Source organism: Phaseolus vulgaris, chromosome 1 (genome assembly GCF_000499845.2).
Source record: "Phaseolus vulgaris cultivar G19833 chromosome 1, P. vulgaris v2.0, whole genome shotgun sequence".
In the NCBI taxonomy this organism is placed as follows: Eukaryota; Viridiplantae; Streptophyta; class Magnoliopsida; order Fabales; family Fabaceae; genus Phaseolus; species Phaseolus vulgaris.
In genome coordinates, this window is record NC_023759.2 from 43,183,980 (window position 1) to 43,309,791 (window position 125,812).

The following is a 125,812-nucleotide window of genomic DNA, read 5'->3' on the forward strand; positions in this document are numbered from 1 at the left end:
GCTTATCAGCTTCTGAGTATGAGACTGAAGTTTGCAATTTTTGCTTCCCAAACCATTTCTTCTTAGATTTACTTGATTTCTGCAAAAGTAAGTGACACAAATGTAAGAAACATCCCAGAAAGTTGAGAAAAGTTGAATTAACATTCATCCAAACCTGATCTTTCTTCTCCTTTGAGTCGGGGCTGAGAGCTTTCTTCACGCTTGAAAACCAATTTCCCTTCTTCCCCATTTTCTTGGCATTCCTCAATACGATCCTTCACACTAAAAGGAAAAAAAGGAGTAAATTTAAAGATCTGAAACCTCACTAACCAAAAAAATTTATTTTTCTAACCAATGGCATCTGCTGTTATTATTAAATGTCATTATTAGATAGCAAATTTGACACTAAAGGGAAGATTCTCAATAATTGCGTAAGCCTCCTTCGCAGCACAATTATTCTTTTCCTTGTTTTAAGAAACGGAAAAGAACAAACCTTATGCAAGAGAAAAGTGTCATGAAAATAACAAGGAAACAGCGGTAAGAAATGAAAAAATAACAATAATACAAGCTTTATGCTAAAAAAGCCATTAAATTTCCTGATAATCGTAATCAATTCTGCATTAGTTCTATCTGGGGCATCCCATAAATGAAAGCCAACCACGTTACGTAAAAGCAATGAAGGGGTTTCTAAACCCGGTTCACCAAATGATATAGTAAAAAAAGAGAAGAACTGAAATAATCTCCCCTTTTGCATTTCCCAGGAAAATGAGGCGTGAATTGAGATAAAAGCGGTTTAATTAGGTGGAAGATGGTTGTGGTGAAAGTTGAAGTTAAGAGTTTTGAGAAAAGGAAAAGAAATTGCAGGAAGATAAGAGAAGATGGAAAGTGGGAGATGGGATAAGAAAAGAGAGATGAAGTTGAAATTTGAAGGGTGTAATGAAGATGTAAAACGGCAGTACCTGAAGTGAAACAAAGTGACAGATCTAAAACATGTTGTTTCTTCTGAGGCTGTCTCTCTGAGAAGAAAAAGATTAGAAGTTGAAGATCAGAGTTGGTTGCACTTTCTCTTTCTCTTATTCTCTTATTGTGAAGAGGGAAATCAGATCTTGCCAAATGCTATGAGAGGATAGTTTGAATTCCAGGACCATCTCCTTCTGCTAATATTGAGACCTTGCCACTTTGGTTCCTAACACTGGGCCCTACTCAGCTTTACCATCTTCAAACAATCATAATCAAATTAACCTAATCAAGGATAAATCAAATTTATAATATTAAAACTTGGTAATCAATAAAATAAGTCATGTAAAATATATAAGCAAATATTTATTATTATAAAAAATTAAAATATGTATGTACTCACGAGTGAATCATGTTGGTGGTGACCAATGTGGCGCTCACATTTTCCGAAATTTTAACCAAAATAACAGAGTTGGACCATTTATTTTAGAATTTAGTTCTATTTGGTATTCATGCCTTGTAATTCTTGAACTTTTTTTAATTTTCAAATATTTTTTTATAGTATATTTATTTGCTACCGTTAATATAGCTACAAAAATATATCCTTTCTTATTAATTTCCTCCTTCTTCAGTTTCTTTCTGGCATTTATTGCTCCATTTATTTGTAACTATACAGTTAATGTTAGCCATCCTTAATAATGAATAAATAACTAATATTTTTGAAAATGATCTTATTTTTTGGGAAATTGGTAAACTGTTTAAATCCAGTGACCATTTTTCAGAACTGTAACTCATCGTTCTTAATAAAGCGTGTTTAATAAAACTAACTTATAAACTAGGTAATAATTAATAAGCTTTTAACTTATAAATTTTAATTTGATAAATTAGCTGTTAGATTAAAAATAGTTAGTAAAATAACATAAAGAATATAGTTAAATAGATTTTATTGTGTAAATAAAATGTATACTCTTTAGATAAAAAATTATTATTATATAATTATAATTTTAGGTTTTTTTATATAATTAAATTTGATTAAACTTTCAAGTATTTTTCTTTAAAATTGTATATGTTTGATTTTTTTAAACAAGTTTTTTTGTAAGAAACAAATTGTATTGGTTAAATTAGTTTATAAATTATTAAAGTAAACTAGTAGTTAATTTGTTGTTTTTATCAAACACGTTCTTAATATAATAAATGGTTTTTCAATCATTTTTACTGAATAACATAATAGATTATATATATTTGAACTTTTTTCAAAGCATTTATGTAGATAAAAACTCGTTTTTCCTCTTTTTTGGATGGTAAATATTTCTTAGAACATGAATCATGAATCCAACTCATGTATTAAATTGATTATGATCGTGTAAATTACTCTGTTGAATTAGAAAATGAAAAAAAAAAATTGTAAGAGTTATACCCCTCATCACATCTTTACAAAAAATCATTAGATAAAATCAGTAGTATCAATCTTCAAAAATACATTTCTTTTTGTAACAACGCTTTTTTTAAAAAAAAGCAGCAGCCCCGTCACACACATTCTTTCTTTCTCTCTCTCCCTCCATATGCTTTTCTCTCCCTCTCTCCTAATTTTCTCTCCCAAACTTCATCTTTTTTAGAATCTGATCATACCACGCTGTAGCAGAGGAGTTAAGGAACATTTCTACCCGATCAGATTTTCAAACAGAGTAAGTTCATTTTTACTCTAAATATCCTTTGTTCTATGTTTTCCTTAGGATTTAGTCATCAATCTTGGTGGGGTCAGTTGAGAAGTTTAATCCTCTCAACTTATTATATTATATACTGAAATTTTGTTCTGTTTGGATAATTTGCATTAGGCCCGTAAATCTTGAAGCTTATCCAAACGGCGGGGAATAAAATTCTAAAAGTTGCTTGGAAAGCAAGCAATTGAGGTAAGGGAAGCTAAATTTAATTTTTTATAGCACCCTAGGATAGAAGATCTGAATGCGGAAGGGACGTGGTCCCAATATTCAATTTTTCTTGCAGGGATGTTGTGTGTTATATATATTGGGTTGTTTGTTTATATATTATTTAAATTTGTAAAAATATTATATTTTGATGGTTTAATATTTAAGTGTTGTTTTTTTATTTTAATTACGTTTTTGAATGTTGTGGATCGTGTTTGGAATGATATTGTATGACGGGATGGTATGGAATTGAATTCATACATTTGGGATAATGTATGGACTGATGTTTGTTGTGTATTAAGTATTGATGCCTATGTGGTAACAGAGATCTCCGAGCTTCACTGATGATCTAAGTCACATAGACTAAGATATCAGGTGGTGAGAAGCTGATGGGGGAGTTCATGCACACCGTGACATATGAGATGCACGGCTTGGGTTGTATTGAACTTACCCTGATCCTTTCTGTTGGATTCGCTGGTAATCTTCGGATCAGGTGTTAGTCTCTGGTAGGACTTACTTAATACGGGTCTTCCGGAAGATGTTGTTTGTTGAATATTCTGGATGTGTAGATCCATGTGAGATCTATGTGATTGTTTATTCTTGAGATTTGAAGAAAGTTGAATAATTTGAGAAATTGATCATGTAATTTGGTTTTCTCTTTTGATTTAATTGTGTATATTATAAAATTCTATTTTTACTAGCTTACCCTTGCTTTTCTTGTTGTGTTTGAACTGCAATGACTGTACTATGTACACGAGCAGATGACCATACAGGTGCAGGAGAGCCTTAGAGGGTTCAGAGTCTTATTTTGAGTTGTGGATATGTAAATTGTATTTCTATAAATCCTAATTATGTATTAGGAATGTTTTTGAAAAACTCCAAGTTTGTATAGAAACTTGTAGAACTTTTATTGTAATAGTTATATGTAAATTATGGGGTGTTACATTTAATGGTATCAGAGCAGTTCATCCTTAGGATAACCTGAGGGTAGTGGGTTTATTCTGTTTCTCCTGCGTGTAGATTTTTGTTTACGTCTAGCCTCAAGACTAAGTTAAAAGTTTCTAATAAGATGTTTGACAAAGTTGTTTTTCCTGAAATCTTGTTTGTGTTCGACTCAAGTTAATTGTTATGAATAAAGATGAAAGTATTAAGAATGAAAAGAATCTTGATAGAGTGGTGAGGGTGCACACTCATGACTAGATCAAGATTATTTTCTATCTTAATTCTAAGTAGCTAGAGTACATTTTAGGGATAAGTTTTGATTGGTTTTTACTTGTTTCGTATGATTATTTTTTTGAAGTTAATTTGTCTTAAAGATGTAGTTGGAAATTTTTAGTAATTTCTAATCCAATTCTTTATGTGCTTAGAAGATGGCACGTAGACCACCTACTCCTCCTCCACCAGTAGATATGCCCAACTTAGCTCGGGCAGTAGAGATGATGGCAACAGCCTTGCAACAACAGAGTGCTACTATGGCACAACAGCATTAGGCTGCCCTTCATCAATTAGAAACTACTAGATTAGCGGTTGAAGCATCTCAGCTTCATCAACTACCCCATACTTTTAGTCTGGAGGATTTTCCAAGACACAATCCACCCAAATTTAATGGCAAGGAAAATCCAGATGGAGCAGACCAGTGGGTGAGAGACATCGAAAGAATCTTTGAAGCTACTCAATGCCCTGAAGAGAGAAAGTTATCTTATGCCATCTACATGCTTATTGAAGAAGCTGAGTTTTAGTGGATAGGCATGAAGCAAATGATGGAACACAAATGAGAAGGTGCCACTTAGGAGAACTTCAAAGTAAGATTCCTGGAGGAGTATTTTCCTGATAGTGTCAAGTATGCAAAAGAAATTGAATTCATGCAGCTAGAACAAGGAAATCTTTCAGTCACTGAATATGCTACTAGGTTCAAACACCTAGCTAGATTCTACACTCAGACCATGACTGAGGCTTGGAGATGTAGAAAATTTGAGTTTGGGTTGAAGCAAGAACTTAAAGAAGTGGTGATTCCTATGTCCATTAGAGATTTCCCTGCTCTAGTGGAGAAAGCAAAAGTAGTGGAGAGTTTGAAAAATAGTAGCAGACTTGCTAAGCCTCAAGTGGGAGGACCTTCTAAAAGCATGCCTAAATATGAAGATAGTAAGAAACCTTATTTCAAACCTCAATCTTATAGCAGTGGAAGACCCAGTTCTCAATCACCACCTAGTTTCAAATGTTTTAGATGCGGTGGGCCACATGTTGTTAGATTTTGCCCTCATCCAGTGTCAAATGTGACATGTGATAGATGTCACAGGTATGGTCATGCAACAAAAGACTGTCGTGTCCAATTGGGAGCTCCAAATTCTGGTGGAGTGCAACAAGTACAACAAAATAGTAATCAAAAACCCAAAGCTGCTGGCAGAGTTTTTGCTATTAGTGGAGTTGAAGCTTCACAGTCTGATAGCCTTGTTAGAGGTATTTGTTCTATCCTTGGAACACAATTATCTGTATTGTTTGATTATGGGCAACCCGTTCTTTTATATCTTTTGATTGTGCTAAGAAACTTAAGTTGCCAGTCCGAGAATTAGAATTTGAGTTGGTGGTATCTACACCAACAGAAGGTATTATAGTAACCTCTTCCATGTGTGCCGAGTGTCCAGTAATTATAGATGGGCGGAGATAAAAAAAATCAACATGATTTGTATACCTCTAAAATATTTGGAGGTTATATTGGGAATGGATTGGTTGTCTACTAATCATATCCTTATAGATTGTGGTCGGAAGAAGTTAATTTTTCCTAAATTAGAAGGAATGCAGGTTATCTCAGCTCATCAGTTTGAGAGAGAGATACGAGAAGGTGCAGAATGTTTTATGCTCTTGGCTTGTTCTATAGTTACTGATAAAGTACAAAAAGATATGTCTGTAGTTCAGGAGTTTATGGATGTATTTCCTGATGAGATTCCTGGACTTCCACCTAAAAGAGAGATAGAGTTTGCAATAGACTTGATTCCTGGAGCAGGCCCAATGTCAATTTCTCCATACCGAATGGCACCAACAGAGTTAGCTGAATTGAAGAAACAACTAGAAGACTTATTGGAGAAACAATTCATTCGACCTAGTGTTTCTCCATGGGGAGCTCCAGTGCTATTAGTGAAGAAGAAAGATGGTTCGTCACGTCTATGCATAGATTACAGACAATTAAACAAGTTAACAATAAAGAATAAATATCCTCTTCCTAGAATTGATGACTTGATGGATCAGTTGCATGGGGCAGTTGTCTTTTCTAAGATAGATCTGCGCTCAGGTTATCACCAAATTTTAGTGAAAGCGGAAGATGTTCAGAAGACTGCTTTTAGATAAAGGTATGGTCACTATGAATTTCTGGTTATGCCATTTGGGGTGACTAATGCTCCAGCTATTTTCATGGATTATATGAATCGGATATTCAGACCTTTTCTTGATAAGTTTGTGATAGTGTTCATAGATGATATATTGATCTATTCTCGTACAAGGGAAGAACATGCATAACATCTTAGAACCGTTCTGAACATTTTGAGAGAAAAACAGTTATATGCTAAACTTTAAAAATGTGACTTCTGGATGTCAGAAATACAATTTTTAGGACATGTCATCTCTGCACAGGGAATATCAGTAGATCCTTCTAAAGTGGAGGTTGTACTTCAGTGGGAACGTCCTAAAACAGTTACAGAAATTAGAAGCTTTGTCGGGTTAGCAGGATATTACAGGAGATTTATAGAAGGCTTTTCTAAAATAGTGGCTCCTTTGACCCAATTGACTAGAAAGGATCATCCTTTTTGCATGGACTGAACAATGTGAGAAAAGCTTTGAAGAGTTGAAAAGAAGGTTGACTAATGCTCCTGTATTGACAATCCCTGATACCAATCAGTCTTTTGAAGTTTTCTGTGATGCTTCCTATCAGGGATTGGGTTGTGTTCTGATGCAGAATAAGAAAATTGTTGCCTACGCTTCTCGTCAGTTAAAGGTGCATGAAAGAAATTATCCAACTCATGATCTAGAATTGGCAACAGTTGTCTTTGCTTTAAAAATATGGAGACATTTTCTTTACGGAGTTAGTTTTAATGTGTTTAGTGATCATAAAAGTTTGAAGTATTTGTTTGATCAAAAGGAGTTAAATATGAGGCAGAGGAGATGGATTGAATTTTTAAAAGACTATGATTTCCAGCTGATATACCATCCTGGGAAGGCAAATGTTGTTGCAGATGCGTTGAGTCGTAAAAAGATACAAATGTCTTCGCTTATGATTAGAGAGTTAGCATTGATTGAAGATTTCAGGAGTATGAATTTGGAGGTTTCCATGTCTTCAAAATTGCATTAGTTGTAATACCCTTGTTATAACTAATGAATTTCTGGAGAAGGTGAAGGAGAAGCAGTTGGAAGATTCAAAATTGAAGAACATCATGGGCTTATTAAATACTGACAAAGCTAAAGACTTCTCTTTAGGACTGGATGGTATTTTGAGATTCAAAAATAGAATATGCATGCCAGAGGATAATGAACTAAAGCAAACAGTGTTATCTGAAGATCATAAAAGCAAACTCAGTTTACACCCAGGGATGACCAAGATGTATCAAGATCTCAAGAAGTCTTATTGGTGGCATGGCATGAAGAATGATGTAGCTAAGTTTGTAGTTGCTTGCTTGACTTGTCAGAAATCAAAGATTGAACATCAACGGCCTGGAGGCATGTTAAATCAGTTAGACATTCCAGTGTGGAAGTGGGACAGTATCTCAATGGATTTTGTTACCCACTTACCACGTACTTTGCAGAAGCATGACTCTGTTTGGGTCATAGTGGACAGGATAACAAAGACGACACACTTCCTACCTATAGACTTGAGAATCTCTATGCGGAAGTTGGCCCAGATTTACATAGATGAAATAGTCAGATTGCATGGTGTACCCTCCAGCATAGTTTCAGATAGAGATCCCAGATTCACCTCTAGATTCTGGCAAACACTTCAAGAAGCTTTGGGGACTAAACTCAGACTTAGTTCAGCGTACCATCCTCAAACTGATGGACAATCAGAGAGAACTATCCAGTCCTTAGAGGATTTGCTTAGGACTTGTGTGTTAGATCATTTGGGCAGTTGGGATGAAATTCTACCTTTGGTAGAGTTCACTTACAATAATAGTTACCAAGCTAGCATAGGAATGGCTCCTTTCGAGGCATTATATGGAAGAAAGTGCAGGACACCTCTGTGTTGGTTTCAGGATGGTGAGAGTGTGTTAATTGGACCAGAATTAATACAACAAACCAATGAGAAAATCAAAATGATTCAGGAAAGATTGAAAACATCTCTCAGCAGGCAAAAATCTTATGCAGATCAAAGAAGAAGACCTTTAGAATTCTCTGCGGGTGAACATGTCTTTTTAAGAGTTACACCATTCACTGGTGTAGGAAGAGCACTAAAATCCTAGAAATTGACTTCTAAGTTCATAGGATCTTATCAAATTCTCAGGAGAATAGGCCCTGTGGCTTACGAAATTGCTTTGCCTCCTCCTTTAGCTAACATTCACAATATTTTCCATGTATCTCAGCTAAGAAAGTATGTACCCAATCCTAGCCACATTCTAGAGTCTGATTTTATCCAGGTGAAAGAAAATCTGTCATTTGAAGTGAGATCAATCAGAATTTTAGATTCACAAGTGAAACAACTTCGTGGAAGAAGTATTCCCATGGTGAAAGTATTGTGGGATCTCATATCTGGAGATTCCACTTGGGAAATTGAAGAGGAGATACGAGCATCATACCTTAACCTCTTTCTTGGTAAGTTCATTTTCGAGGACGAAAATTTTTGTAGTTGGAGATAATGTAACAACGCTTTTTTTTAAAAAAAGCAGCAGCCCCGTCACACACATTCTTTCTTTCTCTCTCTCCCTCCATATGCTTTTCTCTCCCTCTCTCCTAATTTTCTCTCCCAAACTTCATCTTTTTTAGAATCTGATCATACCACGCTGTAGCAGAGGAGTTAAGGAACATTTCTACCCGATCAGATTTTCAAACAGAGTAAGTTCATTTTTACTCTAAATATCCTTTGTTCTATGTTTTCCTTAGGATTTAGTCATCAATCTTGGTGGGGTCAGTTGAGAAGTTTAATCCTCTCAACTTATTATATTATATACTGAAATTTTGTTCTGTTTGGATAATTTGCATTAGGCCCGTAAATCTTGAAGCTTATCCAAACGGCGGGGAATAAAATTCTAAAAGTTGCTTGGAAAGCAAGCAATTGAGGTAAGGGAAGCTAAATTTAATTTTTTATAGCACCCTAGGATAGAAGATCTGAATGCGGAAGGGACGTGGTCCCAATATTCAATTTTTCTTGCAGGGATGTTGTGTGTTATATATATTGGGTTGTTTGTTTATATATTATTTAAATTTGTAAAAATATTATATTTTGATGGTTTAATATTTAAGTGTTGTTTTTTTATTTTAATTACGTTTTTGAATGTTGTGGATCGTGTTTGGAATGATATTGTATGACGGGATGGTATGGAATTGAATTCATACATTTGGGATAATGTATGGACTGATGTTTGTTGTGTATTAAGTATTGATGCCTATGTGGTAACAGAGATCTCCGAGCTTCACTGATGATCTAAGTCACATAGACTAAGATATCAGGTGGTGAGAAGCTGATGGGGGAGTTCATGCACACCGTGACATATGAGATGCACGGCTTGGGTTGTATTGAACTTACCCTGATCCTTTCTGTTGGATTCGCTGGTAATCTTCGGATCAGGTGTTAGTCTCTGGTAGGACTTACTTAATACGGGTCTTCCGGAAGATGTTGTTTGTTGAATATTCTGGATGTGTAGATCCATGTGAGATCTATGTGATTGTTTATTCTTGAGATTTGAAGAAAGTTGAATAATTTGAGAAATTGATCATGTAATTTGGTTTTCTCTTTTGATTTAATTGTGTATATTATAAAATTCTATTTTTACTAGCTTACCCTTGCTTTTCTTGTTGTGTTTGAACTGCAATGACTGTACTATGTACACGAGCAGATGACCATACAGGTGCAGGAGAGCCTTAGAGGGTTCAGAGTCTTATTTTGAGTTGTGGATATGTAAATTGTATTTCTATAAATCCTAATTATGTATTAGGAATGTTTTTGAAAAACTCCAAGTTTGTATAGAAACTTGTAGAACTTTTATTGTAATAGTTATATGTAAATTATGGGGTGTTACACTTTTACCATCACAAAAAGAATTTTTTTTGAGGAATTGCCCATTAATAAAATCACAATTATTAGTAAAGACCTTCTCACATAGTTTTTGCATTAGATTGAATTATAATATGTTATTGAGATGGTTAAATTGTCTCAAATATTCAATCACAAAATATATATTATAGGTTGAGTTGGATAAACAGTGGGATTCAAATTTAAATTTAAATACTTAATTCTAACATTTTTAATTATTTCAATCATAGTTTAATAATTAGACTTAATATATGTCCAAATTCTATGACGTCATAATTAAAATTAATTATTAGTTATTAAATATTTATTCTTAAAATATAAACTTTACGAATTAACGATAAAATTGTTTTATTAAACATATTTATAATATCATAGCTCTTATAAAATTTGGAATATAATTAAGTTATGAAATCAAATTTAAAACAATAATTTTCATTATTTGAATTCAAATTCAACACTGAAGCATCAACTGGAAAAACGTATTTCAAAAATCAATAAAAATTAATAATAACCATCAATAACAGCTAATGTAAAATGCACTAACAAAACATTAAATAAAACATAAACTAACTATTCATCTAAAATAACATAAATTGAACAATTAATATATTGAATTTTATTCCTCTAAACGCGTTGTATTTACTTGATTAATTGTGCAACATCAACATTACAAATTATTAGAAATTTATAAAAATAAGTAACACCTAAAAACATCAAGACCACTGTATATAAGTTTTCAACTAAAAAGTAGTTAATCTTGTAAAGATAGAGTTTATGGTGATAAATTAGTTTCGAGTTATCGTTTCAAAACTAATTTAATCTAAAAAAAATCGACAAAAGAAAAAAAAAACTCCACAGATTATTTTGTTTTTTAAATAAAATATTACCATTTTATTTGTAGGATTTTGTTGGCTTAAACGTATATATATATATATATATATATATATATGTAAAAAAAAATGAATTGAATTTAATTAGGTTAGTGACTATGCGTCGACTTATCTCTATCACCTTGTTGATAAAAAAAAAACTTATATCTATCACAATAGAGAAAAATAGGTGCTATGAGTGTCTGAACCTAATTAAGTAATTTAACCACTTGATTGTATATGCAAATAGGTACGAGGCTCAAATTCAAAGTTTCACCCATTCATTTTTAAATTAGTAAATAAAAAAAATGTGTTCAACCCAGTTGATAAAATGAAGTTATTGAAGAACTTTTTATAGTATGCTAATTTCAAGTTTATACAAACTCGATATCAAAAGTTTATTCAATTCATACGTTCATTGTATAGGAATTAACAAAATTAAGAGTTTTGGATAAAATATATTCAATAATCAAAATATAAATTAATAATCTAAATTTGTATTCTATATATTATATTAATTATATATTTATAGGTAATTTGATAACCGTTTAATATTATATGATTTAAAGAATTTAACAAATTTTTATTAAAATAACTTTATTATCGAAAATAAAGTTATAATATAAAATTAGAGATGTCTGAAAATATCATTTTAATAATTACTGTTTTTGTTTTGATTTTTTTATTTATTTACATCCCTATTTTTAATTTGTATTTCTAACTTATGACATTCATTATTGAGTTATATGGCAAAGTTTAGTTAACAAATATGTGTCTTTTTTAAATTAAATAATGGGAACTTTAACAAATTTCAAATTACGAGGGATTTCTGTCAAAAACTTTACAGTTTTATAGAAATTAAAATAATAAGACACACGGTAATAAAATATATAAACATTATCACGGTTTATATATATATATATATATATATATATATATATATATATATATTTACTCTCTTTATAACATACAATTAAAAGATCTTTGGGAAATAATTTTTGTTTGCATACTTTTAAGAAGATTTTGAAAAATATATTAATAAAGTTATAAATAATTTAAAAAAAATAAAAAATCAAGGGTTTTAAATGTATTAATTTAAATACAAATGTCAAATTTAATTTGTCAGATCTCTTTGTTCATGAGTCCAATTAAAGTTGGAGTACTCCTACTTCACTTATTCATTCAAATAAAAATCAAGAATTATTGTTTCATTGAAAGGATTTATTACATTTTCATGTTCTCCTCACTTTCCTTGCATTATAATAGAAGAGTTTATATTGTATTTTTTGTAGTAGGATTAGTTTAATTGGTAATGGCATAGCTTCTTGAACAAACTCCTATATCTATCTACATGCCTAAACAATTCCATAAATTGTGTACAAAAAATGACTGAATCACATTCTTTTTCCTAGTTCTTGAATTGTATATTAATGGAAAAAAAAAGAGAGTTTTATTTGATTAAATGAAGTTGGTAATGGAGAGTAGCCAAGTCAAGTTGGTTTTAATATTATGGTAGGAAGAACGTTTTGAACATAAATGCTTACGAAATTGTGAAACTTAACATCAAATTATGGTAGTGGGAGAGTGATAGGGTTCGTCACCATTTCAAAATATTGATTACTACTATCTTTTACTGGTAAAAGGTTTTTTCTTGTTAATTTAATAGGCATCTCCTATTTATGCATTCATTTTATAGGCAAATGTTTTAGGCATAATATTGTCTTAATTTAATTAAAGAGTTGTTGTGAAATGTAAGATGGTGGTTAATTGCACCAAATTACGTGGGCCAAAAACCACTAACTTGTTTGAGAAAAAAGAGAGTGCTGAAAATTGATCCATTTTGAAGAGAACAATGTTTTGTTTCCTGATTATTAGGCGTATTTGATTTAGGTAATTTATAATGAGTTGTAAGAAAAGTTTTAAAAAAGAGAAGAGAGTACGAGAGAAAGAAAAAGTAGTAAATTTATAAACAATTTTTTTAATAAAATACTAGTTTATTATTATATTTAATATTTGTTTTTAACTAATTATATTTTTTTAATTTTATATAATTATTAAAAATTAATGAAATGTTTTTATTTTCTCAACTATTTTTTCTAACAAAAATGTTTATATTTTTAAAAGTATAACTAAATATAAACTTGATATTAAACTAAATAATAACTTATTAATCTTCGTTAATCTAACCAAATCAATTATATATATAAATATATATAACAATTATATATATTATTAATATTTTTAAATATTAACTTCAACTCTTTCAAGTTAAGAGTAGAACCAATCTCTTCTTGAAAAAGTTCTTTTATACAAAATTTCCTTAATATGATCATGCATATTAAGATAATGAACATAGGAATAACAATGTTTGATCATATCATCAATTAGCACATAAATATTATATAGATAAAGGATCAACTTGTTAAATTCACCCACTTGTTTGCTAATTGTCTTTTCACTACTCATTTTATATGAGTACAACACATGCTTTAGACACATATCGTTCACCAAGAACTTCGTCATGTATAAGGTTTTTAGCTTAATCCATAGTCTTATTTTGGTTTTCTTATTTGAGACTTGCATCAATACCTTATCATCGAGACTAAGAACATTTTCGTTGTTAGCCTTCTCTAACAACGTTTTTTTGTCCTTTTTCATCATGGATGCATCAAACTTGGATTCACCTTTCAAAGCTTTGAGGAGACTTTATTGAATCAAAAGAGCACGTAGATCCAAAATTGTCCAAACTAGTGAATCTCTAAACGTCATACTTTATAGAAGTCATGATGATTGGTTCCATGCTCACCTCACCATTTTCGTAAGGAATTAGAGGAGACAAATTCATTCTAGATCCTTTATCACACAAATAGAGAATGATAATAGAGAAACTCATAAATATAGTAGATAGAAGATAAACAATAAGAAACACCCAAACATTGATTCAATTGAAATATTAATGAACTTTAATTTGCACCCATGAAAAAAATCACTATATTATAAGATTAAAACTTAATAATTTCTCTCACCTAGAGTGCAACTCCAATGTTAACTTCTACTAATGATACAAAAATCCTATTCATGCATAAATGTTATCATAATTAACACACGTGAAACATGCTAGACTAATAATGAAGACACGTGAATAATGTTTCTTATTATTAAGCTAGCAATTCACTTAGACAATTTCACCAAATGGTATAGAGCTTAATAGACACTAAGAAAGTAGACAATCTACTCATATCATCTACCACATATGATAGAAGTTGTATATGAAACATTAGATGATTTATCCCAATTAAACGGTCTAGGAACATTTTAACAAGATTTTACTAAATCAATCTTCACACACACACGCACGCACATACACACACATGCATGCACGCACACACAAGTTAACACTAGTGGAAAAATAGGAATCAATGACAACATATTATGACGTTATAGATTATCTCTCATAAAAAAATGGTACGGTGACATTTTTGTAATAAACATTAAATTTATTATATCAGTTAAAATTAAAGATGACATAGTGACTACTTATTATGTCATTTGTTTCTAAAACCGTCATAATAACTTAATTATTGTCCTTTCTAATTTTAAGTGACATAGTATGTTTTGAAAATTTAAAGTGAAAAGGTTTTTCCAGACCCTAAAGTCTCTTCCTTATTCTCTGTCTACAAACTCTCTACATGAACCATGTCCCTAATCGTGCTCAGATTTTTCAATTCCAAATTCTCTTTTCATTCTCGAATTGCAAATGGAGTGTTGAGTGCTGAAAGTTTGATCAAAATCGTGGTGGTGATAGTGATGGATAACTGCTCCTTTGACCACGTCCTCGGGTGCCTCAAATCCTTGTGCCTCGACATCGAAGAAAACCCTTTCTCTGTTGCGGACGCCACCTCCCCCACTGTCACTGCTTCCAACGACGCCTTCTTCATTAAAAAAATGTCACTGTACCATTTTTTATGACAGATAATCTATAACCATCATAATAAGTTGTTATTGATTTATACTTTTCCACTAGTATATAAAATTTATTTTAATATTAAACATTTAAAATAAGAACTTTAAATAAAGAATAAGTTGTTATTTATTTTTATTTTATGTTAATATAAATTTTTTGTTAACTAAGATGTTGTGGCTTAGAAAATGTAAATTTATTGGAAAACTTTAGGAAAGACAAGGAGAAATTTATAAATACTTAGTATTTTACAAGTTTTAATGCACATTTGGAGTTGATAGTTATGACTTTCATTGTGTAATTCTACTCTATTTTCTTAGTTTTTATTGTATTTAAGTTGTAATTTGTTTTAGCACTAGTGGACTCTTTGTTGAACCACTTTTTCCTAAGTTAATTGTTGTTGTCTTTCTTTCCATTGTCTCCTAAAGTAAATTTATTTTTCTTGTTACTAAAACTTTCTGATATTTTTTCTGATATTTGAACTTTTATAAATAATATTGTTTTTACTTTTAGGAGAAATATTATGAATGTTTAAACGAGGTGAAATAGCAAGTCACACAAGACACAATTATCTCTCTTTTTATCTATATTAATGATAATGAAGTGTATTTGGGGATTGTTAGAAAGAATGTGAAGAAACTTATACGTGCTTGCTAGATTGAGTGGAGACTTCATTCACTAAACACTTTGAAAGTCTATTATGTAAATAAGTTAGGTAAATTAAATGTTGAGTTTGTTGCAAAGGAAACAAATGAAAAAGAAAATTAAAATAATACATACCACTACTTAGATGATTCCAAGATGATACTTGTGATAATTATATTGATAATGAAATAATATAAGACCATTATCATTTGAGTCTCGTCAATTTTAATTTGTATTGAATTTTATTTAATTATTTTTAATATACTATATTAGACATTATCGGAGCATGGCTGATTAAGGAAATGCAAATATAGGATAAGTAATTAAGTAATTAATTACTAATAATGATCAAAATAATGACTAAAATTATAAATTTTAAGTAGCAAATGGTAAGGTATTTAAATTTATAAATTCTTTAAACGTTCCAACTAAAATTGCAAGCACTTTTTAAGTAGTGTTTTGAATTTTTTTGCAAACGGAGTTGCAAATATTAGTCAAACTTAACCTAAAAACAATATTTTAGCAACTAATAATGTAAAGGTAATAACTGAAAAATATAAATGTTAAATAACGACGACTTTAAAATTAGTCTATAATTAAATCAATAAGTATATTTTTAACTATGAATTTAATCTTATTATTAACTCAATAAAAAATCTAAATAATGATTAAAATAGTCTAAATAATAATTAATTTTAGGACTATTTAGATTTTTTAAGCGAGTTGTGCATAAGAAAATAAAAAACATGAATCATAAATTTATTAAACAAAATTATTAAATAAAAATTAATTTTAGAGATAAAAATAATTAGTAACTAATTAAATTAGATGTTATTTTAAAGATAAAAAAATTATTGATATTTAAAGTAATTTTTATGATTAATAAAATTTATATACAAGAAAATCATTAAATAAAAAATATTTTTAATATATATAATAATTTTTAAAAATAGAAATTTAAAAAGAAAAATTAACGGAGAGTGAAGATTTTTGACTCATTTTACTATGGCGGATTAATCTATTCCATTTTGGACAGGTAATGATGAACCAAATTAAAATGAATCGGACTAGTGAAACACTATAAACTTAACTAATAAGAATAATAAAGTTATGGAAAATTATTTATAAAAAATAAAATTATTTTACTTCATAAAATAAATATTAAAATAAAAATCAAATCAATAATATGAAAACACGAAATAATAATATACAATAAAAATAATCAGAGTTCAAAAACTTCATTTTTTTATTATTCAAATTATAATATTTTACTTGAAAATGTAAAATCAAATGATCATGGCAACCCAGTCAACAACATGAACTAAATAAAAATAATAATTTAACATTCAATATAACATAATTTTAATATGGCTTATGATGATAATTTAAAATAAAATAAAATAAAATAAAATAAAATATATATATATATATATATATATATATATATATATATATAACATACTTTTAATAGAAATTCAATTCAAAATACTCAAATCTTAAAAAAAAAAACTTAAAATTTCATTAAACTTTTTTTTCTTCATGTGAAAAGATAGAAATAATGACAGTAAAAATTAACACTCAGACTTCTTAGTTAAAGGACAAAATCAAAATACTAAGAATTAATTGAAAAATATCAAAATTTTGATACCCAATAAAATAATTATTTAATAAAAAATATTTAAAAATATTCAAATTTAAATAACGAGCAGTAATGTTATTTGGGTGTGAAGAATGATTTTTGCTGCTGAATCGCATTAAAGGTGGGATGTGTAGTCACGTGAAGAAGCACTAGAAAGCTATGCTCGTATTTCAATTCGCTTTCATTTTTTATTTATTTACTATCTTAATTTATTTACTTCCATTTGTGCATATTCGTAATACTTAGCTCGTTCATTAATCATTCACCAACTAAATAATTTTTTGTATTAGCGTTTTTTCAACGGGATTTCCAATATTCTTAAAATTTAAAGACACAACCTAATCATGGTTATATATCTTACACAAAACAAATCCCAGGCATAGTTATATTAATAATTTACACACCTATAAGAAGAACATGCTTACAATTGTACACTTCCAACTGCTGTAATGTATTAATAATAATTTTTTTTGAGTATTTTAAGAAATAATCTCTTTTATATATCAATTTATAATTTATTGAGTTATCTATACATGATTCATTTAAATTCGTTCTTCTTGTGGAAGATTTGCAGCAATAGTAGATTATTTGAAAGTTTTGAGCACTCATTGATAAGGCGATGGAACGATGGCTGCTAGTTGAAAATAAGATGCTAGATGGTCGATAACCATACCCCACAGCAACTACCATCGTCACATTTTTGGATATACAACAATATCTTAAATATCATAAAATATAACAAAACAAAAATTTCTTTAACTAAAATCATGTGACAAAATTTGTTATTTGGATAAGATGCAAATATCTCGTGACAACTGTACCGGATATTTGTTTTAAAAATTAAATAAATAAAGAACATAATTTTGTTTTGTTACAAATAAATTATAAAAAGGAATTAACTTATCAAAATAATTTTTTTTATTTTCAATTTAAATTTAAAATTTCCCTAATTCCTCTACACTGAACCAAAACTTCCAGATGATGTCACACCACTGGTATATTAAGTTTGTTTTTTGGGTGAAGTATGTTGGTATTTTTATTTTGTCTTAATTGTTTTTGTCTAATATGTCAACCTAGTGGGTTAAATGTGAGATCCTGTTCTCTAGTAATTTTTTTTGGATTAAAATTTAAAATAAAAATATTGTTTTTATTTTAATCATATCATTTAAATAATATAAATATGTAATAGTATTGCAACAAATGATTAAAAATTAAAAATTAAGTTTTAATTATTAATTAGGATAAAATAATTTAAAATATATAAAATAATAATTTTTTTAATTTATCTTATTAAGATATAAATTAATTAAAAAAATTATATGATTAAATATGATTTATATATATATATATATATATAATTTTAAAAATAAAATATTTGAAAAAAATGTTGTGGGTCGACCTATTCTTTAATCTGAGTCAAATTTTTAATCCACTTTACTATAACAGATTAGTTCATCATGTAATGATGTTCTTGACGTATTAGACCGGATTATTATCTCTATTTATTTATACACAAAACTCAAATGACAAAAAGAAAAACTTTGTTGACACAGTAAAAAAAATATACTTGATACTGTTTATAATAATATAATAAATTTTTAAATAAAAAATAAAAAAATATTAATTTATTAAAATGTGTAAAATATTAATTTATTAAAATGTGAAATCTATGTTTTTACATATCAGTATCCAATTACAAAAATTTGATGAGAATGTTATCAGTATCCAATTACAAAGTTTGTCCTTCAACCTGGCCTTCAAGGAGTTGCATTACTTTGTTTCACCCAAAAAATATCATTTTTTTATTTAAAAACTGTGCTTCAAGTATTATCCACTACAGAAATGACTTAAATAGCTACTGTGATTTTTTTTTATAAATATTCTTACATACTTTGAACCATGAATAAAGCGAAGGTTTTGTCATACTCATGAGCCTCATCATATTTGGGTGTTTCTCCCTTCTCTCCCTTCCTACACCCCATCATTCTCGAAAAAAAAAACTATTTTACTCTTTTTAAAAATTACTTTCAAATTACTTTTTTCAGAATATTTTCGAAACATACATTTCATAACATATTTTATGAATTCTAAATTTATTATTTTAGAAATTAAAAAAATATGTTCCAGAAAAAATATTCTGAAATGTTTTTTTTTTCCCTATTATGGTAATACCTTTTCTTACATAACCCTTATTCCGAAATCACCTAAAATTATCAAAATATAATTATTGTATTTCAAATAATGCAGAGTGTAGGAAGAAAAATGTAAGGATGAAGGAAGAAATACTAATCATATTTTCGTACTTCTATATTCGGGTCCAAATGAAGAGGCCCAAACTCAATCTCAACTCAGTTGTTTCATGGACAAGATTCCATCTTTCTGCACCCCACAATTTTCTTGAACACCTCCAACACACTCCAAATTAAAATTTTAAATTCCAAAAAGTATTCCAAATTAAAATTTTAAATTCCAAAAAGTATTCCAAATTAAAATTTTAAATTCCAAAAAGTATTCCAAATTAAAATTTTCAGAATACATTCCGAAATCAAATGAAGGGTGTAGATAAAAACACACAAATCAAATGACATAAATACAATAATTTGATCATCCAATTTTTTTAAAGGGGCTATATACTCGGGAACTATTTTAAAAAAAATATCACATATTCTTTAAACTTTTTTCTCACTTACATAAGCTAACAAAAAATCGAAAACAGGAAGAGTAAAAAAACCTATAAACAATTAAACATAGGATAACTTTCCACGAGAGAGAAAAAAAAATGAATAAATTCTATATAGTAGTGGGAAAGTAATTGATGTGTAGCCAATTTCTATATTGCTCCAACACTCGTTATTTTATGTGTGTTCTTCTCCTTAGGCTTGGACTAAACTCTAGAAATTAGTGATTTGAGGTGGTTTGGGCACGAAAATTGAAACGCCAGAGCAAGATTTTGGAGCAGTCCTCTGGTGGAATTCCCTTTAACTTAGCCTCATCTTCTAGAACTACTTGCTTCACGAACTTGATTGAATTCTAGTAGAAACACAGAAAAAGTGATGATAATAATAAGGACAAGAATAAAAAGCAAGAAAAGTCTTGGTAGAGATTATTTGTAGGTGATGATAATGATGCATAATCGTGTACTTCGTTTTCTCATTGAGATAATATTGAAACTTTAAGTGGAATCTATCTTGGAGGATAAGGAAGCATCATGCATTATCTTGTGCCAGAGTAGAAAACACTTCATACATAGTACTCTGATTAGTTCAACTAATCAATCATGCTGTCATTATATTACCTAATATCTTACTCTTTTTTTCTCAAAGCTTTTTTCTTTGAGTAGTTGGAGGTTGGCAAAACGTTAAGTAAAACAAACTAAGTTTGTATATCAAGTCATCCAATCTAATTTATGAAGACAAACATTAGGAGATTTTTAACATTTAAGTGCATTTTCACAATATAATTATCAAAACAAATAAAATTTTAAAAAATCTAATTAAAGTTGTACGTTAAAATCTTATTATACTAAAATCGTATAAATACATTAAAATCGTGTTAGTTAATTTTATTTATTTTAATAACTAATAAGTGAAATTGTAGCTTTTTAGTAAAAGAAGAGAATCTTAACCCATTATTAATATACTAAATAAATATTTTTTTATGTTAATAATATAAAATCTATTAAAATCAAAATCTTAATGTGCTTTAAAGAAAATAATAAACATTGTTTTGTTAAACTATCAACTTAATTTCTATAATTCTCCTTAGTTTAAATTTGGGTGGTTAAGCTTAGGTTCCAAGTGTGTAGCACAATGGTAATAACTGGCTAAAGAAAAAGTTGTGTAAAAGTAAAATTGAAAATTTAGAGTATTGGACAGTGGTGATGATAAGGTATAAATTAGAAAGTTGACCTGAGAAGTGTCTTGAACAGAGGAAGTGCGACCCCATCTCTCAGGGTCCCAAAGGATGGAACTATTAAATGCAAAACTTGAAATATGAATTGGGGGAGTGATTGTATCAGTTTCATTATTCATATTCCTTAGATGCCAACCAATCACTTGTGATGAATCGCAAACAGGTCCTTCGATTTTCACTTTCTTCCTATGTGCAGCTAACAATGCAGTTGGCCATGTTCCAAACACCCTGTGTACCAAATCAAATGAATGCTTGTTAGAAAAACCAGCATGGAGGAGTGACATATAATGCATTGTTGTTAATTTGTTATTACCACCCTTGTTTGTGTGGTATACCAAAACAATTTTCACTTGCCTTCAACATAAAAATTGGTCCAAATATATAATGTAAATAATTATTTACTAAACTTAGTATAGCAAACAAAGGGAAGACATCATACTCAATATCCCTAAGCTGATGGAAGAATTGGAGATCATAGACATTAGAAAGGCCAGCAAAGTGTACAATGCCGTTGAGTCTGTGGTGCTCAATGTGCTTGAGTGCGAGATTTCTCTGGTGATTCAGTTCAGCTTCTAATTCAGTGAAGTTTTCCTTGAAAACAACATGCCTATACATGATGCCAGTTTTCCTCAGTATCTCAGGAAGTTCTGTGGAATTTGTTTTTGCTTCCACAACAATCCACAGCAATGGTTGAGGAACAAGCTTTATAGTAGTTGCCAATCTTCTCAAAAACACTGCTTGGTGGGGTAGTTTTGTGCTTGTTGGAGTCACAATGATTATGAGTCTTCTAGGCTTCAACTGGGGCTGTTCTTTTAACTTGGGTGTTGCTTTTTTCTTTTCAGTTTCAAGGATTGTAGGTTTCATGGGCATGGTGACTGGAGGAGGAGCTATCCAACTTCTATTGACATTTGTTGTGAGGTGTGACATTTCAACAGGTTGTGGAGCAAACTGAGTCCTATTCGAAACAGCAACTTTGGTGGAAAAGAGAGAAGATTTACCTGTTGGAGCTAAGCCTGTGAAAAATCCCATCACAAAACATAGGGAAAAATGGAGCATGGCCTTCTTCCATAGAAGAACTTTCTTTTTTGATCTTTCTAGTGAACCCATCTTCTTTGAAACCTCTCTTTAATTGACCACCTGAAGCAGAATCTTCAGGGTGGAATTAAATGACAAGATGGGGGCACAGAATGAAGAGAAGGGTAGTGGAATTGATGTAATATAAACTTAGGTGCTTTAAGGGTACCACATTTTTGTTAAGCAAAATGTTGCAACTATTGAGCTTATTATGATTGGTACTGCCAAACTGAATGCTTAGCTTTTTCGTTTGGAGGCATTTCATAGGAGGGTGGCTTCACTTGGTTGTCCCTTGAAGTAAAAGTAATATAATAAAAATAAGCATAAAAAGAGATAGTGTGAGACCAAGGGTTGTTATCTACACCAAATAGCAGTTGGGATGGCACCCATCCATCCATAAAGAATGTGTTGTACCATGCCAATTAACTAATATTAGTATTCAAGCGCATTGTGTTAGGATTTTTAATTTTTTTAATTTGAGGTTGACTACTACTCCTAACAAAGAATCTCAAGAAAAAAAATTATTTTACAATGACTTTGGGATCTCTTCTCTGAATAACTATGATTTTTGACAAAAAATTATGGATCATAAAAATATTTTTTACTAGCATAATGAATCTTGTGGCAGTTATTTATAGAGTTATTGTAATGGGGTGGGTGGGTTTAGATCTGTAAAACTAGTCCACAAGATCAGACTTTGGGAAGTGGTGCGTGTGTGAGATCATCTTTCACTTAAGCCCGTTACAAACATGCAATTTTGACTTTGGAGAAAGAAATGTACACTTGCACGCGGGCATTTGCACTAGGCGAATTTTATATATTAAAACAACAAGAAGAAGAATAAAATGAACTCCCTTCTCGAATATTAAAAAACAGAAGAAAAATAAAAAAATATACTTTCCCCTATTAAAGAAGATTAAGTTTTGTAATTAAATTTTTTAAGTTGAGAAAATGTACTATAATGAATTTTATTTTAATCTAAATATATTTATTTTATTAATGGCGGAGTATACTTGTTAAAAATTCTTTAATATTTTATGATGGTTTAAATGTAATTGACTATTGATATGAATATTATTTGATTGGTTTTAAGATTTTAAGAACTGTTTGGGTGGTTGCAATTTTTCTGTTTTTGATTTCTAAGCTTAGATTTGAAATTAAAATTTAGTTTAATAAACGAGGTTGAAATAGTTTTTTATTTTTTAATACTATTTAAAGTCTTATATGCTAAAAAAAATACTTCCTAGTTACTATTATATTGGGACTTCAATAAGATTTTTCTTTTCTTTTAAAGTTATAAAGTAATACAAGAATTTAAATTTACTATTCAGTCATCTTTATATTTGTGAGAAGAAAGAATATAGGTGAAAATCTATTATATTATATTGAAGTGAATTGATGAGTAGCTCAAATTTGTTTCCATTTTTTTATCAGACTACTTTTAGGAAATGTTTTATCTATCTATATAAGTCTACTATCATACTAACTAAATTTCTTAATTTCAAAACAAATATCAAAACAGAGAATATAAAATCATTATTATGGTTCTTTGGTAACACGAAAGGAACAAAAGTGTTGCTTATTACTTGTGTTTTATACAGATAGCAGAGATTTTCTTTCGAGGTACGTTATTTTCAGTTATATTGTTTTATTGTAGGAAACTTTAATTTGGAAGGCGAATTTTCTGCGTTCATTTATTAAACTATTTTCATGTGTCATTAGTGCGCATTCACCCTTTTCCACACTTAATTTCAAATTTTAGAATGCAGTTCTTTTGCATACAACTGTTAGAAAAATGGCCTCAAAGAGCTGTAAGAAGATATTTTCGGCAGTCTATGACATGGTTTAGACTTTAGGCAACACTGCCAGCTTCTGTAATGAATAAACCTAAAACATGATTCTCTCGGTCACATTCCTACTCCACTCCTTTCCCTTTTCATGGTGGGTAATGAAGAAATCTTAACACATTAACATATAAATAGTACAGGAAATTTCAGGGTTAAACTCATGTTCACCCATTCTATGCTGTTTCTGGTTTTGTTGAGATTGAATCTCTTTTGGGCCGGTGCTTCTTCCACTTCTTTTTCTGCAACTCCATGAGCCAGGATGGAACTTCACAGCCCGATGCTGCCATAAGATTAGCAACATTCCGCAGGAATGGAATGTCTTCCTCTGTGTAAAAAGTAATCGCTTCTCCAGTCCTCCCTGCTCTGCCAGAACGACCTAATGAAAACAAAGTATGTTAGCAAATAATAATAATTCGTGGATTTAGGAAACAAAAGCCTCCATGAGGATAATACAAACTGTAAATCTAAAGCAAAATTAATATAGCTGCACATACCAATTCTGTGGACATATGCGGAGGCAGAATCAGGGAAATCATAATTGATCACACAGTTCACACCTTTGAAATCCATGCCCCGGGCAACCACATCAGTAGCAATCAAAACCCATGTTTTTCCAGCTCTGAAGTTATCAACAGCATTTTCTCGCTACATAAAAATGTATGAGATTTATAAATCACAAAAACACTGCTAAATGAAAAAGTATGATTTAGAATTGGAGTACCTATGCCGATGATAAAAGAAATATTAACAAATAGTAGTCATAACATAGGGAATATCATCTTCATTAAAATATTAAAAATCAGACCTTAGTCACACACTTATCAGTTTTCTTTTCATTTTGATGTTTTTGGAGAGGAAGGGGAATGTTGCAAATTTTCTATGTATTTTGAAATAAATATCTTGCGTTGTTCTAACTACCTCTTGTTGAGACAGATCAGAATGAATCACATCAACTCTAATGTTGTCAAATGCAAGTTCGCCATACAGCTCCTTGGCTCGTTCCTTGCTTTGGAGAAAGACCAATACTGGAGGATTTAGACTAAACAAGATGATGCAGCAAATAAGAAGGGCAGAAGGTAAGCAACTAAAAAATACCAATATATCTCATACGAGGAACTGCAATATTATATGCATTTTGCAAGTTAGTTAAGCGAAGGTAAGTGATATATAATTAAACATTCCAAGTCTATATTAACTTCAAGACACATTATTTAACACCAAACCTAGAATAAACAAAACGCTTAATTACATACATGCAGAGCGCACAATCAGTAACAGAAATGAGTCTACAAAAAAGAATAATAATAGGAAAATATATATTAATAGTAAATTGTAGGGACAATTCCAATTTCTTTTAAACATACCTACACCAACTAATGTTTAACTGCGAGACACAACCCCTAGAAGCATAAGAAAATTGGACTGACTAGCATTATTATCCAATGAATTAGTTTAGCCATTTACCTCTGCAAAACTTTGACGAATTGCAAAAAGTTATCCTTCTTCACTTCCAGTAAAAACCAATTTTTGCTTTATCGTTTCAGAAGCCATATTCCTGATCCAAATGCATTAGACATCATCTATAAAATAATGTTAACTAAAACTGTATTAAGTATATGCTCTGGAGTATCATGTTTGTAAATGTTTTGCATTTAACTTACTTCCTGCCAACAATTACACGAACAGCGTCATGCATAAGTTCTCGAGCTCGATCTTCAACAAAATCAGGTAAAGTAGCACAGAAAAGTGAGCGTATGATTGATGGGTTGGAGAATGCCTTCAGAACAGAATCAATCTGCTTGAATAATTCAGGCTCAAAAAGCTTATCCGATTCATCGAGGACAAGATACTCAACTCTGAAGCACCCAAAATAGTTGGAAGAAATAAAAATATCAATACAACGAGCTATTGAATAAATCTTATCAGATATCTGCTACTGACTTTCTAGACACAATTGTAAGTTACATCTAAAAGTGGCAGCAGTTAGACCATGCCACTTTAATACAACCACAATCAAAAGGAATGGATACTACCAGGAAAATGGTCCCCCCAAGGTTATCATACATTCCATCCAGGGAAACTATTTCACATCAAATGTGCAATTGATTGATAATCAATAAACCATAGCTCAACCAATTATTATGATAAAAAACTGTGGTATAATAATACGAGAGCAAGAGAGTAACAATAAACCATCTATATAAGTATTCATGATAAAATATTTGTGGATAAAAGATGCTTATACTGCAAGTCTGTAATGATTACTTGATTAGTATTTTAAGGATTTCAAGTTTAAATCAACAAAACAAATGTATCATCAGACCTGCTGAGATCAATCTTCTTCTTCTTGATAGCCAAACGTAATCGGAGTGGTGTAGATATTATATCACATGGAAACTTTGAAAAATCAGCATTTCTTAAGAGATTTTTAGTCATTAACTTAATACAAAAAAAAAAATCTTTTACCAAGCTTTTTGCACTCTCGAAATATTTGAGCAGATAATTCACGGGTATGACAAAGGATGACAGCTCGAATGCCACCTTTTTCTGGGTCCTGTAAAAAATAAAAGAAGTTATATTATTCGAACCGAGTACACAGGACAATGGGAACTGCAAACACAGGTGGAGAAAATAAGCACAAAACCTTAAGCTTCATAAACATTGGACATACAAATGCAAGGGTTTTCCCAGAACCAGTTGGTGCACACGCAAAGCATTCACGACCCTATCCCAAATAATTGAAGAAATACAACAGTTAAAACAATATTAAGTTAATACCTATCCCAAGGAAAATAGAAACTGCATATGAATCATGATCGAACTTTAGTAACAGTTTCCTAAAGACCAGAAAACCAAATGAAAAATACTTATACCACAAGTAAATTAACATAAAATCCATACATCTAAAAGTACTGGAATAGCCTGTCTTTGAATAGGCGTTGGTAGTTTGAATCCAAGCTCCTTCAGATTGCGCAACAAATACGATGGACAGTTATATCTGCAAAGAATTCATTAAGATTCCGAATCCTCCCTTTCTTGTAAACCAAATACGAGAAAGAGAAGCAAAGGGAATAAAAGATATTACTGAAATGAGATAACATAGCATTCTCACGAAAGATACCTTGATTTCAACTCGTCAAAGCTTTGAAGAGGAGACGGTACATTATAACCAGAGACATGAATGTTGTGCTGCTTTCTGAATATCGCGTCCCGCTGAAAAATGATTCAAAATATAAAACCATTGCACAAATTTACTAACACTTATAATTACGCAAATCGCACAACACAGAAAAGAAACCTCGAGTAAATGAGATACGAAACGTTGAATACAAGAGATAGCATAGTATAAATAAAGCACGAGAATGTGAATACCGGAAGAGTTTCCCTTGCGCTTCCTCTTCTTCGTGGACGTTGTTTTCTCTTCTACTGCTTCCCTACTTTTCGCGCTTTCGTCTTCGGCAACGCTCGAAATCTTCGTCGAATCAGTATCGCTCTCCTTTTTCTTTTCAAAATCAACGGAAAATAACAGTTATTAATAGTATGTGGTGTAACAGTGAATAAGCGTATGCACGATAAGAGAGAGCTGTACCTGGAACCTGGCGATATCGACGCCGAACTTCTTTCTGTTGAAACGAATGCCGGAAAACAAAAACGACGAGTCGCTGGCCATTGACAATTAGAAGAAAGAGAAGATTTAGGGGTTTCTGTAATGAGTCACGATGTTGCAGTTCCTTCTTCGACTTCCCTGCGGCCAGTACTGTCTTCTGCAAATTTTTGAGGGAAAGCAACCAAACCAAAACTACTCCACAAAGTGCGTTTGTCTAACAATTGATTCTGCACCCCGATCAATTGTGATTGCACCGGACGTTTTTTTTAAATTCTATTATGTTTTGTCTTTTTTACTTTTGAAAATATTGAATTGTGAATGTGCTATGGATGAAAATATCCAGAATATATGGAATGTGCTATGGATGAAGGCTTTTTCACTAAAATGGTGTATTTTTTTTTTCATATTTATGTAAATGGACAAAAGTAGAAAAAATTACCGAAATGGGCAATTCTTGGTCAAAGTTGCCAATGGTGTAGGCAACATCAATTAAATTTGTTAATCTCTCCACTTTTTATTTTTTAATTAAAGTTTCTAACTGGGTTGACAACTTCATTGTAAATAAAATTGGATACTGGTTTGGCAATTTCACTCCATTGAAGTTGCCAATTCGGTTGGCAAGTTTAGTTGATTTTTTTTAAAATTAAATTTTTTATATAATAATAATTTTTAAAATTAAAACTATTAAAACTAAAAAAATATAGGAAATGAGCGTGGGTGATTCCGCGTGAATTGGATATGAGATATCACTCTATTAAATAGAGTTCCTGAAACTTTAAATTCACCAAATCAATGAATATAAGTGTGAATTGTCAAGGGAATCTCTGGGACATTGTACCCAAAAGAATCTCTATGTAGCCATGTGAGTAAAGTGTAGCTTGACATGTGTTTTGTGGAAGAAAAACATTCCTTGTGAGAAAATCAAGTTGTGCTGCATGTCCTTGTAATTAAAGTTGCAATAGTGTGAGTAACTTCTCCATTTTGTGCCTATGCAAAGTTGTCAACCATGAAAGAAACTTTGAATAGAAGTTGCCAATGTTGAATGCAACTTTTTCTCAAGTTACCAATGGTGAAGGCAACTTCTTTGTTATGAAATTGGAAATAAATAAATGAAACAAAGTGTAGCTTGGCGTGATGGTTTTCTATACACACGTGATGGTTTTCTATACAGAAATGTCACAGAGATTGATTGCTGAGGATTGGACTTCTCAATACAAATTTTAATAATTATGTTAAAATTATATTTAATTCCGACACAACATTTGCTATATAATAGAACAACAATGGAGTCTTCTACACAAATGCATTCATCCTTTGTTCAACACATGTTCTTGTCTTAATTCTTGTATCCAAGTAAAAAAAATTATGGAGAAAGTTTGTGGGACACATTATTTTCTCCTTCTAGTGCAAAGTTCAAACAAAATTGTCAAGGTAATACATTCTTGTTTATCATCTTATTTCCTCCTATTTAGGCAACACACACATAATATATATATATATATATATATATATATATAAGGTAATTTTATTTCTTTTAAAATGTAGATGGACACGTGGAATGTCAGTGGAACGTCACTAAGCGAACATGAAGAACCAATAATTAGAGACATCGTGGACGACATAAGTGAAGATGGAGAGAACTACGACTTTGATTTGGATGATGAAGATCAGTTCAACAGATCTTCTTCACAGTATATTCCGTTTGGCAGTCAATCCGAACATAACATTGACCGCGACCTCAATGAGCACATGTGTTTATTGTCAAAGGAGGCAACATTGAATGCCATAAAACAATACCACATAGACAACGGTTACAAATTTGTTGTCGTGGAATCAAAGCCAGACATATATGTCGCTCGGTGCATACATCATGAGGGAGGGTGCCAATGGAGATCCGGTTTACAACCTCCACACGATTAGAAAGGCATATCAAGTTGAATTTCATCCCGTTCGAAACGAGGATTATTGGTCTACTTATACCAGACCAAATTTCATACCTGACCCCCACATGCGACACGTAAAAACTCGAGACGACCAATTACAACTCGTTTGCATAATGAAATGGATCAACCAATTCAAAACAAGCCAAAAAAATGTTCTTACTATCGCAATGAAGGTCATAACAGAGGAAATTGTCCATTTAGACCGTAGAATCATCATTTGTAATGTTGTTCTTATCAAATATTTTAATATCATCTTCTTTTAATGACTTCTATTCAATATTTTCATTTGTTTTTTAATACATTTATTTTACATAAATACATGTATATTATTACTTTTTACATATTATATAATTTATACTTTCATATATTAGATAATCTAAAAATTTATACATAAATCATATCACATTTTTATAAGTGTATTTTTAACTTTAACAATATTTAAAAAAAATTAAATATTTTAATTTATCACACAACTCATTTTTAACCCAATTTATTTAAAATTATTGTAAAAAAAGTAATTTTAATTCTTCAACTTTATATACCATTTTCTTAAATTAAATTAAATTACATTTTGATATTATAATAATCTAAAAATTTTAACTATATATTTTTACTTCAAAAAATATTAATTATCATTTCTTTTTTTAAAAAAATCAACTGAACTTGCCAACTGGATTGACAACTTCAATTGAGTGAAATTGCCGATTCAGTATCCAATTTTATTTACATTGAAGTTGTCAACCCAGTTAGAAACTTTAATTAAAAAATAAAAAGTGAGGAGATGAACAAATTTAATTGATGTTGCCTACACCATTGACAACTTTGACCAAAAATTGCCTATTTTTGTAATTTTTTCTACTTTTGTCCATTTACGTAAATATGAAAAAAAAAACACCATTTTGGTGAAAAACCCTACGGATGAAAATATCCGTAACTCAAACCATCAATTCCGGATAAATATATCCAGTATCCAAAGTTGAATTTCGGATAAATATATCCGGTAGGCACAAATGAGTTCTGGATGAATATATTCGCAGGCATAAATGAATTTTGAATAAATAGATTTGCAGCACTTACCTTGTCTTCTCCGATGATGCTTCCTTCTTCGAAGTTCACTCCTGGGTTTCGCTGACTCAGAGGTCTCCTGCTCTGCCTACAACGGTGGTGCTCCTACGACGGTGCTGCGTGCGACATTGTGGTTGTGACGGACGAAGATGAGTGTTGCGTCGTAAGGTTCACTAGAGAAACGAAGAAGAGAAAAATGTTGGGTGCATGTATTGGGTACAAATCTTTCACTAACCTAATGTCAAGTTCATTAAGGGCAATTTAGTCTTTTCATGTTTACAATTGGGTACCAATTCAAAATGATGATATTTTAAAAAATAAAGAAAAGTATATTGTACTAGATCCATTCCATTTGTTTTATTTGGACCTTGTACTCCTCCACTCAATTTGATCTATTCGCTTCGTTTCAAGACTGAAGTAAAATTATTGATGAGAAAAATATTATTATTTAAATTTATAAATTTTATTTTTTATTTAAATTATGAATTTAAGATGATTTTAAAATAAATTAACTTTATATAAAGTAATACTTAATCGTATAACTTATTTCTTTCTTTTAAAAGACTAATTTTTTAAAATATACGTCAACATCAAAATGTTATTTGAATTTATATTTTAAATAATCTTATTTAAAACTTAAAGAAGATGCCAGAATACGCGACTTAAAGTAATCACTAATATCTTTAATAATAATAATAATAATAATAATATTTATAATAATAATAGTTTCTTATCTTAGTTAGTCAGAACACCAGAAGAAGGTATCCTAACATCTAATTTCTTACCAACTCTATAAATTGAACTCGTAGGTAGTAGTTTAATCCTAAAGGATCTAACCAAAACAATAAAATTTAGCAGATAAGTATAATTTTTCAGGATGTACCTTTACCTAGACCAAATTAGGGTTATGCGCAATAATAAGAAATGAACTTGGTTTAACCATTTGTTGAAAATGCATGCGTTTAACTAAGCATTCAAAAGATAAAAATCACTAGGCCATTCCTCTACAAGTTATAGATAACAATAAATGATGCAATATTTTTCCATATTTTAGAATCACAAATGATGTTGCGTTATATTTAAAACGATTCACAGCTAAACCTTATAATCAATTCACAGTAAATCAAATTTTCATGGAATCAATATTCTGAAAACAAAGATTTTGCCAAGTATTTTAATTTTGAATCTGTAATTTGACAACTTGTCATTGTGGCATAAAGATGAAAATCGAAACTGATACCGATACTGATACTACAGGATTGAAAGAAGCGTGGGTGAATCGGTGAACTTCAAAGCGAAAACGGATACAGAAGATAACATGCACACGCTCACTCGGTTAAGCTTATACCAAGTTCCTAACCTTTTTCTGAATGCACATTTGATTTGGTAATTCTGTTTGCAAACAGTGTTAATTTGTTTCAATGTGGCAGTTTCTCTTAACAGCTGTTGTAGCTGGATCTACGTGTTTAGCCGCAAAGCTCTTCTTCGCCCAGCAAACCTCACAATGCAGTTCCGGGGAAGAAGTTCCAACCGTTGACGATGCCCATAACAGTTCCCATCGGCAACTCAGAATGACGAAGGTTGAGCTGATGTCAGTGGGTGAAGTACGAACGGGGCAGTGCAACGGTAGAAGAAAATGGCATTTGAATTTCAAGAAGAGGAGAAAAACCGTGAATAGTAATATATCTGACAAAACTGCGTTCTTGTCTTTCAAGAGGAGAAAATCCATCAACAATAACAGTCCTCTCTTGTCTCCTAAAAAACAGGCTGGTTTGTTCGTTGATTAGTGCTTTTAATTAGATGTTTTATTTTTTTTAATTTATAAATGTTTCTAATTCTTTAAATTATATTTGTTGTGCGTATTCTCTCATCCATGTTTTGATAATGTATTATTTTATATAAGAGCGATTTTGATATTTTTCTTTGCCTCCATGACTTGAAGATCATACTGAACCTCGAGATAGAGACTCATATTGTTTAGTTGAATTTTCCTTGTTCTTTACCAAAAAATAAAAAAGAATTTTAACATCATATTATATTTTTCAGCTAGCGTCTTATTTGATTCGGGAGTTAGATTTGGGATAAAGTGTATGATGGTTGGAAGAGCTGAGGTCAGTGAACTGACAAAAACCATGAACACGACGGCAAAAATTGTGGAGGAACTAAAATCCGAAATCATTATAAAAAAATCACCACTTGCTCAACAAGTTTTTGATTACGTTGACAATATTATTCGTGGTCTAGAATGTAGCAACATGAGTGACAAGGATGAAGAAATAATGCTGAAGAAAACAAATAGTGAACTCGGAGACACTGATTCTAAATTTTGGTGTCTCCCTCTAATTGATAATGGTGAATGTGAAAGTAGTGCTCTTACAGAAGACTTAGATTCGCAGGTTCTGGACATGGGTCAACTGGAAGCTGAACTTGAGTTTGAACTCCAAAATCTTCCTGGGGATTGCCCTGACACTATTTGTCATGAAGAAACAAGGTCAAAATTATACGAGGTTATTTGTTTAAGAAATTTTTTTCCTCAACTCTTCTCAATTCCACGCACTATCGGCATCACAATTGATCAGAAACTATGTGAGTTGCAGATAGAACAGCGGGAAAACCAGATTGCGGAATTGGAATCTGAATTATACCTGGCTCGATCTAAACTCCAAGAGAACGAAGCTGAATTGCAGGCACTAAAAAATTGTGTCACTCTCCTAATCGAACTCCCTCTATCCACAGTTACAGGCACAAGTAAATGCTTCTATTTTCGACCCTTCTCTTCAAAACCTGTGTTGCTTTGTTTCCTTGAACCTGCATCTTAATTCATTTCATTCATTTTGCATTACTATGCTTTATTAGCGAAAGGTGCATCTCTAATCTCAGCCATTGTTCTCAGGTCATGGAACCAAGGCTCACAATGGAACCACCAATTGGGGCTATAACACTCTGGACTCAATGTCAGAACAATCAGTTGGTGATGTGAAAACACTTATTGTGTGTGAGCCAAGGGACTCTGATTTGTATGAGCATACAAAGTACATTGACAAAATTATATGATACTTTAAAACGGTAATTTTGTAGGAAACTGTTCTATAAGATTTCAATTAGTTACTGGGCCTCATGTGATATATGTAAACATTGTTCTGATCAATATACAAATATAAATTTATAAGGCTAAGTACCGGATCTCAAGACGACCCATATTCATATTTTTAATAGAGGCAAGTTGCAGCTCAGGAAAAGCTGTACTCTACAGTATGGACATGTGAATATAGTAATTGATCTTGAGGATTTTATACTTCAATGCCTACGTTACAGGACTAGACTGCTCTCAGATTTGGTGTTTCTCTGGGGCCATGATGCCATTGTTTTTTTTATTCATTGCAAGCTATCTTCACGAGTGTGACAAGGACTGAGACTGCTGAAACTGAATTTTTTTTTACTTTCCATGCTCTCTTGTTGGGAGAAATGACACTGAAATCACCAAATTGCTTTGACATTTTGCATGGTTGTCTGAACTTTCACAGGGACAGGATTGTAAAGAAACGTTATTAACGAAATCTTGAACATAGTGTTGGTTCACTTACTATGTTGAGAAACAGTACGGAAAAGGCGTGAGACCATGGTATTGGGGCCTGCATTAGAGGATTGCGTTTTTCTCTTGTATGCAAAAAAAAAAATCATTGCTGCCCTTAAATCTATCACTGCTGTTTTCTCAATTTTCGCAAGCATTTTTCGCTACTCCTCTTGTCCCCTTAACCAGTAACAATAATTTTGATAAAAAGTGTTGCAAAACATTTTATTTTCATGTTCTAATGAATTTATTATAATTTGAAAAAACAATGCCAGAATTGAAGCAGGACCAAAATACGGAATATTGGAAAATGATAGAGCAAAAATAGAATATGTATTGACAGGAAAACCACAACAAACTGGTTCCACGATGTTGGAAATAGCGTTTGAGAAGGAATTGGCATCTTTACTTGCCAACTTCTAACTTCTCGAATTGCTATTTCTGGAGACCATATAACACGCGCTATCATTGTTTTCTTTCCTCCTACATATATCGTCCTACACTCCAACCAACAGTAGACAAAGTAATCTCCGTGAAAAATGAATAAAAGAGTTGTAAGAAATTGTTAAAATTTAAGAAGGATTGTTGAGAAAGTGAGGTAAATCATTTTTAATAGAATGTATAGATTAAAAATTAAGAATTACAACCCGTTTTTAATTCTTATAAAATAATAAGTTTTGATTTCTTTTCTCTAACTTGGTTTTTTTTTTCTGGATCCCGAGTGTTCCAGGTATTTCCATTACAAGATAACTCACCCATCAATCTATATCCTTAATTTTAATTGAGTGTCAATCGTTCATTGTTTTTATTTAAAATGTTCTTATTCAAAAATGTTTTTATTCGGTATTTATCTAAAGTCATATAAAATAGTTATTTACAAAATAGATAAATGAACTAAAAGTTGAAATAAAATTATCTCCTCGCTTATATATTTTTTGGTAGCCATGGATTCTCGTTCCCATATTTTTTCTACAGACTTGGATACTTGATAATTCAGCTATTTTATTAGTTGTTTGTTGTAGTTTCACACCGTGTATAACATTAAAAAAAGACTTAACAAAGCTATTTGCGACAAGGTGGGGTGGTTCAGAGGCTCAAAGGGAATCACAAACCTTTCAGTGTTTGAAGCTCTCATTAACATTTAGAATCTTTCCTTCAAATTTGTTTTTTTTATGAGTTGATATTACAATTTTGTTCAAAATTCCATTGAGTGTCATGCTGGAAACCTTTGTGCCACTCATATGTGCCAGGTATTATAAATTGCTACCACTTCATCACAAAGAATTTTTTCATGCCCCTAAAACTTTCTATGTAGGTTTTGGGTTGCTGAAACATTACTTAACTACAGGGTTGAGATCAAATTTAAATCAGTAATATAGACTTTAAGCTAACCACACAAATTTATTCAGTTAATTCTTTTAACAAAAAGTTAACAGGAGGCTCTATTGAGACAATCGTGAAAATTTTAGTATTAGTCAAGATAAAATAACAAGTAAAAGTGTTTATTTACAAAAAGATAAAAAGTTTGGGGTCCTTAACAGTTCTGTCCCTATTTTTTTTATGTATTTCTTACAATCAAATAGTCTTAAAAATTTATAACACAAAAATAGTAAATGTGAACATTACAGTTCCGCAACTTATGTTTCTAAACATGTCATTTTAATTACCAAGAACAGAATGAATTCCAGGAACCCCAGGTACGAAAGTAGAAAAAGGAAATATATCCAACATAATTTAAGTGATGATAATAATGCAAACATAAATTTGGATGGTGCTCTGAGACGTCTCCTCATGTTTGGTTTGTTGTTATGTGAAGTTCCGTAAAACCATACGTAATATTTACTTCCTTTTTTTTAAAGATCACAAGTGTAACACGTAGGATCTCGGGGGAAAATCCAAGACAACGATTGGTTCAATTTTTTGCCAGCTTCCAAACAATAATTGTAAAATTGTAACACGAATTAATTAATATAATTTTAACTAAAAACATTTATATCTTCTCAATTATTCTTGTATTTATTTTCAATGTATGTATAATAAAAATAATGTGAAGTTGAGTTCAGCTGTTAACTTAGGACTGTGATGGAGAACTAAGTTGAAGCATTAACCTAAGAATAAAAAAGAATGAGAATACGATAGTTGAATTTTGTATGAGAGTGAGGAGAAAGAGAAGGTGAGAAGCTGGAAATAATAAAAAAGATCTTGACAGTAAAGTGGATTCACCCATCCGTGCGAAGATGCAATAAAAATAAAAAAGTCCACAGCAAAAAAAACAAAAATGAGAAAAGCATTTTGCAGAAAGCAAGTTCCCCCAGACATACCCCATCTCGATTGCGTTTCACAACAAGTCACTGCTACAACCACACCAAACCAAACTCTCTCTCTCACACACTTTCAGGGAACCGATACCATTGGCAACAAGAGTGGAAGAAAAACCTTCCCTGGTCACTGGACATGAAGCTATCAGCCAAACCCGTTTCGAGTCCGGGTCGGACAGAGAAGTTCCCTCCCCCACTCATGAGGTTCCTCAGGAGCAATGCAGGGAGCAAAAGCAGAAGGTCCAGGTCAAGCCCAATGTTCGTGCGCAAGAAAACCACCGCCAACATCCAAACACAAACCACCCAGGAACCTTCTTCCCCCAAGGTCACGTGCATGGGGCAAGTCCGAGTTAAACGCTCTTCCAACACCAAACGCGACGTCCCTCCCACGCGCTGCCGCTGGATTCCAAAGCCCAACCCCTGCCGCTACCCGCCCTTCTGCCTCACCTGGCCCTTCTTCCGCCCAAAGCCCAACCAACACTCCCGATCCAACCACCAGGAAGAATCGGAATCAGCGTCCCAAGAGAGAGCCAATGTGGATAAAAATAACGTTTCTTTCTCTTCCAATTCCAACACGCCCCCGAAAAACGCTTTCTTGTTGACCCGTTGCAGGTCTGCGCCGTACAGATCCTCGTCGCTGGCTTGTAGATTTTGGAGTTCTCCCGTTAAGGAGCAAGAAACGGACTTTTCAAACACGGAACCCGCCTCCGAGGAACCGCAAACGGACGCCAAACTGGGGTTTCTCGGAACAAAAATTGCCTCACTTACCACCGAACAAGAAAAGGTTGAGGAATTATCATCTGACGAAAACGGAGTTGAAACTGTGCCTGCAATTGCATCCCGCTCTCCTGTACTCACTAGGTGCAAATCGGAACCGGCGAGAACCGGACACAGAATTGAGCCTCTGGTAAATAATTTGTGAAAAAAAAGGTTGGAATTTGATTAATCCATATTCTTATTTTGATTCTATAATTAATGGTTGCTTAATTGAATATAGTCCTTTTTATTGGTATATAATTGAATGTCTTGACACCTGGAGTAATAGGCTTTAATCGATGGGGCTTTTTTGTCTTTGGCAACATAAATAGATAGAAGCCTGTATTGGTAAATAGAAAGAAGGAAGAGGAGAAGAAAAAGAAGGTAGAAGTGAGTTGAGGTACTTGTTTTTTCTGTTCTCGGTAGTTAATGCATTTCTTGTCATTACATTGCAGACATACAAAACACAAACCTGAATTTCTCTTTTTTTGACTGCCAACGGTGTTAAAAACCTGAACTCACTTCAATTTGCTTTCACCTGCTGCTTTTTTTTTTTGTTTCTGTTTCAGTCATCGAACTTCGGGGAGTTAAACTCAAAATAAAGGGTTGGGTTTAATTGTAATTTTATGTTTACTACTTTTGATTATGAATGATAAAACATTGATGAAAGAGAGAGAGTAAATGCAGGAGGGACAGTGTTTGGAGTAAGATTTTGAACATGATTTGTTTAGCTGCCATCCATGACAGTGCAGTACTCTTTCAGACATTGTTAAATTAAACTATTTAAGTACCCTTGGATGCTCTGACCAACTTTCCCACTGGGTGGAAAGTGCAAAGTGGAAAGTTAATTTGGATTGGAAGTATCTTTAGGACTCTGCTGTGAATCCCTGGTCGTGAATGTGTCATTGTAGAAAAGCTGGATTCTTTTAAATTGGATAACTTTGATTTTCATAGAATTAACCTTACATTATAAATTAGATTTATGAAAAATCATTATCGTTCTCCTGACCCTTTAATATAATTAAAAATAACCTTTCTTTTATTAGAATCATTATGTGTTTTATAATTTAATAAACAAAATATTTTCTTAATACTTTTTTATTAAAATCTTTGTTTTTTATTATTCAAAATAATAACAAAATAAAACCACTACAACGCTGGTGATAATTGTGTTTTCCTGTATCTTAATTCTGAAACAAACAATTTTTTTTTTATTATTTTTGAAAGAAAAAAAAGTATGACACGGTCTCAGCTCTCAAACAATTAATTACTTTGTGCCATATTTATAGTTTTCAATTATAGTTTTTTTTTCTAAAATAATATAATTTGATTTCATATTTTCTGAACTGGATAAAATGTTTTTTTATTTATTTCAGAATTGTACAAATTGTGCATGAGAGTATGAAATAATTTTAAAGATTAGTGTACAGTATCAAGAAACCTTATCAGTGCAGCATACCAAAAAAACTAAATGAAGAGTTGTTTTAAGGAATTAAGGTTAAGGTTAATTCTAAGATGGCATAGTTCCAATGAAGTTTGAAAGCCCACTAAGGTCTCCAAGCTCACAAATGGCTTACTGATCACTGCAACCAGTTTCCACAGTATGATTTGTTTCCCTCAAAAGATTTAAACTCAGACTTCATCGTGCAAACTAAAAGCGTTACCAAAAAGTGTATTACATTTTTATCAGGTAATATGAATTTTGATAGAAGGAAAAGAAAACAGAAATGGATGTGGTGAACCTAGGATTCACCTGTACATGTTGGCACAGACACATGAGGCACATACTATATTCTGGTGTCATAGGAGTAAAATGCATGTGTGACAGTGATCAGTTGCATTGATTGATTGAGCTTTGCATTTGTTAATGGCATGTGACCCTGTGGAATGGCATTTATAATAAGATGAAGTGACAGCAAGATTGATAATTACTAAGTGGTCCATCTTTGTCCCTGCTTCTGTAGTTACTTACTGCAATAAATTTCTCCTTCATTTCTAGTATATGTTGTTATGATGACCTAGTGAACCCAATATCTGAACCTAACTAACCAAGATTGAGGCACTGTACCAGCTCAAGGGAAATTTCAATTTTTGAAACACAAAGAAACCAAAAGTTGGAGAAAGAATGAATTTGATGAAGTAACCAATAACTTTCAAACAATCAAAACTAAAATTATTAATTTAATTTTAATTATTTGGGAAACCATCTAATGGGTTTTAGACTTCAACGAACTGAGTGCAATAGTAACAGCAAAAATTAAACTTAAGTCCTTGTGTAAATTGTCCAACCAACCCATAAGTTTTTATATTTAGAATGATTTTTCATAAAATTTTGTAAAAATTAATATTTTTTTAAATACTTTTATAAATTTTGTAAAATTCTACTAAATATTTTAAAAATAAATCTCATAAAATATGATTTTTTTAATTATAATAATGATGATAACTCTTTCTAATGAAAATCAAATAATGTACCAGCTCAATTCCCTATCTAGCACCATTTACATCTTTATTTCCCTATCTATCACTCTTTTGTTTTTATTTCCCTATCTAGCACCTTTTTGTTTTTATTTCCCTATCTAGCACTCTTTTATTTTTTATTTTCCTATCTAGCACCATTTTAAAAATAAATAAATAAATAATAGATTATTATTTTTTTATAATTTTAATTTTGAATGCATTAAAAATAAATATTTTCAATGTTTAAAATAATTAGAAATATAATTAATGAATAAAGAAATGAGTTTTTACAAAATAAAAATAAAAAAGTAATAAATTAAAAATGTTTAGTTTAAAATTATTATTTTTAAAAATGAAGAAAATAAAAAATTAAACTCTACAACAACATAAAAGTTGAATCTATAAACATAAATTAGTATTTATTTTTATTATTATTGATTATGTAATCATGTTAATTTCAAGTAAAAAATACAGGACATATTTATAAAAAAAAAACCAAAGTAAATTAGTATTAATTAATAGTGGACACATAAATAATATTGAAGTGTTTACCTAAATGCAAAATTCTAAAAAAACTAATACAAACGTTACACTTAATGCTTAAAAATGAGAAGAAAAAAATGCAAAAATAAATAAGTCTAGAAAATAAAAACAACAACAATAAAATAAAAACAAAAACCATAAATAAATAAAGATTGACAAAAAAAATAATAATAACTAAAAACATAAAAGGTATAAAATAAAGGAAAAACAAAACAAGATAAAGATAAAAGATATAAAAAAAATCAAATAAATCAAAACAAGATAAATATAAGAGATATAAGACGATACTAAATAAGTATATGTTGATCATAAAAAACAAAATAAATGAGAGTTGATCATTCATTTAATATGTTTTTCAATGGTACATTAAATAGTTTGTGCGAAATGAAACATAATTAATGACGAAAAGTAGACGGTCTAGTAATGTTGGGACACGTTCTTTTTGTGTGTCCTGCTGTTTGACAATATTATTATTTTTTCTGTCATTCTTTATTTATTTCTATTATGTTTTTATTCATTAATTATATTTCTAACTATTTTAAATACTAAAAATATTTTTTTTAATGCATTCAAAATTAAAATTATAAAAAAAATTACTGGATTGTGCAATTCTCGTCATTAATTATGTTTCATTTTGCACAAACTATTTAATGTACCACTGAAGAAAATATCAAATGAATGATCATCTTTTATTTATTTTCCTTTTTATGATCAATATATACTTATTTAATATCGCCTTATATCTCTTATTTTTATCTTGTTTGAATTTTTTTTATATCTTTTATCTTTATCTTATTTTGTTTTGCCTTTATTTTATATCTTTTATGTTTTTAGTTGTTATTTTTTTTTTCTGTCATTCTTTATTTATATTTATTTTTTGTTTTTATTTTATTGTTGCTGTTTTTATTTTCTACACTTATTTAGTTTTGCATTTTTTTGTCTCATTTTTAAGCATTAAGTGTAGCATTTGCATTAGCTTTTTTTTAGAATTTTGCATTTAGGGTAGACACTTCAATATTATTTATGTGTTCACTATTAATTAATACTAATTGACTTTGGTTTTTTTATAATTATGTCCTGTATTTTTTACTTGAAATTAACATGATTATATCATCAATAATAATAAAAATAAATGTTAATTTATGTTTATAGATTCAACTTTTATGTTGTTGTATAGTTTAATTTTTTATTTTCTTCATTTAAAAAATAATAATTTTAAACTAAACATTTTTAATTTATTACTTTTTTTTTATTTTGTAAAAACTCATTTATTTATTCATTAATTATATTTCTAATTATTTTAAACATTAAAAATATTTATTTTTTAATGCAATCAAAATTAAAATTGTAAAAAAAATTATTATTTATTTATTTATTTATTTTAAAAATGGTGCTAGATAGGGAAATAAAAAATAAAAGAGTGTTAGATAGGGAAATAAAAACAAAAAGGTGCTAAATAGGGAAATAAAAACAAAAGGGTGCTAGATAGGGAAATAAAGATGTAAATGGTGCTAGATAGGGAATTGAGCTCTTTCTAACCCACGTAGTGGTTTATATAACCAAATAATAATATAATTAACAAATTATTAAACTAAAATGGAAATATATTTTATTAGAAAAAAAATTATATTCTACAATAAAATCATTAAATAGAAACTAATTTTATAAATAAAAATAATTAGTTGTTGTATTAAATAAATTAAAGACCATTTTAGAGACTATTTTTTTTTTAATTAATTTTTATTATTGATAAATAGTTTTTAAATTTGTATCTGGTTATCAAGATTTTGGCTATCAAATTTAGAATCTAAATAATTGGTAGTTAAAACCTTAGTAGCTAATTAGATACCAATTTAAAATTTATTTATCAATAATAAAAACTAATTTAAAAATATTTTTTTAATTTTCAAAATAATTTCTAATTTAGTCAATATATCAACTAATTACTTGTTTTTACTAAAATTGATTTTTATTTAATAATTTTTTTAGTAATATACGGACAAAACAAATAATTTTATTCCTTCATTTAATTGAATAATATAATAAGTTTGTTAAAATTATATATTAATCATTTTAAAAGTTATATATCATTAATGTTTTGGAATTAAATGATACTACAAAACAATATACATAATAATTAAATTCATTTTATAATATACGTTTCAAAATAAATAAATAAATAAATCATACAAAATTTGTAATATCATATTGTAAAATATTGCATCATATTAAATTCAAGAGGTCCAAAAATTCTAAACATGAATCATAAAAGTTCGTTCCAGATCATTGGAAAAATAAAATCAGATAGGTCATTAACTCCTTATAAGAATATTACAATTGCAAAACTAACTCTAATAATTAAAATATAATTATTTACAAAACAATAACTATACAATCGTACACTTATCACACCCAAAAAAATTAAACATATAAAATAAAGTATTTTTAAATTATATAAGTTTAAATTGCTTTGTATAAATCTAATTCAGTACTCTTTAGCTTGATCATTTATTTTGCTTAAAGCTTGTTTATGACGTGTTTTGTGGCCTTGATCATCCATATTCACGATGTTGCATTTTTTTTAAATATCAAAATAAATAGCTGGGATATGAAGTATCGTTCATGTTACATTCAAATGAAGATTTTTTTTTTCTCATGCAAAATTATCTTACACTTGGTGGAAGATAATCATACATGTAAATATTTTGGACAGAACACATTTATGAATTTTGTTTGAGTATTTCAACTCAAATGGGAACATATCTTAATTTATTAACTTAAGCAAATTCTTAACTATGACTTGGTATTTTCGGGAACATAATTTATATCTCAATCAAAATTATGTATGAAAGAGAAGACGTGGTTTGAAAAGTTGTATATGTTGTCAAAAAGAAATTTCATGATGAAGGAGATTGGTCCCCTAAAAGGTTTGTACAGAACTTGGTTTTGGGACCACCTGCTATCAACTAATCAAAGTGCCAAGGAAAATAAATACAAAGAAACTGCTAATGTGAGTTATTGTGAATGAATACCAATTCCATTTCAGGACAATATGTCTTCATCACATTTCTATTTTATGTGGGGTCTGTGTTTGATAGTGTAAGGATGACGTATGAAAATATTCACATAGTTACATTTAATTTCATATATATTTCTACTCAAACTTGTGTAAAAAATTATTCAGCAATTGTACCACCATGGATATTTTTTTTTTCTTTGACTCAAGGTTCCATAATGCTTCTGAATCATTAGTTAACCCTATATCTATTAAAAGATAATTAACATCACATATCTCTTATAGGATTTGGATAAAGAAATTCAATCAAACTATCCAGAATTTTAGTTTAAAATTACAATAAATATATATTAATTGATGGAATTCCTTTTTTGTGATTGTGAAATTAGCATCAGTTGATTAGAAATTGGAGGCGGAAGTAATGGAAGAATGAAGCTAAGGTAAAATTTAAAGAATTCTCATGGAACTTGGAGTGTTGTGAGGTATTTTGGAGAGTGATAGATGAGACCTAATAACTTGAAAAGGGAAAGGAGATCAACAAAGATGTCTAATCTAAGGAGAGTTATAAACTTGCAATTTGGCAGCATAACTATAATATAATTTATCTGAATTCTACCATGCCTTGCACCTTAATTTATATGTGTTTTGGACAGCCAAGCTACAAGCAAAATGGAACTACAAGCAAAATGGAGGGTGATTCAAATTAAAAAATATGTTTTAAAAAGTGACGTCAAGGCAAGTCACACTTGCCATGTGAAGGCAATGTGTTTTATGTGCACCTTCTAAGTTTCTTATGATTGGCCTAGTATTGTTCAAGGCAAATACAAACCAAGTTTCTACACTACTTGACCTAATTGTGTATGCCAAAATTATTTTACAAGAAATTGAATTCTATTATAACATTTAATAACTAGAACAATGTTTAAGATATGTAAGAATGTTTATCTGAAAGTCTCTATTGAGTTCCATTCTTATTGTAGTTTTCTAAGAATTCCTCTCATAGTATCTGTTGAGTTCTATTCCTCTCAAAATATTCTTATCCTTGCTCTAATAAAACTTGTGGTTGAGAGCTCTGCCATAATTTATAATACTGAAATCGATAAAAAAAATTACAAACTTAAAAATTAGAAAATATTAATTGAATAGAGAAATTAACTAAAATTAATAAAATATATCTTTCAATATATATAAACATTCAATTTTAAATGCTCTAAGTTAAAGCCACTTATATTTAGTTAATCTCTTCATGGAATAAATTCTTATTAATTCTTAAAGCAAGTTATATTACATTAATTTGTTATCATTATATTGTCACTATGAAATCATAATACCAATCTTCACAATATTTTTTGCTATTTTATTTCATTATCTTTACTATTTTAAATGCTATTTTCAGTCAATGACATATTGAATAAACGTTAATGTTACAGCCAAGCAATCAGCCTAAGAGTTTCAAAAATTGCTATTAATTAAAACATGTATATAATTTAGCTTTTGGGCCATTGGAATTAAAACTCACTGTCCAAATAGGTTGTCTCCATAACTTATCTAAACCCTAAATTCTAAATATTATAAAAAAAATTATTAAGGATTATAAAATCTAGATGATATTTTCAAATTTGGTAATAGCTTTTGGATTGTATAATCCATAACATCCCCTTACTATGTATTTTGGATTCTACAATTCAAAAAGTATTTCAAAATTTGAAAATACATGTTGAATTTTACAATTCATAATATATTTTAAAATTACATTTTAGATTGTACAATATGAAAGGTATTTTCGGATAAAAAATACCTTCTAAATTAATCAATCCATAATACATATTATAATAAGGAAATATTATGTTTTTTACAATCCAGTATATATAAAAAAATAAATGAAAAATCCTAACATACATTTAAAAGGATAATGTTGAAATTAAACTCTAAAACTTAAATTGGAATTAAAAAAATATAGAAATATAGAGTGAAGATATAGATGTAGAGGGAGAATTTGCCTCCCAATTCAATAAACATATAAAACTATTAAAAAGAAAAGATTGTTTCTTCCTGCACCTCCATACCTTCTTCTCTCACCTCCATAAATTTTTGAATTTCCAAAAATACCCCTCTATAATATTCCGATTACGTAATTCGGAAGTCATTTTTCAAATTTGTAATTAGTTTATGGATTACATAATCCGGAAGCCTTTTTTCATATGCATTATTACTTTTCGGATTACATAATCTAGAAGTCTTATTTAGCTTCTGGATTATGTAATCCGGAAGTCTTTTTTCTAATGAATTTCTGGATTACATAATCCAGGAACTACTCTACGGAGATGACACAAGAAGGATAAAAATGTATTTTCATGTTATGTATTGTGGCAGAAGAAGATATGGAGGTGCGGGAAGAAACAGTCTAAAATAAATTTTAACCCGAGTTTAAAAAAGTATTGGCCCAAAAGTTTTGGACTCAACTTCTAATCCATAAGTTGCCCAATAGGCAATTCGCATAAACCAAAATGGACGTGAGATAAGATTTTGATTCGGTTTGAATTCAACTTCTGGAGCTTGAGTTTGATCAATCCAACTAAGTTGAACCTACCACCATTTATTTTTAATCCACCACTTTATGGTTGTAAGTTGTAACTTTGACACGTACCTTTGTCCAGCTCTAAAAGCAATTTGTTCTATCAATTCTATCTGTAATAAAATATATATCTACACCTTTTTATTTCCTTCATTTTCACGAATAATTTGAAAGTAGTATTTTTAATTTAGCAATTTATAAAAATATTAAAAAATTCAGTAAAAATGGAAGGGAAGGGAAGAGAAAAATAGCATTGTGGTGTTGTGTGGTTGGGTGGCATTGACGCGGTCGAGAAGAGAGAGTGAAAAGGAGAAAGGAATAAATAAATTACGTGTGGTAAGAAAAAGGGTCAGATTGTTAGTTAGATAATATTATAAGGAGAAGACGACGACGCGGGGAGTCTCTGGTTTCCACCGACATCCCTTCTCTTCTCTTCTCAATACCGTTCCGCTCCGTTCCGTTCCGTTCCTTTTCCCTTCACCTCCAATTTCAATGGCTGATCATGATAAGCAGCCCAATAACGAGGAGGCAAGTCCTCTTCTCCACCAGACCAAATCCCAACCAACTGCGCCATCCGACACTCCCGAATTTCTCCTCGGATGGACCGCAGATGGGCTTCCGTTGGGCCACGCCAGCGTCGTCGGCCAGCCCATGGGCCGAGCCCCCTGGAACTCCTCCGTCTGCGCTTGTCTCGGCCAGAACGATCACTTCTGCAGCAGCGATCTCGAAGTTTGTGAGTTATCCCATCCGCCCGCACTTGCCTATTTCATTTCTGCGTTTTCTGCATTTGTAATTTAGGGATTAATGTTTCGTGTTTGCTTTCCATTTCACCTCCGCGGATATTGTTTGCGTGTATTTATTTTGAAATGAATGCTGTGTATTTCGGCGATTTCAATCAACTGCACGATCCAGATTGTAGTTTTACCACGTGCTCCTTTTAGACTTCCTATTCCTAAACCATTGGGATCAGTGGAAACATCTGTTATTGTTTTTGTGCCATATAATTGGGTTGGTTTTGTGTTTTAGGCTGGTGCTATGAAGAAAAGTTGATTGTGGATTTTGGCATTTCGTTCCTTTTTATGTGTTTTCGATCTGGATTCGTGAAAAATTTATTTACTTTGAAACCTTTGTAATTGGCTAGGTCTTCTTGGGAGTGTGGCTCCTTGTGTGCTGTATGGAAGCAATGTTGAGAGACTTGGATCGGCTCCCGGGACGTTTGCTAACCACTGCTTGCCTTATTCTGGACTGTATGTAATTGGGAATTCCTGCTTTGGTTGGAATTGCCTTGCACCGTGGTTTTCCTACCCTAGCCGAACTGCTATTCGTCGGAGGTTCAATTTAGAGGTATGTTACTCTTTATTCGTTGCTCTTAATAATCTAGTGATAATGTGTTAAGAAACCACCTGGAAGTGAGGGTGTAATGTGTTAAGTGGGCAAAGGAATTGGCATGAATGGGGGTAATTAACTGCCAGCATGACTGTGGGAGGAAATTGGAGGGAAACTTCATTGCATGCTGCGGTCAAATAAAATGAGAGAAGGGTAGAGAGGGGAGGTAAGGAAGTAGGATAAAGGACTGCATAGGAGAGATCAGGGTGGTCTCAAATCAGACTCCCTATGCTATTGTATATTTTTTCCCCTTCAGTTTAGTCTTCTAATCCCTCTATACTGCTGCTGAAATCACACTGATACTGGGGATTCAATATGTTACGTTACATAGTAGATAGCAATACCCTTTTCCTGCGTGATCCAGTCCACTTCATATCACAAGTGTTTTGTATCTGATAATATGACGCACCTGGTCCCGCTAAGCATGTTATCTGGACTTGGTTATTAATTGATCAGCCTTTCTACTTTAAATTTCTTTTATATTTCAGCTATAAATAATTAATACTACCTCGAGAAATGCTGTAGCAGTACAACCCAAGTAGGCTAGATTCAACATACCAATTGGGTTGTCTACTCTCTGTCAAGCTGGAAAGTTCGGGTTCCTCATCTTTTATAATAAGAAATCTTTCCAAACTTCTGATTCTGAAGTTGAGAATTTTGGTTATGTCGACTCTTCTTTTTGTATGTTTGGTTGGATATTTTACACTTGTCTATTTAGTTTTGGTACAATGAGATATATGTCCAGTGTGGTGAACCTGTATTTAGTCGAATTTTGTGTCATTTGTATTAAGAAAGTAGGTTTAATCTGTAGCCTTCCTTTATGAAATTGAAATGTGGCAATTATGGATTACCAAGAAAACAGTCCTATTATTAGGAGGTGATTTGGATTAATAGAACAACTTTGGTATTTTGTATGTAGATTTTCTTGGGGGTTAATTGGTCACTGAATGGTATGCTTGAAGTTTTGTTCAAAGTTCAATTTAACTTCAGGCGTATTCAATATGTAACTTGTATTGCTTAAAATTACTTGGTGTCCTCTAGTACCATGTATGATGGCATGCTTCATAGATGGAAAGCCTGTGTAAGTGAGATTTTCCTTTATCCACCTGCTGTTTTTTAACCTTATAATTTGCCACTCTCCCTCGTTCACAAAAACCACATCCCTAATGAAAAAATTAAAATCTGATATAAACCATTTATTGTTCTTGGGAATCAGGGAACTTGCGAAGCACTTAATAGGTCATGTGGGTGCTGTGGAAGTATTTTGGAAGATGAGGCACAGCGTGAACAATGTGAGGCGGCATGTGACTTGGCAACTCATGTCTTCTGTCATGTGTGTGCTCTTTGTCAAGAAGGTCGTGAGCTCCGTCGCAGGTTACCTCATCCTGGCTTTAATTCTCAACCAGTACTGGTTATGATTCCCCCTGCCGAGCAGACCATGGGACGTGAAGCTTGAAGATATTCTCCATCATCTTGGAAGTGCTATTCTTGTGTATGTTGTTGCCTCTATAATTTGATGTTGAACCATCTTATGACTTTATCTAAAAAAAGGTCCTGACTTTTTATTTTTATTTTTTTTATAAATAAGAACATTAAACCTATTATTATTATTTTGTATTATATATAGATTTGAATCATATGGGAGAAATTTTCTCCTAGTGTCAACGTCTATGCATAACTACTATTTAGTTTAATGAACTGAATGAAAGAATATGCTACATTAAGTGCATAGTTCCTGCATGATGGTTATGTACTTTCCGCCTGTTTCTTCAGGCTTAAATATCAAAGGGAAGTGTAATGTGAACAATTTTAATTCCTCAGTCTAGGGTGCAGCTTAAATGGTAATCCTATTTGCATTGGAAATGTATTCAACACCTATTTTATGATGGAAGATTCAACAGCAATCGAGTTGTTATCGCATGCTTCGGCTTGCTAGGAGGACATTTGCTTGAAAGGGGTATAAGTAAGTAATTTTCATGGAATAGGTAATGTTCTTTAGGGTGTGGTTGAATTAATGTGCGGATTTGAGAGAGTAGATGTGTGAGAATTTGAGAGGATATGTGAAGTTGTTTGGATTTAAAGATGTTGAAGTGAATTTATGAGGATGATTTATTGAAATTTGTGCGTGATATGATGTTTGAGAAGAAATTATAATTTTTTTTAAAAGTGTAAAATGTAAATTTACAAATTTATCCATGTGTTTTAAAATATTTGAATAACGAAATGAGGTATTTTTTTAGATTTTAGTTTCAATTAAAAATAAAATGATAATATTCATAATTGTAATAATTTTTTAGATGGAAAATAATGAATATATGTAAAATTTGAAAATTGTTACATAGAAATAAATTATTGAAATATTCATAATTCTAAAAAATAAAAAATAAATAATTTTGCATTAAATTTAAATAATAGTAATAATTTTATAATAATTTATGAAAATAATAATAATTATTTTATACATTTTTTATTATATATAATTTTTGTTATTATAATATTATTTTATTATTATGTAATGTTTAATAATTTTATTTATATTCTTTAAATATCTTTTAATATTATTTTATTTTTATTATATAATATAATATTATATCATATAATAGAATATATTGTGTATATACAATAAGATTAATAATAATAATCAAAATTATTATTATTATTAAATAAAATTTATTATTATTCATTATTATTGCAAATCAAATCAATAATTACACACAACAAAATCGATTATTTTTTTCTTATAATAACTATGAGAATTAATTCTCTCTTTCTTATAACAACTTTGTTGTTCAACAGCAAAACAAATTTATTTCACTCACATGCAGGGTTTTTCCTATATTTTCTACTTCCTCTTTCTCAATCTCATAACTTTCAACAAATTTAAGAACCTCTCACATGCACACACTTGAAGAAATAAGGATATTAAAGTAACTTTGAATGGGTATAACTATATGTACTCTCTAGTTCGCGTGCATATGAGAAAAGAAAAAAAAGACTCACTTCCTCATCCGTTTGCACATCTGCTTCAAAAGTCGATAATCTGATCCAAACAATGCATTAGTGCAAGGTGAAGGAGCACTAAGGAGCACTAAGCTAATAAATATGTGGCACAATTTTTTGCATTCTATAAATATTTTTGCTCACCCTTTTTTGGGATACGGTACCACAGAAGGGTTCTTTTAATACCATTTAATTTATGCACAATCACAAGCTTTTAGTTAAATAAATTAGCAGTTTTTTTTGTGTGTGCCTTTCTTAGTGACTACTTTCCATTGCGGAAACTTGCTGATTGAGAGATTTTTTCTCAATAGCATTTTTTATTTATATGACTCGATTTCAAAATTTTGTTTAAGAAGATTGAGTTTAGGATTGTTGAGTGAACTAATATGTGGGTTGTCTTGAGAATTGTCAAGTGAACTAAGAGTAACAAGACTTGTAAATAATTTTCTATCACGCACTTTATAAATAAAAATTCTATATAACACGAGAAACCAATTGAACCAAGAATGTTTTTTAAGTGATAATGGAACATGGAATAACTATTTCACAACTTTCTCTCGATTCCTATAGTAACTATTTTTTTTAAAGCAACACAAAACTATTTTATTAAGGAAGAGAAAAGATCCAGATTTTAACATAAGATATGTTAAAAATCAATAGAACCAAGAGTACGAGTCACAATACTGAAATAAATTATTTCAAATTAAAAAAAAATGTAGAAGAATACACGAAAACAATTGAAATGTAAAGGAAAAATGTTTGTAGAAGAGATGATGTAGACAAACTGAGTTTTTAAAAACACTTATAGAATTGTTAGACCAAATAAGAGTAATTTAAAAATATAAAACAGAAGGGTATTTAAGTAAATTCAGGTATCATATAAAATGATATAGTCGCTTCTTAACCCAAATCATGGGTCGTTAGGGTTTTTGCACTTGCAGCAGCTTCATCTTCTGCACTACACTCAAAACGGTGCGTTTCGCCCCCAAAATCGATAGCGTTTTGCGTACACGATGGCTTCTTCTCGGCTCGATTTCTTGTTCTGCCATTTGTGTGGGACAATGCTCACCGTCCCTAACTCTGAGTACGCCGTATGCCCTTTGTGCAAAACTCTCCGAGATATACAAGGTTAAACCCTATTGTTTTTCTCTTCAAATTGATCCGCGTGCTTGTTTTTTTCTTTGGGAACGTGTTTTCCTATTTTCTGAATTTTATATTATCTGTGTGTATATACATAAATTATGTATAACTTTCTTCAATTGATTTTTTATGTGTTCTAATGGAACATCCCTGTGTTCAGATATTCGTGATAAAGAAATAGGTTACACAATCTATGCTGAGGTATGTTTTGTTTCTGTTACCTCACATGACGGTGAATTATTATTGTAGTTTATATGCCTGTGTTCTGTTTCTGGGGTTTACGTATGGTGCCTCGTCTACTTGTAAAAGAAAAATGGGCATGTCTAACTCCACTGTTACTTCACGCATGACCCAAATCCATGATAAATTTTGGGGTATGTGTAATTAAATAACCGCTTTAGTGTCTGTTTGCTTTGGCTCATTTTGAAGAAATAATAATCTGTTTTTACCAACTTTCTAAGAGAGCGTTTGAAAAGTAAGTGATTATATCGTTAGAAATAGTTGTTTTCGTGTAGGCTCTTAGACCTACCTTGATTTACTCTGTCCAGGGGGGAATTGGTGAGAAGACAATGTCATTGGAGTTTGAGTGAAATTTAGACCTGGGTTTAGATTTTTAATATCAATGTAGCAATGATAGGAAGCAGAGGTGAATTTATATCGTGCAAATACTGTATAGTTAGTTAGGATCAATTTTGTCAAACTCGTAACTCGAGGTGGATATGAGAGGGAGACGAAAAAAAAAAACTCGTAACTCGACTCGGAGATCGTAACTCGACTCGGAGATCGTACCTCGACTCGGAGATCGTACCTCGACTCGGAGATCGTACCTCGACTCGGAGATCGTACCTCGACTCGGAGATCGTACCTCGACTCGGAGATCGTACCTCGACTCGGAGATCGTACCTCGACTCGGAGATCGTACCTCGACTCGGAGATCGTACCTCGACTCGGAGATCGTACCTCGACTCGGAGATCGTACCTCGACTCGGAGATCGTACCTCGACTCGGAGATCGTACCTCGACTCGGAGATCGTACCTCGACTCGGAGATCGTACCTCGACTCGGAGATCGTACCTCGACTCGGAGATCGTACCTCGACTCGGAGATCGTACCTCGACTCGGAGATCGTACCTCGACTCGGAGATCGTACTCGATCGTACCTCGACTCGGAGATCGTACCTCGACTCGGAGATCGTACCTCGACTCGGAGATCGTACCTCGACTCGGAGATCGTACCTCGACTCGGAGATCGTACCTCGACTCGGAGATCGTACCTCGACTCGGAGATCGTACCTCGACTCGGAGATCGAAACTCGACTCGGAGATCGTAACTCATGAAATGGTTCAAAACATAACATAATTTAACATAGATTCATAATTCATGAAATGGTCCAAATATATAACATAACTAAATGGGCCAAATACATAAAATAATAACAATAGATTCAAAATAATGTTTAATACAGATAAACTATCAAACAAAATCATTCACATTAATCATATGATAATCATCTTTGTCCTCCAAAATGAGAGAGAGGCAGTGGCGGAGCGGAAGACAGTCCCATCCCATCTCTGATCCGACATGATTTTGCCTAAAAAATTGTAAACTCACAAGATAACTCGCCCGATCTTGACAACACTGGTTAGGATTGTTAAATTTTGAAGTTCTAAATTTCCTAACAGTAGTTTCAGCAGCTTAGGTGATCAGCTTGAGTCTGTTGAGAGATTCATCATATAATTGAAATAAGCCAAATTTGTGATTTATCATAGCCGTGAACATATTCAATTTTATGTAGACTATTATTGGCAATTGTTCTTCAAGTAACCTTGGGTTTGGCAGGATATAAGAAGAGAGCTTGGAATAGAAATAATTGAGGAACAGAAGGTGCAATTGTCTAAGGTAATGTATCATGCAATACATATTAAATAGCTTGATTTATTAGAAGATATTTGTATGTTTTAAATGTTATTGTTTCTTCTCTCAAAAAGATGTCATTGTTTCTTGTCAGGTCAACAAGAAATGTGAAAAATGTGGCCATGATGAAGCTAACTTTTATACCAGACAGGTATCGTTTAGACTTTATAATTTAGATTTGCCAATTTGATCTGAAGCTTATTTATAGTTCAGAATTATTTATTTCAATTCTAATTTCAGATGAGATCAGCTGATGAAGGACAAACTACTTTCTATACATGTACGCGCTGTGGTCATCAATCTCAGGAGAATTAATGGTTTATTTTAAGGCTATCTTTGGGAGGAAAGTGTATGGAAAAATAGAAAATCATGAGTGAATAGTGAGATGATCATTCAGTTTTTTTTGTACAAGAGAAAATGAAAGAAAAATGAAGTCATTTTCTTTCTTATTTGGTAGTGTAGAAAGTGAAAGTAGAGGAAATATATGAATGTGAGATGACAGATACTTTAAATTAAGGATTGAGGTTTAGTAATTAATTTTTGGGTAAACATATGTTTAGAGTATTTTTATGCAGAAGGATTTTTTGATATTTTTTCTCATGCAATATTATAATTAATATAATGGCATAAAGCAATGCAAGGAAAACTTTTACTATTACTTGTATTATTTATAAGATTCGATTATCTAATTCATCAGGTGATTAATTTTGTTATTAGAAACAAATTTGTCCTATGTTTATAATTTAATCTAAATCCATTTTCGTTATCAATTTATTTAATTTAAAATATTTGAGATGCATCGGGTGCAAGTCCCAATTTATTGTAAGGTGAAAGAAGAATTTGCCCAAAATATAGATGAACAAGTTTGATAAGGTAGGTGATACTTTATTTAAGTAGCTTATAAATTAATTTAGTTAGCATAAAATATTTAATAAATATTTTAAAATAATTTATTTTAGAAACTTATGGATTATAATATATTTTAACTAATTTATAATTTATTTAATTTTATTCAATTATTATTTCTTGTATTTTAATATATTATTTTATTATTATTATTAATTTCATTTCATCTATTATCATCTATTTCAAGATACATTATCACATTACTTTTAATATTTATTAAGTTATTTTTAATTTTTTATACAGTTTAAATTAAAAATATTAACATTTCAAATTAAAATAATAAATCTTTAATTACATAATGTCATCTAAAAGTTACACACAATAAAAAAAAAATCAATGTAACAATAGTTTAAAATAATAAATTAAATTAAATTTTGAAAAATAAAATAAAATTTTGAAAAATAAAATTTAAATTTGATTATCAATTATTAAATCAATTTATTAAGAAAATAACTTGTTCAAATAAAAAGCATGACATTTTTAAAAAATAATTAGAACCACTTGAAAGTTTAACAAAAAATTAAAATTAATAATAATATATTTTCATTAATACAATTTTTTTATCATATATATGTAATTTATTAAATATCTCTAATCTAATAAATTAACTTATCTGCTAAAAAAAAGGGTGTCAAGTTGAATTAAAACCTGTGAACTAATCTGAGTTGCCACTTTTTGAAAAAAAAAATATATAACTTTGAAAATGTAGGTCAATTAATTCATAAGTTAATCAAATTCAAACTAGCTTGAGGGTGAGTCAACCTATAACCCATCAACAACTTTTTATACTTTTTTTATTATACGAATTTACTACTTTTAATTATGTGACCGATTATATAAGTTATTTTAATTTAAAGTGCTATGAAATATAATTTTTTACTTCGATCTGTAATGCTATTGATTAAGTCAGTCCACTTTGTTCCAAAACAAATATAGTTAGGAGAATAGCCAACCCAACAAACCCACTAACTTCTAATGAGTCAAATCAATTTACAAAATTTATGACTCACCAAAAATAAGTGAAATTAAATTAACTTGGTATTAGCTCAATTTGTGGTGAACTAACATGTGTGAACCATATTAACTAACTTTGACAACCCGAGCTCAAAACTTATAAACTAAAAGCTTGTCAGCACAACTATGAACTAGCTGGTAACTGGCTTATTAACTACCAGCTGACTTAACTAGTTTTGCCTAACAAAATCAGAAGAGAGGACACATGATTAATTTTTAGTTAAATGGTGATGTTGGAAATCAAGATTGCAGTGCCCTGTAAAAGATAAAACGATCTTCTCTTGAACCTGTTATATGTCGGCCTAGCATTAATCTACCTACCATGGAGAAATGAACTGTAACTACTTGGGAAAAGATTCTTGCTACCACTTAATTTTGTGTTTCAAGTTTTGATTGGAAAAGAAAGAATGTTAGAGCAAGAACTGAAACAACATTTCCCTTCGTAAGATTAGCAAAAGGAACTTGGGTCTTCAGGGGAAAATATTTGGTAATCTTCTCTTCTATGTTTGTTCCCATCCTATGTACTATTGAAATTCCAAGTTTCACTTTTCTCAATTGCTCGTCAACCAAACAAAATCCTATGAGTGATCAGTTAGGTAGCAAATTGGTGATTTGACATTGAAATAGCCAGTCCCAATAATATTACTAAAGCACTACTTTATGGGGCTAAGCTTTCTATCAGTAATACACAGGTAGAAAAGATCAAAATCAAAGTAATCCAAGACACTACGGAAGGAGAAACTTGATCTTAATAGTACAATTCAAACCATAGAACATAAAGTGACTACGAGGTCTACTCTCCAGGTGCAGAAACACCTTGCTTCAGTCTCTCCTTTTTCATCTTTTTCTTTGAAACAGGCTTCTTTTTCCTAGGAGGGAGGGTCTTCTGTGCATACGTGTAGAGCACAAAATTTCCAATGAGAAATGTCAACAGCAACCCACCAACAACCAGGAGGACAATTAAGCCTGGGTTGAACCCTTGGTTTGAGGCCTACGTATAACAAAATAAAATGCACTAAGCAAAAAGGAATTGAAAAAAAATATAAAAGAGAACTTATTTAAAAGAGAACAATCAAACAATTGAACTTGTTTGAGAATGATTGATAAAAAAGGTTACCATCAATAAGGAAGGTGCAATATAGTTGAGAAAGCTTGGTACCCAAAATAGGCAATAGATTTGACTCCTCTAATGTGAGGAGATGCACTTTAAAAAATAAAGTGCACTTAAAACCATTGATTACAAAATCAATGATTGAGAACTGTGACAAAATCAATTACATATATAACAAAAATCAAAAGTTTAGTACAATCTCAGCCATTGATTTTCTAATTAATGGTTATTATTTCACTTTATCCTCTAAAGTGTGCTCCCCTAGGTTTAGTGAAATCAAACCCAGCATGTCAAATGAGTGATGTGAGCTAGAATACATAAAACATTGCAGAAATTATACAAAATACTTTCTAAAACTACTTTGAAGCACAGGTCAAATTTTGAAATAAGAGAAGTAATATGTCTCATTACAGTATTATCCTCAAGAAAAATAGGATATTCTTCAATTTTATCTAAGTGGCCAAAACATTGAATATCGTGACATAAAACTAGAATCGCTTTAACTATCTTTGAATAGACGGTAAAATGTGAATGATATATAGTAAGGATACTAAATTCTATTGCTTAGATTTTTTAAACTAGGTTGGAGTGGAATGGAATCCGATGAACATTTTATTCCATCAATAAACTCTCTTTCTTTCCCCCACTTCGGAGGTACGGGTTAGAATAGAACCCTTAAACAATTTCAACTCACTCCATTCCATCATAAAATCTCCAAAAGGTTATTCCACTCATACAAACCCCATCATTTGCTGATAACTTGTGGAAAAGGGTTTAAACCGCGTCATGTATGAAGTTGAAACTAACCACAAACCATTTGCTCTGTAATATTGCTATCATCTAAAATCCAAAAATAAATAGGCATCAACATCGAAAAACACAAAACAGCAACGCATTGAATAACAAATAAAATCTAACCTACACAAAAACACTTCACGATTCACGAAACGTAGCTCCCCCACTTCACAACAGTAATGCAATAAAGCATAGATTTGCGTAACAATACAGTAACGAATATAAACAATCCAATAATCATAAATAAGTCTTTAAATCTGAAGGCGAAATTTACCTGATCAAAATCCTAGCTGAAGAGATGAACGATATTTTTTCGAAAGAAAAAGGAATCCTAATTTATTTTTCACTGAATCTTTAACATTAGAATTACTAAGAATTTGGAAAATTGAAAAGGTCAACGACGGAAAACAAAAAAAAAAATCAAGCAAGATGCTAATGATTCCATAAATCCAAAGATCTGAGAATAAAACACGACAGGACCACATGAAATGTTCGATCCATAACTTTAAGACCTAATTAATCCGTAAAATACGTGCGAGGAAGAACATTGTGCAAGAATCGATTAAAATGAGATGTAAAGTAATAAGCGATGATGAAATTGAAGGTTTGGAACAGTAATTGAAAATGTACCACTCGATCGAACGAAGGAGGAACTTTATCTGCGAACTCGAAGTCATCGGCCATGGCTGATGCAGAGAACTCGTGTTTCTATCAAAACAAACTGAGATTCCGATTCAAATTTTAACCAGGCCTCTGAGAAGGTTCCAGAAACCACCCAGGGCCCATGGGTTTATTTAATTAACCCAATTAAATCGATTCGCGGTGTTTTTTTTTTAATTTAATCCTTGAAATTAAAAAACAAAATCAGTTTTTTAATTAATTTAGATTTTTATTCATTTATTTTTAGTTGAAAATTAAATGATAACACAACATTTTTTTCAAAATAGAATTAAAAGGATTAGTTTTAAATTTTTATAAAGTTCTAAGAAATAATATAATAGAAAATATAATTCAGAACGATATCATAATGATATTTTTATATAAAAATAAAAATTATATTTTAATAGTAAAATTTTAACTTCATGTCCTTTTTCTCCTCTTGGATCTTAATATGTCCATCAACCATGATAAAATAGATTAAAAATGAAGAATTGGTAACTGAGATAAAGTTATTGTTTCATTACATCTAAATATTAAGATTTTCAATTACACTTAACTAAATTTAACTTTCTTGAAAATTAGAAATATGAATTACTTATTTTTTTTTATTGAAAGTGTATTTTTAGTTCATGTAAAATTGGAGAGTGTTAATTTAGTTTTATATAAAAAAAAAACTTTGGATTTTATTTATCACCAAGTTGAAAGTTTGGATTAGCGAATGTGAAATTACTATCTTAACTTTCTTTACACTTACCTATATTACTTAGAAACAAACTTTTTTCTTTTGTACTGGTTGACTTCTCAGTCTTTTATCTCGGTTTGGGCTTTTGGCTTACTATTCTTTTTATTTGGGCTTGGGTTTGGATATGCTTTGTGGACTCCTACTTACTGGATTAGGTCAATTGGATCTTTCAGCCTTCGGTCTCGGTATCCATTCACGGGTGGGTGTGTGTACCTGTAAGGAGCTCTGATGATAAAATCAGAATTGGTTTTAGTTGATTATCAGATAAAATTCACTCTACCTACCTCTTAAGTTGATCACCTATTTATAGTACTCCTTTATTGGACTTAAAACCCATTTAGGCTCTTTCTCTTTGTACCTAACGTTTATTAAGTATACTACCCTTGCTTGGACCTGTACAATGAACTTTGCTAGAGTATTTTACTATTTAATTGTTCATTCATTTCTTATTTGATTTTTAGTCTTCTTGTTAGCTTTTCCACCTTTCGGCCAATCTCTCGGTCTCAACCTTTCGGCCTTTCGACCTAGTCAATACATGACTAGTACTTATGTTTTCTAAATTTTAATTTTTAATAAATATATTAATTTTAAGTTTGTAAAAAAAAAACTTTCAAAATTATTTGTAAACTTGGCTTATAAGGTATGTTGGGAAAATATTTTAGCAAATTGGTGATTTTTTTAAACAGAAGAATGAAATATTAAGTAAACTCTGGTTTAAATAGATAGATCGAAACTATAATTAAGAAAGAAGAATCATTAAGATTATGACCAAGATTACCTAATTTTCGTTCAAATAGTGTGGCGTTGTGTTTTATTCATTATTCATGGGTAAATGAACTAACACTACAAGAAAATCATGAAATAAAAATCAAATTTAGAAACCAAAATAATTAGTTGTTATGGTAACTAAATTAGAAACCATTTTAGAGACTAAAAAAATTGTGGCTTCTAAATTAGTTTATATTATTGTTAAATGGTTTATAAATTAGTATCTAATTAGCAACCAAGGTTTTTGCTACCAAATTTAGAATCTAGAATGATCTCTAATTTAGTAACTATAACAACTAATTATTTTTTGTCTCTAAAATTGGTTTAGATTTCATGATTTTCTTGTAATGTAATATTTGAATTTGAATTGGTGCAATACACATGTTTATGTTTATTATGAAAAGTTTAATATTCGTTAATAAAAACAATTTTTTTATTATACGAAAAATAAATAATTTGATTTATAGTATTTGAATTAGAATAATAATAATAATATCATAAAAAAATATCATAAAATTAAATATATTTACCTTTTTTATTAGTAAAATAGATTTGTATATACTATAATGAGCACAAAGGGGTAATATGTTTATTTTTTAGTGGTTATCACCACTCATATTTCTAGATATATATTTATAGATATATCTATACGTACTCAGGTACCGAGAAGTTGAATAAGTGAACATCAGTTGTTCGGTCTTTCGATCAGGTCAGACACGATCTAATTTAGTTATTAGGAAATAAAACCTAATTAAGTGGTAAAAGTGTGATTAAATAAGTATTGGGCCTGTGCTAATCCTGGCATAAAGAAAAACTATCATAAAATTATAAATAAGAGGGGAGTATATGGTGAAAGATAATGACGGTTTTAATCTTAAATTTACAAATAAAAAAATATTACGATTGACTTGATTATCAAAAATATCTTTACAAATACTTCACCACTATACTGCTTAAAGAAATGATTCAGGAAGGTTGATAGGAGATATTCTTACTTTGTAAGAACACTATTACACTACAAGAAAAACTTGATTTAGCTTCCAAATTTTTGCGTGGGCCATTTGCGGACGCTACTCTCGTCGGCCAAAATGAGTAAAAGTCCATGCAAAATTTACATTGGACGTAAAACGGACGCATATATTGATTTATTTTTTTTTTTAAAAATTTTTTTTTTGCGTCGGCCGCGACCCACGCATAGGCGTCGGTTTTGCGTCGGCCGCGGCTCACGCATATGCGTCCGTTTTGCGTTGCCCACAGAACCCACGCATATGTGTCCGCTATAGCCACGCATATGCGTCCGCTATAGCCCACGCATGTTTAGAATTTTAAAATTTAAATATTTTTAATGTATAATAAATATTTTAATTTTGAATTCTTTATTATATTTATTTTAGAATTATTTCTTTAATGTTATAATAAATTATTTAATTTATCAATTTTGAATATAAATTAATTAAATTAGATTTATTAAATTAAATAAGCGTTTGATTTAAAATTAATTGACTAAAATAAAATATATATTTAAATTATTTAAATGTTATATAAAATATTTGTTTATTTTAAATATTATTTATTTTAAATTTATTTTATTTATATATTGTCATAACTATTTTATTTTTGAAATTATGATATAAATTAGTTAAATTAAATTTATTAAATATTAATATTAATACTAATAATATTAATAATATGTATAATAATATTAATAATATGTATAATAATATTTATAATATTTATAATAATATTAATAATAATGTTAATTATAATATTAATTATAATGTTAATTATAATATTAATTATAATGTTAATTATAATATTAATTATAATGTTAATTATAATATTAATTATAATGTTAATTATAATATTAATTATAATGTTAATAATATTATTAATAATAATGTTAATAATAATATTAATAATAATTTAATAATATGAGTATAATTTATTTTATTATTATTAATAATAATTATATTAATATGTATATATTATATTAATAATAAGTATAATAAAAATGATAATATAATCAAAGAATTTGTTTGGTCTAGTGGTTAATGCTTTCTTGGGTTACTGGAAGGATTCGAGTTCAAATCCTGACTGTTAATGTTTCCAACATCAATAAAAAATATAAATAGTAATTAATAATAATAAGAAAATTAAAAATAAATTTTTGTAATTATGCGTCGGATAGGCCCACGCAAATGCTTAGCGGACGCATAAGCGTTTCTCAAGTTTTGCGTTTCTGCCCATCATTTTCTTGTAGTGTTAATAATTGTATTTTTTTACTTTTGTTTAAAAAAGGAGTGAGTGGACAAAGAAAATATAGATAGGGTAGGGTTGAAGAAGGTGCAAAACCATTGTTCCATATTGATGTAATAAGAACAAAAAAACGAGACATGACACCAATAACGATTTCTCGGGTCATATATGCCAACAAAAAACAATGGAACAGTCTGATGGGGCTGTCTATTGCTTGGGCATTCTCTAAACCCCACTTGTGAGGCAACACCACATCATAGTAGGGTCTCTCTTTCTGTTGTTTGTGTTTATCTTCTTCCTGCCTTATCTACCTAACTAGTATTCCTCACGACAACGAACTCATTAACCAAGCCTCCACATTTGGTTCCAATAAGAACCTTCCCATCTCTTCCCCTTTATTGCCTAGCAAACAAAAAGGAGATGGAAGAAATCAGAATTCACATTGCACCACCTACCTCTCTTTATTATGCTTTTATTAATATACAATTATTTGGCTATGGCATGTTATATCACATGTGGCGGCTGGTCACTTATGGACCATACCCTTTTGCTCTACTTTGTGACTATTTTTCAGTATTGACCATAACTCATTTTTGGTGGATTTCTGAAGCCACAGTTTTAGCCCAGAAACGAAGATGTTTCTTCATATTTGCAGATGAACAGCGTTTGGGAATTTTTAAGTTTAGTAGCGGTGAATCTGGTCTTTTTATAAGCCAAGCCTCTGATAAATATGGTCTCATGATATCTCTCTTTCCTTCATCTTCATCTGCTTCAATATAATCTCCTTCAACCGTTTCTTTGCCATTCATTACACCAAGTCTCTGCAAGCCGGGAACAACGCTCATCATTCTTGGGCTTAGATATTCTTTGTTGAATGTGAAACCAAGATCCATGAAACCCTTTACTTCATCAAGTTCTAGTTCCCCAAGTGTTCTGCAGCTTTCGGATTTCTGCAGTTTCCTTGCACAAGTAACTGGATTCCTCAATTTTCTGTGACGGTTTTGAGTTGATGGTGAGGATGAGTGTGAACGAGTTTTGTCACCCAACAAAAGGTCCATTCTAGCCAATCTTTCCTTTGTTTTTTCTTCATTGTTGATTGATCCATCCTTTGCGGAAATAAAAACAACATAAAAATAGAAGAATGATCATAGCATGAATCAAAACTGAACTCATAGTACAGGATAGATAGAATGTTGATAGAAGGACTAACTCTAACTGTTTTTCAGTTATACCTGAAGAAGCACAGATATTGACTCTGAAGAGAGTGGTTTCTCTAAAGAAGCTGATTCATCCGTTGAAGTTTCTTCATCTGGTGGAGGTGATGAAGAAAGAATGGAGGATGAGCAACACACAGATTCTGATGTGGGAATAAGTTTTTCTTCATCTGGTGGAGATGGTAAGGAAAGAACTGAGGCTGTTGGACTTGGTTGTGAGAAAAAAATGAGTCTGTGAAACCAAAGACTATCCATTTCTTCTATAGTGCATAGAAAGTTTTTTTTTTCCATTGCTTATTTCTCTGTGTGTGAGAGGGATAGAGAGAGTAAGATTTGCGTATGAAAAGGCTGAAGGAAGTAGTGGCCTGTCGGCAGGTGTGGTGGTGGTGAAAAGAAACAGAAGTAGAGAAGCGAGTGAAGGCAAATGAACGTGGAGAAGTGTGTGGGACAACCTTGGACAACTAAGGATGTGGTCACCATGGACATGGGACGTGGATTCTAAACTCCACAACTTCTATGCTGATAAAAAGACTGTTGTGTCCATGCTTGAAAAAGGGAATACGATGCTCTATGCATGTCAAATCATACACTCGAACTAGTTAGATCTACCAAGTTGAGTGGATTCATGAGTCATCTATAGCATGAGATGAGATGAGACTAAGGCTCCAAAACTTACTTGAAGTTTGTAAAAAGAGAAAATATATGAAGATTAATGATCCAAATATGGGTTGGGGCATCTTGACATTACAGTTGTCACACCAACAAAATCTGATATGCAAGCTGGTTAAGTTCAATCTAGAGTCAGGATGGGGTATACCGACATTGAAAGGTACTACTAATTGCATGATTGGTTTCACCCAGAGACACCACTTATGGTATAATGCCTTAGTCAAGTAATAGTGACAAAAAAGCAAACTGTTTTTTCATCACTTACAGTCATCTCATCCTGACGTGACCTTTGGACGCTATTAAGCAAATTCATCACTCCCTCTCCTCACCTAATACGACAAGTAAAATAACTTTACAAGAGGATTTTCATGTTTATATGTTTTTCAGTTCCCTTCAACAGTACGATGGGGTTCATATATATTTACACCTTATGCAAACGATTATTCAATGGAAAATTTCTTGTTCAATCCTGATAAGCAGTGTGGTTAGTGTTCAGAATTTTTGTTCGAATAAAAATATCTTGAGATTCTGCCGAAAAGTGCAAAATTCTAAGTACTAATAATAATAATTTACTGCAATTGCATGCACACTAGATTTTACTATGTTAGCGGAACAAATTAATATGAAACATTATCGCAATTTCACCACTATATGTCCGCGGAATGAATCTAATGTACAATAGAATCAATACTATTTGAAGTTGTAATTAGACAACACTAGGTGGATCATTCGACGAGGTTGCCTCTGTTTTCACCCTCATGTTCCAATTCTTCCACAATTTCTCCTTCATTAGAGGAACGAGTGTTTTCACGTAGTTCGGAAGAAAATTCAGGGGCACTCTTATTTCCTTGGCTCCATTCTGAGGACATATTCATGCGGCGAAAACTAAAAGACTTCACAAGTTTTAGTTGCTTCCTCCTTCTCTCCCTCACTTCAACATGCCACTGCCTCAGAATTTTAGCCAAAGCTTTGCTCTTCACTTCTGATCCCATCTGCAACAATCCAATGTTAAGACACTAAACCATTTGCCCCACTTGAGATAGGAACTGCCAAGTGTCTGTTTGGTTTCACAATGGGAACAATAAAAATTACTTTTTTTTTTTCTGTCCAACATGATTTCAACAGAGATTCAAAAATGTACACTTAATGTTTGGCAAAATTATAGTTGTCTCCAACTACTGCATTAAATTGAAAAATTTGCATTAAGTTTTATTACAAATTTGCTTTTAAGATCAAAGTATATAAATGTAAGTACTTCACTTTAAAATCAATTTTATAAAAGTTCACCAAAACACACTCTCACAGTACTACATCAATGTCTATATAGAGTTTACCTGTGCCACTAGTGCATAGAGGGGAAGAGTAACATAGCTGCATAGGACTTGAACTGCCACCCTGAGGAAATAGTAAATCAAAATGTCACCTACGATTAAGAAAATTTACTCCAGGAGGATCAACATGCCAAGAAAGGAAATAATAATAATAAACTTTAGGCGGTTATTATTACGCTATCACCACCCTTATGATTGTAAATGTTCTGTGTTCGTGGTAGCAAGAATTTATTCCAAACTGTGTCTGTCAACCAAGAAAATAACAGAGAAATAAAGAGAAGGGTGTTAAGGCATACATATATTGGATCAATATTTCTAATGTAGAAGACTTGTTAAAAAAATTGTAATGTTGATTTTTTTTTTTAGCAAGTAGAAAGACAACTTACTGATACCCATACGAAGAAGGCAAGTTCGAATGCATTCTGTCAGGATCAAATTAAAATCTTAGATTAATAAGTGATTAATTGTGTCATCATGGATATCACTGCCATCATATATACATGTGCATAGATAAAAGAAGGTTTACCACGAATAAAGTGTAATGTAGAAGTGTTAACACAAATCCTGGATGGCCAAACCAGAAGTAGTCGTCACTTGGACAAACAAGTGGGGTCCCTTTGGTTACACTGTTGACATCTTTCATCTGAAGAGCCATTTCATCGACAATGACTTCAAGTTTAGCTCCCACAACCAGAACCAGCTGTAAATAAAATTCAGAAAGCTGAATTTTTAGAAGCCATGCAGATTCATTTTTAATAAGGACAAAGAAGATGCAACATGCTTGTTACTCACGAAGAGGGGAACATAGGATAACCAGAGATATACGTGCCAACCTAATATAGTTCACAGAGAGAAAAATAACTACTGTCTTAGACATACGAAAGCTTTTTTAAGAAATGGAAAAGAGTAAAACATTCTAACCGTGTACATCCACGAGCAAAAAAATAACAACAGTGAACCACATCACAGGGCTGCAACAAGGTAACACACATAACATGTGATTAAGATGAGCACAGCATGAAACTCCAGTTTTATTATAGGTTGGAATTAGATTAACGGACTTATAAAACACATAATTTGGTTGGCAAGTGGCAAGTAACAACCTAATGCTCACTATGATTCTGAAATCTTCCTCTAGTGACTGTTCAATGTAAGCTTGGAAATCGAAGTTGCTGTTTCTTGCTGAAAAGTGAGCCTGAGTGGTGCATGGAACATCTTAATGAAAGGTTTAACGATAATAATAACAATAATAATCATAGACTTAGACTTTGATGTGTGATGTGTACTCAACTGATATGAAACCATGCCTGAGGGTGAGGTAATCAACTTTTTCTACTGAATGAAAGAACTGTCTGAAAAAACATTTCTGTACACATAACATTAGCCATAAAAAACTATGATCCTCATAAAATCAGAATTCTCTTAATTGTAGTGTGAAAAAAGGCTTACAATCCAAACAAACACTGGTGATGCCGTACTAGTAGATATGTGGCGTCTTCCGAATGTTGTTTGCCTTGCGTATCTGAATCTATTAGGGTCTGATTATGAACCATAAACGTTGAAGGGTCAATTAGCCAACAAAAAACGTCATAACACGTTGTCTAGTCTATTATGTCCAATGAAATAGTTAGCATCATTCGAGAGGAAACTACATGGAAACGGAATGATTAATAAAAACGAAGAAAAAGACGTATAACCTATCGATATGATTGATCAGTAGAAATAGAAACAAATTACAAGGTATATTTAAAATTTTCTGTGACGATTTAACATTCAATTTCTCTTTGTAGGGATGATTATGCAGTGCAATGAGTGTCGTTATCATCACCGTCACTGGTTCAACGTCGAAGTCTTGAGAATGATAACAACATAAAAGTGGGGCCTTAGGAAAAACAGCGTTTCAATGAGTCAGAGCCATAAAAATCTTTGGTCCTAATATGGACCCAATTTAAGAAGTAGTTTTAACGCATGTACTACGGCATTTCAAAACAAATAACAAAGAAACACAACATGAAAGAGAAAAAGTAATTTAGAGGATTGAATATGAAAAATAATGAAGGAACATGGATGATAAATCCATTAAACAACATTTTTGTTGTTTGTATGCAACGAAAATAAATTTATGGAATTGAAGGAAGAAAAGACAAACAAATTGAATAAGACGCTTTCACTCATCATAATTAAAAAAAATAGCGACCCCTTTAAATATTTATGATTAATTTTAATTTTATTATTATTAAATAAAATGTATTTTTTTCATGTTATATATATATATATATTGTTATGGCATTTTAATTAATTTAACACATTATAATTTCAACTGAATACATTTTTTTCTTTATCTTAAATGACATGACTCTGATAACCTCTGAATCTCAAAACATAGTGATCCATATTTGGATCTTTGAGATACAGAACATTAACGTTATTAAGACATTTTTTTGTTACGCGTAATAGTTCCCTATGCCTATTAGTCAAAATTAAAAGCAAATATATATATATATATATATATATAATATCTTCGTCTTCTAAAAAGAAGAGTACAACGTATTTTCATATTGTACTTCAATCTTCTTCTTACAATGAGAACACGGATATAATTATACTTTTACTAGTTGATGGTATTTTTCAAATACTATAATTAGAAAAATGTTAAATATGTTAAAAGATATCAATTAACATTTTAATATATTTCTAAAACTTGATTAATTTTATTCATATAAAATTATATTTAAGGTACTACAAATATAATATTTTTTGTTTAAATATAAGGAGTAACTGCACTATAAAAAGACTAGACTAGGGTTTAGAAACATCATATAATCTGCGAAAAAAAAAAATACATTAAGTTCTTGAAAAATTATAATATTAATACTTTTTTACTCAATCATACCCCTGCATGAATATGACTACTCGCATTCACATCCCATAAATGAAATAACAAAAAAACCTTAATTACTTTTTAAGTCCATAATAAAAAATATCTTTGAAGTAAAGGCAATAATACGAGTATTTTTAATATTCGTAAATAATAATAATAATAATAAGATGCAATTTGCAAATAATTGCGCCGCCCAAGCAATTTTTTTTTCTCTATTTATTTGATTATAAAAACAACACTTCATTAATTACCTTTTCAGTGTATGTTTGGTATCTAGGCGTATCCAATATTACTTAAAAAACAAACTTACGTGAGTTTTGGCCAATGCTTTTAGTTGTTCAAAAATTAATTTTAAGTACATAATTAATTTTCTAGTAAAATATTTTTAGTTAAAATTAGCTTTTATATAAATTCATTTGTTAAAAAAATCATTTAATTTTTTTATCTTAGAAATAAACCCGCCTAAGCAAATTCTTTATTATATAGTTTATATATATATATATATATATATAAATTTACTTATTATTTGTTTTAGAATAAACATTCCTTTAAAATTAATTTTATAAAATCATTTTCTCTCAATTAATTGTATCAACACTCTTTCAATACACACTAGATTATAATGGATTCTATTTCCATCGATTTTTCTTCATTTTTGTCTGCATTAATACACGACCCTTGAACAATTCTTGTCTCAAGGTTCTTATTAATATCAAAATTAGATATAGTAATCCACGAAAATCATTTAATCAAATTAATTTAGAGAAAAAATAATTAATAATTATAATAATTAAATTAGATATTATTTTATAAACTAAAAATTTATTAGTATATAAAATAGTTTTTATTATTAATTAAAATTTACTAAAATTTATAAAATAATTAATAAATTAGTATCAAACATTAATTACACAGATTTTACCTACTAATTGTTTTATATTTTAAATTTTTACCTACTAATTACTTTATATTTTAAATTAATTTTAAATTTTAAATTAAAGATTAGTATTTAACTTAATCTATAGTAACTAATTATTTTTATTTTTTATCTATAAAATTAATTATTATTAAATAACTTTTCTGTAATGTAGTAATCACCAAGTTAATTTCAAGAGAAAAGGATTACAGAAGGTTGTACACTAAATTACAGACTAACAACTCAATGCAAAATATCAAATAATATAAAACTTTTTTAAAAAACTAATGTTAATAAAAATTTCAAGATAAAGTAAAACTTACGAAAACAAGTCATGTGATATGATTTTATTAAATGAATATTTAATTAGTCATTTGTTTAAAAACAACTTTACCGTTGGCAATTTCATATTCCATTGTTTGAGTCTCTTCATCCCAAGCTTTCCAGTTCTTCATCTGCAAGTGTGATTCAAATGATAATATTGGAAAGTCATACAAGAATTCATTGGCAATAAATAAAGCAATATATGGTGATTTATATGAATACTTTTATTTCACATAAAGGTTAAGTTTAAGTAAGAACAAAATAGTTTTATAGCCAACAAGAATTAAATTTTATTTAATTAAAAAACGGTTATACAATAATCAATCTCTAAATTACAATATCGTTGAGTGGAAACAACGTAAATAATTAATATCATATTAAAACTTTCCAACAAGATTAATTTTTTAAAATATACATGCATAAATAATGTTATATTTATATTTTAAGTGAATGATCAGAAAGTGTAGTCTAGAGATGTTCATGACTCATTCCATCCCACTGATACGTATTAAGTCGAAATAAATTTTAACGGTTTCAAAATTAAACATGATATATATATATATATATATATTTATATATATATATAGATAGATAGATAGATAGAGAGAGAATAAATTCTTATGGTTTTATGGGTCGTTCAAATCTTATACTGTCCAATATTTTTTTAAATAATTGTATATTTAAATAAAAAAAATTGAATTAGTAAATAACATTTTATATAAGATGCTATTATATTTATACTAACAAGGGGAATGACTCATGCGTGTTTTTTAATGTACCATGCATGCATTTTATATTTTTAGATTGGATTTGTCTGAATTTATTACTAGTACATTCATAACTATTGTTTTTTTTTTCTTCTTTTTAACGAAAATGTACATAAAGACAAAAGCCTATCCTTTGCTGAGACTTCAATGTCTTATTAAATTTGTTTTAAATATCATTCCATTGTACTTTTTTCTTTTTTTAAAGCTCGTGCTAATATATGTAAAATGATTTCAAATATATAGTGAACTTTATTGTAGGGATGGGGATTGAAGAGAGGAAGATAACCTGGATCAGCTGGACAATATATATAAATATTCAAAGAGGAAGACATGCTAGGTATTGACACATAGATTTGTTCAATAAGGTCTTATTAGTAAAATGAAAATGGAGATTGGAGTCCTTAGAGATAGATCTCTGGAAAGATGTTTTAGAATCAAAGTATGAGTCTTGGAGAAACTAATGTATCCAGCATAAGCAAACACAATTCTAGTTGGTGGAATGACTTATGTAAAGTGTGTGAAGCAAGACAATGTCACAATTGGTTTGACTTAAATATGGAGTGACAAGTGAGGTCAGGATCAAAAATCAAGTTGTTGGAAGATATTTTCTAAGAAAATATTGAACTAGAACATAGATTTCCAAGAATGTTAGTAATTCCTTAATCAAAGATAAACCACTTAATAAGTATGGCAGGTGGTATAGGGAAGGCCGGGTTTGGGATTTCAAATGAACAAGGGATTGGTTTGAGTGAGAGAAGCCTTAGGGGACAGAGTTTATTCTACTCTTAGAACAACAAGCCTTGCATATAGATAGGAAGGACAAATGACTTTGGAGAGACCCACAAAACAACATCTATACTATTAAATATGTGTATACATTGTTGGCTAATATGAGTACAGGTGATAAGTCTTAATCTTTTTCACTTACCGTGGAGTTTGAAAGTCTTTCCCTCTGCCCAATTCTTTGCTTGGAGGGTGTTGTTGAACAAGATTGTCACTAAGCAAAATCTGACCAGGAGGACGGTTCAGTTGAGGGACACACAGTGTGCTCTATGCGAGAATGCGAAGGAAACTACATCTCACCTATTTTTATCTTGCCATATCTCAAATGCGGTTTGGAATTTGTGCAATGTATGACTTGGGGTAAACTCAGTACACCATAACTCCATGTTTGAACATTTTAACCAATTTTATTGTCTTTGTTTCAATAAATAGGGTAACAAACTTTAGAAAGACTTGTAGATTTTTGTCATTTGGTGCATTTGGAAGCATATGAACGAGTTAGTGTTTAATCAAGCAAAGGTGGATACAGAGAAAATTTTATCTTTGACACAAGTATAATCCTGGACATGGATGAAACATAAGGTCTCAAAGGTTAATTTTTCTTATTAGTGTTTTTTTTGTTATAATTGCATATCAATGTGTTTTGTATAATGTTCATCTATTTTAGCTATTTACAGCTAGTGGCGTGTCGTTTGGTTGAATGATGCTAAAGTGCAGAATATATGGTAGTGTTATTTTGCTAAAGGGTAATGATACATTCACGACTCAAATTTTTTATACAACCACATTACAACTTTCAATACTGTTATTTTAATATTCTTTTATACAATTTAATTACAAATTTATCCTTTATTATATATATTTGTTTCTAAATTCATCACACATCAAGAATTGTATATAAATCCAAAAATTGTCAAACTATCATTTTCCTTTTTCCTTTGATAAACCAAAGGAGATTATAATGGAATACGTAAAGGGATGGAATAAAGAGAAGGAGGTATTAGAATGTAACTTTTAGAAGCTAGGATGAGTTGCATTCCGCTAGCCTCGATTAGTACTCATATAGTCTCTATTTTGTGCATCTGATTGGAGGATGAAACAACTTTCCTTGTTCTATTTTGGATTAGTTGGATTATCTGAACTTGTAGGAGTAGTTTACAATTGTTTTTGTTGTTTTGTGGGCTGTAAATTTTTGGCGTGTGAGCTCTCCTTGTTTGGAATTTGTCAACACATGTAAACCAATTATGTTTTGCTCATTAGTTGTGTGTTGTAGGCTATGTTTTCGAGCTTATTTCTTTTGTGGAAGGGTTGGATTAGTACTCCTAATTATTTTATTGTATTTTTTGTTGAGTAAAAAACTGTGAAGGTTCAAATAATATATAGTAGAAAATTTGCGATAGTAGTTAAAAGGATAAAGGTATTAAAAGAAATAAAGACCAAATATCATGAAATGTATCTAATTAGACTCTTTTTATAATTATGTAACGATCTTATCTCAAATATTTCAAGTGTCAATCTCTGTAGAAACATGCAGAAAGCTTAAAAAAAACCTAAAAAGTCAGATCTCAGGCACTTCATGATTCTTACCTTAGCCCTTGCCAGAGAAACTGTGAGAAAACTGTACACAATTTGCATGACAGCCAGAACAAAAATAAACATGTGAAGTTGATGGATTCCATGTTTTGACACTAAAGCAACCTCACTGGCCTGCATATGCAAATAGAGTTAGTTAACTTTGATCAAGAGTCAAAAAAATTGGTTACTACTGTACACATACATTTTTGGCACTGCAAGAATCCAAAATTGCAGTATCATTGGTAGTAGTACGTTTTCGACATGGAAGCATAGTATCTGCAGCCCTCACTGGAATGCAGATTTCTATTATGGCGTCTTGAGTTATTGTTAACAAAAGCGACATGAATCCTAAGATCATTAACTCTGCACAAAACACTCACTCGGGGATTAAACCTTATTCAAACATCATAATACTATTTGCCTACTTAGATAACAAATAAATAAATAACACTACAACATTCATCTATAACCTGATTGAAGCCTCTCTATTGCTTCGACCAAATCGCTCTTCCTGTGTTTCCTCAACCACTGTAACCATGTAGAAAGATATTATTAGGTAAGTAGGAAAATAATGAGGCTATTGGAAGGTATAAAAGAGTTCTGACTTTGATTATAAGATGAATGAGATGCTCCAAGATGATTGAGATTGAGATAAGAATGAAGGAAACAGTGGCGATTGCCCATGTTGGAGTGTGTTGTAGAGAATATCCGGGTGCTGTTGCCATGTTCATCTGCTAATTCTCGTTTACGTTTGTTGTTGTTTTGTAGAGTTCAATGTTTGTATATATAAATTGATTTAAGGGACCATGAATGTGTCTCTCTCAGACATATCACTGTCATTGGCTTTCAAGGTTGGACAAAATTTCAATCCACTCACATGCTTCTTAATACACACCACTTGTGTCTTTTCATGGATATTGTGGATCTAAAATCATTAAGTGATGTGTATATACGTGAGACTTTTTCCCTTTTTCTAATTCCTTTCAGTTTTTGTCATTCTCTAAGGATTTTTTCATGGAAGCACCTTTGGGCACTTCATTTCGACATTCCTGTAAACTGAGGAAGCTTAAAAGGAACTTTCACCTTGTGAATACAGAACTCATAAATGCATTATTAATAATTGTCAAGTCCAATTCCACGTCATCCTATAATAATTGTCAAGAACTACTAATGAAAAAAACCAATTCTTAAATGTTCATTTTCCTTTATCTTTTTAATCCTTATACACTTTTCCAAAATGTTTTCTCCAAATTTTTAGTTTCACAATTCAATTGGATCCGTACAATTATTTTCATTCACATCTATTTTACTCGGACATGTCTTAATGTGACATATTGACGTATTAACATAATTAATCACTAATTGGTTGTGCAAACATAAAATTGAAATAATTCATGTGTTAATTATTTATATTTATTATCCGTTATCTATTAAATAAATTTTGATAACATATAACATCATGATAATGTGTGTGTGTGATTGACACATGAAACATGATTCCAACGTATTGCTATCATCACCATGATGTCATGCTTATTTATGTGTCTAGTTGATGAGCACATTGACACTATTGGACATCTTTTGTTAAAATGATCAATTCAAGAATATTGCAGTGATTTCCTATATAATCACATAAAAAGCAATAAAGAATAATGAATAAATATATAAAAATAGAAAACAATAAATTGTCACATATTGTGTAAGTTAAACATTTAAGTTGTATATGTATTATCTTATATATATAATTTATCTTTATAAAGGAGATATAAAACAACTAGAAGTGAGTTAAAGTGGTAAACAAAATCATAACTATAAAAAATATACAATTATTATCAAATTGTGTATTCCCGGGACATATATATCTAAAAAGTATATCCCAAAAAGATTTTATTACACTAAGATATACAAATTTCCCCTTAAATTGCAATTTCTTTCATGTGGAATTACTATACCAAATATCTACGTTCAAAAAAATATAGAGAATGTATGAACTTGCTCTTGGGAAATGAGTTCATGAAAAATTACATAAAATTATAAAAGAGAGAAGAAAAAAAAAAGTTATATAAAATAAATGAAATAGGGAAATTCTGCACCACTGCTGTGTTGAGATGCAATATCATAAACATTGTGTCGTTGAGTTGCAACGAAGAAAACTATGTTGAGAGCACTCTTGAGTTACAGACAACAAACAAAGAAGAAAGAAGGAAAAGGAGAAGTTTGAGACTACAAATGGCACTTTGAGATTGAAAAAGCACTGCAAAAGGCACTTACTATAAAACAACTGCAAAAGCAAAAGGTAATATAAAACAACGTTTTTATAAATGAAATTGAAAAAGCACACTGCCACATTAAATGTGAAATGCACGTGGTTATTTTAAATTTGAAAACCTTTATATTTTTATATTTAGTTTATATTTTTTCAACTTAATATTTTTATGTTTTTTTACAATTTGAATAAATACCATAATTTTATTTTATTTTACTTATAAATTATGAACATAAAATATTATAATAAATATTAAAGAAATAAAAGATAAAATAAACTTTTACTTAAAAAATAAATAAATATTAAAGATAATTTTTTTTACAATAATTATATTAAAATTAAAAATATAAAATAACCTTAAATAACATAATACACCAGGGTGCTTTTTTCTTGAAACATATGATATATCTCTTCTCATTTGTGTTTGATCATAAATATCCTTTTTTTTAGTGTACCAATTGTAAAACTAAAATTCTTTAATGCAATTTACTTCATATCATGGGTAGGACATCAAAATAATATTTTTTACAATAATCGTCCTAAAATTTAAAATATAAAATAACCTTAAATAGCATAATAATTAAAAATTATTTAAAAATATATAATGCATTATACTATAATTATTTTTTAATTTGTTTACATGTTTTTTTTTTATATTTATAAATTAATTTCTATTAATATATATATATAGGTAATATTTTATATTTAATTTATTTTGTTATATAACATTAAGATAAATATACCTACCAAACAAGAAAATAAAACAAAAAATTTGTAAGGTATGTTTCAAAGTTAAAAAATTCTTGATAGTGATATGATCAAATATAATGTGAGTAATTTTTTATTATATTTAAGTAAGAGTTCATTTGTTAAAAGTATTAGAAGAGTTAGAATTTGTCTAAACGCGACCCCGTTAAAATTTGTTGAGTTTAAAAAGGTAGACAATGAAACAATATTGAAAATAGAAAATTCAATGAAAAAAAAAAGCTTCCCTACCACTTGTTTCCAATGAAGAAAATTAGATAAACAATGATGTTAACAAAAAATACAAAGGTTCTTTACAAGTTGTTGCTTTCAATATTTAAGCGAGAAAAACTCTTGATTGTGAAATTGTGTTTTATTTCTTAGAACTTTCATCTCATTTAACAAGAAGTCCTTGTTATAAAATGTATTTATTTATGTAACTAATACTTCTAATCTTAGTCAATATGTACCACCAATATAGAATAATTTGAGAGATCTTTTACTTTAAAAAGAAAGAAGTCATGCACAAAACCTTCTCCAACCTATTAAACCCATGGAATCAGAAAGGTGTGACAATTGTTAATGATGGATGGAGTGATCCTCAAAGAAGACCATTTATAAATATTATAGCTATCAATGAGAGTAGATCAATGTTTTTAGAGTCAATAAATGAATTTGGTGAGATAAAAGACACAAATTTTATTGTTAAACACATGAAAGATGCAATTATGGAAGTTGAACAAAAGAAATGTAGTACAAATTATAATTAATAATGAAGTTGGATGTTTTTTTTATCAGCATGAAGTTGAATGTAAGGGAGTGAATATGCCCGTAGAAATAAAATTTTCTTCAATCTTGCATTGAAAAAATATGTCTGAAGCAAACAATATTTATGCAGAAATAAATAATGATATTTATCAATGTGCTTCTATATTAGATATTATTGATAATTCTATCTATTAAAAACTTTATTGTGAGGACATTAAAAGTGTCTTGTTCATTCTTTAAATCCTAGGTAATACATTATGTAATTGAATTATTTTATAACTATATTTTGGTGTGTACATATTATTTATAATATCATAAATTTATAATATTATGTGAATTTATGTTTATATATTTTTAATGTTGTAGGTATTATAGTCATAAATGGTTATATGAAGATTTTCAAAAACTTACCCCACATAAATACGTGTGAAACTTATCCAATAATTTTTTTTTAAGAGATACTTGAATTATCCGGATGTAAGAATACATAAATAAAATATGCAAACTTTTTTTCAAAAAAACTCCTCAAAATACAAAGAAGAGATTATTAAGATAAAACTAAATTATAAGATATTACAATCAAATTCTTGAAATTATTAACTTATTTCTTGATGAACTAAAATAAAAAATTGTATTTTTCAACGATGAACAAATACAAAAATAAAGTAGTTTACATAAATTACTTTTGTTAAACTTTTTTTTATAAATATTTCTTTTATTTTTTTCACATTACAAAGTATATTAGTTATATATATATATATATATTATTTTTATTTTTATTTTATTATATCCCATATTCTGTAATTTTTGAATTGAACCATATCTCTATATTCCTGTCTATATGTTATCTGTGTCCGTATACATGTTTATGTTTAATAACACACCACTGAGATCATGCATGAAGTACAAATCGCAAGAGGCAAGTTCTGAACTTATCTCTTAGGCTGCACCAACAATGGGTTGCTTAAAGTTTAACATGGTGGAGTGTTAAGACAACTCAGGATTTTGGTTACAAGCGGAACTTTCAAGTATTCCCACTTCTTTACAGCTACATCTCACACACAACTTAGATACCTATGCTCATTTTTTTTGCTTCTATTATCAGGCATATCCAGCGACTCTTTCTTCCGGCACCTCCATACCTTCTTCTCTCACCTTCATAAGTTTTCAAATTTTTAAAAATATCCCTTTATAATATTTCGGATTACATAATCCGGAAGCCATTTTTCAGATGCATGATTATTCTCTGGATTACATAATTCGGAAGTCTTATTTAACTTCTGGATTTCCGGAAGTCTTTTTTCAAATGGCGAATTACATAATCCGAAAACTACTCTATGGGGGTGACACAAGAAGGACAAAAATGTATTTTCATGTTGTGTATGGAGGTGACAGAAGAAGATATGAAGATGCAGGAAGAAACAGTCATATCCAGGTGAAGAAGATATGGAGATGCAAGAAGAAACAGTCATATCCAGGTGAAGAAGATATTTGTTCGTTTGTCCCCCACTCTTGGGGAAGGTAACTTCGACGTTAATAAAATGGCTTCCCTCCCTAATCATGTATCTGGTTTATCAACCCTCCTACCTCCTATAATCCTTATTTTGTGGTATATTTTTTTCATGCCATTTTAATATGTAATGGTCTATATAGACCCTCCCTTTTATTGAATAATAAATAAACAACTTCTCTTGTTAAATAAAATCAGTGTTGTATGAGACTCAAATATAAGTTTCAGACACTTAAGATTTCACCCTATTGTACATTCATGTAAATGAACTACATTTTTATCTTAGCACGAGTCATGATTATAAGAAAAAGACGGATCTTAATTGAGTGAAAAAAAACTAGTATTAACATATGAAGATGATGAAATGTATGTTCCCATTAATATAATCAAATCTACTTATATATTTCATATCAGACACTCCCCTTTGTTATTTAAATGTTCAATTATGAATAAAAAACATTTCCACTTTTCCAAACAATTGTATAATTATCGCATTGATTTAATCTTGCCTACTTTTGAAGATTTCTAGAGAAAATTATAAAAAAGACATTATTTTAAATAAAGAAAAGGAAAAAACCAAGTTAAAATTATTATAATTATTTATAAAAATAGAAAAACTAAACAATTTCACCAATCAAACATGAGTAAATTAATAAAACAATTTCAAGGCTTCGTGTAATTGAGATCGAAGCCGAAAACAAATCCAATGACATAAAGTAGCATTCATCTTACAACATTTCCAAATGCAAGGTTGTTTCCTCCATCTGGAGGGATGTCTGGAAATATATATACAAGGATATTAATTATACTACACTACAACTTATTTATCCCTTGTATCCTCAGCCAAAGCAGATGCTTTGCAGATAGGGCATAATTTCTTCATAGATAACCACTTTTTAATGCAGTTCACATGGTAGTCATGTCCACAAGTTTTAAGTGTTCCAACATCATCCATGTTCTTGTAATCTTCCTGCAATTTTCAGTAAAATTCGTGAGCATCCCATTATTGTTTATCCAAAAACACGTAAAATATTTACCATGAATGGGATAATAAAAACATACCAGACATATTACACAGTTTCCTTCGTCTTGACTTTGCTCAGATGAACAATATATTGTTTCCGTCAAACATTTGGAAAACAAATCCTCAGAGACCCCTGTGTTCACACTGCCAATCCTTTCACCTAGTGCAAGTAGGTCCTGTTCAAACCAATCAAAAAATAATTAGAAATTTTGAGAATACATAATATTATTTGTAACACAAAAAACCTGTAATAAATTTATAATTACCTCGTAACTCATGTTATCTATGTCCATTCTCATTTCTCGGTGCTGATCAAGCATATTCCTGGAAGCATACACCGATCCACGCTCAACAACCAAGATACCCTGAAAACCAACAAAAAGTACAAGAAAAAAAATGGGTCAGCCAGTACTAGTAAATACCAGAAGGAACAATTTCGCTGTTTCAATGAATAAGTACTGCAACTAGTTCAAAGGAATATATTAAACTAACTTAGATTTGCAAATAAACCAAACATCCTTATTTAAGGTTAACATTGGTTCATAAAAGATGGATTTAGGTTTAATTCAAACTCAACAAATCAGTTCATAAGGTAAGAATTGTCTCTACCTATATACTATAATTTATTAATATCTTTAATCCATATTAATTCTCCAACACACCACCATCTTGAAGAGTGAACATTGGAGCGTAGAAATAAATATTTATAGGTGGTTCAATATCACCCGAATAATAACAAACCTCTCTCTTATATCATCTTAAAAGTGGATTTCAGACTTAACTCAATCCTACATAACCTTATGTAATTTACTTATAATTTTATCATATATAGATCTCCAACATTGATGCACAAGCATAAACATGTCGTCAAAATTCCAGATATTATACAGGTATATTTTTCCATTAATACTGACACAAGAAAAGGAGTTCCTTGAGATACTGGCAAAAGATACCTCCGAGGCAAATCGTTCAGCGAGACCACTCTCCTCCGTCAACGAACGATATCTTTGACTTGAAATTCTTGATCTCCCATTTCTATCACCATTCCGCCAGCCATGGGTGCTCAATGGCCTTGGATGTCTAGAAGAGTAACTTTCAGCTACCATAGGCAATCCTTCATCCAAAGATGTCACATGTCCCATGCGCAAGCTTGAAGAAGCCCTAATTGCTGGAGTGGATCTCTGAGAATAGTTGCTTTGAATTCCCCTAGCAGTCTGAGTTTGATTATTTTGAAAACTTAGAGGGGGAGCAGGATTTCTGCTTGTACCAAAATCATGATGGAAGCACCCAACATCTACAGAAGCATTGCTAACAGTAGCACCACTTCCACCAAGGAAATGACTTGTGTCAAGACCAAAAGCACTTGTATCTGCATTCCAAGTCAGCTTTTTTAAATATAAAGGCAAAGAGAATGGAATGTGTATGTATTGATACTAATATTCATCAACAGGAAACTAACCTGGTAATAAAACCCTTCCATTAGCTGGAGATATGTTCATTTGGCTCCAATCCCTTGTCAATGTAGCAGAAGTCTGACCAGAAACATCCACCAAACTAGAATGGTCTACTGGTGGGAGAGTAGGGTACGAATTGTGTGAATGATTAGTTGATAAATGGGTTCTAGATGGATTGGAATCCAAATCAAGTGCAGGGCGGCTCCTCACATTCCGCAAAGAACCCTCACCCTTTATTGAAAGGCCAGTACCTCTGAATGATGGTGTCATAGTAAAATGATCCCAGGGAATATATTGAGAATCAATATTTGGCTTCTCCTGCCATAATTCCGAAGGTATAGGAACATCAGTTGAACTTCCAGCATTGAAGTATCTACTTGTACTTCCTCTCTCATAGACTGGACAAATTCCAGGGCTCTTACGCTTGTGAGGCCCTTGACCACTTCCCATTGTAAGATCAACAAAACCACTATCAACATGAAATGTCTGTCTGTCATAATTGGAAGAAGGTTGGAGTACGTGATTATCGGACACCGTAAAGAACGCTCCAGCACTAGACGAATGCACAAAATGATCATTAGAAGTGCCTGATGCATCTGGCTGATGAGGAGGTACATCAAGGTTGAGACCTGAGGATGCATATCCATTTGACCTTGTGGAAGAGTTCCAATGAGAGGGGAAAGAAATGCTATCTATAGACATATTGTCCGTAGGATAAATAAAAGAACCATTCTCTGAAGTGCTAGTTCTACCTGCAATAGTGATATGTCTAAATAAGCAATATGGTGCTGATGCAATCAACTAGGTTAGTTTTTCTTTTCTAAAACGGACTAAGAAACCAAATACGAGCAAAAGAGAGGCGCATATAACATTACCAAGGTGCACATAGTGTTGATCAATGTGCATATGATTCCAGTTCTGGTCAGGCTCACCCTCGAACAATGGAGATGTGTTATATACGTGCCTATGACCCATAACTGTCACTTGGAATAGGTGTCAAAATAGATACCGTAGTTGAGTTAGATCTGCAAATAATTCACTACCTGCAAGTCAAAAGAGCATGATGCATCAGAGTTGGAGAAATTGAATATCAAAAACAAAATTTAACAATCAAACACAGCTGCTTCCAAATCACAACATTTGCAAGAGACCAAAGCTTTAACAAGACTGTAGTGTATGCAATAATAATAAAACAAAAGTATAACTATTCCGATTAATGTGTACCATACATATTTCAAATACAAACCTATTGAAATTAATAATTTAAAGTAAATCCAATGCATAACTGAAAGACTTGCCTAGATGCTAAATTCAATGCTGCAGACACTTATAATGACAACTCATTCCGTGTAGAACCATAAGTAAATAGAAGATATGTTGATCAAGCATAGTTGAAAGTGAACCTAATTTATCAGCACATCTTTGGATTAGAGTTTGCAAATTTTATTTTGGTTAAAATTTTGTTTTGGAGTAAGTTACGTTTCCTTAGGATAATGTAAATCAAAAACACTTTGGAATTTGTAACTTCTGAAAAAGATGTGAATATTTTTTAATAAAATATTAAATGGGAGGATATAATACTAAATTTTCAATGTCTTTTTGTCCAAACATATACAAAGTTTTTTTTCCTATACCAGAGGTAACAATTTTGCATGAAGTTGTGTCAAACATGATTGCACTATGTTGTAGTTTTTTTTTAACACAGGCATGCACAGGGGATGGGGAATGGAGAAAAGACATAAGAGACACACATGCATACGAATATGTGAAAAAGGGTATGGTCAGAAATCACAACTCCCACAGATTTTTTTTTATTTTTTTTAAGTAAAAGTTAGTAGTTGTCACCACAAACTGCAAGTAGAGCGTCATGGGCAGGAAGACTAGGAAGAATACTGCTGACAGCACAATATGAGAATAATACCCAGAGATGACATAAGATGTGTACATGATCAGAATACTAGTAGTAACTACAGTTACTTCTGGCCGACCTTTTCTTTTCCACTTCCAGAATATACAATAATACAACAAATTGACATCCACTTCCAAATCTTTAAAAAAATTCCATCAATTTGACATTTCTATTCAATATATTCTAGCCTTACACAATGACCCCCGGCTGAACTATTTAATTTTCCTGAGTAAAAAAAACTATTCCATATATATGCTTAAATTGAAGCATAATAATGGCCAATCAAATTTGGCAAAAGGAAGAGAAACAACTCAAGCAATTAATTCAGGAGGGAAGGAAGGAATTCATAATCAATCTAAAGAACTAGCCTCTAAACACTAAATACTTGATACTCATGGTATCCTTAACCGTGAATCAACTGCCCCAAAAATGTTCACTCACTTGAAGCCACCCATGCCTCTATCCACTGATACAGAAGGAGCACCTTCTAGTCTGAGGCAGAAAACAAAGAGGACGCAAAAAAAATAAACATAAGAGAAAAACAATGACAGCTGAGATTTAAATTAGACGATGGATCCTCATGAATGTCAGAAAGAGTTAGGATAGACTAGATAAAAAGAGGAAGGATTGAAAAGTAGGATGACTAACAAATCAGATATTACCTGGGTAAGGTTTAGCAAGTGTTAGAAGGTGTTAGCATTTTCTAATCTCTTCCTGCACTTTGAAATAATTATCAACAATACACAAGCATTGAGCACATAAGGAAATACTCCTATCTAAGCCCTCTAAACAGTAAACAAGACAAGACCAAAGAAACATAAACAAAATTAAATAAATCACAGTAACTAAAAAAAAACACAGAATATTTCACTCCACAACCTCTTTTCTTGGGAAAAACATACAAGGCAATTTAGAGTGAAATTTGCTTGAAGAACAAAAATTAACATTTTTTCGAAGGAGAAAGAAAGAGAGAAACACAGAGAGATGTATGACTAAAACCTTAGCAGAAAGGTAGAGGAAATCATTGATGAAAACATATAAAACAATCCGATAGAAAACGTTTACTACTAGACAGTACTTTTACAACGAGAAATATCACTGAAGAGAATATTATATTGGCAAAACTGTAAACTTTAGCATTAATTGATATTATATTAAATAAAAAATATAAATTCATTCATTTATAAACAGAAATTCAAAAGAATCAAAACCAAGCTTCCTCAGGAAAACCAGAAAAAGCATCACAAAATTTGTTACCTTTAATAAACCATGATAAATCAAATAAACTTGTTTAAAAGAGCTTGGCAACTGAATGTCAACATGCATATTATGATTGTATAAATCAGTGATCTCACATGTTTGGTTATGCTTAATTCTATTCTACACAAAAAATAGCCTTTTAGTGGAAAGCTCTGTCTTGAGCATTTTTTATTATTATAAGCTCTTGTTAACACAGACAAATCCAAAAACACTACACTGCAAAGATGATAAAAACTCAATGGAGAAATATTATTAAACTGTAAATTATTGAAGACGTCAAACATCAGAAAATAATATATTAGACAAGCCACACTTAATTTTAAACTTTAGTTTCAGATTTCTTTAGAATCCAAACACTAAATTATATCGAAAAATCAAAACAGAGAATCAGTCATTATGCTTTCAAAATGTGAAGATTTCACTGTTAACTAATATTCTACATGATATTTTATATTCATCTTTCAAGCTATATCTTGGGGTATATTGGGGCTTTGTATAAAAAAAATGGAAATTTTCAAATAAGAGGACTCGCTTAATTTTAAACTTTAGTTTCAGATTTCTTTAGAATCCAAACACTAAATTATATCGAAACATCAAAACAGAGAATCAGTCATTATGCTTTCAAAGTGTGAAGATTTCACTGTTAACTAATATTCTACATGCTATTTTATGTTCATCTTTCAAGCTATATCTTGGGGTATATTGGGGCTTTCAATAAAAAAAAATGGAAATTTTCAAATAAGTACAAAGGCTTCAAAGACAGTAGTACGGGCTATCTCCGCATAGAAGTGTTTTGTTTACCAAAAATAGTATTAACAATTGAAACTCCTTGCTATATCCAATTCTAACCAAACTCAATTGTTTCTCTGGTTAAGACCATCCATTGCCCAGTAAAGCATGACATCTAAAAATTAGGATGTGCAGGCTTTAACATGGAAGTAAAACATTTTCCATTGCCCTTAACTAGGTGAAGCAAAAGGAAGAGTGCCTGCAATCTTATTAGGCTATCAACACCTTGACATTACTTTCATATAAATCCAGAACATTTATAATCATGAGTGAAGATGATGTAACCAACTCATGCCTATCAAACAGCTTCCATGTCAACAAACTCATAGGTTCCCGTCAAAATAAAGATTTGTCCAGTATTACACCAATCCCAACCATGAATTGTTGCATTATTGGAGAAACCAACTTTTCCCAGAACTAGAAAGCTGAACTGACAGAGGGCAGTCTATGTCAATTAAGAGAGTATACATATCACTATAGAAGCCTCCTCCATCTATGGTATGCCCTACTGGTTCAACATTGCAGTCTCCATAATGCATGTTAATGTGTTGTGAGTGCTCTATGAAATTTGTACTTCTTTACTCATTATATCATCCCCACTAAACAGAACCACTTCCATTGCAGATTCCATATTAAGAGAACAAGCATTCGACAAGAAATTTTAGAAGTTATGGGCAGATAGTACTGAGGTTTACTGACATCCATACTTTAGCACCTCAGAGAGCACCAATTAGAACAATAACAATGGTATATGAAAAGTTCGATCCTCCCTAAATTTCCTGTAACAGCTCACAGTGACAGCTTGCATCGCTAAACATTGGATGTGACCAGTCTATTAGTATTGCCACAATATCCTCAGAACAATAGCTAGGGCATTTCATGCTAAACAACCAAACAATCCCAGAAGAAGGATGACCATGACCTAAAAGGACATGATGTAGCTGTACAAGGCCTACACATTTCTTCCTAACTGATATTCTTTGGCACAATATACCTTCTTCCTATATGAAAGTTGGCATACAGCTCTCCATAACTGCGGCATATAATGCTAATATGTCCTGAGTATATTGAAAATGCCAAAGTTGTCACTCATCAGTTCTATAGTCTCCCCATTAATCCAAGATTGAAAAGGACCTATAACACCATCTGCAATTCAGACAATGTAATGGAATATACCAAATCAAGAAATCACCCCCTTCTGTAACCTGCACATTGCAAAGGCAAAACCAATGTTTTGCCTAAAATATAATGATAATAATAATAAAAGTAATAACAAATTTAAAGTTTAAACCCACAGGTATAAGTGTGTGCTAGTGTGTATAAATAAACATTATTTAAAGGTTCTATGAAGGATTAATTATTATTAAAGAAGGTGGGAAAGAGAGGCAATGAAGGAGAATTTCCAATGGAAGTGCATCTCACCCGAACATGTAGAAATAATAATGTAGAATACACCAACAGCACCAAGAAACCTGCAAAACAAAAAACATCAGAACCTAATCGATTATAAGGAAATCAGACAAAAAGCAGACCAACAATATCTGACAAAGCATCCGATATACAAAACTGTAATCATCAACAAACAATTACTATACAGCATGTTAGTTTAAGTTGCAAAGACAAATATCAAAATGTAAAAAATAGAAAAGTATATAGATAAAACCATTATACTATAAGATAGGAACGGCGCGCCTGATGACTATAAAGACAACAAAACATGAGAAAAACACAGCGGGAGAAGTTTTTTCCATTCTTACACAAGGCAAGGGAGGAAGTCGTAACTAAAAATCGGGACATAAGCAAATGCAAGTAAAACGGCGTACATCATGTGGTACAAGCAAATATCAATGATTCATCGTTTTATCCCTTCTTCTATGAAGAGATATTTAGCGAGAAAGCTTTCTGCGATGTCTATCCATCATCAAGCAGCCAAAACAGACATAAAGGGTGATTTAGGCCCAGATTGGATTATCATCTCCATAAGCACTTGTACAAGAAGAAAAAAAGAAAGTGAAATGAATTAAACTTCTCCCATAAGATCAATTTATGCACCTCGACTTTATGAGAAGTTGGATGAGAGAACTTCTATGAAAGTTAAGTACATATGTCAATTTTAAAGAGAAACCCAGTGTATTTTTTCTTCTCATATAAGTGATAGTAAAGAAGTTCATCCAAACAGGGTAACCCGCAGCACTTCAAATAGGTTCAACATAACTAAATGCAGCAGCCATGAACCATAAACAACGAAAAAATCTACTACCACGATAAGATTCTTTAACGAGAGGTTCATAATCACACGGCTTCCAAAGATAATAGCTATGTCATCTCACCACATTCGAGAATATACGTTTTTTTCTTCATTTTTACTTTTACATATACTACAAGAAGTGGATATAGATACATCACATATAAATGTTACGATGAACTCACGATGATTCTACCAACCTCACCAGACACTTGATATGCTTCTGTCACGCAAGCCAGGGAAACGCGAAACACAAAAAACCAGAAAAAACAAGTCAAATTAAAAAAAGAAATCGTTAAACCGTATAATTTCCCAAGGGAAGTTCAAAAACCTCAACCCTAACGAACAATCTGAGGATCAGCAGCATCATAAAAAGACAAACACGTGGCAGAAACAAAACAACGCACAAACGCGGAATACTGAAAAATCGGCTTGAAGATGCATCAGAAGCAAATCAAGAGGACTAGAAAAAACGACGAGAAGGAAGGATGAGGCGAGTGCATACCGAAAAGAAAAGACGGAGAAAGCGTATGATCGTGAACAAGATTCTGACAGAGGGAGGGAAATGAAGGTGAGAATATGGAATTTGTAAAGGAGAGTTTAGGAATCGGAGAGGAAACGGCGGCGTTTGAGTGAGGATCGAAAAAACGGAAGGTGAGAGAGTTGCAGAGAAGAAGGAGAATAAGAAGAAAGGTGTAAGGGGGTTTGTTTGTTTGTTTGTTGAGAGAAGGAGACAACGAAATAAAGCGGTAGCAGCAATAAGAAAGAAAAACAAGAGGAGGAGAAATTCCCTTTCTCTCCACCACCACGTTTCTTACCAGTTACCGACGCATTCAGTATGCTATGCTTCTATTAACTCCCTCATTCATTGATGTTCAAAATTAGTTTAGTTTTTTCAGTTCCTCTTTCTTAAACCAATCACCAATTAATGCTTCTTCAGGTTCGGTTTGAAAAAAAATATTGTAATAAAGTTTAACATTTTCCATCACTAGTGAAAAGGCTTAACTGAAAATTTGGTTTGGATTTTTTTTTAAAAATAAAATAATTATAATTTAATTATTGACTTAATTAAATTGCTATTCCTCATAATATAGAGTGTTTTGTCCTATTTTATTATTTTCTGGTTTTCGTTTTTTTTTTCTTCATCGACTCTTTAATGATAACATTATTATGATGTTATGATGACATCATCAATAAGATTGTTAATATTGTAATATATTTATAAATATAAATAAATAAATAATATTTTAATTGTGGAAATTCAAATAAAAAACATCATTTCAATGTACAATTGTAGAGAGAAATTATATATTAAAAGAATTGTCAACTACTATAAATTTTTTGTGTTGTCAACTTGTTATTTATTTTTTACAAAATGGGAGAATGGTACGAGGTCTGAGGTTATTTACATCTTTAACAATGAAAAGTTCCAGGTTTACACATATGTTAGATCTTCGTTTTTTTTAAAAGGTTTTCTATTTTCAAAATTTATTATTTACACACGAAATTATATAACTCAATTTAGAGTGTAATTTTGTTTCAACTTCACTTGTTTTACAAATTTATTTTTAAGCTGATTCGTCACTTATTTCCAACAACTAAAAGTTAATATTAATAAATAATTGTCTAGGTAAAGGAAAATTTATATTTAATCGTCTATTGTAAAGTTTTGCTAATAATGATAAATATTATGATAGTTAAATAATATGAAGAAAAAAAATATAAATTGCTAATGTTAAAATGATTGATTTAAACAGTTTTAAATAAATTAATAGAGGCAGTACAAATATAATAATAATATTTAAATATGTTTTTTTTAATTCCTACAAATATTAAAATAATTACATACTGGGTATTAAGAATATTGACATGTTTTTTGGTTCAAATTATTGGGGACATGGCATGACGACAAAATGCTTTATCTCTTATTAAAAAAACTTAAAGCATTTAACTCAAAAAAGTAAAATCCTCTTGTTGAATCCCCTCTTTCTTTTCATCATAATGTGAATGATAATATAAACGGAAGAAAGAAGAAACGCACATTTTAACTTTAAAATTGACAAAAATAATGGACCTTGTTCACAGAGAATAGTCCAACAGTGAGAATATATGCATTAGTTTGGGTTTGGCTTATGCCTCCATTGAAAATATCTCTATAAGAAGCATTAATCAGAACTTACTTTTTGGTTAGCGAATTTGGAATGTGCTTAGTGGAATACGAATTTAGTTTATCAAACAAAGAGGGGAACATAGTTGAGTTTTTTTACCTATAATCTCAACAAAACACCCCAAAAACTACTAAAGATGCGTGTCTAGTTTCTTTACTTTGAAAAACAAATGCATTTTTTATATGTTAGCCACACCATCATTATTTACTCTGTATTTGTCAGTGGCTAGCGTATATTATTGACCCAATCCTTTAGCTACTTTAGCATTAACTAAAGTTTAGAATGACTAAAATTCAGTAATTGTTGTGGGGACTACTAACTCTTTCTACTAAATTCAGTGATTAATTTTAAATATTGAAATATCTAGTATCTTAGAAGAAGAAAAAGACTATCAATGACACCATTTCTGAATTAGTTTAATAACAAAAAAAATAGTTAACTAACACAAACCCATAAATCATTGAAACATCACTCATGTTGTGTAATGTAATGATGAACATAAGTCGTTCATAGACTTCTTCTTTTTTTCTCTCTCAATAGCATTGGGTATTATTTTTCTCAATAGCATCATTTCAACTTTATTTTCCTTAACAACACTCATTTGTCCCAAGTAAAGATTTGATTTCCAAAAAAATCAAATTCTCGCCTTTATTTTTTATTTATAAAAAAAAATTCTTTTAGGCACTCTTTGTTTTCAGGTGTGACCAAGGAGGAGGGAGGGGCGAGCAGGTGGAATTATGTTTGGATCGGTTAATTTGAATGCGGGGGCGTGGATGGAAAAGCGAGTGGGAAGTTTTTCTCCTCCTCACAAAAGTGAGAAGGTAGCAAAGACCATTCATACACATAGCATTTTACTTTCGTATCCTTTGTGCACATGTGAATGAGTTTACTGTGGTGCAGTTCTGAGTCAATGACTTTTCTTTTCATTAGAGTGTCCAGTGCTACCAATTGCAGAAGAATCTTGACCAAAATGGTAGACCCGTGAATGTGAAAGAAGTTGTGTTTGCTATAAATGAGATTAGATTTGATTGTTGTGTTGTGCCCAGAACAAGAAAACGAGAGAGAACTGGTTTGAGCAAGATGAAACTCACTGGTTTGTCTCCATTTTTTTCCAAAATCGATTTTCTTATCATTGTAGATGTTGTAGAATCGATTTTCTTATCTTTGTACATGCTGTAGAATCGATTTTCCATATGGTTGGATGGTGCATAATCGATTTTACATTTTTCCAAAAGATGCAGAATCAATTTTCTATAGAAGTGATTTGGGAGAATCGATTATGTGGCTTTTGAAGGTAGAAGGAGAATTGATTCTCCCTTATGTGATGTTGGATTCTGTTTGGTTTTCGAATAAATTCTGAGAGTATTTTTTTTATGATAATAAACAAGAGTGTGTTTTTGAAAAATTTAATTTTGACTTTTTCCAAAATTCTTCGCATAGATAAGTAACTAATTTTCAAGAACATTCAATTATCATATAATTAATTTTGAATCAACATTAATATGTTAAAATTGAAAATTAACTAAAAGTTTGAAATTATATTTTTCACTCATCTCCAAACGACATTTTTCTGTTCCTGTTCATTATCACCATAAAAAAATACTCTTAAAATTCAATTTCCTGAAAACCAAATTTTAAAAGCATCTTTTCCGCAAATAAAAAATAAAGGTGAGAATTCAGTTTTATAACCAAATTCTCACCATAGCACAAATCAATGTTATCGAGGGAAATAAAGTGCAAAATAGTGTTATTTTGAGGAAAATCATACCCAAATCAGTGCCATTAAAGGAAAAAAAATCTCGATCATATTGTTTTTATATTATATTTTGACACAAATCATGAGTAGATTAGATCTATAGATGGTGAGTAGTTTGGGAGTAGGTGGTGAACTTCAATTTCCAATCCAAACCTCATGAACACTACTTCTTGGAGTTGACGTGGTTTTGTGCCTTGACAAGAACAAATTGGTACAGGATCATGGCTACGACCAGGATCTAAAGGCAATGTAGATAAATTTCTCTATGTTGATCATTAAGTATAATTGTAAGGGAGAGGTTGAAAGCTATGACTTATTATTCAAGTGGTGGATGCCTCTCTTTCTTGTTGGAAAAACAATGTATGCTTCTTCTTTTTTCCATGCCAATGACTTTTGCGAGACTTTAGACTTAATTAAAGTGATGGTTGAGATTTGAGAGTGAAAGAGTGATTAGCGCAAAGAAGAAGATGCAAAACTTAGAAATTCTGGGATTGGGTCCTAGAAAATTTATGTCTGCAAAATAATTAGCCTCTTGTTTCTGTGGTCATATCAAAAAGTATATCATGAAACAAACGTCTTCTAAATCTATGAAATTTCTCTTTTTCATTTCTCAAATCAAACAAAATGTGTTTTTTTTTAATATTTTGATGTTGCGTCCCCTATTTTGATGAATTCAAAGAAAGAAGGGCAATGATTGAACCATAAATTTCACTTATAATTGGTCTTGCAAATCCTTTTTTTAGGTAAAAAGTCAATAATTTGCTTGACCCACGAAATAAAATCCTAACTTTTTGAGTTCAAGAATCATGTCGAATATATTAAACTTGTATAAAAAGGATATGAAGTTGTACTTTTAAATTAGTTCAAGTTTATTCACGTGCGAAGGAGATGTGCGTGTGGGTAGGTGAGTAAGCGAACTAATATATTTTATTTTATTTTTTATTTAGATATGTTATTAATATAATAAAAAATATTACTCCCTCTAAATCATAGGAATAAATTGTATTTATACATTTATACTACGCAATGAGAATTTTTAAAAAATTGTGACGGAAACTGTCCCAATTATTTACACTAGATTCATGACATTCATTATGAAATTTGGTAGTGGTGGTAACAAAGATATCTTGAAAATTCCATCCAGTGAAATAAGTGCACGTTTGAATAATTATTTCTAAAACAATATTTTGAAACGTCAAACTTACTTTTGAATAAGGATGATCTTGGTGTCTTTTAGCTTTCCTGTGCATAGATGATGCAAAGCAAAATAGGAAGTGTAAAAGGAAAAAAAAATGAGAAAGAATTGGTGTTGTTTAGATTAAGTGAAAGAAAATGAAAATGACAGAAAAATAATAAGTGAAAAGTAAAAAAATAACGTGATTTTATTTTAAAGAAAATATAAAAAAATCTAATTTAAATATTTAAATGATTTTTTTAAACTCAATTTTTGGTTGGATTTGTATTGGGAATGAGTACATAACTGATGATAAATTAACTGTAAACAAACAATTATGATCCGTTTAATAGTTTAGTTTGACTTTAACTAACTGATATAATTGATTATGTTAAATTTATAATTAATTATGTAACGATAATATATATAAAGAAATAAATAAATGTCTTTGACCTATGCAATATATTGGATAGGTTATTTGATTATTAATTCAAGGAAGTTTAGGTTAGTTGATTTGGTATTTCCAACTATTTGAATTTGATAATGAATGTGTTGAAGAGTTGATATTATAGTTAATCAAGTGTTTGAATTGTAATATTAATGTTTTAAGTCTTGTAAGTAAGTTTTCGTCATAAATGAGATATAAAAGTGTCTTGAGCCTTCATTTAAATGTTTAGATTTATTTTATTTTTTTTATCAGCAAAGAATTAATTTAAATTAAGGGGATACAAGAGGGGTATCACAACCCTTTACACAACCCAAACCCTATTTTCTACTCACGCTCAGAGATCACCACTACATTTCTAAGACGACAATGATGCACAACTTCGACGATCCCCGACTACACAAGCACAGATACCGCCTATTCACCGACCGACGATCATGTTGGTCACGGTGATGATGCATACCTTCGGCGACCACCGACTACGCAATGCTTTATCGACTGACGATCATATTGGCCTTCCACGTGTCCTCATCCACATCGCCCCTCACTTCCAATGACCTTCTGTTCTTCAAGGACGGCGATGATTCACAAATTCGGCGATGATTCATAAATGTTTAGATATGTTATAGTTGATTGAAAAGTGTTTTAATAAATTAATACATTTTTAAGCTTGTTGGATTTATAAAATAGAACATTTTAATTGATTAAATTTTCATTCTAAAAAACAAAAATTATTTATAAAGCCTACCAAAACACAATGTTAATATTTAAAATCACTAAAAGAATAAATTTAAGTGATTTTATCTAACTAATATATCATTTTGACTTGACCTACATTTTCTAAAACTTCACATAACTTTGTTTTAACTAATTAAAAGTTGTTTTAATTGACTAAACTATCATAGGTGCGAAGTTAAGCTTTTTACCCTTTTTAAGCACAAATTAAATTAAAGTCTAATATACATTAATTTTTTAAAAACAATTTGAACAAAAACTTTTCTCTTTAAAAACATTTTCATGAAACTTTTCTACTATAATCATGTCATCAAGTTCATAGTTTGATATTCTTAAGCACTAATGACTCTCCTTTTATAAGGTAAAAATTTATAGTGATAGTATTTTTTTATTGTTTGAGTTTTCTTATGATAGAGTTTAGGACAAAAAAAAATTGTAAGTAATATTGTAGAGTTCAAGATATTGGTTTGTTTGTGATAAAAATTCTTAAATGGTAGTAGGATATTTTGTAAAGTTCAAGATTACTTACAATATTACTTAAAATATTGTCATAATTTTAACCACACATCTAGCTAGGAATATAGGTAATCTAATTGTGTAAATGGAGATGATTTCATCCTTCAAACAAACAATACAATATATTGGAATTTTTTAATTATATTTTTTGTATTTTTATTTTAATATTTTTACTTATGTAATAAATTTAAAGAAAAGATTAGGCAAACTAATTTATTTTACTGTGTTTGTAATTTCACAAGTTAATGAGTTCCTATGTTAGTTGTAAATATGATAACCATAGTAACAACCATTAATGACTACAATAATTGTCCTACAAGGAAAATTGAGGTTGTTGGCATCAATGCAACAAAAACAGAGAGAAAATCTACAAAATGAGAGCAATAAATGTGAACACTTTCTTAGAGGAATTTTACCTCAATTGAGTGAAATTATTTGCAATTTATAAATGAACCACCACTGGTAGCTCAGAGAATGCAATTCACTCTTTGCCTAACAAAATAACGAGTATCTCTTGATAAAATTTCTTTTAACAAATATGAAAAAAAAAATTAACTTTAATTGTAATCTATAATTGTAACTCTCATAATTTACATATAACTATTACAATATCAGTTCTACCAGTTTCTATACAAACTTGGAGTTTTTCAAAATATTCCTAATACATTATTAGGATTTATAGAAATACAAATATTTACATATCCACAACTCAAAATAAAACTCTGAAACCTCTAAGACTCTCCTGCACCTGTATAATCATCTGTTCTTGTACATAGTACCGTCATTGCAGTTTAAACACAGCAAGAAAAGCAAGGGTAAGCTAGTGAAAACAAAATTTTATAATATACACAATTAAATCAAAAGAGAAAATCAAATTACATGATCAATTTCTCAAATTATTCAATTTTCTTCAAATCTCAACAATAAACAATCACATAGATCTCACATGGATCTACACATCCAGAATATTCAACAAACAACGTCTTCCGGAAGACCCGTATTAAGTAAGTCCTACCAGAGACTAACACTTGATCCAAAGATTACCAACGAATCCAACAGAAAGGATCAGGGTAAGGATCAGGGTAAGGATCAGGGTAAGTTCAATACAACCCAAATCGTGCATCCAAAGATTACCACATAGGCATCAATACTTAATACACAACAAACATCAGTCCATACATTATCCCAAATGTATGAATTCAATTCCATACCATTCTGTCATACAATATCATTCAAAAAGTTATCCACAATATTCAAAAGTTTATTTGACATAAAAACTAACACTTTAATACTAAATCATCAAAACCCAATATTTCCACAAATTTAAATAATATATAAACAAACAACCCAATATAAATAAACACACAACATCCCTGCAAGAGAAATTGAATATTGGGACCACATCCCTTCCGCATTCAGATCTTCTATCCTAGGGTGCTATTAAAAATTAAATTTAGCTTCCCTTACCTCAATTGCTTGCTTTCCAAGCAACTTTTAGAATTTTATTCCCCATCGTTTGGATAAGCTTCAAGATTTACGGGTCTAATGCAAATTATCTAAACAGAACAAAATTTCAGTATATAATAGAATAAGTTGAGAGGATTAAACTTCTCACCTGACCCCACCAAGATTGATGACTAAATTCTAAGAAAAAACAGAGAACAAAGGATATTTAGAGTAAAAATGTTTGAAATCAGATCGGGTATAAATGTTTCTTAACTCCTCGGCTACAACGTGGTATGATCAGATTCTAAAATAGATGAAGATTGAGAGAAAAATTAAGAGAGAAGAAGAAGAAAAGAATATGGAGAGAGAATGAAAGAAGAAAAATGAAGGCACATGGCTATGTAAAAAAAAGCTACTGTTACAATAATTCCATGAAATTTAAACATAAAATTGTAATTTAAAAAATTATAAATATAATAATAAAGTTATGGCTTTAATTCTTATTCTAAATTTTAATTATAATTTTATACTGTAAACATATATTCTAAATACAATGTCGAAAAACTAAGAGATTCCAATATCTCCGCCCACGATGAATTCGCCAAACTTTACGCCTCCGTCGACGCCGAAATCGGGGTCTTACTTCAGGTCACACTTTTTTCAAGTTCGTTATTAAACTCATGTGGCAACCTGTGCCCTAATTCATGACAATTTTTGGAATTTTTTTTGAAACTTTTGTATCTCTCCAATGTGATAGATAGTATGTAGTGTTATAACATCTATTAGACTCTTTCATAATATATAAGTTAATATATAAGTGAGTGCAAAGATTTTTTCCTAATATATAAATGAATTTAAATTTTATGGATTGAGTTAGGTTTAAAGTCGTAATAAATTAAATTTTTTTTTCAAAAAGCATATACCGCTTCCAAGGAGAAAAGTATGACGTCTACTGTAGCGGTCAATGCCGAGATTCGTCGTACTAAGGCTAGGCTGTTGGAGGAGGTTCCCAAGTTGCAGAGATTGGCTATGAAAAAGGTTGGTTCTTTGCTTTCTCTGCTGCTTGGTATCATTTGAAACAGTGCTTTTTGTTTTGTTCGATTTGATTTCTGTTTTTTTGCTTTGCGGGGTTCTGTTAACTCTCTGGACTTTGTTATTTGCATTTTTTAGGATTTAGGTTGGAACCATGAATTGCATTCAATGCATATGATGTCTGTCTTAGCTATGATATGATTGATTGAATTAGTAAAGTATTGTAGTTGTGAATAGTGAATAATTCTGTAGTTGGTACTTTCATCTGAAGTGAAGAGTAAATTGATGATTTATGCAGTTATTGAGATATCTAGATAGGAAAAAGATATTTTCACATCTATTTTTTCTATTGCAACCAGATAACAACCCACTTTTAATAATAAAATGTTAGAATAAGAAATTTAATTAAAATGTAAATTAAATTATTCAATAAAATAATTAATAAAAACAGCTGTAGGATAATTGTTTATAAAAGTGAGATTGTCAAAATATCAGCACCAAGCTAGCTAATAACATGTTATCTGGAAAGATCATTTATTTAATCTACTTGAGGGACTTTACAATAAAATTTGGCAATCAGAAGACAGATTAAAGAAAAACAATCCAATTTCTGTTGCACCTATCCATCTTGGATGGGTTAGGTTTGTTGTTGATTTTGTATGTAGTTTTGACTACTTCCAGAAAATGTTGACTTGTTTTATTTAGCATGCATGTTTCTCAATAGTTCGACTGTCGACACATGTTCAAAATTATCGATGATGCTATTCATTTTCCAATGCATGGTACAATGTATAATCGCAGGTAAAGGGGCTTTCGTCGCAAGAATTTGCTGCCCGTATAATGATTTGGTTCTTGCATTGCCAGATAGGATTCAAGCTGTCCCAGATAAGACCCCCTGCAGCACCCAAATAAACGGGAAGTTGGGCAGCTTCTGCCGCACGTCCTGGAATTAAATTTGATTCAGGTAATTGGAGTGATCCATGTCTCATAGTGATACAATCATGGTAGTTTACAAATGGGAGACTTTGTAATGGATGCTCCTCCATTCAGTTTTCCGTATCTTGTCAATTTCAGATGGGCTATTTGATGATGAATACTTCCAACAAACTGAAGAATCAAGTCGATTTAGGCAGGAGTATGAAATGCGTAAAATGAAACAGGTAAGTAACTTTTTGCCGTTGTGACCAGAGGGACTGAATTTTACTAGTCAATATTGTTCCAGAAATGGTTTCATTCAGATCTAGTTATATGAGTCATTCTTAGGATCAAGGTTTGAATATGATAGCAGAAGGATTGGATACTTTGAAAAACATGGCACATGATATGAATGAGGTCAGTTTCCCTGCTGTGTTTGTTTTTATTCCGTTGTGCATGTATGCATGCACATGTATTTTTTTTCACATTTAAGTTCATTATTTATGGGACAAGTGCAGGAACTGGATAGACAAGTACCAGTGATGGATGAGATTGATGCTAAGGTGTGATTTGTCAATTTCTGCCTCTACCCTTAAGCCCCAAATCATGGAAATCAAAGTTTTTGAAACTGGAATTAGGAAGTTGAAGTTAGTAGGACACTGCTTTTTTTTTTGTCTTTTCAGGTGGATAAGGCATCTTCCGACCTTAAAAATACCAATGTTAGACTTCGAGACACAGCGAACCAGGTCTTTTTAACTGAGTTTTATTCTTAAATTTTCACCAGTTCCCAGTTGCATCAATATTTTGGTTTCTTTGTATTATTATTACTGCATGCCGAAGTGAAAGAATTACTGTATAAGTTATGAAACAAAATAACCACGTCGACAATTATTTTGTAAACATAGTCAAATTGTTGTAACATAGCAAGATTTTGGCATAAAAGATGTAAAGTGATGCTACTCTAGATGAATCATAACCAACATTTTAATACATGGCTACCATATAACACAGGGAACTGGGTTGTATCATGAGAAATTTATGTGGGAAATGCATGGGTATTACGTATTTTAGAAGTTTTGGATAAAAGTTTTATTCCCATCACTACGCATGGAAATGCATCTTTCCAGACATATCGTGTGGGAATGAAAATCCATTAGAACTTGGGGACTTTTTTTTTCCTGATAATAATTTAACCAGGAAATAAATGTTTTTTAAACTCTTATCAAACCAAGGAATCTTTATTCCCTTACCTGTACTCATGGCAATGCAGCCTTTACTATAAACATTATTCCTAGCTAGTAAGGCCCCTTTACTTTGTGATTCATATACCGAGATGTCCTTTATCTTTACAATAATAAAAAAATGTTTCCCCAACTCTACTAGAATTCTTTGCTTTAATTGGGGGGAATTTCTGGTCTGCATCAAGTTTGATTAGGCATTCCTTTGAAATCAGAGGAGTGTATATCTTTATCTGAGGCTTTATTACATTCGAGGGGAGAAAACCATAGTTCTACACGAGTGCATTGATTATATAGTTATGTTGATAAATGTTTCTCTAGATTATTTGCTGGTGTTCTAGTTAAATAATAAACAGTGTATCAAATACTTGTGTATTTGTTTCATTTTCACTACTGGCTTACTTCATAAGAACTTGTATAGTAAAACTAGAACTACAATTTGAAATGGTTATTTGCCAAACTTCCAGTCAAATGAATTTCTGACTTCTGAGAAGTTAGTAATGATACCGGCAGATAAAAAAGCTTTGCTCACGTTGTGAGAGGGAGTATAAATCTTTTGATTTGTTAGCCTTGGGGTGATGATGTCTTTGTATTTTTCACGTCACTTACATTCGCTTCTTTAAATATAAAAGAAAAACTACTGTGCGATTCAATTTCAAATGTAGTGTTGTTGAAAGTTATTGTGTCCTGGTACTACACACACACATAGTGAGATGTTTAATACCATAGCGTGTGTTTTAGATGGCTTTTACTAGTCTTGCGTGTTTGCTTTCGCTTCTTGAGATACCTTCTCTGACTTGCCCTGTTTTTATTGTAGTGTGCTAAAGAAATGATACGTCATAGAGGACCATTGGATCAATATGTATGGTATATCTGTATTTCTTGTATTTTCTTGGTAGTATTGTGGTGTGACTCGTGCCTATTTTTTTCAAAACAGTATTTTTGCAGTCGTTTCTGCTACTTAAAGAGATGCACTTGTCCTTTATACAGACTCCAGATGCCACTAATTTATGTCAAACAGTGCGAATTTGTATTTGTATTTTTATATATACTAATTCAATGTTTGCCTTGAGGACATCTCAAGGAATCTATTTTCACTTTGATATTATTATTATTTGTATTGATATTATTATTATTATTATTATTTGTTGGGCCTCCAATAATTGTTCTTCTATTGTAAAATCATTTGATTTGTGGAGGACCCCATTGCACATTTCTATGTATGTTGATTACACGTAACTACTATCTTTTGCTTTAATATGATTTTAGTGGTGATGAGCTATCAATTCAAGCATTGGTATACATGATGTGTGGGTTTGCAAATCCCATTGTTTATTTTAAGGATTTTAAGGTGTATTTTGAACAGACCAAAGAGAGGACAAAATTTTCATTTCAAATAAATATATTGTAGTTTGATAATTTTTCATATAAAAGAAGGTAGTTGAAAAATTAATATGAATTTAATGTGAGTTTTTATTTTACAAATATTAAATCAATACCTTTAAAAGTTAAAAGTTCAACATTAGACATACAGAGAAGGTGTTGCCCTGTTTTCTTTACTCCCAAGTCTTCTGGTCAGGTGGCCGGCAAATGATTCCTAACTTGTCCGCTTAAGATTCATATTGATCCAGTGGTTGTTGTACCTGAACTCATCACTCCCCATGTAAGATATTTCCAACAACCCTGCACCATTCAGACTAGTAGCAATGTGGCAAATTAATATGGATTTAAAATAGTAGTTAAAGTTCATTTATTATTTTTGTTTTCATGTAATATTATTATTTTTTAAAATTTTCTCAATTCTATTTTAGGACTAATGCTTAAGTTTATAGATAAAAGTATCTTTTAAATAATAAATTTGATTTAGAAAATTTAAACATTTTAGGAATGTTTTATGTAGGGTTAGTTACATAATATATTATTTAAACCTTTGTCTTATATGTTAGTGTAAATTTTATTTTTTTAGAAGGATATAATAGTTTATCCTAGTGGTATTAAACTTAAAATTCATCCTCTATAATATATTTCTGTGTAGACCTAATATTAATGTTGTTGAACTTATATGCTTTAAATAGACACTTTTTCTGGTAGAGGATTGATTGTTCATGACTATTTACAAGTAATTTTATATATTATAGGATTGACTTAACCTTTTATTTATCACTATTGATTTTAATTTATTCTTTCTCTTAATTTATCTTTTATTAATTTTGTATTATGCAAAACTTTTAACCATTGATTTACACATAAAAATGTTAGAGAAAATAATTGATAGTTGAATCTAATTATTGGACTTAAAAAGAAAACCTTAGATTTTAAATTACGAGAGTATAGTTAATCTTTTGACGGATAATGAATTAACAAACCTAATATGTTTAATTGAACATAGCTAGATACGAGTTAATCCAATAAGATATATCCTTCCTGTACTGATAGGGAAAACAAGTTAGCTTATATTAAACCACCTTCAAAGAGATAAAAAAAGAACATATAGATAATTGTATTCTTATTTTAATTATTTATTTTCTCTTATAATTTTTATTTAAAAAATAATTTTTCATTCATTTCGCTTTCCTTTATTTTGTTGTTGTTAAAATGTGATAATTATAAAAACAAGCACGCAGTTGTGAATTGGATTTCATAAATTGATTTTAACAATATATTTACTAATATATTTAACCAGATATTTAGATAAAATATTATTATAATTACTAACTGTTGTCTAATGATTATATATTTAATCACTACAAGAAATAATAATATTAACCTCCTAAAAAAATCCACACAAAAAGTAAAAGGGAGACACTAAATGATATTTAGAGTGAGTTTAGTGTCCCATTAAATTGCCACTAATCTAAAGGTTGCTAATGAATTAGTGAAAACTATGGAGGAAACGACTATTTTTTTTTATGATTTTAGTGTCCATTTAAAACTTTACTTTTTTTTGTCCACACTATAAATAATATTTAATTTTATGTCTCAATTATATAGGATTTGGAACACTAATAATATCTCTTAATTCGTCTGCATTTGTTTTCTCGTATTTTTTTTGCAGCTAATTATAATTTTTATTAATATATTATTGTCTTTGCCAAAACTCTAATTTTACTGCGTAGGGAATTTTCACCATTTGCGAATAGCATTTCTATCATCCATGCAATAAGAAAGGATTAGCAAGAAAAAGTTCAATTTCCACAAATTCATTTCGAAACATAAACAATCACCAACTCAATTGCACTATGATGGCAGTTTTCAGCTCTTTACATTCACAATGCATGAACAAAACCCAACTACATTTTCTTATTTACATATAGAATTCGCTGTCTTCCTTCCCATGCAGAACAGAAAGATCTCCACATGTTTTTCTACATATGCACACAAACAAGCATGATCTAACAATTCATGCATATTTCGTAAAGGTAACGATATTAAACTCGGGGTTGTATGATGGAAGTCCAGTGGTCAAAGTTATTGAAATTGTAGCCTTTGTTTACATCTTTCTCAACTCTTTGTTTCCCAACATCAACTTCTTCGCTTATTTTTTTATTGAGCAAGTCCAACCGATCGTTCTCTTCAATGTTTTTTCTCTTCAGTGGATTAAACAAGCCCTCAGTTACAGGTGCCATAAACTGTGCTCCAATTACTATATTCGAGTTGTCATCATACCATGAAGCATATGCTTTTACATCATTATTACAACCAAAGCCTGAGCCTGAGGCTATGCCAATACAATTTTTGGCTGGTTCAGGATTTGAGTTCTTATTCATTTCTGGAAAGTGGCGTGTTGGTTCATGAATAGATTCATTTGAGTCTTCCCAAGTGCTTCTTGTGCTGCCAGTTTTCTGTCGGACCCGGCACAGCACCCACTCATCCAGCTGAAGCACATGGAGAAAAACAAAAGCAAGTGTCAAAACTTGATACTCTATCACTTTAGCCATAAAAAACCACCAAACATTTTAGAAGATGGAACATTGAAATCATGCAATTGTTGACCTACTCTCATGGACCCTCTTTGCTGTGGAATGGAGATCATGGAATTCTGCAACCTGTACTCGTGCATGATCCAATCAGTTTTAGATCCTTTGGGTGCGCGACCCATGTAGAACACTAGGGCCTTCTTCACTCCAATATTCTTCATCCCACATGAAGTAAAAATGGGTTTGTCAGTGCCAGTAGCCTTCCAATAACCAGAAGCAGCTGCTCTATTAGGCCTCACTCCATTGGGATACTTCCTGTCCCTGGGAGTAAAGAAATACCATTCATCCTCCCCAAACAAAGCTTTACCTGTTCAAAATTGAAAAAGCTATATCATTCCTTTATTAGTATAACTACTACTTCAATATGACACCATTAACAACAACAGACGCTTTATCTCACTGGATGAATACTTTCGAGAAAACAATGAAACAAAAACTAAATCAGTGCAATTGCTAACACGAACTTCGGAGCTCCCATGGATTATACTTGTAAAGATCTATTTCTGCTATGAATGAGCCGGGAAGGGGTGATGATGTCACTTTGTTTCTCAGATAGTGAACAATTAGCTCTTCATCAGAAGGGTGGAATCTAAATCCAGGAGGGAGTTGGATTTCTAAATTAGCATCTTTGTCCATGAATATGAACATATAATGCCTCCGGAGGAACAAACTAGAAAATGCATCAATCAGTTACCGATATTTTCAATAAAAAAGCCTGTAAGCTTAAAACTACTGTGCATGACACACACACACACATATATATATATATATATATATGTTGGTTGGTCATGCAGAGAGGGACAATTATCCTATATATAATACTATAAATAGGTGTGGGGAAAGAGACTTTGAAAGCAAGCCGTTTGTCCCATGTTCTATGATCAACATTCTTCAAAGGGTATGTGTATAATTTCATGAGCAAGGTTGCTTATCTATTTAGCCAAAAGATTGAGTTGAGGGTGGCCACAAAATCAGGTGGAATCACACATAGGACAGCTTGGTTTGAGGCTTCAAAGGCAAAGTTTGTCAACTTACAGCTTTAAAATATCAATATTTCTAAATCAATTTGCTAATATGCCTCAAGTTTCAGGCAATATAGTTGTATTAAAAAAGTTAAAATATGTGGTAGCGGCTCAGAAGCTTCAGATGATTGCTTATTCATAGGAATGTCCGGCGAAGTCACATCCCTGGGATGGCGGAGAGTCAACATCATAGCCTCGGTTGCTAATTAGATATCAATTTAGAAACTATTTAATAATAATAGAAACTAATTTAAAAATCAAAATTTTTTAGTCTTTAAAATAGTCTTTAAGTTAGTCACTATAATAACTAATTATTTTTTATCTCTAAAAATTGGTTTCTATTTCATAATTTTCTTGTAGTGACAAGACTCATCTTTCATCCCGCACATACAACACATACTACTTTTGATCACTATCCCTTTCCTTTCCAAATCGGCCTTGGTGGCTAACTTATTTTCCAACACTCTCCACCCTGTGACATGGGTCGATGACAAAACCTTAATCCTCCAAAACTTTACGTACACATACTTGTTTTCCCCTTCTAGCTCACCCTTAAGAAAACGTAAGCAGAATTGATCAAGTAAGAAGAAAACTCATCATCCTTCTAGACCTAGCTATCATCCAAATCCAACTCAATCCTCAAACCTTGAAGCTTTTGAAGAAGTTGACTCTCCAAAACCTTTTCCCACTCAAAGAGACTCCTTCTCCAAGCTAAATTCCACACCCAAACTCCATCAACCTAATTTCCAAAGTCAACCAACTTAGACTCAGAAGGAATGCTCAAGGGATTCCGAACAATCAACCTTAAATAGGAGACAACATTTATTACTGAATTAAGCCAATAATAAGGCTAGATATAAGGACAAGGGGGAGAACACTACTCTATATAAGGGAAATAAAACAACTCACCGTATATACACACAACACAACAAGTACTTTCAACTCTTATTTTATATTATACTCACTATATTTTTATACTCTTACTGACTTGAGCATCGGATATCTTCTGCAGGTGGAGTCTCTTTATTTCCTTGAAAGCAATTCATGAAATTTGCAAGGAGACGATCTTGTGACCATTTTAGAGTTTATCCGACCTCAACTGAATGTTTTAGATTTGAGATCATCAATACTTTTATCTGAATCATTAAGAATGGTAAAATTTTAGATATGTAGGTTTATAGAAGTTCATAAAAGATATCTTTTTTTTATGAACATTAAGTAATTTTTTTATAAGAATTGAAGTATTCTTTAAATATTTTTATTTATTAAATTTTTATTTTCTGTTAAAAAGAAATTAATTTTACTCTACCTTTTTCTCGGGTTAATAAGTGAATAAATTATACTTTCCTCTTTCTGATTCCTTCAAAAATCTTCTTTTGTCTAAATTACGTCACTAATTTCTTGTCATTTACCAATATACCCGGCATATCATCATTCCATGTTCTTTTGTTGTGTATTTATTTATCCAGTATTTTAACATATTCAATTTTTGTAGTCTTTTTCTTCTCCTTCTATATCAATCTATTGTAAGTATTTTTTATCACTCATCTATATTAAGTAATTTACAATCACAAATAATTTCCAGTGCTTTTTTTCATTTTAACTCTGCCAGCTATGAATTTATACCCAGTTCCAAACGTCGAGAAAGATAATTGTATTAGTTACTCCATAAAACTTTTTAATTGATAAAACTAAAATAAATTTTCTGTCACTGTTCCTTTTTATGAAACTTGACTCAGAATTAACAATCTCTCGTATCCTGAGTGCAATTTTTGTCTCAAAATTATCTTCATCACTTGGAAACCTGCCTTAATTACAATTATTGTTGTCACTAACTTGAGTAATATATATATTGCCTGAAGAATTTGGAAAAGTAATAAAGAAAACGTGCTATAAGGTACTAGGGCACACTACAAACTACTGCATTCTAACTAGTTCCAACTGTAACAAATCATCTAAACAACAAATATTCAATAAAAAAATGTGCTTTAAAAACTTGAGATATTTATATAGCTTACCAAAGCTATGGTGCTAACCAAAAGTTTCTCTTGCAAGGTTCCATCAGAAAATAATAATGGAGCTGTTATATTTTTCTTAAAAAAAAAACCATAAAGGGAAGGATGCTTGCATTTGGCGTCATTCCTACCGTACCAATACCCTATTCCAGAAAAGTCCAAGAAATAGAAGATGAACGAAAGGTGAATAAACATAATAAGACCAACTTGATTCTGTAATTTGGTTTCTTCTTCTTTGGAACTAACCAATTCATTTCAGTGTTCTAATTCTTGTTCTCCCCTTAATAGACAGACAGTTTTGACGTTGCTCCGCTGCCTCACAACTGTATGTCACTACACTCCCAATCAATGCAAGAAATGTATGGGTCACCCACTAAAGAACTATCACTCATCTTGATCTCTCTAACGAACACACACATACAGTATGTCACATAATAATGCAGAGATCCAACAATTATATCATAATGGTATTGGCATGTATAATTAACCGTGGAATATATAACCATAGAAATGGGAATCTTAGTTTGTGTAGAGTTATGCCAACCATTTGGTGTTAGAGTGGGTTTGTTAGTTTTTGAAGATTATGCAGTCTTATAGTCATATTAGAACATCTCCAAAATACTTCAGGTCGATGACTTGAGTCTTTGATTTGCATTACAGTCTATGTTTCTAGGAGATAATTTGCTTGCATGTTTTTAGGAGAGTAGAAGTCAAGAGCCTTTGGAAGTTTTTTTTAATAAGAGTTTAGGTATCCTCAAATACTTTTTATTTATTCGTTCGTTTTTGTTGATAAAAAAAAATTCGCAAAATACTTCATATTTATTTTATTTTCATTCTTTTGTTAATAAAAAAATTAGAGAGAGCATCTTAGTTTGAATTGATTAGTTATTATATTCACTTGAATTATAGGATTTTTTTTGGTTGGGAAGTGGTGGTTAATAAGTATTTGTGACAATAAACACATACAACATAACAACCCTTTTTGTATGTTTTATTTTTACTTTTTTTTATAGATTGGGGTATCCAAATGCCTCTTAAAATTTAGCTATTGAATCAAGAATCATTAGTTAACTCAAATCTTAAATCCTACAATATATGTTTGAATGGGTCAGATTGAGTTTATTGATTCATGGATTTTGATTTTATTTGATTCTGATTAATAAACTAAGATTTAGTAAACAATATGAAAATTTTGGAACATGTATTTTTTTTATAAGAAAACAAAAGTAATTAATAAATTATGCAAAAAAAACTAATAAAAGTTGAAAATGGTCTTACTATTAACAAATCATACAAGAAATATATCTAAATTGATAAAATTAATAATAAAATCTAGAAAAGTATTTCATCTATACGTATCTTGAATAAAAAAATATAAACATTCAAATATTGAAAAAGAAGTAAATAAATATTAAGCTAATTTTATAAATATGCCAAAAAAATAATAAAGTAATAAGCAAATTAAAAATAATAATATAACCACAAACTCAACCTTCCTCCTTAAAAAAGTCCAACTCATTAAGCATATATTAGACATTGGAACCAAATAAGTATGCATTTAAATGAACTGATGTTTTAATTGATTTTTCCTCATTTATTCCAGCGAAAATGTACAAGCATATAAGCTTATATTATATACCTACCTTTTTCATCTCTTTGGAGTAAAAATGTCATACAAAATGTCAACTCTAATAAAATTTAGAGTTATACAAAATGTGATGTCGAATATTCATGAACTCATGTCAAAAACACGTTTAATATATGAAAAACACCTGAAATTCACTTTGGTTATATCTTTCTATGTTGAAACTCAAAAATTATGAACAAGTTTGTCAATATTCAGAATATATCATTGTCATGAAGAAGGAGATTAAAGCTCTCCAATATAATCAAACTATTGTATCTCATAGACTTACTAGGAGAAAAACAACCATTGGAGATGGAATTATTGAAAGACATAATGCAGGACTTGTAACAAAGGGTTACACATAATTAGAAGGAATTGACTATTTAGATACATTTTTCCTTGTTGCTAAACTAATAGTTAGACTTCTCTTAGTCATTGTAGCTATTCGAAACTAGCATTTACATCAATTAGATGTTGACAATGTTTTTTTTTTTATTGGAGACCTAAATGAAGATGTGTTCATGATACCTCGTCCAGGATTGATTATAGAAAAACAAAATCAAGTTTGCAAACTTACAAAGCCTCTATATGGGCTAAAGCAAGCAAGCAAGTAGTGATTTTCCAACTTTCCTTCTTTCTTAATTTTGCTGGTTTCTCTCAATCTAAATATGATTATTCTCTTCTTATTATAAAATCTCCAAATTCTTTCACATTTTAACTTGTGTATGTAGATGATAATTATTGCAAATTCTTTATCTGAAATTAAAAGAATATAAAAGTGTTCTAAATGATTTCTTCAAGATTAAAGATTTAGGAAAACTCAAATACTTTCTCAGCCTTGAGGTGACCAGGTCTAAAAAGATAATTCATCCATGTCAAAAGAAAGATATCCTTGATATTTTGAAAGAAGTTGGGATACTTGCAAGTAAGCCTTGCTCCACACCTTTTATGTCTAATAACAAAGTTCTTTATGAAGTTGTAAATTTATAAAATCGAGATTCTTACACAAGACTATTGACAAACTCTTATATCTCACATATACACTAACAATATACATTTTGTTCTTCATCTTCTCAGTCAATTCCTACAAGAATCCACAGTTTATCATCAACAAGTTGCACAACATATTCTACACTACCAGAAGACTGATCCTGCACAATGATTGTTCTTTGTAGCTAAGTTTGAGGTGCAAATAAAGGTTCAATGACTCTGATTGGGCATCTTGTCAAACAGTCTACAACTGGATACTACCTTTTCCTATGTTCTTCTTTGATTTCACGGAAATCAAAAAAACAAACTACCGTTTCTTGGTCCTCCAAAGCTAAATACAGGATGCTCACATTATAGCTTGTGAATTAGAAGGGTTCAGCTACATCCTTCAAGATCTTCACATACAAACTTCCATTCCTGCTTTCTAGTGTGATAATCAGTCAGCTTGACATATCACACAATCTTTACTTTCTTGAACACACAAAGTACATAGACATAACTATCATGTGATTTGTGAAAAGTTAGAAGATAAACTATTTCATCTATTGTCTATACCATCTTCTAGTCAGTTAATGAATGTTGTTAAAAATATAAGATTGACTATGATCACATATCCTAATATGTTCATTATGAGTAGTGGAGTAGAATATTATATATATATATATATATATATATATGAAATAATTTCACAACCTTAAAATAATACACTCAATTAATAACCAACTCTAATAATATAATAATATATATTAAGATTTTAAATTAAAAAATAAAATAAATATAATTAAAATATTTTTATTTTGAATTATAAAGTGAATATGTTTTTGTGTGTATTAAAGTATGACCACTTTTTTTAATTGTGGAATATTGTGTGTGTAATACTACACAATCACAAAAACTTAAACCAACACAGACCATTAGGGTCTTTGAAAATCTTACTCTAAAACGCGTTTTAGGGAAACAAGATGACAATTGTATTAGTTTAAAAATATTAAAAGGCAGATGAACTTTGCAGTGAATCGAAAACCAATTAATTAAGTATAGATTGAAGGGAATTATTATTATAATTGAATTGAAAAGAATTAACCATTGGAATGTGTAGTTTGTAGAGAAGATAAATGGAGGGTTGCTCCTTATGTCGTTATCTGGTCAGATATAATATGTTTTTATATGGCACCTGTGTTTTCCATTCCTACCCTTACGAGAAATTTGTTGCATTAAAAAATTTGAATCTGTATTATGTTTGTGGTGTTGTTGTGAATGTGTTGGGGAGTGAGCATAGGATACTGATTATACATGGAGATGATGAAACATGCAATATAATATGGATTTCATGGTGAGATAGTTCCAAATATGTAAAGCCAAAAGTTGTTGAATTGGCTAATGATATATATATATAGTTTTTTTAAAAAGAATTATATAGTATAATAAAGAAACTACTAAATTACATTTTCCTTTAAATTAATTATGTTATCTCCCCACTCTCTCTTTCCATCTGTATTATTTTTTAGCTCAATAGTCTCGCCGGCCAGGGTCATTCACTTTCAGAAAATATTAGTGTCGTCAAACGAGTAGAACATGTACTCAAATATATATATATAATAAAAAGTGGTTACAAAATTGAGTTATACTATATATTTTGTTTGAATTAGAAAGTGAAATTAAAGAGAAAGTATAAGAAAAAAGAGATTTTTTAGATTATTATAGATTGAGTGGAAAGTAAAAAGAAACTTATGAATATTTAATAAATATAATATTTTTTTAGAATTATAAAATAATATATATATAATAAAAATTAATTAATTTATATTATTATAAATATTTTTTAATTAAATAAAAGATAATAATGTTATAATTAATTAATAATTTTAATTTTATTATTATAACTGATAGTTTAATTTTATAACTAATAATTATTAGTGATCAAATAAATAAAATTAAATAACAGTTTTTTTTTCAATTTATTTATTTTTTGTGATAAAAAAAACTGTTATTTAATTTTATTTATTTGTATCACTATTAATTATTATTTATAAATTTTTAATTTTTTAATTATAGTTATTATTTATAAATTTATTATTAATATTCTTATTTTAATTATTTTATATATAAAATAATAATAATTATTTATATTATATTATTAATGATACTTATTTTATTATAATATAATATAAATATAAATGGATTAATAACATAAAAGCATAATATATTTATTATAATTAGTATAAAATATATATTTAATATAATATGTTTTAATATTTCTTTTTAATCATATTTTTCACAAATCTCCGTATATTTTAAAAAAATTGAAACTTTTGTTAATTAGTTTTTAATATTTTATTAATTTTTTATTTCTTTGATTTATGAACTTTCTAAATTTTTTTTTATAAAAATCCATCGTTTCAACGAAATGGCTCATTAAAGTTACTTCTTAATATGTTCGTCATCCTAAATATTTTTTGTACCTTCTTTTATGAGCAAAATTTTGTTACTTGGATTAACTAGTTACAAATATCACCAACCCAAAAGAAAAGTAGTTTCTAATTTCACCATGTCACTAATTTCTTAGATATATAATGTTGCCACGTGACAAATCGACTTGCGTGATTTATAATTTACTTTAGGTTAGCTCAAGCTTTAAAAAATATTATTTAAATAAAATATACTTTTTTAATGTGATTTAGGCTAATGAGTTGACATTTTTTTTTTTTAATTTTTTGTTCTTAAATTTTCATCTTGTTATATGAAGAAAAAATTATTGTCAATTTCGCAGGAACTTTTATCTGTTTTACGAAATTATTATTATTTTTTAATTATATGTGTTATGGACTTAAGAATTATTTAAGTAATATTTATATCAAGATATTTAATGTTATTGTAAAGTACAGCTTGTTGCTAAAAAAATAAATTTTAAATTTTTAGATAATAATACACCATAAATTTTTTGTATTGACATGTTGTAATTTATTTTTATTTTTTAATTAACCTATTATTGTCTTTGCAATTATATGTTGTCCTTATAAAAGACGTGAAACTTTAAGTGCTCTACCTATCTCAAAACCAGTAATTGCGACCTTTACACGCCTAAGACCAAAACACATAATTGCTTAGAAAATTGAACTAATGCTAGTTGTTGTAGATCAAGAACACAGACATTGTCTTATATAAGAAAATAGGTTTTGATCACACTTCAAAATATTGTTCATGTAATAATGTAAAGAAGAGCAGTAATAGGTAAAGTCAACTAAACTATATATACACGTAAGGACCAAGTTGACGAGGATACTGGTACATCTATAAATAATCATTATTGAAGAAGATTCAAAATCTTTTGGAGACACTTTGTGCTATATGGAATAATAGAGTTCTCATATTAACATTAGTGGCAGTGATTAGTTGAGTGAGGAGGTCAATGCTGTTACTTGTGATGGCAAAAGTTGTGCATATATGAGACATAAGTCTAGCTAGCTAGGGTTGTTGGAAATTGAGAGAGACAAATTATTAGGACGAATTGGGAGAGAGATATAATTACATTTTAAAGTTGCTTTAAAAACATGTAAAGTGAACAATATATGAAATCATAGGACAATTTCAAACCCTGCATTAGGATTAAAAATTAAATACTATAATATAAATCATTCCTTGTACCGTTTTTTTAATTTAACTAACTTTTATTGATCTTTCTCTCTAAATTGCATTTGTTAATTTCTTATGACATTTAAGTAAGTAATGCAAATAAAACATTAAGAGTATTTCAAAGAAGAAAAAAAGAGAAGATGGTTAAAAAAGACATGTGCAAAACATCCAATTGTTAATATTTTAATTCCTCTAAACCCAACCAAATCTAGAACAATTATTATATATCAAGTGCATATACATATAAGCTACTATAAAAAAAATGTAGCAACAATTTAAACCAAAATAACCCTGATCAACAACTGCCAAAAGATCCTAAACAAGGTGTTATATCTCATTTGCAGTTACATAAAAAATGCAACAACTGAATTTACCCGGAAAAATAGAGTATCGATGGAGATTTAGAATATCTGATTGAATTGCAATCAATTGCACATGATCATAGGACGAAGAATTTTGGCGAAACAAAATTAGAAAGAGAAAAAAAAAGTAAAGGAAAATAATGATCCACAAAGCCACATGGGATCAATGATGATCAAGTAATATCTAGAGTTGGTGGTCACCTAGTTATTATCATCATTTATTGAGTGTGAGTGTGAGGTAAGATGTCTTATCACTCTTGTAGTCCTCCAGTTCTTAATTAATTAACTTCATCTTCACAACGTGATTCGAAGTATTTCTTACATACACAATTAATTCATACGTGTATATTTGTATGAGAAAGAGGAAACAATGTGACATTTTTTTTGCATTTGTAGTATTGTTTGGTTGAAGTATTATGAGTGGATGAATTTGTTATTGACTTATCACTAATAGTCAAAAAAATGTATTTATCACGATTTAATATGATAGATTTCTACGAAGCAGTTAATCAGCTTTAGGATTGTGTGTGGATAACAGTTGTAGGAAAATTGTGGAAGCAAAGGAATAAGAAATTTTTTAAGAGCAGCATGATAGATCACATTGAAGTCTTTACAATGGTGCAACTGAAGTTATGGTCATTGGTTCGAAGGTACGCTTAGGTTGTTTCTTTTATTCGGATTGATGCCTTGAGTCGTTGGTTTGCATAAAATCTATTAAAAAGCTTTAGGTGCGAGGTGTTCTCGAACGAGGTTGGAACTCAGAGAACGATTCGGGCTACTCCTCGGTCGGTCGATCTACACCTTACTCCTCTCTCTTAGCTGAACTCTCACACTCGCTCCTTCACTCTTCTTTGCTAGCTCTGGGATCGGATGGTACCTGCAAAAGGTATTCTGACGCTCAAGTAAGAAATCAGTGTTCGACACTCGATGCTCTTAGTACAGTACCATGACGTACCTGATTCTTGGAATTTGTGTATATTTATATAATTACCATGGACCCTTTGTTATTAGGCCAAATTAGGGAGTTGGGTCATGTTTAGAGTGCATTACCTAGTGTTTGATCGCTGATTAGTCTTGTTAACATTGTTTAGGTGTAATGGTTTTGGTTGTGTCAGCCAGTTTGGACCGAATGCTGAGTTAGAGTGTTGATCGTGCGGACACCACTAGTACAGTAGGATCTATTGTTAGTGGAACAGTGTTTTGTGTACTTGTGTTTGAGAGTAAATGTTTTGGTAGTTTTTTAAGTTTGTTGGTTTGTTTGAGTTAAAAACTTATCTCTTGTCTCTTGTGTATTAGGAGATTTTGTTATACCTTCTTGTGTAAGGGTTGAAGTATCTTTGAAATACATCTATTTATTTTTTCTCATGAAAAAACACACACAATTCATATTTTCTTATTAATTCTTAATCTTATTAAAAATATTAACATTGTATACAGGGAAGTTAGCTGAAATTTGTTATGTAACGTCTTCGTCTAGGTGACTAAACAATAGGAGCATATTCTGAGACATGTTGGTGTCACTCTATAACTTAAAGTGTAAGTCACTATAGAAGGGTATATGTTTACTCTAAATTAGTCTTAGGAGTATCAAGTGGCTAGGCAAAGGTTTGACCATTATACATTAATTGATTTATTTAAACATGTTTTAATTACAACTAATTTGTATATTTATTATAACACAACATAAACTGATTTTACTCAAATATTTATTATAGTATAATAAAAGAAACACTCCATCATAACTTAATTCAACCATTTATCACAATTCAAAAATATTATTAAATTAAGTAGACAAAATTTAAGAAAAGTCCATAAAACATAAATTATAATCTGTCCATCTTTGATATTATTTTATAAACTAAAATAATTTTATTATTAACAAAAATATATAAATTAATTTATAAATTGATATATAGTTAATTAGTTAATATCTAATTAGTTATCAAGATTTTAGTTGTTAATTTTATAATCTAAAATAATTAGTAACTAAAATTTTTGTGACTAATTAAATATTAATTTATAAATTTTTATTAGGAAGAAAAATTAAATACTAATAATTTTTTAAACTTATAAAATAATATTTAATTTAATTATTATAATAATTAAATAATTTTTATCTTTAAAATTATTTTTTATTTAATATTTTTTTAGTAATTCAAGTCCACTATGTAATTTAAATAAATAAATATATAAGTAAGTAGATAGATGTGATTTGTTAAGTGACACATTAGAAATCACTAAATTTTATTAATCTGTAAAAATAAGAATAGTAAAAAAGATTTTGGTAGAAAATTATGGATGTAGGAGTGATACTTTTTGGGATGATGGACGGTGCAGCGGGGACCCCCATGGTTCAGTTTTCTTGAGCCCTCACAATGACCACGCAGTGACAGAGTATCACGGACGGTCCTATCAACCTGCATCGGAAAAAGAGAACCTCAAACACTGTCCCACATCGTAGACTACTGCATTGACCCCACAACACACATGCACTCTCTTTCTCTTTCCTTTTCTCTCTCTCTCTCTCTATGCAAATGTTTCACTGACCTGCCATTTACAACAGTCTCTCGCATGCTAAAAGGGTACCCTCACTGTAATTATGGCTTAATCATTCAGTACCAACTAAAGCCTCTTATAAAGGTAAGTAACTTTTCTGTTACCCTGCTCCTCACCAACACCATCATCTTAACCTTCATTTCTTCCATGTCACGTGCACAACACAACCCTTTTTATACGTATTACTAATAATGCTATTTAGCTACCAAAGAGTCAACGTATGTATATAAAGTAATCTATTCACTTTTACCAAAGGAGGTACACTTCCAGCTTTAAAATTTTCGGTTTTTTTTAAGGAGATTGAGCTTAAAATTAAATATACACATGCTCTATTAAGATTAATTATATTTTATGTTATACATATTGGCAGGGAATGTTATATGTCATTTTTTTTATTTGCTATATACATGAGGCAGAGGAAATGCAACTCACTCCCTCCAACAGATGAAAACACACATTCTTCTACGGATCTGCATGTGGTTGTATCTCTGTTATGAGAAAGTTCTGGTCTGTTTTGTGTGTTTGTGTGAGACTGAGAGAGAAAGTGTGTGTGTGTGTTTGTGTATAGGCATGTGGTGGCCCATTAAAATTTATGACCATGTCACTTTGAGAATGCCAGTAAATGAGTTATGGAGAAAGAGGGTACGCGTAAAACCAAAGACAGTAAAGAGCAAGGGAAAGGAGAGAGAGAGGAAGGGAGGGTGACGACAGACAGAGAGCTGACATATTATTTGTATAACTTTCTTTCAGAGAAAAGATTTTGGGTATGACATAAGATATGTATAGCTAACATATTATATGTATAAATTTATCTTATGAATTATATAATTAATAGAAATACTACTATGAAACATTTTTTTATGCAAAACAAGTAGGTTACGTGAGAAAGAGTGTGACAAAGGAGTTTATAAAGAAAAAAACTGGTACAAAATGTGTATAAACAATAGTATAACACACACACTCTCTCTCTGTATGTATATATGTATGTATATTATCATTTGTCATGTTGATTATAAATATGAGGTCTTTGTTTTATCTTTCAAACGTTAAAGAAATAAAAAAAAACAAGGGTGCAGACAGCAGTCGGAAGCCCTTACACAAGTCTGTGTATATATATACTATATTTTGGAGGGGTTAAATATATTTTATCTGATTCAAGTTTCGTCTATGGCTTTTTCTTGTCCTTGGGCAGAATAATCACATGAAGCCAGCCACTCCCTCTTACAGAATATGGTGGTAACCTCCAAAAAAAACTTATATTATATTTCTTGGCTTTAGCTATTCTAACATCCCTTGTTTTCTTGCTTGTACTGTCTGAAACCTATGAAAGTTAGCTGTTTGCTTCTACTTTGCTAGAAAGCAAACCACTTCAATACCTTTTTACCAATATGCAAATGATACCCAGTGACCCCTTTTCACTATCCACTACCCTCCCAGGGCTTCCCAATGAACAAAACACAAACCCTAACCCTAATCCTCCCCCTCCACTTACCAAGAAGAAGAGAAACCTACCAGGAACACCAGGTAATCTAAAAGCACTAATTCTTCTCAAATAAATTGGTTTTTCCACCTTTCGAATTGGTTTTAATTTATTTTTAATTTGGACTGGGTTATGCAGATCCAGATGCTGAGGTTATTGCTCTTTCACCAAAGACTCTCATGGCCACGAACCGTTTCATCTGTGAAATATGCAACAAAGGGTTCCAGAGGGACCAGAACCTTCAGCTTCATAGGAGGGGTCACAACCTTCCATGGAAGCTACGACAGAGGTCAAACAAAGAGGTTCGGAAGAAGGTATATATCTGTCCAGAGAAGACCTGTGTCCACCACCACGCCGCCAGGGCTCTCGGCGACCTCACCGGAATAAAAAAGCACTATAGCAGAAAACACGGTGAGAAGAAGTGGAAGTGTGAAAAGTGCTCCAAAAAATACGCTGTTCAATCTGATTGGAAAGCTCACACCAAAACCTGTGGCACCAGAGAGTATAAGTGCGACTGTGGCACCCTCTTCTCCAGGTAATTAACTAATTCATGCAGCTTCCTAATGAATAGTCACATGTGGATTTGATTCATATAATTTTGTCTCGTGAAAATGAATTCTTTTCATAGACACAATACAAAGTAGACATGAATTAATTCGCAGTTGCAAAGTCACATAAAATCTACTTCTATTCTCGTTTATTAGTAGTATAACTATATTATTATGATTTAGTTTTGAAATCTCTGGTGTGTGCTTTTTTGGGATGTAATAAAGGCTTTTTCGTTTGTTGGTGCATTGAGTTCGAGATTTAATGTGGGATAATTGTGGAAGTGTATAGTTTAAATGATTTGATAATTAATGGGGAATTTTCATTGAACTTTGAACAGGAAGGACAGCTTTATTACTCACAGGGCTTTCTGCGATGCCTTAGTCGAAGAGAGTTCGAGACTCTCCTCAGTTTCTACCAGTAGTCTAAATTTCAAGAGCGAAGATGCAACTGTGATGAATACACAGGCTGGTTTGTCGTCACATGGATTAATCACTGGTCAGGGAATGCAGAGTGTTCCGCACTTTGGTCCACATGGGTTTCGTTTAATGGGAATGGGTGCAGACCAACAAAGACCAAACTTGTCACTGTGGTTGAATCAGGGAAATCATCACATCAATAACCCACTTGATGTGGCATCATCAAGTTCTTCAGGTTTGCCTGAGGTTGTGCAAATTGCACAGGCTAATAATGCCTTGATTGGTTCTTCTTCAATATTCTCCAATTTTGGAATGCCTGCATCCAATTCAAAGGGAGAAGGTGGAGCTTCCGATTTGGCATCTATTTATTCTGAGAGTCAAAACAAGAATTCAATCTCAGCTTCCCCAATGTCGGCCACTGCCCTTTTGCAGAAGGCAGCACAAATGGGTTCCACCAGAAGCACCAACCCTTCAATTTTCAGAGGCAGTTTTGGAGTGATGAGCTCATCTTCCGCCCAGAGTACTAGTCTCAATAGCAATGCAAACCAAAGTTGTGATCAACTTAACCAAGCCTTTCAGAACTTTAACCAACATGAGAATTTCAATGGATCAAGCAGCAGTGCAACTATGTTGGGCAGTTCTACTGACTTTAGCTCATTGACACATTCATCAAACGGTTTTGATCAGTTTCTGATGCAAAACAATGTGGAACCAACTCAGCTAAAGCTCCATCCAGTCTCAAACACAGTGGAACATAACTTGACAAGAGATTTTCTTGGCATGAGTAGAAATGGAGGTGGACATCCCTTTCTACCCCAAGAGCTGGTCAAGTTTGCTTCCTTAGGCTCATCAATGGGTTTGAACCAATTCACTGCAGCCCATCAATGAAGTCCTTTCTGACTATAACTCAGATGACATATCTAGTGGTCCCAATTCATGTGTATGGCAGTACAGTGTAAAGTAACACAAAATTATTGGGAATTGTTGGTGAAGCTTAAGACCGGTTTAGAGCGATTTTGTGATCAGATATGTTTCTGCTTATTGTCAGCTGTTCTGAGTGTAGTAGGGACCACTGCATGTTTGAGATGAAAGAAGGAACAGCAAGTTCCCCTAGCAGTGCATGTTCTCTAAGTAGTAGTTGTTGTTGTTGGTTTGTCTTCTGTCTTAACCTTGTTATCGTTTTTGGCTTCACTTCCTCGAGAGAAGTGGAAGATATAAAGTAATGAAAAAACAATTAGAAAAAATATGAAGAATTCGAATGTAGAAATATAGAAAATGATTAAAAAATATGACCACTGCATAGTATTTGGTATTACAACTATTACTGTTGACCTTCAGTCAAATTTCGGTTCCTGAACAACCCTACATGGCGTGGGTTAATGAGGAAAACAATTATTAGTTCACGTATTGCAGAACCTATGAGAAGGTGGAATAGCTTGCTTATTGAAATTATTATAACAATAAATAAGTCTAGCTAACTTTACACGTTGGGATGTGTTTTATAGTAGTAATCATAATATTAATAATGATGCTTAAGGGAGGTTCACGAGGAATAAAAGCATTTTGACATATTTTATTTGGTTGCCTTTTTGGTAGATATATGTCAAGTGCTTCCTAGTAGTAGTTTGAAGTAGCCAGAATCTAGATGTTAGGCTAGCTTTTTCATAGACCCTAGTGATAATAACCAAAATCTGTAGCTAGAGGTTAAAGTTTTGTTTGATATTGGTCAAATAAGTGTATGTATTTATTGAATTAAAGGCTATGCTCCATTGCCACTAGCTTTCAGGTCAAACTTCTTAATTTGGTGGTATAGTGAGTTAAAACACAGTCTATCTGATTGGTACTTGCTGCTCTGCATTTATAGAAACTTTAAGTTTGCCCTAGACCAGTTCAGATGTTTGGAAACGACCCATGGCAAATACAAACATACTTAACCCATGCATGTGAAAAAAAAAAGCCGGAATAACTATTGGAACAGTTTCGAGTTAGGTTTAAGACAAATTTTATTCTATATTTCAGTATCAGACATTTTTTTATTAGAAAAAATAGATTAAAGTTCCCACTCAAGTCAACAACAAAACAAAGAGGAAATTCTAAAAACATTAGTCATAAAATGCTTGAATAGACTTACAAAAATTCCTATTCTACTGTCCAAAAAAATTCTAACATAAGCCAATACAAAACAGATGTGTCCAAAACATATTCATGGGCATAACCCTTGAGAAACATCAGGTAAACGCCTAGTTCCTACTGATTCCAAACTTTCTCACTTATCTCCAACAGTAGCTGTGCAGCATCTTCACTTACCTGTAACACATCTACTGCATCAGACATGTGTTATAGGCTTTAATTTAGTCAGAATTTACAATGGAATGAAATACCATTGCATACATGAATATGGAATAGATGATATTTCTAAATAAAATTTAATCTGACACAATCTTTGATATGGATGAATATTAAGTAACTAATTTGATTAGGGTTAAAACGTATATACTAAATAGGAGACAAACATATTATATATATAACCCTAAACTTAAAGTTTGTCGTTTTATAGTTGATTTTTTTTAGTTTACTCTAAACCCTAAAATAAATAAGTGCAAATTAATTTATGATATTTGTTCAAGATTTAGGTTTATTGCGTTTTTTAAGCTGTAATTTTCTATTAGGTTTTGGTAGGATGTTTTGGTTGGATATTGAAACTTATATGTTAGACTACTAATTAACTTGTGTAATAGAATTAAAATATCCCTCAAATATTTATATTTATTTTATTTTTATTATCGATAAAAAAAATTAGTTTTCTATGCTATATTTACACTCTAACTTAATTCTTTAAGAGTGCATATCAAAAGTGTGATCAGGTATGCTAGAAAGACAGTTGCACCTTGTTGAGAAAAACACAATATGGCTTTCTACAAGAGATAGTTATTGTTATTTGTTTTAATAACAAATCATTGGTTATATATCATTATTGTTAAAGACATGTATAAAAGACATATTGAGATGGATGTGAAAGGTATATATAAAATAATCGTGTAAAAAAAGAATTAATTAATTATTATTATGACTAAATTAGTTATTATTTTATAAATTAAAAAAATTATTGATATTTAAAATAATTTCTATTAATAATAAAAATAAAATAAACTAATTACTAATTTGATATTTAATTTAACAACATTTTATTTATCACTAACAATTTATTTTAATTTATAAAATAATATTTAATTTAATTAATATATTAAATAATTATTTTTTATCTTTTAAATTAATTTTTATTTAATAACTTTTAATAGTATAGTCGTAAGTTAGGTGAGGCCTTAAAACCAAGAACAAAGCTGATGCAGGTAGAGTGATATATAGTTTATATATATATATATATATATATATATATATATATATATATATATATATATATATTATTTGGATGTTAATATTTTAACATTCTTAATAGTAAAAATACACATTTTGTAACATCCTAATTTTTACCCATATATAATAAAATAAAAGTAAAAAAACATTATCTACTTAACATATGAATATATATAACTATCTCATAATTGTATCTAAAAAAAAATATCCCTCTTCGTAGGGATTTTAATATATACATCAAAAGTTTTAAAAACAAACAAAGCATTCAAATTAAAATTATCACATCCTCCAGCTGCTCACCTAGGAGCTCTATTACCTGCAATCTTATTTGCTCCCCTGTACACGATCATCACAGATAAAACACAAATACAAACAAATAACAGGTAAACTAACTATAACAAAATTTTCTATATAATTTAAATTTCAAATTGATACACAAAATTCATAAATTCTCATACAATTTCTCAAATATTTCATATAACCATCGAGTGTCTATCACGTTCATCATCCACGTTACTCCTGTCAGACACTTGACTCACATACTCAGACATTTAACTCTACTTCCGGAAGGTGTATTGAAATTAGCATCCAGAGACATGCACCTGTCATACTACTATTGTGAAACTCACACAACCATGCACATAATTATCTCAATATCTTATCATTTCATCATCTTTATATGACGGGGGTAAATGACACTCACAAATCAATACACCCTAATAACAATCTATTTTCTTTCCTAAAAATACTATGTCTTGATCACATTTTAACCTCATTAAATATACATCATTTAACATAATGCATCACTCAATCACATCATATTTAAATTTTCTAAACAATCCAAATATATCTCAAACTTTAAACACATAATTAATTCCAAATATATGCTCTTTAAATCAATCATCATTTAAAATCAAACAACCACTTCTCATCAAACATCTCACTTAAGTAATTCAACAAAATATTCTAAAACAGTTCAACTAATTTATATTATCATTCAAATACTTTCAATTCTCAATCACAAACACCTTCAACAACTTATTCACCTTAAAATCAATATAAAATATTCAAAGTCAACTATTTTAGTCAATATATTACTTTACTCTTCAAAAGAGACAATTGTAATTGGTGACCACGTCACCCCACATCCAAAATCTTCTAACCTAGGGTTTTAATGTAAAGAATAAGACTAGCTTCCTTTACCTGGACTTGAGCAGATGCTCACTAAGAGTTCCAACCCACCAAACTCTATCTAAGGATAACCTAACTCTATCTAAGATTCTAATCGGGAAATCTGTCAGGAGTCAGGAGTCCAATGACAGACTCTGATCATAAAATCTTTGAAAGATTCTGATCGGACAGTCTTGTAGATCTCGTTGTCAGGATTCTAATGGTGGACTCCGATCGTCAAACAGATGAGCAAGAGGTCAGAATCTTAGAGAGAAGGGAGAGGAAAGGAAAAGGAACAAAAATGAAGTTACTCTATGAAAGATTCTGATCGGACAGTCTTGTAGATCTCGCTGTCAGGACTCCGATCGTCAAACAAACAGATGAGCGAGAAGATCAGAATCTTAGAGAGAAGGGAGAGGAAAGGAAAATGAAACTTCTAAAGAGATGGTGGTTCTTTTAAAATGAAACCTGAATAACTAATTTTCTATTTATATAGCTTTTTCACTTTAATAAATATTGAGGTGTAATTTTAATGGTATCATTTCTAATCTAAGACTATTTTTCTCGGTCCTTACACACTTCACGTATATCATAATAAATTAATATTTTATTTTTTTCATTTTATTTTTTAATTTAAAAATATTATTATAAACAATGTTAAATATATGTTTTTTTATTGTTAATTGTGTTAACAATTTTTTATTTTTTTATTATAGTTGTACATCAAAGTATCCTTTTTATTTAATATTTTCTTTTGGAGAAAAATAATTTCATAAAATTTGTTAACTGACACTATCCTTTTTAAAGTTAAATTATATAATTCTAAATTTTTAACCTATTCAAAGTGTTGCTTACAGAAAAAAGGTGTTGGAATAACAGAGACAATTATTTTCCGCCTACACTCATGAAAAATTCTTTTGTTGTAAAAAAAAAATTAGGTTTTCATTTTAATTATCCTTTGATGAAGTTGTGAGGATTTTTTCTACAGTCTATCTAATGTAACAATTACACGCTTTTGGATATGCATTTATCATTTATCATTTGGTTGAACTAGATTAATTACTCTTTTTTCCTGATGAATACTACTAGAAAAGATGCCAATAAACAGTAAATTTTTGTGTGGGTCTTCATTAAAGACGTGTCTCATCATGTACTCTGGGATCATTGCAAGAAAGTGTTTGAAATTCAAATGAGGTGATGTTTGAGGCATATAAAGGAAAATCTTATAGTATTTTCTTATAGTGTTTGAGGCATATAATACTACATAATTGGATGTACATACACTACACTTATATTTATTGTACATAGATGTAATTACACAAAAAAAAATAAAAAATCTTCATTTTTTTACCATCTTTTTATATACCGTTTAAATTACATAATCCGAAAAGTATTTTATATAAATATATTTTTAGATTTTTTAATCTGGATATATTTTATGAATTTCATAATTCAAAATGTAATTTTTTTAAAAAACCAATATAAATTATAAAATCAAGAAGATATCTTCAGATTGAAAATATTTAGGGTCATCCATTCCAAAATAAAAAAAAAATAATATAATAACAAATATTTTTAATATTTAAATATATGAGATGCACAAAAAATTATGGAAGTACATAAAGAAACAACTTTTATTTTATTGGTATTTGAGTCGGCCCATCAAAATTCTTTCAAGTTTGGACTCCTATCCAAAATAAGTATGGGACTTATTTTTGCACTGTTACAATTTTCTTTCTGCACTCCTACAGTTTTTGAAATATCAAAATTAACCTTTCACGGTTAATTTCACAGTTTAGATAATTTTAGAATAGGATTCAATAGGATTTTGTAAGCAAGTTTTCGGAATAAGATTCTGTAAACAAAAGTTTTTATGAAATAAAAAATTTGAAAGACAAAAAATCATTCTATAATATTTTTTTAAAACATATTTTTTTATTTAATTTCGGATTGAAGAATTAATAAAATATATTCCAAAAATATCTTAAAAAGAGCTATTCGAAAGTTATTTTTGAAAAAAAGGATAAAATAGTCTTCTTAAAAAATGATAAAGTGCAGAAAGACATTTGTTAGGGTGCAGGAACAAATAAACAACTAACAAGTATATGTTGTTATTTATTTATTCTAATATTTTGTTTAAATAACTTTTAATTTATTTATTTTACAAGATCGAGAGATACTATAATACATTAATTAAATGATGATTTAGGACTTGTAATTATATTTCTCTAATATATTAATAAACTTTTCAAATTTAAAAAATGAAAAAAATTTATTTGAGTATTGTTTAAGTATAAAAAATTATTATTTTTTAATTTTGATAATTAATATGAAGGCATAAGAGACAGTTAATTTTTATTTGTAGGAATAAAAAATATTAATTTTTAAGAACTTAAATGAATTGGTATATCATTTAAAAAACTTATTTGATGATTTTTTTTAACTTCAAGTACAGAAATGTGTCTTAATATGAATCAATTAGAATAATTCATAAAGAATTGGAGTGTTGTTGGCATGATAGGTGTAACTACCAAGAGGCTCAAACATTTCTTTTTAAATCGTATCAGTTTCGACACTCGTTCGTAGAACACTTATAGGTGAAGTGTTCAATTCAAAAAAATTGTTAGATTTTTAAAATTTTAGCACGGTTCTAACATAATTTTAAAAAGTATAAATACAATAATTTTTTTAAAACTCAAATTTATTGTATAAATTTTTATTATAATTATAAAAATAAGGAACAAATTTTTTTGAATCAGTCATGAAAAATATCTTTATGCTCCCAAAAGAATATGAAACATACTTCTGCACATAAATATTTATTTTTAATTTATATAATTCAAAATTATATAATATATAGATCTGTGTCCTCGTGTCCTGTCCTACATTTTATAAATTATACGTATCTTTGTGTCGATATCCATATCGTATCAGTGTTCGTATCCGTATCTGTGCTACATAGCCTGCAAGTCAAATGCAGCCACATCAATGTAGAATTTTGAGATCAGATACACATATTTTTTAATTTATCAAATAAATATATTTAATAATTGAAATTAATTTTACTTTCCTGACTTCAATTTAAAAATAAATATTTTTATACTTTTAATTTTGAATTTTTTAATATTTTATATGTTTCATTTATTCGATAAGATAATCAATTATAATAAAATAATAATGATATTATTATAATATAATAATAATGAATAAAATAATAAAATAATAATCAAAATAAATTTATAAAATAATAATAATATATATAAATAATAATATATATAAATAATAATAAAATCATAAATAATAATTATAATAATAAAATAATGAAATTATAAAATAATAACTAAAATAATAATAACAAAAGTAAAAAAAAAAGTTATAAAATAATAATAATATTAATTTAATTTTAATTTTAAATTTATTTTATAAATTCTTTTATACTGTTTTAGATGTATTGACAATATTAGATAAATTGTAATTTTGTTAAGTTTAATTCAAGAATCTTACGAGAATCAAGTTTGAATAAATACACTATATGATTTTTTTTCCTTCCTCTATTTATTGTAATTTAAGTATTTTTTTCATCATATTATATGATTTATTTCTTCCTCTATTTATTGTAATTTAATTTTTGTTTCATCATATTCTATTGTAAAGTTTTATGGTTAATACTAATTAGACGTTGGATTTTTATACCATTTTTAATTTATTTTATAAAGTTTTATAAATAAAACACTATTTCATTTTATTTAATTTTATTAAAATTTATTCTCAACAATTTTTTATTTATTCATAATGTTAAATAATTTGTACTTTTTCAACTAAGTTTATGGACCAATGTGAAAATAATATTTTAATAATCATAAATTTTGTGTATAAATAAAGAATCATATTTTATTTTAAATTAATTTTAACTAAAGGTAAAATTATAATAACAATTTTATTAAATAAAAAAAATGATCAATTACATCCATTACAACATTAAGGAACTTTCAAATTTTTTAATTAATTTCTTATTATTTCTTCTTTAATCCAAATAATTTCATTTTTTTTGACTGTTTTCCTATTCACAAATTCATCTCACAATCTAAATAAAACATAAATGATGAAATTTTAAAATATAAAAACATTATAAATATAATTTAACATTATCACTGATAATTACAAATTTTATTATTATAAAAAATGAAAAACTACTAAGGTTATTTTATTCTTAAATTTATTGAAATGTACACTTATTAAATGATTAAATATATTATAAAAAAAGAGAGGTATTTTGAAATACCTCATTTCTCTTCTTTCTCTCTTCTTCTATCTCTCTCTGCCAGTTTCGAACTGAAGGACTTGTTGCTTGGAGTCATTGAACCAAACCATCAAATCATTCAGGAAACCAGCGATGTCAATGGCAACAAAATATTATTTATCCCTTGCATGGACCCTTCTCAAAGCAATTGTAAAAATGTTACAACAAAAAATAAAAAAATGTCTGGGAACCAAGGAAAAAAATAATTCTCAACATTCTGTACCATACTTCACAAAGTTTTTTCTTATAAATAAGAGAAAATAAAATATCTGTTTACTTCTATAGTACCTAAAAAAAAATTACTCTTAATTTAAGCTTTTTATTTAATTTCAAATTAACAACCCAGATTAATTAACAACAATAAGGTGTTTTTAGTCCATAAATAACATAACATTTGGTAGAAACCAGTGCATATAATCAATTACATATATTGTAATTCAATTCTCTCATTCTTCTTCTCACCCTTAGAAATAAATTCTATACAATGTAGGTTGAAAATAAAGATGGAAGGTAGTAGAGCATATAAAAGGTGAGGTATATGTTGTATTTTTCACAACTCTCTCTATATATAACAATTGTAAAAGTAAGAATTTAGAACTCAAACAAACATATATTATAATTTTCTCTCCTCAAGTGTCTCTTCACTTTTTTTCTCCCTTTGTTGTAGGTATAGAAGTTATATGCTCTTATTATTTTCTAGAAGTTACAAGAAGGTAAAAATTCCCTTTAAAAAAAATTATGTCTACTACATTCACTAAATATTGGTGAAAAATTTAATATTAAACCATATTTTGGGATGAAGTTTGAGTCTATTGAAAATGTTAAAAAAAAATACTCTTTATTTTTTCAATGTGTGAAATATCATTAAAAAAATTATTAAATAAAAATTAATTTTAGATAAAG

General features: G+C 30.3%; 12 protein-coding genes, 2 long non-coding RNA genes and 2 pseudogenes across 29 annotated transcripts in view; 8 read left to right on the plus strand and 8 right to left on the minus strand.

Moving 5' to 3' along the window:
• LOC137814431 (protein IQ-DOMAIN 2-like) overlaps positions 1-1,180 on the minus strand; it is a 4,422-nt gene extending 3,242 nt beyond the window's left edge. Inside the window, exons 1-3 of the mRNA XM_068617176.1 lie at positions 939-1,180; positions 155-261; positions 1-79 (exon numbers count right to left, since the gene is read on the minus strand). The exon at positions 1-79 is cut by the window's left edge and continues 248 nt beyond it. Of these exons, the coding sequence (XP_068473277.1) occupies positions 1-79; positions 155-229 (154 nt within the window). The 5' untranslated portion in view covers positions 230-261; positions 939-1,180. The remainder of the gene's footprint in view (positions 80-154; positions 262-938) is intronic.
• A 1,272-nt stretch (positions 1,181-2,452) lies between these two features.
• LOC137816202 (uncharacterized) lies at positions 2,453-3,791 on the plus strand. Its single transcript, XR_011081781.1, has 3 exons — positions 2,453-2,621; positions 2,772-2,846; positions 3,623-3,791. It is a non-coding gene; the product is annotated as an uncharacterized lncRNA (long non-coding RNA).
• Positions 3,792-8,733: 4,942 nt separating this feature from the next.
• Positions 8,734-10,061, plus strand: LOC137816203 (uncharacterized). Its single transcript, XR_011081782.1, has 3 exons — positions 8,734-8,891; positions 9,042-9,116; positions 9,893-10,061. It is a non-coding gene; the product is annotated as an uncharacterized lncRNA (long non-coding RNA).
• A 9,705-nt stretch (positions 10,062-19,766) lies between these two features.
• On the minus strand, positions 19,767-22,488 carry LOC137814432 (beta-1,4-xylosyltransferase IRX9). Its single transcript, XM_068617177.1, has 3 exons — positions 21,555-22,488; positions 21,112-21,343; positions 19,767-20,233 (listed from the first exon to the last, which is right to left on the minus strand). The coding sequence occupies exons 1-3, from the start codon at positions 22,220-22,222 to the stop codon at positions 20,102-20,104; spliced, it is 1,032 nt and encodes a 343-aa protein (XP_068473278.1). The 5' UTR covers positions 22,223-22,488; the 3' UTR covers positions 19,767-20,101.
• A 1,446-nt stretch (positions 22,489-23,934) lies between these two features.
• On the minus strand, positions 23,935-27,894 carry LOC137816071 (DEAD-box ATP-dependent RNA helicase 57-like; annotated as a pseudogene).
• Positions 27,895-32,892: 4,998 nt separating this feature from the next.
• On the plus strand, positions 32,893-33,946 carry LOC137816204 (uncharacterized). Its single transcript, XM_068619283.1, has 3 exons — positions 32,893-33,158; positions 33,249-33,399; positions 33,545-33,946. Exons 1-3 carry the CDS (start codon positions 32,907-32,909, stop codon positions 33,703-33,705), a joined length of 564 nt encoding a protein of 187 aa, XP_068475384.1. The 5' UTR covers positions 32,893-32,906; the 3' UTR covers positions 33,706-33,946.
• Positions 33,947-36,419: 2,473 nt separating this feature from the next.
• On the plus strand, positions 36,420-37,527 carry LOC137814437 (uncharacterized). Its single transcript, XM_068617181.1, has one exon. The coding sequence runs from the start codon at positions 36,677-36,679 to the stop codon at positions 37,460-37,462; it is 786 nt and encodes a 261-aa protein (XP_068473282.1). The 5' UTR covers positions 36,420-36,676; the 3' UTR covers positions 37,463-37,527.
• An 8,532-nt stretch (positions 37,528-46,059) lies between these two features.
• LOC137814438 (cell number regulator 8) lies at positions 46,060-48,941 on the plus strand. Its single transcript, XM_068617182.1, has 3 exons — positions 46,060-46,623; positions 47,032-47,234; positions 48,493-48,941. The coding sequence occupies exons 1-3, from the start codon at positions 46,383-46,385 to the stop codon at positions 48,730-48,732; spliced, it is 684 nt and encodes a 227-aa protein (XP_068473283.1). The 5' UTR covers positions 46,060-46,382; the 3' UTR covers positions 48,733-48,941.
• Positions 48,942-51,162: 2,221 nt separating this feature from the next.
• Positions 51,163-53,880, plus strand: LOC137814439 (uncharacterized). The gene is made up of 5 exons (XM_068617183.1): positions 51,163-51,404; positions 51,577-51,617; positions 53,257-53,316; positions 53,426-53,482; positions 53,572-53,880. Exons 1-5 carry the CDS (start codon positions 51,290-51,292, stop codon positions 53,644-53,646), a joined length of 348 nt encoding a protein of 115 aa, XP_068473284.1. The 5' UTR covers positions 51,163-51,289; the 3' UTR covers positions 53,647-53,880.
• Positions 53,881-55,843: 1,963 nt separating this feature from the next.
• On the minus strand, positions 55,844-57,909 carry LOC137814433 (DNA-binding protein S1FA-like). The gene is made up of 2 exons (XM_068617178.1): positions 57,788-57,909; positions 55,844-56,242 (listed from the first exon to the last, which is right to left on the minus strand). Exons 1-2 carry the CDS (start codon positions 57,839-57,841, stop codon positions 56,045-56,047), a joined length of 252 nt encoding a protein of 83 aa, XP_068473279.1. The 5' UTR covers positions 57,842-57,909; the 3' UTR covers positions 55,844-56,044.
• A 4,110-nt stretch (positions 57,910-62,019) lies between these two features.
• On the minus strand, positions 62,020-63,927 carry LOC137814436 (uncharacterized). Its single transcript, XM_068617180.1, has 2 exons — positions 62,816-63,927; positions 62,020-62,689 (listed from the first exon to the last, which is right to left on the minus strand). Exons 1-2 carry the CDS (start codon positions 63,086-63,088, stop codon positions 62,171-62,173), a joined length of 792 nt encoding a protein of 263 aa, XP_068473281.1. The 5' UTR covers positions 63,089-63,927; the 3' UTR covers positions 62,020-62,170.
• Positions 63,928-64,044: 117 nt separating this feature from the next.
• Positions 64,045-72,801, minus strand: LOC137814435 (MLO-like protein 3). The gene is given in 16 exon segments (XM_068617179.1): positions 64,045-64,217; positions 64,219-64,458; positions 64,801-64,861; positions 64,974-65,041; positions 65,184-65,219; positions 65,324-65,497; positions 65,590-65,630; positions 65,719-65,768; positions 65,901-65,992; positions 66,089-66,163; positions 66,247-66,335; positions 68,989-69,049; positions 72,056-72,175; positions 72,246-72,406; positions 72,514-72,571; positions 72,649-72,801. Coding segments are annotated over 16 exon segments (1,497 nt in total). The 5' UTR covers positions 72,775-72,801; the 3' UTR covers positions 64,045-64,172.
• A 5,155-nt stretch (positions 72,802-77,956) lies between these two features.
• LOC137814440 (probable E3 ubiquitin-protein ligase RHG1A) lies at positions 77,957-86,910 on the minus strand. 15 transcript variants are annotated; one of them, XM_068617187.1, is made up of 10 exons: positions 86,518-86,852; positions 85,190-85,239; positions 82,381-84,913; positions 82,160-82,210; positions 80,685-80,852; positions 79,815-80,561; positions 79,309-79,724; positions 78,622-78,720; positions 78,394-78,531; positions 77,957-78,301 (listed from the first exon to the last, which is right to left on the minus strand). In XM_068617187.1, exons 5-10 carry the CDS (start codon positions 80,782-80,784, stop codon positions 78,152-78,154), a joined length of 1,650 nt encoding a protein of 549 aa, XP_068473288.1. In that variant the 5' UTR covers positions 80,785-80,852; positions 82,160-82,210; positions 82,381-84,913; positions 85,190-85,239; positions 86,518-86,852; the 3' UTR covers positions 77,957-78,151. The 15 variants fall into 15 exon arrangements, with proteins under 15 accessions (XP_068473288.1, XP_068473299.1, XP_068473294.1 ...); XM_068617198.1 differs by having other exon boundaries at positions 82,381-82,432; positions 86,831-86,847; XM_068617193.1 differs by having other exon boundaries at positions 82,381-82,432; positions 86,518-86,831.
• Positions 86,911-94,774: 7,864 nt separating this feature from the next.
• Positions 94,775-98,728, plus strand: LOC137814441 (syntaxin-71-like; annotated as a pseudogene).
• A 1,879-nt stretch (positions 98,729-100,607) lies between these two features.
• LOC137814442 (NAC transcription factor 29-like) lies at positions 100,608-102,154 on the minus strand. 2 transcript variants are annotated; one of them, XM_068617200.1, is made up of 3 exons: positions 101,879-102,154; positions 101,435-101,721; positions 100,608-101,312 (listed from the first exon to the last, which is right to left on the minus strand). In XM_068617200.1, exons 1-3 carry the CDS (start codon positions 102,060-102,062, stop codon positions 100,866-100,868), a joined length of 918 nt encoding a protein of 305 aa, XP_068473301.1. In that variant the 5' UTR covers positions 102,063-102,154; the 3' UTR covers positions 100,608-100,865. The 2 variants fall into 2 exon arrangements, with proteins under 2 accessions (XP_068473301.1, XP_068473300.1); XM_068617199.1 differs by having other exon boundaries at positions 101,873-102,141.
• Positions 102,155-114,622: 12,468 nt separating this feature from the next.
• On the plus strand, positions 114,623-117,217 carry LOC137814443 (zinc finger protein JACKDAW-like). The gene is made up of 3 exons (XM_068617201.1): positions 114,623-115,143; positions 115,238-115,634; positions 115,986-117,217. Exons 1-3 carry the CDS (start codon positions 115,008-115,010, stop codon positions 116,950-116,952), a joined length of 1,500 nt encoding a protein of 499 aa, XP_068473302.1. The 5' UTR covers positions 114,623-115,007; the 3' UTR covers positions 116,953-117,217.
• The last annotated feature ends 8,595 nt before the right edge of the window (positions 117,218-125,812 follow it).

Excerpts from the sequence above, each read along its gene's own strand:
- LOC137814438 (XM_068617182.1), top strand. The coding sequence starts at position 46,383 with ATGGCTGATCATGATAAGCAGCCCAATAACGAGGAGGCAAGTCCTCTT. Across the intron at positions 46,624-47,031 it reads CAGCAGCGATCTCGAAGTTT|GTCTTCTTGGGAGTGTGGCT; the intron begins GTGAGTTATCCC and ends GTAATTGGCTAG. Across the intron at positions 47,235-48,492 it reads GTCGGAGGTTCAATTTAGAG|GGAACTTGCGAAGCACTTAA; the intron begins GTATGTTACTCT and ends CTTGGGAATCAG.
- LOC137814432 (XM_068617177.1), bottom strand. The coding sequence starts at position 22,222 with ATGGGTTCACTAGAAAGATCAAAAAAGAAAGTTCTTCTATGGAAGAAG. Across the intron at positions 21,344-21,554 it reads CATCAGCTTAGGGATATTGA|GGTGTTTGGAACATGGCCAA; the intron begins GTATGATGTCTT and ends TTTGGTACACAG. Across the intron at positions 20,234-21,111 it reads CTGTTCAAGACACTTCTCAG|AATTCAATCAAGTTCGTGAA; the intron begins GTCAACTTTCTA and ends TGTTTCTACTAG.
- LOC137814433 (XM_068617178.1), bottom strand. The coding sequence starts at position 57,841 with ATGGCCGATGACTTCGAGTTCGCAGATAAAGTTCCTCCTTCGTTCGAT. Across the intron at positions 56,243-57,787 it reads CTCCTTCGTTCGATCGAGTG|GCCTCAAACCAAGGGTTCAA; the intron begins GTACATTTTCAA and ends TGTTATACGTAG.
- LOC137814442 (XM_068617199.1), bottom strand. The coding sequence starts at position 102,062 with ATGTTCATATTCATGGACAAAGATGCTAATTTAGAAATCCAACTCCCT. Across the intron at positions 101,722-101,872 it reads ATGGGAGCTCCGAAGTTCGT|GTAAAGCTTTGTTTGGGGAG; the intron begins GTTAGCAATTGC and ends AATTTTGAACAG. Across the intron at positions 101,313-101,434 it reads AGCAAAGAGGGTCCATGAGA|CTGGATGAGTGGGTGCTGTG; the intron begins GTAGGTCAACAA and ends CATGTGCTTCAG.
- LOC137814436 (XM_068617180.1), bottom strand. The coding sequence starts at position 63,088 with ATGGAAAAAAAAAACTTTCTATGCACTATAGAAGAAATGGATAGTCTT. Across the intron at positions 62,690-62,815 it reads CAATATCTGTGCTTCTTCAG|GATGGATCAATCAACAATGA; the intron begins GTATAACTGAAA and ends ATTTCCGCAAAG.
- LOC137814437 (XM_068617181.1), top strand. The coding sequence starts at position 36,677 with ATGAAGCTATCAGCCAAACCCGTTTCGAGTCCGGGTCGGACAGAGAAG.
- LOC137814440 (XM_068617197.1), bottom strand. The coding sequence starts at position 80,784 with ATGGGTCATAGGCACGTATATAACACATCTCCATTGTTCGAGGGTGAG. Across the intron at positions 80,562-80,684 it reads TCAACACTATGTGCACCTTG|GTAGAACTAGCACTTCAGAG; the intron begins GTAATGTTATAT and ends TCACTATTGCAG. Across the intron at positions 78,721-79,308 it reads CTGAACGATTTGCCTCGGAG|GGTATCTTGGTTGTTGAGCG; the intron begins GTATCTTTTGCC and ends GTTGGTTTTCAG.
- LOC137816204 (XM_068619283.1), top strand. The coding sequence starts at position 32,907 with ATGAGTGACAAGGATGAAGAAATAATGCTGAAGAAAACAAATAGTGAA. Across the intron at positions 33,159-33,248 it reads CAAGGTCAAAATTATACGAG|ATAGAACAGCGGGAAAACCA; the intron begins GTTATTTGTTTA and ends TGTGAGTTGCAG. Across the intron at positions 33,400-33,544 it reads ATCCACAGTTACAGGCACAA|GTCATGGAACCAAGGCTCAC; the intron begins GTAAATGCTTCT and ends CATTGTTCTCAG.
- LOC137814443 (XM_068617201.1), top strand. The coding sequence starts at position 115,008 with ATGCAAATGATACCCAGTGACCCCTTTTCACTATCCACTACCCTCCCA. Across the intron at positions 115,144-115,237 it reads AAACCTACCAGGAACACCAG|ATCCAGATGCTGAGGTTATT; the intron begins GTAATCTAAAAG and ends TGGGTTATGCAG. Across the intron at positions 115,635-115,985 it reads TGTGGCACCCTCTTCTCCAG|GAAGGACAGCTTTATTACTC; the intron begins GTAATTAACTAA and ends AACTTTGAACAG.
- LOC137814439 (XM_068617183.1), top strand. The coding sequence starts at position 51,290 with ATGGCTTCTTCTCGGCTCGATTTCTTGTTCTGCCATTTGTGTGGGACA. Across the intron at positions 51,618-53,256 it reads GTTACACAATCTATGCTGAG|GATATAAGAAGAGAGCTTGG; the intron begins GTATGTTTTGTT and ends TGGGTTTGGCAG. Across the intron at positions 53,317-53,425 it reads AGAAGGTGCAATTGTCTAAG|GTCAACAAGAAATGTGAAAA; the intron begins GTAATGTATCAT and ends GTTTCTTGTCAG.